The sequence below is a fragment of the Podarcis erhardii genome (assembly GCF_964252035.2).
Source record: "Podarcis erhardii genome assembly, chromosome: 7".
Lineage (NCBI taxonomy): Eukaryota > Metazoa > Chordata > Lepidosauria > Squamata > Lacertidae > Podarcis > Podarcis erhardii.
The window spans coordinates 46441810-46584352 of record NC_138511.1 but is presented as its reverse complement, the minus strand read 5'-3'; the positions used below and the strand labels follow the sequence as shown (position 1 = coordinate 46584352).

At 44.8% G+C, this 142543-nt stretch overlaps 5 protein-coding genes across 11 annotated transcripts; 1 reads left to right on the top strand and 4 right to left on the bottom strand.

Annotated features, from left to right (window-relative positions):
- Nucleotides 1–45156: 45156 nt before the first annotated feature.
- Nucleotides 45157–52965, bottom strand: RRAD (RRAD, Ras related glycolysis inhibitor and calcium channel regulator). Its single transcript, XM_081871964.1, has 5 exons — nucleotides 52858–52965; nucleotides 51572–51973; nucleotides 48683–48756; nucleotides 47152–47356; nucleotides 45157–46068 (listed from the first exon to the last, which is right to left on the bottom strand). The coding sequence occupies exons 2-5, from the start codon at nucleotides 51963–51965 to the stop codon at nucleotides 45791–45793; spliced, it is 951 nt and encodes a 316-aa protein (XP_081728090.1). The 5' UTR covers nucleotides 51966–51973; nucleotides 52858–52965; the 3' UTR covers nucleotides 45157–45790.
- A 19142-nt stretch (nucleotides 52966–72107) lies between these two features.
- Nucleotides 72108–87313, bottom strand: TPPP3 (tubulin polymerization promoting protein family member 3). Of its 3 annotated transcripts, none has more exons than XM_081871974.1 (5): nucleotides 87201–87313; nucleotides 84564–84644; nucleotides 78391–78584; nucleotides 74591–74744; nucleotides 72108–72882 (listed from the first exon to the last, which is right to left on the bottom strand). In XM_081871974.1, the coding sequence occupies exons 3-5, from the start codon at nucleotides 78576–78578 to the stop codon at nucleotides 72694–72696; spliced, it is 531 nt and encodes a 176-aa protein (XP_081728100.1). In that variant the 5' UTR covers nucleotides 78579–78584; nucleotides 84564–84644; nucleotides 87201–87313; the 3' UTR covers nucleotides 72108–72693. The 3 variants fall into 3 exon arrangements, with proteins under 3 accessions (XP_081728100.1, XP_081728101.1, XP_081728099.1); XM_081871975.1 differs by lacking the exon at nucleotides 84564–84644 and adding an exon at nucleotides 86018–86098 and having other exon boundaries at nucleotides 87201–87238; XM_081871973.1 differs by lacking the exon at nucleotides 87201–87313 and adding an exon at nucleotides 86018–86077.
- A 14030-nt stretch (nucleotides 87314–101343) lies between these two features.
- On the bottom strand, nucleotides 101344–116879 carry ZDHHC1 (zDHHC palmitoyltransferase 1). Of its 3 annotated transcripts, none has more exons than XM_081871950.1 (12): nucleotides 116602–116879; nucleotides 111719–111817; nucleotides 110382–110600; nucleotides 109741–109916; nucleotides 108835–108936; nucleotides 107738–107862; nucleotides 107256–107414; nucleotides 106314–106426; nucleotides 104889–104974; nucleotides 104173–104242; nucleotides 102790–102904; nucleotides 101344–101956 (listed from the first exon to the last, which is right to left on the bottom strand). In XM_081871950.1, the coding sequence occupies exons 3-12, from the start codon at nucleotides 110598–110600 to the stop codon at nucleotides 101421–101423; spliced, it is 1701 nt and encodes a 566-aa protein (XP_081728076.1). In that variant the 5' UTR covers nucleotides 111719–111817; nucleotides 116602–116879; the 3' UTR covers nucleotides 101344–101420. The 3 variants fall into 3 exon arrangements, with proteins under 3 accessions (XP_081728076.1, XP_081728074.1, XP_081728075.1); XM_081871948.1 differs by having other exon boundaries at nucleotides 104173–104266; nucleotides 116602–116878; XM_081871949.1 differs by lacking the exon at nucleotides 116602–116879 and adding an exon at nucleotides 113988–114102 and having other exon boundaries at nucleotides 104173–104266.
- Nucleotides 116880–118936: 2057 nt separating this feature from the next.
- TMEM208 (transmembrane protein 208) lies at nucleotides 118937–126547 on the bottom strand. Its single transcript, XM_081871977.1, has 6 exons — nucleotides 126409–126547; nucleotides 125384–125479; nucleotides 122913–122972; nucleotides 121393–121529; nucleotides 120344–120428; nucleotides 118937–119564 (listed from the first exon to the last, which is right to left on the bottom strand). Exons 1-6 carry the CDS (start codon nucleotides 126412–126414, stop codon nucleotides 119427–119429), a joined length of 522 nt encoding a protein of 173 aa, XP_081728103.1. The 5' UTR covers nucleotides 126415–126547; the 3' UTR covers nucleotides 118937–119426.
- Nucleotides 126548–126630: 83 nt separating this feature from the next.
- Nucleotides 126631–142095, top strand: LOC309347385 (uncharacterized protein). 3 transcript variants are annotated; one of them, XM_081871947.1, is made up of 7 exons: nucleotides 126631–126750; nucleotides 134903–135004; nucleotides 135792–136775; nucleotides 137132–137344; nucleotides 139246–139392; nucleotides 140752–140969; nucleotides 141134–142095. In XM_081871947.1, exons 1-7 carry the CDS (start codon nucleotides 126724–126726, stop codon nucleotides 141306–141308), a joined length of 1866 nt encoding a protein of 621 aa, XP_081728073.1. In that variant the 5' UTR covers nucleotides 126631–126723; the 3' UTR covers nucleotides 141309–142095. The 3 variants fall into 3 exon arrangements, with proteins under 3 accessions (XP_081728073.1, XP_081728072.1, XP_081728071.1); XM_081871946.1 differs by having other exon boundaries at nucleotides 139183–139392; XM_081871945.1 differs by having other exon boundaries at nucleotides 139180–139392.
- The last annotated feature ends 448 nt before the right edge of the window (nucleotides 142096–142543 follow it).

Here is a 142543-nt window from a genome sequence, read left to right as displayed (position 1 = left end):
ACAGCATTGGATGTCTGGAGTCTGGAGTTTGGGAACGAGACATCCTGCACACATTGGTCACGTCCACGCCATGCATTTAAAACACACAACACCCCACAAAGAATCCTGCGAACTGTCGTTTGTTTTGGGTGATGCAAATTGCAGCTCTGCGAGGGGTGAACTACAGCTCCCCGGATTCTTTGGAGAATGACGTTTGCTTTAAATATGGGTGAAACATGTGAAGATTAAGTCCCATCAGAGCTAATGGTACTGAACCAAACAAACTCTGTCCAGGTGGCCACTTACCTTTCACCCAAAGGGAGGAAATCTTTTGACCCACCCCTTCCAAAAAGACCAACATTTGCGTATGCTGATTTATATATACATAAGTAAAGGTAAAGGGACCCCTGACCATTAGGTCCAGTCGTGACCGACTCTGGGGCTGCGGCGCTCATCTCGCTTTATTGGCCAAGGGAGACGGCATTTGTCCGCAGACAGCTTCCGGGTCACCATTTACCTTCCCGCTGGAGAGGTACCTATTTATCTACTTGCACTTTGACATGCTTTCGAACTGCTAGGTTGGCAGGAGCTGGGACCGAGCAACGGGAGCTCACCCCGTCGCGGGGATCCGAACCGCCGACCTTCTGATTGGCAAATCCTAGGCTCTGTGGTTTAACCCACAGTGCCACCCGCATCCCCTTATATATACATACACACATACACATTAAGAAGTAATTGCTATAATTTAAAGAAATAGATACATCTCTACATAGTTGGGGGGCTGTGACAAGGTGACGTGTGTGTCTGCTCAGTCCGCTGTTATGGTGCAGATCCTCCAACATCTCAGGAGGGCAAATTGGGATACCCCCACCCCCACACCATGTTGCCTCCTCTGCCACTGCTGCCTCACCTTGTGTCACACTAACCTGAGGCATCCTTAGAAAGCCCACGCTGCGGCAGCCGCAGGAGGGCATCCTGGGTGGGGGTGCAAGTGCAAGCAACACCCCTGTTAAGTTGTGCGCGAACATATCAGACGACACAGCAATTCTTCCAAAGCAGCTCTTTATTTGTAAGCTGGAACAGAACTGAACTGAGGAGCTCAGTCAGCCTGCTTATATAGAGCTCCAGAACAATGTAACTGTTGCCATTTTCTAAAACTATCCAATCACTGAACGTCACTTTCGATCCTTCATTTGCATACAAACTATCCACAGTATCCCCCTGCTGGCCCAGGGTGAGAACTTCAGTACATAACAACCCCTCCTCTCTCCAGGGTGATGGGTGTTGCTGTAGAGAAGAAGGGTGCTGTGTTGGTGCAGAAGAGAAGAAGCTCTCCTGCCTCCTTCCCACTGCCGCAGCATAAGCTGTTTCCGCAGCCCCTGTCCGCAGGCTGCATGAAATCAGGGCACCCCAGGGCAAAGACAGAGCCTGGGGTGCCTTCAAAGGAACCATGAGCATCCTACCTAAAATGGGATGCTTGGAAGGTATGCTGGTGTTAACTGTTGCTGAAATTCCAAGAGGAAGCCTAAGCATCTACATGTGAGCAAGGGTCAGAGGTTTCATGAGGAAGTGGTATATAAATCCTGTCAAATAAAAGCTCCCTCTGGCTCTATGTATTTATAAATCCTGCACTAAATGTCCTGCTCATGCTCCCTGCCTGGAATTGCAAGTGCTGCCATCCAGCACCTGGCAGGCTACAGTTGATAGCAAGTTAGAGTCACTCAGGGGCTGTGTGGTCCCAGGCTAAACTTGTGGTGCTTTTGTTCCTTATGTAACAGAGGATGGGCCTGTTCTACCTTTTGCTCCATTTTCAATATGGAGCAATCTCTTATGCAGCCCGAAGAGTGCCACCCATACACAAAAGGGAAGAGGAGGATGGAATGGAGTACAGTGGTACCTTGGTTCTTGAACTTAATCCATTCCAGGAGTCTGTTTGACTCCTGAAACCGTTCGAAAACCAAGGCGCGGCTTCCGATTGGCTGCAGGAGCTTCCTGCACTCAAGCGGAAGCTGCGTCAGATGTTCGGCTTCCAAAAAAGTTTGCAAATCGGAACACTTACTTCTGGGTTTGCGGCGTTTAGGAGCTGATTTGATTGGGAGCCAAGCCATTCGAGCACCCAGGTACCACTGTATCCTGGAAGACAGCTAGGCTGACTGACTTGAAGCATGAACAGGCACACCATGCTGCAAAATTTTGTTGCAGGTGCCACTTGTAATAGCCTTAATATTGAACTGGAAGGAATGTTTCTAGTTACTTTCATTTCTTTTTTTAGATGGGATGGTTAATATGATAAATTTTTTAGTTGTATCTCTGCACAGGCTTTTAGAAACATTCTCCCGCCATTTTCACTGCTGGCTAGTAATAAATACTTAAGAGGGCTCCACTTGTCAATTCACCTTTTATTCATCCTGCTCACAAAGAGAAGCAGAAGAAAAATAATGTTTCAGACAAAGAGGTAAAAAAATAATGTGTCATTTCAAGATTAACAAGTTTAGTTTCCAACCTGTTTAACAATTTTCTGCTATTTAAATTTGGGGCAGGGGTTTCTAAGGTGCTGAAATGTCACATCAAATTTCATGTAATTATATTTCATGTAAAGAAAATTCCAGATATGGTTGGAAATGCCAAGGCTGTTTTAATACCTGCTGTAGAGTTTAAGCTCAGAACTTTGGTGATGATTTTGTATTATGCCAAGGGATAGACCAATCTGTTGAGTTTGGTCTCTCTCTGTTTCTCATTTTTTTCCAGACTTAAATCCAGTTTTGTATCAGTTTTTTTTTTTAGTTCTCATAAAAATACACCAGCCTTTTAGTATAAATTTCACCTAAAATGCACATTTTTGCAATAATTTCCCCTCTTATAATGCATTTTATATGTCACTTCAACAATATATACCGTATTTTTCGCCCCATAGGGCTCACTGGCCCATAGGGCGCACCTAGTTTTTTTGGGGGGGAATAAAGAAAAAAATATATTCCCCCCCCAGGCGCAGGGCTGGGGCGGGGGAAGCCCGGGCTTCCCCCGACCCCAGCCCCCAGAACAGGCTGCTATCCGCAAGCCTAGGGAGCCCGGCGGGAAGTCGCACCGGTCTCCCCAGGTTTGCGGATATCTGCCTGAAGCCCGGGGCGCACTACTTAGCGCGCCCCGGGCTTCGCGATGCAGGCAGCTCTCCGCAAGCCTTGGGAGACCGGCGCGACTTCCCGCCAGTCTCCCACGGCTTGCGGAAAGCTGCCCGAAGCCCAGGGCGTGCTTCTCAGCGACTTCGCACCGGGCTCCCATGGCTTGCGGAGAGCTGCCCGAAGCCCGGGGTGTGCTTCTCAGCGACTTCGCGCCGGGCTCCCATGGCTTGCGGAAAGCTGCCCAAAGCCCAGGGCGTGCTTCTCAGCGACTTCGCGCCGGGCTCCCATGGCTTGCGGAGAGCTGCCCGAAGCCCGGGGTGTGCTTCTCAGCACACCCCAGGCTTCGGGATGCAGACAGCTCTCTGCAAGCCTTGGGAGACCGGCACGAAGGCTTGCGGATAGCTTCCTGAAGCCTGGAGAGCGAGAGGGATAGGTGCGCACCGACCCATCTTGCTCTCCAGGCTTCAGCGAAAGCCTGCATTCGCCCCATAGGATGCACACACATTTCCCCTTCATTTTTGGAGGGGAAAAATGCGTCCTATAGGGCAAAAAATATGGTAAATGTTTATGGATACTTTGCTCTAATTTACACATTTCTGCACATATTATTTGATGGAGAAATGGGTTGCGCATTTTGGAGAAGTGCAGTTTGGAGAAGTATGACTATTCTTTTTGTTTCCATACAATAGAATCAACCAAAATGTCACAAAAATGTGACATATTGTTAAGTTATCCAGAACTCTTCATCCATGGGAAATATGTTCTGTAATAAATAAATGAATACAAACAATGCCTATTGTTCCACTATAGTCAATCACTCGCTGCCTGGAGCATGATTAAGCCACAGTTATGCACCAGTATCTTCTCCCTGGGAATGAATGACATTTAAAAATTTGTCTGAATTGTTCCTGAAACACTTTCTTGTGAAAGATTATGCTCATTTACATATTCACCTATGTAATTCTCTAAAAAGGAAAAAGAACCAAACCACACAAATAATTCAAAGCACTGTCATTCAACATTCTTTCCTTATTTCCCTTAGGAATGAAATTAACTAGACCAGAAGCTGCATGTAATATGGTCTAATCAATTTCACCACTGCATCAGATTGTATGGGAGACACAGCTGCAACTGGGATGGGAAGACTCCCGCTATCTCCCACTATATTAATCAAGTCATCAAGCAAATGGAACAACGTCCTTAAACTGGCATGTGCCAATTTGCATAATTTCTAGACTTCATTATTCCTTCTCCTATTTACAAGTTTGTGGGTAAGCAGGCCTATTTCCAGGCTTCCCATTTAAAGAGTAATTGGATAAATTATGGATGGAAGCAAAGCTTACATTTCTGCTTGGCTATGAGCTCAAAGGAATAGTTATTTTGATCAGGCTTTGCTCGCTGCCATTTCCATTTTAACAATTTGGTCATAAATCATAAATGAGCCAGAAATATTCATTTCCCTCTTTCAGCACTACTATCATCTCATATTTTCTGACGGAACTCCATAATTTATTTTGGTGCACAAAAGATCTTGTTTTCTGCATTCTGCAGTGAGTAGTTGCTGGCTGTGTGTGTTTCTATAGATAGAACCAAAAAGAAATTCCAGTTCATGATAGAAGAATATTGTCAAAAAGCTTGTCATTCACAAATTCCATTGCAACACTAGTTTTTAAGGGGCTTCAGTTTAGGAGTTCATCTTGAGTGAAGGAGCCTTTGGCAGATCTCAGAACTGATCAGAATGCATGAAGTGAACCTATGCATGTGAACTCCGAGGCAAGCCCCATTGAACTTGGAGAGGCTTCAACATGCTTAGGCTGGCAGCCTTGCCATGGTTTTCTGTGACAACACTCTGAAAGTGTGGCCGGATTAAAACTGTTTTATTTCCTAGACACTTGTTTTAGCAAACATCTCAAGCTGCAGAAGTCAGTGTCGCAGCCATCTCCCCCCCCCCCCAAGGTAGTGTGTGAGCCAACTACCGGGTAAGCCAAAGTGATCTGCTCCAGAGAATTATGATCCACTGTTCTGGCCCAAGTTATGCCAGTTCTAAAGAGAGGCTTCAGATGACAGCAGCATTATTCCCTTGAGCTGCCTACATATGTACTTGTAGACAGGAGCGGCTGTCAGGTTTACCAGTTCAAACTCTGCTCCCTTGTCTTCACTTCTGTCATGGCCATAGCTGTCAACTTACAGATTTGAAAATAAGGGACCAGCAGCCAAAATAAGGGACCTGCAGCCTCACCTGTTCCAGGCACTCCAGTCTTCCTGTCCTCCTGCAGTCTGGTCAAACTCATGCTGGTAGCTTCGAGAACACTGTCCAACCAACTTTGTAACCAGAGGTTCAACTGAATAGAATCTGAATCACATGCACCACAAGGCCTATGCAGCCTCAACTTAAGATGGCTCCCCAGCCTGGCTTTGCAATGCAAAGTTTGCAGCAGCACGTGCAAGAAAATGGCATCCAGCATTCAAAAAACTCCTCAGCTTGCATTAACTAGCCACACACAAGGCATGCAAGCTCCACCCCCCCCAGTCGTTCTTAGACTTCTTATTGGGTGAGCAACACAGCCAAGCAACACAGTTGGAGCCTCCCTCCTCCCTGGCTGGCAGGGAGGGAGGGAGAGGAGCTGCTTCCTTTGAAATTTAAGGGACATCATTTAAGGGACATCCATCAATAAGGGACAGCAGCGGGACATGGTGCTGGAATAAGGGACTGTCCCGTCAAATAAGGGACACTTGACAGCTATGGTCATGGCACATATACAGCTTCCCGGTCTTTTGCTGTCCCATACTTGATTTAAGCACTTTTCATGTTTATCTCATCAAGCTTTTCTTTTTAACACTTTGAAACCAGCTGCAAGAAAAGGGGGAGGTTGTCTCTTCAAGACGGACATGAAGACTTGCCAATTAGTGCGGTGCACAATCTCGCTTGAGGAGGGAATGCAGTTTTGTGATGGACACAGGGTCTCTGCTCTGTGCAAAGCTGGCTTCTGCTGCAAAACCCAAGAGCAGGCTTCTCTTAATCTTGGTTTGGGGAAGAGGGTGGCTTCCACAATAGGCTCAGCAGTGGAACAATGTATATAACTCTAGAACACTCTTTATCTGGCCTTACAGCAGGGATGGGGAACCTTTGGCCCTCCAGATGTTCTTGAACTGCAACTCCCATCAGCCTCAGTAAACATGGTGAATGGTACAGGCTGATGGGAACTGAAGTTCAGAAACACCTGGAGGGCTACAGATCCCCCACCCCTCCCTTAGAGCTTCCTTGTGGCTGCTCACTTCAGCAGTGACGGTCAAAGAAAGAAACATGAAGTCAGGACTTCCAGGCAGAGGGCACATTCCTATAATCTTTATAGCACATGGGACACTGTTTCTTTTTCTTTCTTTCTTTCTGGCAGCAGAGGTGTCGGCCCTGATCTGTTTCCCAATTCCCTATGTGCCAATGCACTTCCCCGCTTGAAGAAGATATAAAGTGAGTTTATTGCAAAAGTACTTGGAAAATAGGAGAGCATTGCAAAATTGTTAACAGTAACACTATTACATGAAGCCAGCCGTTCTTGCTCACAGGATGACCTGGTATGTTTGACACAGTGCTGACACTAGCAGCAATGTCCTGTTGTCTGTGAAGATGGGAACAGAGATCTTGCAATATATATATATATATATAGGGTTAAACATACTGTTATGGTGATGATGAATTTTACCAAAAAGCACTTGACACTACTCCATAAATGAGGATACAATTTGCTACAAAAACAGTTAGTGCTTGCCCTGGTTCTTTTGACTTCAAACGTTTTTTTGCTTTGGGCCATACTTTTGAAATTCAGATTATTCAGAAAGTATTAAGAATATAGACAAACCAAGAATGACTTGGTGTCTGTTAAATGTAGTGAGCAAAAGGAGCATGTTTGTAAGTGGAATGTCCTGGTAATCTGATTCATAACAGCTCTGCTAAGAGATCTATTTATGCTGGTAATTGGAAAGAGAACTGGGGATTCCCCTTCATGCAGTAAGTAAGGGGGAAGCCATGTGCTTTTGCTTGCTAGAGTTTTTCCAGAAAACTCTGCAACAGCTGAGTTGCATAGGTACATATTATACCTATGACTAAAACTCATCAGTTTGAATTAGGGTGGGTGAATCTGTCAATTTCAGAGAACAAGGAGCCAGAGATCTTGTTGTTTCCAGCAACTAGAAGGCTCAGGAGGGTTATCTTACATACTTTGAGCTCCTAGTCCATACCCTAACCAAAACTGCTGCTAGTGATGGATTTGTCTTCATGTTACTGTTGTGAGAGAGACATAAAAAGAAACAACCATAACAAACATTGTGGTGTTTTATTTTCACATTGAATGCTCCCAAGAGTGGGGCCTTTGGACCTTGCCACTCCTACTGAGAGGGTGCCCTGTGTGCCTGGAAAGGTTGTAGGCTGCTGGGCCAGAGTAAATGCATTCTTGACCACAGTTAACTTTGACAGACAGTCCCGAGCGATATATGTGAAAGTGGTCACAGGCCAACGTTCATGAAAGTCTCCTGGGCTCTTTGCACCAAAAATAGCTCACTGTTTTTATATCTGAAATCAAAGGGTTGCTATTAAAAGCCTTCCCCGCTAAGCCAGAAGAGTGTCTATCCCGTTTTGTTAGTCAGGACAGTTTATTTTGGTTGGGAGTGTTGACACCACCACTTCGCAGGGAGGCAGATAGAAAGGCAATCAGCAGCCTGCAAACACCAAAGATAAACAGTACAAAGGACACAGTGACTTCCACGTGAGTCCCTGAAGCTGTCCTGATTCTTCATAGTATTAATGTCTTTCAAATGACACAACATTCATCCCTCTTACTTTGCACACTTCGGTGCCAGTTTGTTTACCTGGATGAGAGGGGAGAGGAGAGATGTGCAAAAAATGGCTTGGAAGCAGCCTAGCATCTGTTAGCCAATCAGTAAGAGTCTCCTGCTTAATTTCCTGTGGGACTGGCAAGATGGCTGCCTGGCTGCACTTTCTAGGCAACCACTAAGAGCTTTGAGCAAATCTACACATCCATGGGGGGTGGGCAACCCTGCTTGTTTCTTTGATGTGTATGTCTCAGCCTCCTATAAAGCAGAGGAGCCAGATCAAGGATGGGGAAACTTGGGTCCCAGAAAGCATGGCCAATGGCCTATGGGATGATCTGGAGTATCATAGGTTCCCTACTCCTGGGCTAGATCAGAAGGGACATATGGGTGAGAGAGTCTAAACCCTCCTCACTGAGTTTTCCCATGCCGCATTGCTTCAGGCATTTTTATCTCCCACCTTCCAATATCAGATGCACCCTGCAGTGCATGGATGAAGGGGAGCGGGTAGCTGGACATGATGGCAGCAGAGGTGAGGGCCCAGGGGTGCAGCTCTGCTCTTCGGCGCCCTACAATTCAAATCATGTGGTATATAACAAGTGAAGAAGGGAAGGAAGGAAGGAAGGAAGGAAGGAAGGAAGGAAGGAAGGAAGGAAGGAAACTTTCTAAATCAGGGATCAATGCTGGGGAGAAGGAACCTAGTGGGGTGGTATGGCAGCAAAGACCATAATTAGGGAGGAAAACGTTAATTCAGGGCTTGGGATCCTGTGCCCCCCCATATGTTGTTGGTCTACAACTCTCACCATCCATTATCTGACATCAGCAGGATGGCCACAGGCTCTCCAGCCATGATTTAATCCATGCTAAGGGACGCAGGTGGTGCTGTGGTCTAAACCACAGAGCCTAGGGCTTGCTAATCAGAAGCTCGGTGGTTCGAATCCCCATGACGGGGTGAGCTCCTGTTGCTCGGTCCATGTTCCTGCCAACCTAGCAGTTCAAAAGCACGCCAAAGTGCAAGTAGATAAATAGGTACTGCTCCAGCGGGAGGTAAACGGTGTTTCCGTGCGCTGCTCTGGTTCACCAGAAGCAGCTTAGTCATGCTGGCCACATGACCCGGCCAGTAAAGCAAGATGAGTGCCGCAACCCCAGAGTCATCTGGAACTGGACCTAATGGTCAGGGGTCCGTTTACCTTTATATAGGACTAAAAGCTGAAGGACTAAATGGGCTGGAGGGAACTATTTTTGGATGAGCTAGCTCACACTAGCTTCTTGGCTACTGTTGCTTACAAGGAGGCAGAGGCAGTGAGAGGCAAGGCAAGGCAAGGCAAGGCAGGGTGAGTTGGTGTGGTGCAGTGCAAACACTCCAGCAGGAGTGCTGAACTGGCTCTGCTGGTGCAAATGAACTGTGTCAACCTTCCCAGCATCTCACCCCACCCATTAAGCATCAGCATCCCACCTACTGGTCAGCTCATATAGTGGCTTTTCTCCTGCTTTTCTCCTCAGTATCCCTTGGAGTCATTCCTGGTCCGAAGTAAGGTAAGGCATGGAAGGTTCAGCTCCCCTCATCTGCACTCCCCCTTGATGTAGAAAATCAGGCATTCAACCCCATCTTTATATTCGAACAAGGCAGATACATGAAAAAGAAGCATGGCTGCCTGATTGCATCTGTTTTGCCCCTGCAAGTTACCCAAGTTCTCAGCCTCTGTTACTTTTGCCCTAGAATCTCTCTCTCTTTCTCCACTCCTTTTCCTCCTTCAAAATTTGTGATGCTAAAATAACTCTACTGATGTTGATTACGTATGTTGTACACATGAAAAACACCTTATTCACCTGTGGGCGTTTTACTTGGGATACTACTTTCCCTCTTTTTCTTTTGCTGGCTTTTAAAGGCAGGCTGATATGCATGAAATAAGTAGGTGAAGCTTTTCCTGGAACAGAGATCCATATATCAAGAGCAGAGCTCATTTAAAAGGTGGCAAATCTACAAGTTAACATATAGTTCTTGACCAGCTTTTCATTAATCTGCTCTTTTTAAAAACTGCATTTATCAGAATTCACTGAGTAGAAGCGGCGGTGGCGGTGGCGGTGGCGGGGGGGGGGAGGGACACCCATAATAAAGCAAAGAAAGCCTAACAACGGTAACCAACACTACACTGCAGAGGTCTTTTCAAAGTGGAGCTCCTGCCAAGTTTCCAGGGAATGTGTTTGATAAGGGCTAGCCAACCCTGTGACCTTACTAAATATTAGCCTAGTGTGGGAATAGATGACACATGGTGCTGATTCTGAGTAAGAATAGTAACAATGCTTACTTTACAGTAGATAGCTAAAAATGGGCTTGCTTCTCGCCTTGGGTAATTAGGCCAATGCATACTTAAAAAATGAATCTGTGAACCAGGAAACAGGATTAAAAAATAAGGTGAAATTTATTTATTTTTTGCTGAGTCTAAAATGAGATTCATTGGATGGCACCATTAAACCATCTGGTCTAAACCTCTTCCACCAAGTGGGCCTAAACCTTCTCACTAGTTCTCCACAGCTCTTCCAAAACATACAAGACTGATCAGGCAATTTGGAAAATAGCTGCCTCCGAACATTCAAATTCTAAGTAAATCATAGAGGGTATTATACCCCACTGAGATTGGGAACATTGTACCCAGAATGTGCATCAAACTGTTGTGGAGGGGATTTCGCAAAACAAGACATTTATATCCCTCTGTGGTGGGAGTGCCTACAGGTAGTGAACTTTGGGGAACCAAACACCAAAACTGGGCAAAAAACCCCCCAAATGCTTCCCCCCCCAACATGGATTAATTTTATTTTTCATACCAATAAGACTGACAATACCAGCTCAATATGCAACAGGGTTTTTTTTGGGGGGGGGACACCTAATGATTTAAGTGGGGAAAAAATTGATCAATATTGTTTATGATACCTGAATCCCTCTGACTGATTAATAGAAGAACATTATTTGTCGTCTTCTTCCCATAATACAAAATAATGCTATGTTAGCTCAGCTGTCATGCCATTACAGTTGGCAGTCCTGGTTTTGTATTTGTTTATTGGTATTTCTGTTTGATACACATTATTCGTTGTAGTTATCAATAAAACAAAATGAACTCAGATATGTATTAATTTACATGTATATGTCATCATAGAAGTCCCATCACAGAATTCAAGGTCGTAGGCAGTAGGGATGGAATAGAAATTGGATTTAAAGGTGAACCTACCTGATTTGCACTTTCTGAAACAATAAATGAACTGAAACACAGCCTTCCTCTGAAATTTGCACTTCTGTGAATTTTGCAGTGCAGCTCTTCAGCCAAGGAATGTGAACTAAGCTGCGACTGCTAGGTTAAAATAAATTGCATGTGTTACTGAAAAAAACATACAGAAATGTATCACAAGAGGGGAAATCGCTTTGCAAAAATGTGTGTATTGGGCAAAATTGTGTTTTAAATGTATGTTAGGAGAAATGTGCTCAAAACTGTTGATAAATTTTCAAAAGGCCTTAAACAATTGCTAACTGAAAACTGGAGAACTAATCATAAGATTGGAAAAATGAGAAATGAGAGAAACCAACACTGACAGCTGTATTCACCCACCTCAAGTCTAGAAAGGGTTTTGGAAGGCTTATGCATCTTGAGTAAGGGGGTATTCAACCCACCTATTTCTTGGCTGGTGACAGGAAAAAAGCCCCCCATGGATCCTGGCCCTCCCTGGAATGTTGCATTCTCCATTATCGGAATTCTGTGTCCCCCATGAAGGGGCTTCCACTGGTTTAAGGGATTCCTGGCAAAAGTTTCCAGTGAGCTGAAGCTGTGTTGATAAACTCAATCCTTCATTGATTATCCATTTCTGGGCTCGCCCTGCAAATCTGTTTGATTCTCTCTCTGCCTGGTTCTCTTGGCAACAGGAGTTAACCATTGTGAGTGAACTGCGACGTAAGATTACAGAAGTACAATCTGTTCTAGTGGTTATATAATAGCTGGTCAAATGGCAGGGGCTGCATCTGAGACTATTCAAATTCATCTTCTCAACAGCCCCACAATTTTATCATCAGATGAATCTAGACATTTACAGCATTATTCATACATGATTGCAAACAGCATCCGTTTGTACTGAAATAATAATCCTCCATTCAGTTTTACACCCCTTCACAAAAACAACACTGATGATTCGGCGGGGGATGACCAACTGTGATTTTACAATTAAAAGTTCCATTAATTATTCATCAAATTTGCATCCTGCTCTTTTCTACAAATTGCTCAGGGCAACACATGCAGAATCATGGTGCAATCCTAATCATGCTTATTTTGAAGTACCTACTTTTGAATTCGGGACGCAGGTGGCGCTGTGGGTTAAAGCCTCAGCGCCTAGGACTTGCCGATCGAAAGGTCGGCGGTTCGAATCCCTGCGGCGGGGTGCGCTCCCGCTGCTCGGTCCCAGCGCCTGCCAACCTAGCAGTTCGAAAGCACCTCCGGGTGCAAGTAGATAAATAGGGACCGCTTACCAGCGGGAAGGTAAACGGCGTTTCCGTGTGCGGCTCTGGCTCGCCAGAGCAGCGATGTCACGCTGGCCACGTGACCCGGAAGTGTCTCCGGACAGCGCTGGCCCCTGGCCTCTTGAGTGAGATGGGCGCACAACCCCAGAGTCTGTCAAGACTGGCCCGTACGGGCAGGGGTACCTTTACCTTTACCTTTACTTTTGAATTCAGTGTCGCTTACTCTAAGAGAAGCGGGGTTAAGAATGCAACCTTAGCCGTTTTAATTCTCACAACAATCTTGTAAAGCAGGTGTGGGAAAACCTCTGGCCCTCTGTATGTTGCTGAATTCCAACTCCCACCAGCCCCAGCAAGGATGGCCAATGGATAGGGATGATATGAGTTGTTGTAGGTCAGTAACATCTGGAGGGCCACACTTGCTACAAAGTGATTTACTCCACAGCCAATCAGAGAGCTTCACAGTAAAGCACTGAGGAGGGCTTAACCCTCCCCCTCCAAACATACCATTTTCCTTATTCCTTTTCCTTAAAATTCAATGCTGAATTCAGGGGGCATGGGATGTGTGGAGAAATATATGGATGCCAATTTTCCCAAGCTGGGGAAAGAGATGGATTGGTGAGGTGATTTCAAATTAGGAGTACGTTGGGGGTGGGGGAGAAGGGTTAACCACCTTTCTCTGGTCTCTAGAGTCATGGTCCTGTTTCAAACGCTTCCCCACACCCTGTGGCGGAGGACCCCTCTCTGGCAACCGGGGCAGGACGCCAAGGGGTGGGGCAAACCACCCGGAGACACACACGCAACATCTGTATGGACTGTGCATGTGCAGCATCCCGTACGGAGTGTGCATGCACGGCAACCATATGGGCTGCCACTCGCACGTGGCATCCGTACAGGCTACCACTTGCACAGCAACCGTACGGACTGCGCATGTGCGGCATCCCATATGGAGTGCACACATGCAGCAGCCCGTACGGTCGCCATGTGAGAGGCAGCCCATATGGACACCCATATGGATGGCACAGGAGAGCAGCAGCCCGTACGCTTGCTGTGTGAAAGGCAGCCCGTATGGACGCCCGTACGGACAGTGCACGAGAGCGGCAGCCTGTACAGACGCCGTGCGAGTGGTGCCCAAACTGACTGCACACACCCTCGGCCACTCTACAGCTGGGGGGAGGCAGGGGCCATCTTGTTACCCCCCCCCCCGAGTGGCACCCGGGGCGGCCCGCCCCCCACTTCGTACGCCCCTGCCCACACCCCTTGTAGCTGCTGTTAATTGTTCACAGACCTCGTGTTCCACCAGTTAAAATTGTTCCATTTGTAACAGCAAAACATGCATCCTTTCTTATTTTTAAAAATCGTGTGGCAGCTGTCAGAACTTTGGGATATCTGGTTTATAAAAGAAAATAATTATTAGATCTCATTATGGTAATGTGTTTTGTATGCACTTATTTTGGTGTTATCTTGCTTTTTATTTTATTGTGTGCATGTGTCTGGTCTGATGTGTCAATGAGCAATAAATTTGCATTTGGAAATTAAATAACTTTGGAGCTTACTGGGTTGGAGGGGGGACCTCTATAGTGAGGCTCCTTCCTTTTGCTACAGGGGGTGGTGTCTGCCTCTTCAGAAGACATGATGAAGAGGGCCAGTCACGACTCTCTTCCTCCTCTCAACATTTAGCCCAAAGTTTCACCACTCGGGGGAATGTGTCATTCATTAAAGTCCTAGAACATTGCCACTGCTGCCTAGGCTTCTATTAAGAACGAGCATTTCCTTATCTAATTTGTATGGATGTTGGTGTACTATGCGTGGGGTTTTTCCATTTCCTTTTTCTTTCCAAGCAGATATCTCAAAGGCCTTTTCCCCCCAGGCTTGGACTATGCATTCATTGCTGTCATAATTCAGATACACTCCCCCACCCCCACTTCATTTTCAATCCTTTAAACAGAGGATCATAGAAGCAAGGCTAGCCAGCCCAACGCTGAGATAAAATGAGTCAATTGTTTCTTGGGGAGCTGCAAATGGCATGCTCTGGCATCCTGCTCACCTCCTTCCTGGGTGGGCTAGCCAACCAATCACCTCCCCAGCCATCCAGTGAGGCCAGGGCTCATCTTTTTGCTCCTAAGTCTTCCTGCCTGCCTAATCCTTGCTCTGGAAAAATGCCAAGAGGCTCCTTTCTCAGAGTGAGGCATTCTGGGTGAATTGGCCTGGAGGGTGCCTGTGCCTCTGCTATGGTTGGCTGCGGTGGCCAGAAAGGATGCTTAAACTTAGAAGTAGAAGTAAATTAAAGTTGCAAGTAACTTTTTAAAAAAAGGAATGGGCGGGAGGCATCAGGAGCAAAGCAGATGATGCCACTGCTACCACTACAAAGGGGACAAGGTGGCAGGCAGTGGTGGAAGCAGGAAAAAAAGTGGAATGGGAGGAGAGACTGAATCAGGAGTAGCATTCTAATAAACCAAGATAAGCCAGCAAGCCTGGCTTATTGTGAAAGCTGAGTTTAATTGCTATTATCTATTTTACTATATTTGGCATGCTTAGTTGAGTCTAACCCTGACCTGAAGGCAAAAAAAAAAAAAAAAAAAAATCAATTCCTTTCTGCTGAAGTTGTACACTGGTTTGTTTTGTCCCTTCTGGAGTGCACCACAGCGGTTACTTCTGTTGCCAAACCAGGCAAACTGTGAAGCTTACTAGCTGTTCTGGATCCCCAAACGGGTTACTTTCCTGGTAAGTAAGACACCTGGCTGCATGGCAACGCGGCTTTTACTTACAACTGGGCTATAGTGTTTCACATGCTTTGAGTCATTGTCTGAAAGATGCTTAGCAAGTGCTGTGCCAAAATATTTGCTTTTCTCACTCCCCTCCACTTCCATTCGCACTCATTTGCCAAGTGCCCATGACTGAACTCCTCATTAATTGCATTGTGCTTCCAAATTACCAGCTGCAAACACTGACGGAAGCTTTCGAATGGCTTTCTAACAGCTCAGGATAAACAGATTCTCTCAATGGGACACAATGAGGTAAATCCAGCCTAAGCCTGGCCCCCTGCATTCAGTGATGCCAAAAATTAAACTCGTGGACATATGCTTTGATCTCACAGCAGTCCTTTGTGTCAGGATGGATGGATTTAAATCAAGGCAATTTAAATAAGCCAGAAGCGAAAATAAGTCGCTGCAAGTCATTGATCTGAATTTTTAAAAAATCCACTTGTACTTTAGATACCTATTCTATTGAATAGAAGTGCATACTGAAAGTGCACACTAATTGCGTGCTATAGCTGTTAGAGACAAATGGATTGATAATGCAAGTACATAGAATAAGCCAATTTGATGAAATCAGATAACACCTACGCATAAAGTGTCACCCACATGGACCAGGGCAGAGACTGCATTGGGAGCCTCAGGCTCCGAGCATCTCTCTCCAGCCCTCGGGACTCACCTCAGATCACACTCCTCCCCAGCCCTGCTTCGTGTTCTCCTTCAGCATTTTTGCCTAGTTGGAATATGGCCTTGAACTCTGTCCATGCTTCTTGCTTGCCTGGATGGAGAATATGGAAGTGGGAGCGAGTGGGTGTAGAAACAAGCTTCCTGTACTAAGGTGAAATGAACATTTATTGCTCCGCTCACTTTTAACTTTGGCTGGCATGTGACCTGCAGCCTGCAGCCTGCTTACACACACAACTCTGGGCTTTGTCCTTCTCATGAACAGCAAGGTACAGAAGGGGACCCATCCATTTGCCCTCTGGCACAGAGCCACTTCCTTTCTTACCTTAACAACCCATTCTTAGGGCCATTACCAAGAAACTGGCCAGGCTATTCTGGCAGTTGAACCTTTGCTGGATCCAGGAATTAGAAGAGACTCAGCCATACAGCCTAACCACCCCTCAACTCACAACAATATAGACGCAGGCTTGCATGCACTTAGCTGAAACTTTGCATGCCTTTTTGTTATGGTAGTTCTCAGTGCCAAAGAGACAAGCCACTGATCAGTTATAAAATGGTTTGTCTCTTTGGCCATGGGAACTGTTCCTTACAATGCACTTTGACTGCTGCTCCAGAAAGGGATGTTGAGTTTGTTGAGTAAGCACCTTCAGACTTTGCATAGTAGAACTGAGCAGGGATTGCTCATTTTGACAAGCACTGCAGGTAGGAGAAATTCAGGCAGCACAACAGTGTGCCAGCCAACCTGCTCTGAGCTGTTCATCTAAAGATCTCCCACTGATAAATAAGAGAGGTGGAGGTGTCACCTAGATAAGCCAAAACAGTTCAGCAGAGGATGCTTAGTAGGCATATTATGACATATCATACCCTCCAGTGTTTCAGAAATGCCTTCCTCATAGCAGAAAACCCTTTCTATTTGCTTTTCTGCTTTCATACTCTTGTGCCATTGCCTCATTCACAGCCAGCTTGCTCAGCACTGGGGAATGAAGCAAGGATCATGCTTTGGCAGGGGTGGTAGTGCAGGACCTCATGAGGCCTTGGGGCCAATGGCTAACTTCCAGTCCACTTTGAAAGCCTTGGGACCTGTCACACATCCTTCGCTGATCAAAGCCAATGGCAGAGGTGGCTTTGAGTGGCCAGGTATCCTACTGGACAAAAGGCAATCTATTTCAGGGGTTGGGAACCTGTGTTCACCAAGCTGTGCTGAACTACAACTTTCATCAGCCCCACCAAGATGGCCTAAAGCCAGTAGTTTAGCACATCGGGATGAACACAGGTTCCCAGCCCCTGAAATGTAATGTATATTTGTTAATACACAGCCTTAAGCATGTTCATTTAAGTAATATGGAAACTCCGAACTTGCCCAAAAGCTTGCTGAATTCCTTCTTAAAACATATACCTATCAAGTCTTGGAACAAGAAGTCAACTTGTGTGGGCCAAGGCAGAGATGAAACTTTGTTCACAAATCTGAAAGACCTTGCTAAAACTTGTAAACTTTTACATGTTGAGAAGGGAGTCCAGAAAAAATATTTGCCTTATTTAAGGTGTTACAATAAATCTGAGGATGGAAAAAGTTTAAAAATACACACTGTGCTTATATATCTTCTCCATTAATGGTTGTTCTTTTCACCTCTCACAGTTAGGTTCATTTGTTTAACTGCTAATTGCTATTTTAGCAAAATAGATGGAAAGCATTTCTTACTCAGGCCCTAATCTCTACAGCTGGGGCAGGGAACCTGCAGCCCTCCAGATGTTGTTGGACTCCAACTCCCATCAGCGCCAGCTAGCATGGCCAATGGTCAGGGGTGGTGGAAACTGAAGTCGAACAACATCTGGGGGACCGCAGGTTCCTCATCCCTGCTATATGGTAAAAATATAAAATTAAAAGTGAGTTTTGTGCTACACGTAGAACTTATTAGTGGGTGCTTAGAGTTGCCACCTTTTCTTGGGCTTTCTCTCATGTGTTTAGCAGAAGCAGACTGAACACACAAAGGATGTCCATCTGCTCTGCCAGCTGCATTACTTTATTTTCATGCCATAAAAAGCTTCACTGAATAATGTCCACAATCTCCTGCACAAGAGCCAAATCAGAATATTCAAGGTGCCAATTCTATACTCACCCAGAAAGACAAGATTTAAAACTAAATTAAACCATTTCTTTACATATATTACATTTCTATACCACTCTTCATCACAGGGCAGTTTACAATACAACTAGTTCTCCCTCTCTGAATAACTGAGGGGACTTCCAAACGGGGACTTAATATTGTAAATATGTCAGTGAGGTATCCCAAATGGGTCATTGGGAGCAGGATTTGGTTGGTTTTTTTAAAAGCCTATTGGACGCCCCCCCCCCAGGGCAAATTGTTATTAAATAGGGGGACGTGGTTAGCATTTTTGTGACAATGTTGTGTAGATGTCATAAAACACTTGATTGCATGAGAAGCTCCTTTGTTTGGAAGTTGGCCTGAGCAGCAACTCCAGTGGGTTGTAATGTGAAGAGGATCTTTTGGTACCTGTACACAGAAAGTGACTATAAGGGAAGCTGCATTTCCTTACCTAGCTCCAACAACAACAATGTCCCCACCAAAAATCACCTCCTCCCCACACTTGGGGGGTAAAGGGTTAACACTCACCACATTAATCACACTTCCAATCCATGTAAAAGTCCCCTGCAGCAGTTTTTTGTGGGGAGTGAGAGTTGCCCATTCTTGTTTCATTAAACAAGAAACTCTGCTAAATGTAAGGACAGTCAACATCAAGATGGCCATCTGAATAATCTGTCAGGTGCTGAAATTTTGAAATCAGCTTCCATTCAATTGTACAGTATTTGCCTTCTTACTTTTTGTTACTATGGAATTCTGCTGGAAAACAACTCCCCAATCCTTTAATTTCCTTAGTTGGATTGGCTGCAACCCAAAGATGTGACTTGTGGCCTTTCTTGACTTCTAAGGGGGGGGGGAAAGGCTGGTATGAAAGCACAACAGTTGTAAATGGCTTTGAATGTGACTCTTAAGTGCAGCCTGTCACTATTAAATGGGACTGCAATTGGGCTGTAAAAGGACAGCTTTGCTCCTAATCAGATATAAGCAGTTTATGCAGAATGGTAAACCTGCGTCTGGTCAGGTCAGTATTCTGGCTCTAGTTTCAAGTGAGGCATCACTTATTTATTTATTTTGGACTACTCTTTTGTGCAAGCATGCTAGATCATGAAAGGTGTAGGTGCACATGTAAACAAATACCCATGGACATCAGGTTTCTTGGCTTGGAGCAACAAACACACAAACACAGCTGCTGTTTTGTGCAAATCTGGTAGATTGAGAAACTTGTATTTGGGGGGGTGCTTACAGGTAAACAGATACCAGTGTGCATATTCGAACAATGACAATCCCATCTCAGTATTTTATATACTGCACATATACTGTGATGTTGGAAAGGAAGCAGAAAACAAATGCCATTATGTTTCTAATGCTAGTTAATAATAACCACAATAACTACTTCGGCAAGCAAACATTTTCATGGCAGCCTTTTGGCCATCCACAAGTAACTGGCAGAAATAGACCTTTCCCCCAAAATAGTAACCATTTAGTTCTGTTTTTCTGAGCCATGCCATACTAGCCTGAGTCTGTCTTGAAATGTTGCCTTTGAGATTAAAGTTATTTCCTAAAACTGCAAGTGAGAGGGTCCCATTCAAGTTACTATTGAGGGAACGGTGCTTTGCATATGCTCAGAGCCTCTGTTTCCTTAGTATAGCATTATATTCCTTTCCAGTCCCTCTTTTCCACAAATCAGAGATATTTAGATTTCTTCAAGACTTGACAGAGGTACTGAAAAGGATTGATTTAGAAGTGAAAATAAAGTTTGATATTATATGGTGATCTACCATATTTTATTGATGCAGAGCAGGCTGGAAGCAGGATACTGGGTTACATGGGCCTCCAGCAAAGCTCTTCTGTTGTTATTGTTGTTGTCAACTATATTTGTATACCGCCCTATACCTGCAGTTACAACATAAAACCACAATATAAAACCACAAAACACATAATAAAACAAAAAACAACCCAATTTTAAACCCCTCCCTCATATGTTCTTATATTTCTATACATTTGTTCTGCAAATTCTGTTGCAATGGCTACCTTAAAATCAGAGACCCTTGTCCTGGCTTAAACCTTTATTATATCGGAAATGACATCATCTGCAATAGATCGGCTATTTCCAAGGAACGGAGCAGCGCAGCATCAGGCACATTAGCAGGTTAGATCACAACAATTTATTCCCATAAACACTCCAGTGATTCATCCTCCCGTGACGTCACCGTCGGATGTGCTCCAGCTAATTCAGACTAGAACGTTCTCCCTTTTCAGCCCCTGTCTGATTCACACCTGTGTCTGACACAGGGTTTACTATTGTCGCTGTCAAAAGAAGTGCAGCAGGAAAAAAAATGTGGGCAATTTGCAATAAATTGCTTGTATCATATCAAGTCTCAGTCATTCGGCTGGCAGCGTGTGTCTGGATGGAACGCTCGGCTTTTGCATTTTCTGAAGCTGGCGTTGCTTCCTATAAATGGGAAATCTCGAAGAGGCTAAAGATGATGGTGATGACACACCTTGAGAACGGATTGTCTTGGGCGCAGGTGGGCAGTAGCTTGACTGGGAGATATAATGAGTCATTGTGTGATTTAATCAAGGAGGTTAGTATGTACCCAGTGCTGGGTTGATTGGAACAAGGAGGAAGGAGGGAACCGATGCCTCACAGCAGAAATGGTGTACTACGAAGGTGGGGAATCTTCTTTATCCCAAGGGCCACATCCCCTTCTGAACAACCTTCTGGGGGCCACATGACAGTGGTGGGCGGGGCCAGAGGCAAAAGTGGGCAGAGCAACTAATGTAAACTTTGTACAATAGCCTAGTTTCCACATGTGTTCACACACCCCTCTCTCTTTCTCTCATCCACCCAGGCAAGCAAGGTACATAAGCAGAGTCAAGGACACATTTTAGTAAGGCAAAAATGCTAGAGAAGGGTGTGAAGGAAGGCCAGTGATGGGCGTAGCCTAAGGAGGAGGGACTTGGTTGTGGAGGAGGTATGAACTCAGGAGAGTCACAAGGACCAGCCAGAGAGACCTGGAATAGGGCTGGGTGATGTATCGATATACCACCCCAAACTGGTTCGAAGTCCATATCATACTATTGGTTTCATAGTTTTTGACCTGGCAATATATCGCGAATCATGATATATGTGTGTGTGCTATGCCAAAAATCACAATGTGGGAAAAACCGTGAAGCCAGCCAATGCCCCTACATAGCTCCATGCTTATTTCAGACATTGTTATACAGCAGTATATTGCGATGTTTAACTGGTGATATATTGCAATGTTGAAAACCAGATATCGTCCAGCCCTAGCCTGGAGGCCTGCTGTAAATTCTCCATCCTCGATGTGCTATAATCTAACCCAGAGATCTGGGGCCAAACTTCACAGGACATAGAAGAGCTGTGATTTCATGAGAATTTGTTTCTTAAAGCAGTTGCAGATGTGCTCTGATTTTGATAAGAGCAGAGGCGCTGGTGGAGGAGTTGCTGAATGCTTTCCCTCCATTTCCTGATCCAAATTGCCCCTGTCCCAAGCTATTTATTAGGAATAAAATGCAGGACCACTGCTGCTTCTCTGATTCCCACCCCCCACAACACACACACACACACACACACACACACACACACACACACACACACACACACTGTTTTAAGGGCAGGGGGAGGAATCAGGAGACCCAACTGTGGATTGCCCACTTCATGCTTGGTTTGATCCTGTTATGGAATGAATACAGTGGTGCCTCGCAAGACGAAATTAATCCGTTCCGTGAGGCTCTTCGTATAGCGGTTTTTTCGTCTTGCGAAGCAAGCCCATTGACAGCTTAGCGGATTAGCGCTATTAGCGGTTTGGCGGCTTTTAGCGGATCAGCTGATAAGTGGCTTAGCGGCTTAGGGAAAGGGGGGGGAAGGGGGGAAAACCCGCAGGAACTCGCAAGACATTTCATCTTGCGAAGCAAGCCCATAGGGAAATTTGTTTTGCGAAGCGCCTCCAAAATGGAAAACCCTTTCGTCTAGCGGGTTTTCCGTCTTGCGAGGCGTTCGTCTTGTGGGGCACCACTGTACTTACTCATCTTACTCTCCTTGTCCCTCATTTCCTATAAAAGCATTCATCCTATTAAGAATGTAAGAGGAGGAATGTGTGTGATGGTACATTAGTCTTCAGCAGAAAATGGTTAGCCCTGAACCGTGCAACATTAGGAAAAAGAGGACAAAAGGAGGAAGATGATTGAATAGGCTTGCCCAACTTGTAACAAAGGACAGCAAAGAAATTTGGTTCAGTTCTAATTTTGATGACAACCTACCTAATTCATACTTTATGAAACAATAGATGAACCAAAGTACAGTTGTCCTTTTAAATTCTCACTTCTCTGAATTTTGTAATGCGGTTTTCCAACCAAATACTGTGTACATACAGTATATTAACAAAAACAACATGCAAAGGTGCATTATATTAACAACATTTGCTTCCAAAAATCTGTGTTGGGCAAAATTGAATTCAGGTAAGTATATATTAGTATACTAAAATGCTAAGAAATTTTCACAATGACTTAAAAAATAATAATTGCAACCTGAACCAGAAATGTGCACTTCAGACTGAGAAACTGAAACAGGAATTGATAAATTCACCCACCCCTTTTTTTTGCCTGTTAGAATTTCTCCAAAGTCTCCTATCTCTCTAGCTTTTTAGAGTTTGTGGAGAATGTCAGTACGTGTACTTAATCTTTCCAAAAGCTTTTGACAAAGTCCCTCACTCAGTGGTGACTGGTGCCCACTGGAACTGGTAGGGCAGAAGGGAAAGAAGCCAAGAGTAGGTGGAGCCAGAACCAACAACAGGCAGGGCCTACCATAGCCTTCCCCAACCTGGTGCCCTCCGGATGTCATTGGACTACAGCTCCCATCAATCCCAATAAGCATGTCCAATGGTCAGGGTTGTAGCCCAGAAAAATCTAGAGGGTACCAGGTTGGAGAAGGCTGGCTTTCCACCTTAGTGACAGCCAAGCCAAAAACTCAAGGTCTATCAATGACATTGCTTAACACAAAATAAAAAAATTCCTTCCAGTAGCACCTTAAAGACCAACTAAGTTAGTTCTTGGTATGAGCTTTCGTGTGCATGCACACTTCTTCAGATACACAGTGTATCTGAAGAAGTGTGCATGCACACGAAAGCTCATACCAAGAACTAACTTAGTTGGTCTTTAAGGTGCTACTGGAAGGAATTTTTTTATTTTGTTTTGACTATGGCAGACCAACACGGCTACCTATCTGTAATTGCTTAACACAGTAGGCCCACAACAAACATTAGCAGTTCTTTGCGAAACAATGTGCCATTAGATTATGGCATGCATTGGCATAAGATGTGTCAATGAGTGCTGACTTCAATGGCTTTACAGAAAGAATTCATCAAATTCATGGAAAATAGATCTACCCAAGGCTGCCAGCCAGGGAGGGCTGAAGGGAACATTCATGACCAGAAGCTGCATATCTCCAGTCAGCAGGTCCTTGCGGCAGATGACAGAGGATGGCTCATGAGCTTCTTAAGGGAATCTGGTTGGCAACAAAGCCAGTCTGATCCAGGAAGGTAAGCCTTACATTAGCACCAGGTCCTTGATGGCATAGAGCTGAGCCTGTTCAGTGCATTCCCAGGACAAGTGGCTATTTTTGCTGCTTTGATTCACATTGCTGTATGTGCCAATATATTTTCAAGGAAGGACTGTTCTGTTTATCTGGCTGCAGCTACCAGCCTTGTGCCAGGAACTAAAACAAAACAAAACAAAATACACTCTTCTCTCTTTTTTTTAAGCAGCAGAACTGTAATGCAGTTCACAATCTTGCGTTTCTATTTATTTCCCTTCTTCTTTCTTTATTTAACTGTATTTTTATCTGGTTTCACCCAGTGAAATGTGGGCATGTTTAAGGGGGTGAATGTTCCGTAGGAGAGGCTTAGCTCCCTCTGCACTATAAATTTAAAGCACCATGATACAACACTAAACAAAGAATCATGGGAACTCTAGTTTGTTAAGGGTGCCAAGGGTTTGTTGGAGACCCCCCAATTCCCCTCACAATTCCCTGAGTTCCTCAGGAAGTGGGACTGAATCTTCAACCACTCTCAGAATTGTACCCTGGCCCTTAGTTGCTCAGGGCTTTATATGTTTGTTTATTTATTTTAAAATAATTTTATTAAAGATTTCTTAGTTTACAAAAGTACATGCATTGTCTCTTTTTTCAGGTCGTGTTTTCTACAGATCAGTTTCATTTGTTGTGAGACATTAGTGGTGCCTGCACCATAAGGCTGGGAAGAAAGGGGAGGGAAAGGGGGAGTCAGCATGGCAAAGCTTCTATTCTTCTACTTAGTGTTTGTGTGGGGTTTTGTGTCAGCGTTTCAGGGCTTTATAAAGGTACACATGGACCTTGGACCTTGTCCTACAGTGAGCCTTGCACGACTTGGATCTGCTCCCATTAACTAACTAATGCCTTCCCATTGGCTCTCTTACTTGTGTATGCACCATCATAATGAAGAACACTAAAATTACTTCTGCTGGCATGCCAAGTAGACCATTTATTGCTGGAACCTCAGGGTTATTGTTCCCATCTCTGTAAAACAGAAGAGGATTGTTTCCATAAATAACTTCAGGGAATCCTATCCCTCCCATGGTGGCAGCCAGGAAGCAGATAAACAAGAAGAGTTCTTACCGAAGTTGTTTATTCGCTATCCACAGAGAGAGAGACGAAGGAATGTGGTCTCCTTTTGATAATGGCATTGCTCCAAGTAAAGTCCCGCCTCCTCAGTCTCTTCTATTCTACATCACCCCTGCACTGGCTGACCTGTGCTTTCTGCCTCTGAGCTTTCTTTTCTACTACTCTCAACGCCTGGTTCTAGGGGGTCAGGAATGCTTTCTAGAGACACAGAGTCATCAGCTGTCTCTCTGCTGCTGCTGCTGCTGCTGCTGCTGCTGCTGCTCTCCCAATATTTCCCAGCTTCTCCTCTCTGCAGCCTCTGAACTATGACCTTCTGCAAACCACCGTTCTAAATCTATACTGTCCTCCTCTTCTCAGGAAGGTGCAGGAAGAGGGTGGGGGTGGTTCCCTCCATTCCTCCTCAGTCCAGTCCCTGACAATAACCATGGATGTCCAACTAGCTATTCCCTCAACGCTTAGCAGCATTTGATAGTGTGCATAAAAGTGTAAAGGCCTCCCATTCTTCTCTATCCAGATCATCCTTCTAGTGTCCTCATGGTAACCTTCCACATTCCAAACAAATCCTATGTAGATTGGGCCCTATGTTTTCACAGTACCAATTGCCCACTTCCTTAGATTTGCACATGGGGATTCAGAGTTTGGAGTTACTCACTGAAGAGCTGTTCAAGCTTTCAGCAAATGTCTTTTAAAATGGAAAGTGGGTGATGATTCACAGCCCCAAGTGCTAACACCTAGCTGCCATGATTAGTGCCTCATGAGGGATGGAAGCATAGGAATTTTGCAATTTGAAATTATGAGTAACTTGAGGGTCTCAGGCTGAATCAGTAGGCATTACTTAATGCCCATTCCTTCAGCAACTCATTAGAATGATATAGTCTTGTTGGCTTCTCTCACGGGGAGGGTGCTGCTTTATACTGATTCAAGCCACTGGCCCATCAAGCTCAGTGCTGTCTACACTGATTGGCAGTGTCTCTCCAGGTTTCAGAGAGAGGAGCTGACTGGAGATGCCAGGAACTGAACATGGGAAATGGTGTGTTGTTTTTGCAATTGTTGTGCCCTGATTGAAATAAGTAGCAGGTTCCTCACTGACTTACTTGGATGTCAGAGGCCAATAATGAGAGCTTGGGGAAAACCCACCCTTGATCCCGATTATAGTTGTCTGCATATGAGAGCAATTGAACTCCAGGATAACTTTTGCAATGTACTGTCAGCTTGCCAAGTGCAAAACTGCGAGATGTCAGCACCCTTGTAGCAGAGCTCCCTGTGAAAGCAGAGAGATTCTGGTCCTGGATGATAATCTTCACATTCTGTCCACAAGCACTGCACCTTCTGTACTAAGAGGGACCACAGTGTGTGAGTCCAGAGGTGACAATACACAGTGGGTTGTAGGGAATTAGGGTCATGTATATATGGAATTATTCAGGAAGCTTAAATGCTGTTCCAGAATGAGGTTGAGGGCCACTTGCAAACTTTTCAGGAGATGGTGCTGGATGCAGGTCCTTGGCCAAGATTGCCTCCATGGGCCAATCTCCCTTGCTGCCATTCAGACGGGGCACACTGGGTGAGGCAGATCTGCTACACTACTGTAGTTTCCTAGCAAGTGGGTCATTTCTGCTGGGAGAGTTGGAGGGGGGAGGCGGAAGGAAGTTTGATGTGGTGCAAACACACCAGTGGGGCCAGTCCAGTGCTCCTGCACTGCACCAGCAGTGTTTGCACTGCACCAGCCTCCTTCTGCTGGCTTGCCCCTCTCCCTCCCATTAAGCAACAGTGACCCACCTGTCGGGAAGCTAGCTCTGCCCCATCTGGGGAGCCACTTCTGCTGCCATTATCACCACCTCCTATTTCTGGTTGCTATTACTCCTTGATTGCCTGGCAGAGAACCATTGAGCAAGCAGGCAGTGGCACAGTTACTTCTCTTTCTCACCACCACTGTGGGCTGAGCCTGAGGCATATGAACAGGCAAGTTGCAGTGGTGAAGAAGAGGAGCAGGTCCAGGGAGATTCTTGTCAATTAGCTTTGCTGATTTGGTGGCCCTTGGCAGATGCCCAGTCATGCTGAGTCTTGATGCCAGCCCAGGCAAAAACACATGGCTGGATACTGCTGAGAACAGGGCCACCCCACCCATGAGGCAAGCTGAGCAAATGCCTTAGGTGGCAGGATCCACAGGGGAAGCAGTTCCACAAAGAGATCTTTATTCCGCTCTTGTTCCTGATGTAGATCTTGACTCACCCCCTTCTTCCCTGGTGGGGAATGGGTGGGGGACATTTTGTGGGCCGCTCCTGATTAGGAATAAAAATGCTAGATTAGCTGGACCATTGACCCTATCCAGCAGGGCTACTCTTATGTCCTTTAGAGGACCTATCTGCACAGTACATTTTAAGCAGGCTCACACCACTTTAAACAGTCATGGCTTCTCCCAAAGAATCCTGGGAACTGTAATTTGTTAAGGATGCTAAGAGAATCACCCCATTCCCATCACAGGACTGCAGTTCCCAAAGTGGTTTAACAATCAATCTCTCTTCCCTGGAAACTCTGGGAATTGTAGCTCTGTGAGGGGACTAGGGGTGTCCTAACAACTCTCAGCAACCTCAATGAATGACAGCTCCTTGGATTCGTTGTGGGGCAGGGGGAGCCAGGTTCGATACTACTTTAAATGTGTAGTTCAGATGGGGTCATAACTATACTTAGACAGACCTCTTTTCCATCCACTCTAGTTCTCTCTATTCCGATTAGAAGCAACTCTTTAAGGTCTCACAATTGCTCTGAGCTTTGCAAGCTGAAATCCTTTTAATGGAGATGCATTGGCGAAGAATGGTATAGTGTGTAAATGAGGGAAGGAAGAACCTCACACAAATAGCTCCCAGTGCAGAGCTAATGTGTGATGTAATGTGAGACACATGCAAAGATTCTGCAAGGGAGACTTCCCATTCTTTTAAACCAGAGCTTTCCAAACGTTTCATATTGGTGACACACCTTTTAGACGTGCATCATTTCACAGCACAGTAATTCAGTTTTACTAGCAAACTGGAGGTTAACCTGACCTCTTTCCAGACCCAGGAGGAGTGTGGGGAGCATTCCCACAACACGCCTCCACTGCAGCTGACACACTAACATATCGCGACACACAGTTTGGAAAGCTCTGTTTTAAACAAAGGGTGTTGCTTACACACACACATCTTTTCTTGCAGGTGACCTCTAGCACCCAGTTTTATCACTGCCTTTTAAAAGTGCGGGTGTTTATTGAATTGCATGGTACTTTATAATTCTTACCTGCCAACTCTGTACCTTGGACAAATCCGCACCATACGTTTAAAGCACATTCAATGCACATTTAAAGTGCATGACTTCCCCTGAAGAAACCTGGGAATTTTAGTTTTCCCCTCACAGTGCTACACTTTCTAGCACCCTTGACAAACTACCATTCCTAGGATGCTTTGGGGAAAGCTACTGGCTTTAAATATGCATGGAATTTGCATAAATATATGGTGTGGAGCTGTGTGCGCTCTTTTTTGTATTGTTTTAAAATTTATCTGCTCTTATTTTCTGTGTTGCTTTTCTCTGTTTTTAAGCTGTTTTGTTGTACATCACCTTGAAATGTGTGTGGAAGACATCATCATCATCATCTTCTTTCCCTCTTTAGTGGTACGTGTGTTGCATGGGGAAGTGATAGCCTTTGCTTACGCTGTTAAGTACACTTTACAACTTCTTCGCTTGCAAGGGGTGTACAGGACATTTCAGATTAGAGAGTTTGGCATTTTGATGAAGGCCACATTGTGTGGACACTGCAAAAAATGTACATATATGAGTAGCACTAGGGCCACAATAAGCTGCTGTGTGGAAGTGCCCTTTGAAAACAAGAGGACCTAAATATGCTTAACATTGACATGTCCATGTCCAGCAATTGTTTTGCTCCATTGCTAAGAATAATTAGAATTCATCCAACATGCCAAGGCTGGTTTCCTTTGCGGGGGCTGCATGGAATATTCTTGATGCCCACACAGGCAAATAAATAAAAAAAATCAAACCAGGAGCAGCATTTTGCCTGGCATCCATTTAGCAGGCGAAAAGCCAAATCGTTTTTGCAGATTGATTTAAATCCCAAATGGAATAACAGCAAGCTAAATATACCAGCAGCGTGAAAAAAGAGAGACCATAAGCAATGAGATAGCATGAGAGATGATGAATCAGGCCAAGAATAAACTGCTTTGTTTATTATTTATTTATTTATTTACTTAATGACAAAGCAAGCTACAAACAGCTCTTGTTTTTTCAGCTTCAACCTTGGTGAAATTGGTGAAACCTGACACTTGACTAGGCAGAAATAAGTCATTTCATCTCTGGGTTTCCAAAGGAGTGCATAACAAGGCCAGCCCTTCCATTGGGTACCGTGAAGCAATCAGCTCAGGTGACAGATCCTGGGGAGTAAACAGTAGGAATGGGCAAATTTGTCCATTTCAGTTCCTCTCTTTCTTTTTTTTAGTCTTAAGTTCAGTTTTACACATTTCTGTGATAGATTACAGGTTTTGTTTTGAAGTCATTGCGAAAATTCATCAGGATTTTTTTTTGCATATTTCTCTTCCTATATTCATTTTTGTCTGCAGTTTTGCCAACCGTACACATTTTTGCAAAGCAATTTCCCCAAATATGCATTATGTATGCTATTTTCACTAATATATGCATTTGTAGGCACACTTTACCCTAGTACATGCATTTGTGTACACATTACCTGACTGGATAACCGTACTGCAAAATTTGAAGACGTGCAAATTTCAAAGACTGGTTGCATTTTCATTCATGCATTATTTTGGAAAGTGGAAATTTAGCTAGTCTGCTGCCACACCTGTGAAGATAGACCCTGCCCAATCACTAGCGTTGAAGTAAGATTGAGTGTCTGTCTGCCATCATTTGACTTCAAATGAGGGACCACCATCTTATCCTTCACCTCAGGCAGCAAAATGCTGTGGGCCAACCCTGGGAGAAAGTCGGGCGCCAGCTGTCCCTAACAGCACCTCATTGATACAAATTCCCTCAGTCTGAGGCTCCCTCTGCACCATACATATAGAAAGCTGTCATACAACTTTAACAGTCACTCTGGAATTGTAGCTCTGTGAGGGGAAGAGGCATCTGCCAACAACTCTTGCCACCCTTAACAAACCACAGTTCCCATGATTCTTTGGGGGAAGCCATAACTGTTTAAAGTGGTATCAGACATAGTGCTTTGAATGTATAGTGCTGATGGGGCCTAATTTAAACATTGATACATATTTTTATGACCACTAATGTATGTCTTGGCTGCCTTTGTTTAAATGGAGTGCCTTTTACTGGGTGACTGTATTCCCAAACTATGTTGATGTACTCATGTTCCCTTCTTGGGATGGTGCCTTTCTTCTGTCGGTGGAACGAGCAGAGAACGCAATCGCAAAGAGATGTTTAAAATAAGAAATTTATTTTGAGTAATCACCCATTACCCCCTCCCATTCTCGTTCCTAAGTATTCTCATTCCTAAGGGAATCCCTTCGGAGTTCTAGTAAACAGAAACAACCTTCAGACGCTGCCTGTGTAAACTGTCCTGTGATAGATGGGAACTGGAGAGCTTTACAGGCAGCATTTGCTAAAGCGACAGGAATGTTGAAGCAATGGCGGTCGAGAGATTACTGTGCTGAAGCGCCTTTACAGACACAAAGCCCATCACACTCTAAAAACAGCAGTGACGGGATTTGCATAGAACAGCTGTGTGGCACTGGGAATTGCCTTCCTCGAGTAAAGAGATTGAGCATACAATCTGAACTCTTCCCAATCGACGGATCGTCTGCAATGTGCTCTGCAATGTTTGTGTGCTTCCAGAGGCCAGTTCCTGGCCTGTGGGGGTCTTGGTAAACCCTAATTTCCAGCTTACCAGGGCCTGCAGCCAGTGGCTTAATGACGTGATATGAAACCCAACCACATTATGGCTCCGGCCCGCCTGGGTAAAATGCCCTCTGGCCCCCCTCACCCATTGGTGGGCCCTACTGGAGGTGACAGGCAGCAGTGCTACAAACAGTGCTGGGCTGCTTCCATTCTAATTTTCCACAATGCCCCAGACTAGCATTATGGAGAAGCGGCAAATTAAAATGGTGCCTAGTTCCATCAGCCTAGTGTTGCTCAGAGATCCGGGAAGTGGGGGGATCTGAAAGGGGCCTCAAGGCAGGCAACAAAAGCAGTGGGCCAAGCCAGTGTGCTGCGGCCCTGGCAGTTGTCCAAGAATGCTGGCCGCAGACACCAGCCCTGGTGCTTCCCACTTAAGTGATAGGAAATTCCAGAGTTGTTTTTTATAGGGTCACTTTCCATGGGATGAGAAAGAACACCAGAAATCTGTAGCGTTTTGCAACATCTGCAGGTTGACAAATGTGCATCAAGAGCATGAGGCAACAGCATAGAGGCAGACCATGCTTAAAAACATTTTTTAAATGTTTGTTAGTATTTTTTCTTTATTATTAAATTTCTATCCTCCTCTTCTTCCTAAAGGAGTCCTGGGCAGCAAACAATAAGAGATAAAATAATAAAAACATAAGAGCTCCACTTAAAAGACTTATGGAAAGAGGAAGGCTTTTGGTAGGCACCAAAATGACAACAGAGATAAAGAGACACCACCACGCCCCCCCCCCCAGCTCACTGAAGAACACGGATGGAAGCACCTGTCAATTTCTGTTCTCTCGGTTTCCCATTTTTCTAATAATAAATTCAGTTCACCAGACTTCTGCAACAATTTGCACAATTCAACAGCATTTTAGTACACATTTCTCTTAATAAACACATTTCTGTATACAGTTTTGACTAATGTGCACATTTCCCATAATACATTTGTACATTATTTTTATGCACACTTTCCCCTGATAGATGCATTTTTGCCAACGTTGGCTGGAGAACTGCACTGCAAGATTCAGGTAGGTGCAAATTTTGAAGGATAATAATAATAATAATTTTTTAATTTATACCCCGTCCTCCCCAGCCAAGGCCGGGCTCAGAGCGGCTTACAAGCAATAATAAAAACAAGTTGAATGATTACAACTTAAAAACAAAATTAAAATGCAACATTAAATGCAACAACGGCAGCAAGAATACTTGTTGCAAAGTATTGGAAGACACAAGATCTACCCACCCTGGAAGAGTGGCAGATGAAGGTGATGGACTATATGGAATTAGCGGAAATGACTGGCAGAATCCGAGACCTGGGAGAAGAGTTGGTGGAAGAAGATTGGAAGAAATTTAAAGATTACTTGCAGAAACACTGTAAAATTAATGAATGTTAAAATGATGTTGGATTGAAAATAAGTGGCATTAGCAACAAAGTTAAAAAGAGTATGCAAAAATGAATTGAAAATGGGTGAAAATATAGAGTTATAATATGTTAAGATTCAGAGTTAAGATAAATGAAAGAGGGTAAGGATTTGCTGATTTGAATATTTTAATGGGAATACAAAAAGGGGAGGTGTGAGGAAGTCAAAGAAATAAGCTAATAAGTTTAAAGTTATAAAAAATGGATTTGTTTTTAACTTTCTTTTTTCTATTTTTTTATCTTTCTTGTTTTTTTGTACCTTGTATTTTTGTTTGAGAGTTTTTCCCTTTTTTGTTTTACTATGTACTTTTGTAATTATGATTTTGTAAAATCTTAATAAATATTATTTTAAAAAAATAAAATAAAATACAACTTTAAAATATTGAAACATTAAAATATTAAAATGTAGCCTCATCGCAGGAGGAGAAGGAAAAGAAAAAAGAAAGAGAGGGAGGGAATCAAATTGGCTCCAAGCCAAAGGCCAGGCGGAACAACTCTGTCTTACAGGCCCTGTGGAAAGAAATCAGATCCTGCAGGGCCCTGGTCTCAGGAGACAGAGCGTTCCACCAGGCCGGAGCCAGAGTTGAAAAGGCCCTGGCTCTGGTTGAAGCCAATCTAACTTCCTTATGAGGCACCTAACCATAAGCCTGCATTTTTATCAAAGCTTCTATATATTTCAATCAAGGCTTGTATTTAAAAATGAGCTTAAAAAAAGGATTTTCAAATGTTTCATGCCAGGCAGAGAAAACCTTGGCCATTCTCCTAAGACAAGAGGGCCCCATTGATTTATAGTAGAAAAACAATTCTCAAAGTCATAAAAAGGGAGAATTACATATGCTGCCCCAAGGCTGAGAAAACACCATTGGGAATGGGGAAGATAATACCAATGTGCCTCCCAGTAAAATGAGCCAGATCTTCTTTCTAAGGTTGAAAGGCCAGGAGCAAATGGAAAAAAAAACATTTAGCTGGTAGAAAGAAAGAGAGCATTTTTGGGGAAGTCCTTTTCTAAAGCTGTTTCTTAAACTGAGAGAGTTAAAAAGGTTAAAATGTGTTAAATGTTGGAAAGGCAACTGGCTTGGCAGAAGAAGCAGCTTCTTCCTATTTTATTTTGAGGCTGGAGAGGAGGGGGAAAGGGGGAGGTGCAAACTGAAGAGGCTTCTTTTAAAAGCTGTGTTTTATTGAGTTCCTTCCTTTTTACTTTGAAAAGCTTTATTCTTTTAAGAGGCTACCTATGATAAATGTATGAAATATATTAGCTTAAATATATTGGCTTAAATGTAATTATGCAAAGGATTTAAGGAATGCTAGATTCTTATTTCATATGGTTGTAAGAGTTGTATTTATCCTGAAATTAAGTCAGCCACCAGCCCCCCCCCCTGCCAGACAGAAGACGCCATCCAAGCAGTCTTGATATATAGTTGTCAGGCATTTTGTTTAGAAACATTAAATGAAGGAAATCTTTCAATGTTGATGTGAAACTCAAGATCCTTGACATCTGTTGAACATAAAATGTAAGATTAAACATTTGTTTTATAAGGCAATAGGGCAAGGAGGGCAAGAGGTGAGCTGGTAATTAAGATTCCATGTAAGATATATTATTACTTATTTGTCATTTATATATAGCTCTTTGTCTCCCTTATAAGGGCAAGGAAATGGGTGTATCTTTTGTGGGTGTATCTTTTGTGATTGGTTCTACCAAACAGCCAATAGGAATTTCAACCAGGCTGATTGGACAGAGGCAGCCACAGGAGGAGCAAAGGGGGCTGGATTAAGGGAATATAAGTGCTGGCCAGAATGGCAGGAGGCAGGCCAGAGCTTGGTAACCACGTACCACTGAGCCTCTTATTTATTTGTCTGACAAATAAATTACTATTTTAATTTCTCTATTGCTGCGTTGAATATTTCATTCCAGCTAAGCGTTAACCACAAGCAGGGTGCTACACTTAGGGCCCGGGACCACTAGGGTGTTGATATTTATGGACCTTGAGGCTCTCTGTGGGGCATGCCGGGAGAGACGGTCCCGTAGGTACGAAGGTCCTAGGCCGTAGGCTGTGCTGTTTCGGAAAACGTGAATTGAATAGATTCACCTTTAAATGTTGACTAAATTGAATTTCTCCTCCATCACTAATGAAGATAGCATTCTTAGTGGCTGTGGAATGCTGACTAACTGGTGGAGCGGTCAGCAGAAGGATGGAAAACCTGAACAGTTCATTGCTGGTCCCATTTGTTCATGAATATTAAGTGGGACCTTCATATTAAGAAGCAGAATTCCTCTGAATACCAGATGCTGGAGGAGTGAGACGAACTGGGAGCAGCCCTGCTTGTGGCCTTCCTGGAGACATCTGTGAAGGTTAGGATGCTGGCCTACAATATGGCTGTTTGGTGTGCTCCAGCTTTGCTCTTAAGGCCACTCCATTATTTGCAGTCCAGCTTTCTTGTTCTTTGCTTTTGAGCTCGTATGTGACTAATGTCCTTTTCAGCACCCCTTTAATGAAAGCTGGATGACGGTGGTGGAATTTTTCAGAGTACTTTTTCCAGTATTCTGACCACAACAATAATCCTTTCATAAGAAGGAGGTGTAAGTTCACAATCCCTTTTCTTAAGTGGTTGTCTCTCCCGTTGAGTTCAGTGGGCACATTTTCCCTCCAGAAATTATGCAACAATAACTTAATTAAGTTATTAAGCGTTGAGTCATTTGGAAATTTAAAGTCAAACAATACTCTTTTTAATTTCCATGGTATTATTCCCATTGTGGTCCTCCAATCTTAGGCCCTCAATCAAACTGTTTTATTGATGGATAATATAAATGTATTTATTTGATCTAGATGCCTCTGAGTCTGCTTCCATGCTTTTAGTCTGAATCCTGAGGAAAGTAAGAAAAGATTACAGAGACTTTGGTGGCATCAGGTGCATAGAATAACAATAACACAGGACTGGCCCTACTGACCTCACAGAGCTACAATTTCAAGCACCCTTAACAAAATACAGTTTCTAGGGTTCTCCGTGACTGTTAAAGTGGTATAAAAGCACTTTAAATGTATGGTATGGATGTGACCTAAGATTCCAATCCAGCCACTTCTGTATGTGGAATGGGGATGGGCGCCATTTTGTCTTTCGTCACAGCTAAATGTATTGGCCCGGCATATTAAAAATGCATAAGCATCATTATTATGAATTTTAACTAAGAGAACCTTAGGCCATCCTCTGCCACAGCTAGTTTTGACGAGCTGGCTCATGGCAAAGTCTGTAGTTCCTTATCTGCAGAATTCTAGAAGGTGCTAGTACACATTCACTATTGTAGTCAGCAGCTACTTAATCACAATAAACTATGTCATAGTGAGGGAACAGAAACAAATGCCTAGCAGCGGGAAATGGAGGACAGAACTGTTCTTATTTAGGTGCCCTTGGATCATTTGGAGAGTTCACGGAAACCGTACAGCCCTCCATATAGCAACTATAGCAATTTCAGAAATCTGAGGGGAAACATACTTGAATGTTCCTCACATTCAGAATTCTTTAGTCAGGATGTGGGAGAAGTTTGATTTCATTCACATTTAAAGGTGAACTTGCTGAATCCACTATTTCTGAAACAATATATAAACTGAAACACAGCCATCCTTCAAAATCCAGACTTCCCCAAATTTTGAAGTGTAGTTCTCAAGTCAATAAATGTGTACTAAAATACATATACTTGGGTAAAGTGTGAATAAAGATGCATATCTTAGTGAAAATAATACACAAAAATGCATTATATTAGGGGAAATGCCTTTGCACAAATGTGTGAATTAGGAAAACATGCATGCAAAAATGATGTGTATCAGGCAAAAAATTGGTGAATTCTCACAAGGGCTTCTTTTAAAAAAGCACAAACAATGTGGAAATGTGGAGAACTCAGTTGGGTTGGCTTATGCTGATGGAAGTTGTAGTCCAACATCAGGAAGCACCACCTTGGCTACCACTGCTATAAAACCTTCTTTCTAACACACAAGGTTTCCGTGGGTAAGGATGGGTGGATCTGCCATCCATTTTGATTACTCTCAGTTTCTGATTTTTTCAGTCTTGACAGATTGACCCACCAATGGAAATGTGTGTTAGGGAGAAGGTCGATAACAATGGTAGCCAACACAGTGTTCTTCTTGTGTTGTTGGACTACAACTCCCATCAGCCTAAGCCAGCATTATCAATGATTAAAGATAATGGGAGTTGTATCTGACACCAGCAGCATCTGAAAGGCATTGTGCTTGCTACTTCAGCCTATATTTTGGTATTTTCCTATGAAGGACCTGAGATATCAGATTTACAAATCAGCTCACGGTGGCAGTTAAACAAATGCCCTGAAACTACTCTAGCCCCAGTTTGTTATAAAAAGCCAAAAAACTTTCGATGTTTAAAAATATACTGTGAAGTTTATCTGTCAAACTAATGATAGAACAGAGCAGCTTGAGAGAGAGAGAGAGAGAGAGAGAGAGAGAGAGAGAGAAAGAAACCTTCTTTTAGCCTGCTTATCTTCTGCCTGACATTTCGCCACCAAACATCAGTAAGCCAGAACCGACCGAACCGCCATCTACAGCAATGGAACAATCTGTCACATGGTTTCTATATTTTCCTCTCTTGTTTACTGCCCAGATCTCATCTAACAGCCAGTTAAAAAGCAAGGTGCTAATCCCAGAGAACAAGGCACTCAACTTCTCACATCCACACGTACTGTTCTGCATGGGAAGGGAAGGGGGGAAGCAATGCCCAGAAAGCACCATTGTGCACTATTGTCTTTGCTAGTAGGGTTCCAATTCCTTTCTGTCTGCTGTTGATTCCTCCCTTGCCTGCCCCCCATTCCACCCAGGCAAAAGATAATCTCTTAAATTCCTGCTTCTTATGCAAACACGGTATCATTTGTATTAAAGCAATGTCTTTAAAGAGCTGGGGAGAGGAGAGGGAGGGAGAGAAAGCGTTGCATAAAAAGTGCATGCCTTTCAAGCTCTTTTAAAAGCTCTTGGACAGTGCAGCTGGATGGCTGGGATTGCCAGCGCAACAACACCCCATTCCCAGGGATTCAAAGCATCACCATTATCTCAGTCTCATGGTAAAGGTTGGAGGCAACCAGCCTGATAGGGCATGGAGTTCCTCTCTCTGGCGATCTGATATCAGATGGTTGATCCGCTGCCTGGTAGGAATGCATACACTACGTGCCTCTACCTATGCTCTACTACTGTTATATTTGTAAATAAAACAGAGGTCACCGACCTTTTTGGGCCAGTGGAAACATTTGGAGTTTTCAGGTAGGTTCGCATTAAAATCCTAACAAAGCCAAATTTCTCCCCATCCCTAGTGGTAGAGTACCTGATTAGATGCAGAAGGCCCCAGATCCCTTTCCTGGCTTTTTCAGGTTGTGATGGGAAAGACTCCTGCCAGAAACCCTGGAGATATGCTGCCTGCCATTGCTTGCCCTTCATTCACATGTCACCATATGCCAATGTTAATTGTTAATAGCCTGCCAACAGAACACCTCTGCTCAGAGATCTGCACTGGGAACCCATTAGTATATAAAGCCCATAGCATATTGAGACCAGCTAATGTGTGGGATTGCATTACCCCACTGCTACAGGTGCCACATAATAATATTTTAGGGTGGCAGCACCTATGGATCTCCCTGCCTATTGACATCAGGCAGACCCCTTCACTGTCCTCTTTTCCGCTCTTGCTTAAAACATTTTTATTTAAGCAAACCCATCCAGACATGCAGAAATTGCATGTGTCTTATTTCTTTTTACCTGGTGTTGATTTTAAGCATCTTTTGATATATTTATATTTAATACCAGTTTTCACCTCTTTTATTAGTCAATCATTTTAATGTTTTATTTTATATTTTGGTAAACTGCTTAGCAGTTTTCTTGCAATCAAGTGGCATTTCAATGTCGTTAAATAAAATTAAAATAGAGGGAATTTTGATGTGGCCATGAGAGACTTAAGCTGTCAATCCCAAATGTGCTCCATGTTGCAGCTGTGGCTTAAAAGTGGGTCTGAAAATGCTGAAGATAGTGGTTTCAACTGGTAGGTGTTCTCAAAGGGGGAAATGGGGCAATTTTTTAAAAAAGAAAACCCATCTTGAAGAGTACAGCTACATGCAGCAGTTAATTAAAGCACCAGTATTGTACCAGCAATGGAAACAGCCAATACTTCACTATCAGTATTCTTTTATCTTTACAGCTGTCTGTATTGACGTTATAAAAGCCTAGTTAGTTACTGGGGTGGGGGTGCCAGAGAGAGAATGGAAGCCATATAATGGCAATGTTCTAAGCCCATGCTGGAAATTGACTCATGAGTCACAGAAAATACTTATTAAGTAACAGATGGCAACTGCAACTGCCAATGGGGGGAAATATTTGTCATTTTAACGGAAAACAATGAAGTCTATGTGGTTATTAGGAACTGAATTCATTTTAAAAAAAAAAAATTTACCAGGAGTGTGCCTTATGCAATATACTCTCTTGGCAGGGAACAGAATATTTTAAACATTTATTTGTTTAATGTTTCTTCTAAGTGCTGCATACCAGCAATATTTCTCTGTAGCTATTCAGAATACAATTGCAGGACCTGCCCTACCATTAGGCAAAGTGAGGCGACCGCCTCAGGCGGCAGATTCTGGAGAATCGGGTTGATAGCTTCTCCGTGCCCTCAGTTATTCCTTCTGAGGAATACCCTCTGGTGTTATACCCTCTGGATGACAGAGCTGGCAGAACCTGAGACCTTTTGCAGGGAGAGCACATGCTCGGCACATGAGCTACAGCCATCCTCCCCAAAGTCCCCATGGTGCCACAAGGTGAATATAATGCTCCTCCATGCAGTGATGTATAAGAAGCTACCTTGTACTGAGTCAGACCAATGGTCAGGCTAGCTCAGTATTGTCCACACTGAGTGGCAGCACTGAGTGGTAGCAGCTCTCTAGGGTTTCAAGCTGAGGTCTAGAGATCTCATGGTGTGGTGTAGTGGTTAAGAGCGGTAGTCTCGTAATCTGGGGAACCGGGTTCGCATCTCTGCTCCTCCACATGCAGCTGCTGGGTGACCTTGGGCCAGTCACACTTCTCTGAAGTCTCTCAGCCCCACTCACCTCACAGAGTGTTTGTTGTGGGGGAGGAAGGGAAAGGAGAATGTTAGCCGCTTTGATACTCCTTCGGGTAGTGATAAAGCGGGATATCAAATCCAAACTCCTCCTCCTCCTCCTCCTCCTCTTCTTCTTCTTCTTCTTCTTCTTCTTCTTCTTCTTCTTCTTCTTCTTCTTCTTCGACTGAACTTGGGACCTTCTGCATGCAAAGCAGAAGCTCCGCCACTGAGCTACGACCCTTCCCCAAGATTAAGTAAAGTTCTTTTTTAATGAGCAGCATCTTGTTGAAACCTGAATCAAAACCACAAGAAGCATTGAAGGTGATTCACAGAACAGCATCAGCCATACACACAACAAAAGCACTCATTTAGGTTTTTAACTTAATAGGAGGCAAAGAAGAAGTGGCAGAAGTAGTTGCAATGTCTGTTGTTGAAACAAAGGTTTTAATCATTATAACCTGTGAGCAAAAACATACACACACACACACACACACACACACACACACACACACACACCCTCTAAGTGGGTCAATGGAATACAATAGTGATTTAATGACTGTTCTTTCACTGGGGAGGAAGGAGTGAGAGTTCTGACTGTGTGTGCCTGTGCTATCATCGGAGAGTCCTGCATGTGTCAACGTGTGTAGGCTGGTGTTTTGTAAGAGTGTTCAAGTGTTCCTGGGTGGGTGTATGTGGGAGAAAGATTCCCACACACACACACAATATACACTTCATAAGCTTGTAATCAATAACTTCCTACTAAGTTACCTGCTTGCTTTTTCACTTTTACTTGGAAAGGGATTTTATGCAGTCCGTTGTCAATATATTGTTGTATTTCTATCTGCCAGGGCTGTGGTTTTGGCCCTGAGGCTTTGGGGTCATTTTCAGGGGCCCCAGGAGACATCAAGATGGCTTCCCCTAAGGGCACAGATGTGCTAGACCAGCAGTGTCACATGCCTACCTGTCACACATGGAACTTGCACGTGCAGCACCAACAGTGATATAAATAAGCTGTGCTTGGGAACAGAGGAGTGCTCTGGCCTCATTGTTGCAGACTGGATGGACAGAGCAGCACATGGAGCCTGGAAACGTGCTTTGAACATGCTTTTGAAGACATTTTGTTGTTGTTGAAGAAGGCTTTCCCTGAATAAATGACAACGACAATGACAGGATAATAATTGCATAACTCACAGAAGCCAACTCCAGGGAGCTGTGGGTGCTTAAAAAGGTAAAGGGACCCCAGTCATTAGGTCCAGTCATGGCCGACTCTGGGGTTGCGGTGCTCATCTCGCTTTATTGGCTGAGGGAGCCGGCGTACAGCTTCTGAGTCATGTGGCCAGCATGACTAAGCCGCTTCTGGCAAACCAGAGCAGCGCATGGAAACGCCGTTTACCTTCCTGCTGGAGCAGTACCTATTTATCCACTTGCACTTTGACATGCTTTCGAACTGCTAGGTTGGCAGGAGCAGGGACCAAGCAATGGGAGCTCACCCCGTCACGGGGATTCGAACTGCTGACCTTCTGATCGGCAAGTCCCACAATAATATAATTGTGGGGACTGTGCACCCACAAAGTCCATGAAAAAAGCCAACAGCTGGCAGCAGCGCTGCCTCCAAGAGAGAAGCAATTCAGCTCCACCCTCCACAGCCAGCAAGGGAGGCACCGGGGGGGGGGGCTTGGATGTGGAGGCATAGTCTCTCTGCCTCAAGTCCAAGCCCCTCCCACAGACAAGGGTACCTCACTGGCTGCAGAGAGGAGGAAGAGGAGCTGCTACTGACCGTTGTAACATGGACATGCAACGTCACACATACACGCCTGCATGTGGTGCGTGTGATGTCCCACGCACTACATACAGGTGTGTGCATGTGATGTTGCATGTCTGTGTTGCGGCGGCAGGCACCCACAATCCTGAGGATGAGATGGCACCCCTGGTGTAACTATAGAACTGGTTTTCCTTCCTTTAATTCACTGTGTATGTACTCCTTTCAGTTTTATCTTACCTTATTGCATCCCACTTCTGTAACTTCTTTTGCCATGAAGGAGGTTATGAATCTGCATACGAGAAGAGGTCTTCAATTTTCTGCCCCAGAAAAAGAAAAAGAAAACAATGGAGGAAGAAGCTTGATTGTCTTTATCCCATTTCCCAAATGAGATTTTCCTATATAAATTACCCTGATTTCTTATTTTTAATTATAAGTGTGATGCCACTGTACAATACTTTGTGTAATCAGCCTGTTTTTTTAAATACAGTGGTGCCTCGCAAGACGAAATTAATCCGTTCCGTGAGGCTCTTCGTATAGCGGTTTTTTCATCTTGCGAAGCAAGCCCATTGACAGCTTAGCGGATTAGCGCTATTAGCGGTTTGGCGGCTTTTAGCGGATCAGCTGATAAGCGGCTTATCAGCGGATCAGCTGATAAGTGGCTTAGCGGCTTAGGGAAAGGGGGGGAAAGGGGGAAAAACCCGCAGGAACTCGCAAGACATTTCATCTTGCGAAGCAAGCCCATAGGGAAATTTGTTTTGCGAAGCGCCTCCAAAATGGAAAACCCTTTCGTCTAGCGGGTTTTCTGTCTTGCGAGGCGTTCGTCTTGTGGGGCACCACTGTATTTTACTTTATTAGTACTGAAGTGTTGTGAAGCTATAGCTTGCCTTTGAAACTAGCTCCCCCTTTTTTGCTATATGCAGTAACATTAATCCACCCTGTCATATATTTGTAATGTCTTTGTTTTGCTCCCTGAATTTGATAAAATGTCTTAGCTGAGTCATTATGACAAATTTCCATAATTTGTCAGCCCATTCTTGAATAGATGGTATTGTAGACAGTGTCTACTTTCTTGCAAAAAAAAAAAGTTCTGGCAGCAGCTACTTAGTATGACAAACTGACTAGATATAAATAAGCTTTCCTGAATCTGACATGCTATAAAGTGCCATGTACAGTGATAGCCATATATAAACCACCACCACCACCACAACAACAACAACACAGGGTGGCATTCAACTAAGTAGAAATTAATGGACATAACTTAGTCATGTCCATTAATTTCAATGAGTCTGCTCTGAGAAATAAAGAGCAGGGCAACAAAAATGGTGAGGAGCCTGAAGGAGATGGTCCCAGCAGGAAATGTTGATGGTGGACAGATTACTTTGCCTGGAGAGGAGATGATGGAAAGATGACATGATAACAATTTTCCAGTGTTTGAAGGGCTGTCTCACAAATGATGAAAGAAATTTGTTTCTGCCACTCCAGAAGGTGGAAGTGAAGAAAGGGGATTTCAACTACCCCTTTTGATTTAGGAAGAACTTCCTGCTTTGAGGGTCAGATAGATTGTCTTGGAAGGTGGTGAGTTGTCCTTCATTACAGATTCCTAAGTGGAGGGAGAATGGCCACCTATCAGGGCCGGTGTGGCAGCAGGTCTCCTGCACTGGCAGTGGATTAGACTAGATGGCTTTTGGGGTTCCTTTCAATCCTATGATTCTATAATCAGTTGTAAAGTACTTTGACCACCTGAAAGATGCAACCTAAACACTTGTATTGTTTGATTTCAATAGGAATATTTAGCTGATGACAGCCTCTGTTCCTGACAAATATTTTCAGCTCAAGAGAGTTTTTCAAGAGGCCTATCCATAAAAACCGAGTGTGATTTACAATGAGATGTATTCATGAGCGCAACCATTAACTGTGTCCTTGAGGAGATCCTGCGGTCACACTTGCTCTGCTGCGTTATTGCAACTGACGCATCGTAATATATTGCACCATGAGAACAGCTGAGCTTTAAATAGAGCTTATACTTATTTTAAAAAAGCATTTTCAACTTATCACTTTGGAGGTGGTGGGAGCAGCTGGAGCTGGCTGTGTCTCCAAGAAGAACATAATCATGGCCTCCCCATTTTGCTCACAAAATCTTAACGGGAATGTAAAAGAGAGAGGGTTATAGCAGCTGAAACTTTATTTTCTAATCCTACCAATAGCTGAAATGAAAGAACAGGTTCAAATTGTGCGTAATAAATAAGAGTGAATGTCCAAAAATATGTCAGGAGTATCATTTCTGTACAATCCATTGAGAGTCTCTGCTACGTGGATGAGGTGGGCTAACTTGTTCCTTTTGCCTGAATTCATTTGAACATAAACAATGGCCATTAGGCTACCTGTGTAGGGCTAAATTCAGAAGGCCTCTCCGCCATTGCTGTATTTTACAGAGCCATTCTATACATGCCAAGTCAGATGTAAGCCCCATAACTGGACTAGAATTGTAAATGGAGGCTGCATGCACACTAGCCTGTTTGGATAACAAAAGTGTAGTTTTTCTCCACCTGGATTTATTCGTGTTCACCCTCAACATGCTGCTTTCAATCTAGATCGATTCAAGTTCTTGCTGCCTGCAGGGGTGGGTGTGGTTACTTGGAAAACTTTTAGAAACCTTCACTTGGTTAGGTTAGGTTAGGTTAGGTTAAAGACAAGTACAGTGGTACCTCGGGTTAAGTACTTAATTCGTTCCAGAGGTCCATTCTTAACCTGAAACTGTTCTTAACCTGAAGCACCACTTTAGCTAATGGAGCCTCCTGCTGCTGCTGCACCGCTGTAGCAAGATTTCTGTTCTCATCCTGAAGCAAAGTTCTTAACCTGAAGCACTATTTCTGGGTTAGCGGAGTCTGTAACCTGAAGCGTATGTAACCTGATGCGTATGTAACCCGAGGTACCACTGTAAAAAAAATAACTCTGCATGATACGGAGAAAATGATAGAGAAAAGCATTTCTCCTTTTCTCATAATGCTAGAGTTCATGGGCACCCATTGAAGCCGAGTGTTGGAAGATTCAGAGCAGGGAAAAGAAAGGACTTCTTCATGCAGCACATAGTGAAAATATGGAACTCGTTCCCACTGGAGGATTAGACAAATTCATGCAGGAGAGGGCTATCGACTGGCTGCTGGCCATGATGGCTGTGCTCTGCCTCCAGTCAGAGGCTTCTGAATACCACTTGCTGGAGCCAAGGAGGAGAGAGTGCTCTTGGGCTTGAATCCTGCTTACAGCTTTCCCACAGGCATCTGGTTGGCCTCTGCTGGCAGGGTGCTGGACTAGATGGACCATTGGTCTGATCCAGCAGGATCTTATGTTCATATGTAATCCACGCTCCTCCCCCCCGTACATGCCCCAGGTGACTGAAGAAGGAAGTGGCGGTTGTGATCATGATATATGATCTTGGATGCCCCCTACAACACCAGGATCACTTAGGTCCATTTTGAAATAGACACATTGCGTGATAACACAGACTCAATCTGCAATGAGTGTTCATTTTCAGAATGAAACTACTTTCTCAAGATGCGCTTTTCATGGGCAAAAAATATATATGCAATAGATCTTCTAGATTGTTCGTGAACTACGTGGGGAAAAACCAGTACTACTCTGTTTGTACTCAGCCCTAGTTTAAAGAGAAAAGCATCCTTAGGAAGCTGCAGTTTTGAACTGAAGAGTGGGAGAGAGAAATGAGAGTGCAACCCATGCCTTGCCAACTTGCTATTAACTTTCAGGCTCTTCCCTTGCTACCTCAGAGTTCCAAAGCTTGAGTACTGAATATCAGGCCCAGCATCACCACAGAGCATCTGAGGCCCAAGCACCACAGCAGGCTCCATTACAGTGCTGGTGCCTGCCCACTGAAACTTGGAGTCAGCCTTGTTTGCAATCATATCTATCCATAGCCTTATTATGGGAGGAAGGCAGCTTGGGAAACCAATGGAGTATGAAGACAATCAACAGGGAAAGAGTGCAATGTACACACACACACACACAGAGAGAGAGAGAGAGAGAGAGAGAGAGAGATCCTCTGTTCAAAATAGCAATTTATCAAATTGTGCTTCATTTAAAATCAACAATAATCCCTCTGAGGCTTACATGTATTTGCATACAACTGCTGGAGCTCCCCTAATTTAGGGGGCAAGCTACTGCATAAAGATTTGGACTCTCTTGGTCTGCCGTTTTCTGTTTGGTTATTAATTAAAAATAAAAGTCTGCAAACTTTGAATGCTATGATATGCATTTTGGACACTTTTAAAATACCACTAGCTCTCCCAATGCCTTTACTATAAGGGGAAAAAAAACATGATAACAGATTATAACCAGAAATACTTTATTATAAAATCTGCATGTAAACAATTTAACAAATTAAACAGTTAATGAAAGTGCAAATTAAAACTTCAAAAAACTATATTCTGCATTTTTTTCCCTTTCACTCATCCAAATGCGCTTTGAATGGCCTTTTACCAGCCCACATTTAGTTTTTAAAAGATCATTGCTTTTTAATATATTTACCAAAGAGGAGAGTGTACGAGCCTGCGTACATGTATTCAAGTTTTGCTCTGCAAAGGAGACAAGTTGATGGTGATACATTTTGCATTTTGTGTGTGTGTACCATTGTCCATTCTTATCTTTGCACCCCTGATGTCCACAGGACAGCTGGCAAATATACACAGTGAGAATGCAGGCATACAAAGCCGCTGAATGAAAATTAGTTCAGTAGCTTGCACACACTGAAGCTTATAAACCGTTTTACCCATGAAGACACAGTATTCTTACTTCCAAGTCTTGCTTCGGTACTGTAAGGCATCAAGGAGCATATTTTTCCTCCCAACTGTGCAGCTTTGTGTTTTCAAAGTCCTTTCCCCCACACACACTTTCAACAGTCAAAGGCATGTTCACAACCCACACTAAACACACACAGCATCTGGTCCTGCTGAAAGCCATTTTTTAAAGGACTGACAAGTCGTGGCAGGATTTGGATTTGGCCTTGAATGCCATCTTCTTGTTATTCTTGGCTACAATTCTCCCAAGGAATCGCTTGGCCTTCTTGCTGATGCTCTCCCGCCTTTTGGTGTTAGCCATCCGCCTGGCATTGTCTTCTTTGCTGTCTTTGCGTAGCCGGATTTGCCGGATGATCCCCTCAAACAGGTCCTTGACGTTGTGATGCAAAGCAGCTGAAGTCTCGATGAATTTGCAGTCAAACACAACAGCGCAGGCACGTCCCTCTGGAGGGCAGAAGGAGGACACCGAATTATTTAAAACTATGATGTGCCAGCAAAGCACATGCTCTCCTCCCAAATATTGGTGGAAAGAGATTATACAAGGGTTGAAAATCATAGGGTGGGAGATTATCATTATTCAATTTATTACCCACCAGTAGCAGGTTATGGCAAATTAAAATTCAATATTAAAAACAGTTAAAACAAATTACAGTCACTCACAGGAATAAGATACTAGAAACTCTTATCTCAAGTGTCAAATGTTGGTGCAAGTGTGGGCGCATACATACATAGGAAACTGCCTTATACTCAATCAGACAATTTAGCCATCTAGCTCAATACTGGTAAGCATGTCTTGTAGTGTTTCAGGAATCTGCTTGGTTAGATACATGGGTATGGTCTGTAGCTTAGTGATAGAGCATTTGCTTTGCATGCAGAAGGTCCCAGGTTCAATCCCCGACATCTCCATATAGGGCTGGGGATGTCTCCCATCTGAAATATTGAGAGCCTCTGCCATTCAGTGTAGATTGTCCTGAGATAGATGGACCAATGGACTGAGTCAGTATAAGGCATTTTCCTATGTTCAAACTTGTAGCCCACCTCTATAGATAGGGTCAGGCTGCCAGGATTACAGTGCCTAGGTTTAGACAGCTTACTTCAGTGACAAATGGCTGGTTCACACAGAAACACAAGCGTCATTTGACTTCTTTACACTGGATTGGCACCAGAGTATGTGAACCAGCTCCATTTCCTATATCTATATTGCTATATTTGCTATATATTGCTATGTTTTCAGGTATCCTGCTTGGGATTAGATCTACAGTGGTCCATTGGCACATGGAAGTCATCATTTGTATCTTGCAATCAAACAGTAAACATGCATATGTGAAACCAGCCCCCACAAACGCAGTGTTGGCGCTTTCACATTTCCTGCATTCTGCCCCCCACCTCTCTGCAGCAGTGCAGGTTGAATTCTTGGTGAGCTCAGCGATTTAGGAAACTCTTCCCAATAATCACTGTTAGAACCCCACCAACTCCCAACAGCAAAGTGCCCAACACTTGAGTTTATATTAGGAGAAGGTAACTTACCATCTACGGAAACTTCTCGTGATCGGACCAGGTCACTTTTGTTTCCTACGAGAATTATCGGAATGTCCTCCGTTTGTCTCGCTCTTCGTAGCTGAATTCTCAGCTCAGAGGCCTTCTCAAAGCTAACTTTGTCCGTCACTGAGTAGACGATAATGTAAGCGTCCCCCATTTTCATACAGTGGCTCTGGAGCCATTGACTATCATCCTACAGTTAAAAATAGGAATAGAGAGGTTTGTACTGAACAAAGTAAACATTAGGTTAGACATTTTTTACTTGGTAACTATTTTAGCAACTTGAGTTGGGGGAGGAATCATCCCACTGTGGGTCGATTTTTTCAAAGTAAGCCACTAGACCTCATGGCGGGGAAATGGATATTGTACAATCAAAACACTTTAAAAAAATTAAACTTCTTCCAGAAAATCCCCACAAAAGGGCACTCCTCTACCTGCCTGGTATATATGAGCCTGGGCCAAACCAAGGTGGCTATATGCCAGGGGTAGGCAACCTAAGGCCTGGGGGCCGGATGTGGCCCAATTGCCTTCTCAATCCAGCCTGCGGACGGTCCGGGAGTCAGCATGTTTTTACATGAGTATAATGTGTCCTTGTATTTAAAATGCATTGCTGGGTTATTTGTGGGCCTGCCTAGTGTTTTTACATGAGTAGAATGTGTGCTTTTATTTAAAAATGAATCTCTGGGTTATTTGTGGGGCATAGGAATTCGTTCATATTTTTTTTTCAAAATATAGTCCAGCCCCCACAAGGTCTGAGGGATGGTGGACCGGCCCACGGCTGAAAAAGGTTGCTGACCCCTGCATATGTTAAAGCTCTAAGTAAGAATGGTTACTTGGATTTAAAGAACATGCCAGCAGAATATGGGTAGAGAGTTTTTGGCCCTCCATATGTTGCTGAACTACAACTCCCATCAGCCCCAGCAAGCATAGCCAATGGGGATGATGTTATAGTTCAGCAATATGCAGCAGCTCAGAGATTCCCCAGACCTGCACTGGAGGCAAGATATGGAAGGGACCAAGAAGGGGTAAGAAGGCACAGCAGTGCAAGCATTTATAGTACTGTAGTATGACAGGGTGCACACTGTGCTTTTAAAGTACATTCAAAACATATTCCCTCCCCAAATAACACTGGACACTAGTTTGCTTTGAGTTGCTGGGAATTGTAACTCTGAGGGATAAACTACAGTGCCCATTATTTGTTTAGAAAAAGTGTATTTTGAATATGCTTTAAAGATATACAGTAGTGTACACACAGACTTAAGTTTGCTACATCCAGATCTTTGTGCTTTACTGCTTTATGAACTGGTTATCTGTTTAAAGATATTACTAATTTGCACAGAATGCTGCTTAACTTGTTGCAAGCAATCACTAGAACACATGAAAATAATTTGGGCCACAAAATGGGATACAAATCTATGCAGTGCTTTTTTTCCTTCAAAAATGTTTAGGGATATGCATCCCCCCCTCCCCAGAAAAAAGCACAGAATCTATGTAACATTTAAAGTAAATAATGCCTTACCTGCTCCCAAATGTCGAACACCACCAGAGAAGCTTCCTCACCATCAACTATGATAGATCTGTCATATGTGTTTCCTATAAAGGAAATTAAAAAGACATTAGGATAACATAATCTCCCCTCAAGATTCATAGAATTGTAGAGTTGGAAGGGACCACAAAATGTTTATTGTAAGATATTTGTTGCGTTATGAGCATCAGTGAGTCAGATCCAAAATCCAGTTAAGACAACTCCATGAGATTAACTCTTAACATGCTTTTCAGTAAACATGCTTAATATTACATCTAGTGCAACATTAAGCATGTTTACTGCAAAGTAAGACTACCAGGAGAGTAGCCATAGGGTGGTAGGATTTGGGAATCTAGCTCCATTTGAAAATCCTGGGACTCTAGTCAAAGCAGATGTGTTTTAAGACTGAGGTGCCAAATCAGTTGAAATATAAAACAGCAGCTTAACTGTGCAGTTAAGCTTAAGCACCTGAACAAACTAGATGGTGATACAACTCCTTATCTGGTGCATAAACAAAGCAGCCTCTGCCATCCTTGTACTGCTTCCAATTATCATCCCTTCTAAATTTATTGTTGTACAAACAGTTCCAGCACAGCACTTGATAGGAAAAGGACATGGAATCAATCCAATGCAAGCTATGCTTTAACATTTATTTTGCTTTATTCAGATTTGAATGGGTGGTGGTGGAGGTGGTGGAGGTGGCTATTCAACTATTCAAGCAACAACAACCAAAGTATGGAAGATAAAACACACACAAGGCATATTTTTCAAATAACAAAATGCAACAGGCAGAATTTGAGCTTCCTTCAATCCACTTTTTTCAGTCAAACAACAGACACATCTGCCATATCCACAGGTGTGATTTTTTTAAAAAAAAATCTGACTATATCCTTGTGGTATTAATTAAAAAAAAACCTCTGGAATTTAGTCAATGCAGAACAAAAATAGCACTCAAGGGACAGGAAGATCCAGATCATTTCTCTTCAGTATAGTGGGATTTTATTTCATATAGTTTAATTTCAGGTTTACAAGCATCTCTGCCCATGCCATTCAGAGAAATAGGGTAGTCATTATTTTAGACTGGGTTTGTTAGTTAATATGCTTAGGTTTTGTATGTTTTGTCTTTAATTGGATACAGTATTTTGGTTTGGTTGGTTACTTGTCTCTGTGGTTCCATAATAATTTGCAAACTAATAAAAATAAATTTCCAAAAGGCAACAGTTTTAATACAAAACTTTCTAAGTAATTCCAAGTTACTTTCCAAGTAATTATACATTAATCCAACCCCCTGAATATTCTCCAACAAGTTCCCCCTCCCCACCAAAGAATCATTTTAACTTATTCTACAGCAGGCATGGGGGATCAGTGATCCTCCAAAAGTTGCTGGCCTTCAATTGCCCCCAGCCACAGCCAGCATGGCCAGTGGTCAGGGTTGAAGGGAAATGAAATATCATAAAATCTTAGGGGGGGGGGTCAAAGCTTCCTAGAAGCTGTTCCCCTTCAGTGTCCTCAGCACCATTGTTAGGGAAGCCCACAAGTATTGTACGGATGTCTGATTTTGTCAATGCTAGAGTTCTGTGTTGTCAAATGAAACAGAGTTGGCCTGAACGCAACTCTGTTTTACACACAAAGAGAATAGGGTGGGGGCAGGAATTTGACATTTGACTTCTTTACACTACACATGCTTCCCCCATTTTTCCGTTCTCTTTTTATTACTTCTCCCCAGCTAAACTAGGGAGAAACCCCACTGGCGCATATCAGAATAAAGCAAGGGAATAAGATCAGGTGTTTCACATTCCACACATGTATGGACATTTCAGCATACTTGTAAACTTTGTGTCATTTTGAAAAAAACTTTTTTTAATTTTGCAGTTTAATACTCTTTTTCTTCTGAATTACATATGGGGGAACCATAATCTTTGCAGTGCTTTGGGTCTCTAAATATCTTAATCCACCCCCACACATAGTACAGTATTACCATGAGGAATTTGCTACTACAAAAGGGGAAGTGGCCACCAGCCGAGATGGCTTTAAACAGAGGCAATAAAAGAATCATGATGAAGGAAGAAAGCCTATCAGCTTGTGGGCTTTTCAGAGGCACAATCTGGTTAGCCACTGTGGGGAAAAGGATGCTTAGCTCTGTGGACTACTGGACTGATCCAGGAGGGCTCTGCACGCAGAAGGTCCCAGGTTCAGTCTCTGGCCTCTCCTGGTAGGGCTGGCAGAGACTCCCTATCTGAAACTCTCGGGAACCACTGCCAGTCAGTGCAGACAATACTGAGCTAAATGGACCTATAGCTCTGGTGATTCCGTATGCTGCCATTCCCCATGCTCCTAATTCTTTGAAGAAGTTCCATCCCAGCATTGATGCTCAGCATCTCCTGGGAGGGCTGGGGAAGACTCCCTGCATGAAAACCCTGGAGAGCTGCTGTCAGTCAGTGTGGACAATAATAAGCCAGTAGGTGGACCTATGGTCAGGCTCAATATAAAGCAGCTTCCTGTGTTCCTTGATTTGTGGACAGGTGGTGGTGGACTGATCCATACATTGCTCAGGCATACAGCCCTCTGCAGATCCATTTCCCCAGCAGATCTCCTGCTACCTTTTGAATTGATTTATTTATTATTCCATTTCTGTCCTGCCTTTCCCCCGACTAGCTGGACCTGGCACACAGGATTCTCCACTCACTTTTGATTTTGTCATCACAACAACCCTGTGAGGTAGGTGAGGCTGGCCCAAGGTGACCCCGGGAGCTCCATGGCTGAGTGGGGATTTGAACCCTGCTCTCTTGGGTCCTAGTCCAGGACTCCTAGTCCAGCCATTGCACCACGCTGCCCCCCGTCTGCGCCCCACCCCCGGAGTCTGCCCCTTTCCGCCGCACTCACCAGCCTCCTCGGCATCCGGGCAGTCCTCCACCCCTCCGAAGATCCTGGCCAGGCTGGTCTTGCCCACGCCGTGCTCGCCCAGCAGGATGACTTTGTAGAGGTTGCTGTCGGAGTCGCTGCCGGAGGAGATGACGGAGTCGGAGGAGTCGGAGGCCCAGCCCTGGCGGTGCGCCTCGTCGTCCTCGGCGGCGGGGCTGTAGGAGGTGCAGCGCATCAGCTTCGAGAGCTCGCCTCGAGGGGACGGCGGCAGCGACGCCTGCAGCTCGCGCTCGTCCACGGGCATGCTGCGCCGGTGCAGGTGCTGCTGCTGCTGCTGCAGGTGGTGCGCCGCGAAGGGCGTGCTGCCCCGCCGCTTGTCCAGGTACCTCAGCTTGTCGCCGCGGTTCAGGGTCATGGGGGCGCCTGGGGAGAAAGACGTTTACACGGCACTTTCACTAATCCGGAATAAGCGCGCCCCCGCACCCCTTCTTGGCTATGGTGCGCCTCCCTTCCACACTGGGCGAGAGGCACGCTTTTAACAGGAAAGCGGCAGGGGCGGACATCACAGCGACACTCTCTCTAGCTCCGAACTCAATCCGGAGTTAGCTAGACACTCCAAATCCACACACTCACAGTCGCTAACAATGCGTTGAGAGAGAGTGAAAGAAGCGACTTCTCGCTCTCCCCCCAAGGATATCAAGGGCTACTAGGCACGACGGCTATGTTCCGCCTGGCCGTCGGTGGCCCCCGAGGCGACGCCTCTGAATGCTGGAAGGGGGCGAGGGAAGTGCTGCGCTCCTGCTCTCCTCGCGGGCTTCTCAGAGGTGTCTGGCTGCCCACTTGGAGATCAGGATGCTGGACTAGACGGGCCACGTTATCCTGATCCAGCAAGCGCTCCTTATCCACAGGAGAATGAACGCCCCTTCCTGCTCCTGATCAAGCAGTTCCTCGCGGGGTTCCATCCCTAATCCGGAGCAGAGTTATGGATCCATGCATGACAGAGACGCAGAGCAAAGACACGAGGAGAAATCAGTTCTTCCACGACTCTCGCCACTGCCTGGTGTGCTCGACTCTCGAACGCACAACTGGGTGGGTGTCTCTGCCATGTCCGGCCCGGGACAGAAGCAGCAAAGCGGATTCCGCCCCCACCAAGTCCTCGCTCTACCCCTTCCGAAAGATCCTGCCGAGCCTGATCGCGGGATGCCCCCCCCCCACCTGCAGCGGGACTCTGCCGTCGAACAACCGCCCCCCCCCATGCCAAAAGCTACCCCGCCTTAACAGCCACGCATCAAAGGCAGTCGACTTACCTTGGAAGTGATGTAGCTAAGGGAACTGGGTCCGGAAAAGCGCCTTTCTCTCGTGCTCCCTGTCCCCACTTGCCGCTGCGTCCTTTCCAGCACTGAGCGATGCTCCGCTTCTGTTCCCTTTCGGGGCTTCTTGGCGCCCATTTATGCAGCTCCCGAGAGCTCAGCCCCGCCCCGCTGGTGACGTCGCCACGAGCTAGAACCCAACCAGGTTCTGAATTAGAATTCCCGCGGGGCGTCTGCTCCCCGCCCCCCCCCCCTCGGCCCGGAGGGGGCGCGCAGAGGTGCCAGACGGGAGCTGGGTGAGTCACCGCCGTTTTTACCCCCCAGCGGAATTGGGGATCGTCCCTGCTATTTTTAAAAAATGGATGGAAAGAAGCATATGCCCAACCATAAGCCGGCAGCAAGCAACAACGAACTATTATTATTACTATTATTATTATTGAATATACAAGCTTTCTGAGTGACAGAGGTTGTTTGGCAGACAGAGAAAGGTACCTACGAGGTCTCTTGCAACTCTGTAATTCTTTTGTTGCTATGTTTAACTGCACAGAGCCCATTGGCAAGCAGATATAAATGACAAGGAATGCAACAAAGTGTGTCGAATTCCATGACAAACAACTTCTAAATAACATGTTAGGAATTCTGCCACTTAACCATTTATACCAGATAATATTTCCGATATTCCCTAAATTTCATTATAATTGCAATAACTGAGAATGAGGTAGCTTTAAAAGGCTGATGAAATCATAAGTCTTAATCACCATTTCATATTTATAAGGTGACTAGAAGTCTTTAGTCAGCATAGACAGATCACAAGATGCAAACCAGGTTAAGAATATATAACTGCTTCACCCTGGTGCCCAGCAACTGTTTAGGACTCCAACTCCCATCAGTCCTAGCAAGCATTGGGGTTGATGGTAGTTGTAGTCCAAAGCAGCTGGAGGGCACTCGATTTTGGGGAAGCTGCAGGAGAGGAAGGAAGGCTGGCCCTTGATTTGTACCTGTCCTGCTGCTGCAGATTGACCCCAGAATGAGAGAATACAAGTTGCCTTGCACACACACAGAGTCGTGTTTCTCAGCTGCCAGTGCAATCTCCTGCGAGTTTACTCAGAAGTAAGTCCCACTGTGTCCAAGCAAGGGGAGTCTGTGCATAGGATGGCAGCCTGAGCTTTTACAGCTCAATTTTTCTCCCCCACTCATAATACTCAAACTCAGCTGAATTTTGGAAGATTCAGGACAGACAATAAGGTACTTCTTCACATAGTTAAACTATGGAATTTGCTCCCACAATATGTAGTGACGGAAACCAAATTGGATGACTTTAAAAGAGGAACAGAGGAGCAAAGGATGCTATTTTATACTGAGCCAGACCATTGGTCCATCTATCTCAATATTGTCTACCCTGTCAACAGTGGCTCTCCAGAATTTCAGACAGGATTCTCTCCTAGCTGCCCCTCCCCTGCAAAGTTGAGGATTGTGCCTGGAACCGGCATGCTCTGCCACTGAGCAGTGGCCTTTCCCAGTTGGGATAATACACATTCATTGAGATTAAGGCTATCAGTGGCTGCTAGTCGTGATGGTGATGTTCTCCCTCCACTGTGGAAGGCAATGTTGAAGGGCTTCTGAATATCATTTGCTGGGAATCATGTAGAGAAAGTGCCATTTTACATAAGTCCTGCTTGTGGCCTTTTCAAATGCATCTGGTTTCCCAGTGTGAGAGCAGGACGCTGGACTGGATGGGCCTTTGGCCTTGACCCAGCAGAGCTCTTCACGTACGGCGCATGACTTGAGCTTCATAGTTATTTTTTAATCATCATAGGGTACTTTTGAATTGATTAGGAGAGTCAGTCTTATTCCCATCTCAATGCAGGGTAAGAGCTAGAGACTTGGTCAGGGACATAGAAAGAATCTGATGGAGCAGTTTACCTTTAAGGAAACTCTAGGAAAAAGCGTTCTGATTTCCTTGACAGTTAGCTTGCAACGTCACCGTCTTTTTACAACTTGACAGCTAGCTGCTGTTGCTGAAGTCATTGACTCATCCCTGGTGCTGTTGATTCCAGAATACATCAGGCTGGAGCTGTTGTTGGGGACATTGCTCAGGGACACAGCACCTGCTTGGCTTGCAGAAGGAACCAGGTTCAATCCCTGGCATTTCCAGGTACGGCTGGGAGAGACTTCCTGTCTGAAACCCTGGAAAGCCACTGCCAGCTGGCATGGACAGTACTGAGGAAGATGGACCAATAGGCTAGACTCCATATAAGGCAGCTTCCTGATATGTCCCTATATCAGGACTTTGCAATCAGCTGGTTGTTGGCACTGTGCTTGCATAGCAGCCCCCCCCTTTGGCCCGACTGCATCCGAACTTGCCCCTGATGTCAGGTGTAGGACAGGTGAGTGCAGCCTGGCCAAAATGGCCTTGTGGGGGAAATAGGGAGGCCTGACCCCTGCATTAGGGGGACTTTGCAATCAGCTGGTTGTTGGCACTGTGCTTGCATAGCAGCCCCCCCCCCTTTGGCCCGACTGCATCCGAACTTGCCCCTGATGTCAGGTGTAGGACAGGTGAGTGCAGCCTGGCCAAAATGGCCTTGTGGGGGAAATAGGGAGGCCTGACCCCTGCATTAGGGCAAAGCAGCCCTGTGTCAATCCAAATGATGGCACTCCACTGCTCTTTGACACAGAGTGGAACTAGGATAGCAGCAATGGGACAGGTGGGTGATTTTAGTCTCTGGACTTAATGTTTCATGGGGAGATAGGGACTCTTTCATGCACTTCCTTCATACACGTCATGCACAGCCCTGCTGTCTTTGGGGGCCCTGATGGCACCTCTAGTTTCCACAGCCTTAAAAGAATGACTAGATCTGGATCCAAAGCTATATGCTCACATGTTTACAGTATGGTATCTTCTAGCTATAACTGGAGTGGAGGACTAGACCTTGGTAACCTTCTACAAGCCCCTTTGACAGGTGGGCAGACATATGACAACAGGTGAACGTAACTTCAGTCTCTGGCTGCAAGTGCACTCTCAATTCCTGGCCCAGCCCATGCATGAGGCAGGGCGAAGCTGCCACCTTGGTCAGCGGAAGCCCTGAAGCAGCTTCATGCCCACCTCTGATGCCTCCACTGGTGGCAGAGATGGTGCAGTGGGATCCGCCTCAAGCAGGGAAATGTGATGCGCTGACCCTGCCTGATTCTTTCTTCACAGCAGCTGCAGCTAAAACAGGCATGGGAAAGGTGGGCATGGCTCACAAAAATAGCCTGGTGGGCCAACCTTCTAGGCCTAGGAGGCCTAACTAAGCCTGTGGGCCAGAGGTTCCTCACCACAGATCTATAATAAGATCCCAGCTGCTTGAGAGACTGTCTGATTGCCCAGTGTCTTTACTGGCATGGAAGGGAGAGACGGTCTGAAAGCTGCATCTACATTAACATATGCAAAATTTTATGCAAATGCACACCCCTTTGTTCTCCTTGCTGGCAATGCATTTCCTCTTATTTGGCAGTGCACAAGTAGCCATCTTGCCACAGCTACTGTTTGGGGAAACAGCTGAGCACTGGGCTATGGGGGCAAAGACACACTCTGCTAGGCCTGGGGCAGATGAACGCTTCTCATTTTTCAAGGACTCACCCACCTCTAGGCTACCTTTTCACCATTTGGTGGGCATGTTGCTATTTACTAGTATTTATTGCTTTGCTCCTTAGCTGCCTTATCGCAAACACTCCTACGAGCAGATTATAAATTGGCCCAGTGTGCCACGGTGGGATCATTTCAGTCCCGTTCGCCTGACTGATTATGGCGAGGAGTGTTAATGTGACAAGGAAAGGTCACAGGCTGCTCTCAGCAAGAGCCCCTCGGCCTATCTCTCAACAAAGAGATGGTCTTGTCAGTTAGAATTAGTCGGAGCCACTGGTAAAGTAGGTGAAGACGGCATTCGCTCCACTGAATCAACCAGGGATGTCACCCTGCCAAGCTGTTCACTTTTAACAGGCAGGGTAAATTTCGCATGAACCAGCATACCTCCACATGTGCTTCTAACAGGGCCGTCCTATCCATAGGCGCTAGGGGTGTGGGGCACCTGGATGCCGGGCTCTCAGGGGCACCAGGCCGAGAGTCCAGGGCCCGAGAGTTGAGTCCAGGGAAGAGCCCGCCCGCCGGTCAGAGTGCCGCGTCGGGCTCTTCTGCTGTGGGCAGCTCTGTGCCGCGAGTTCGGGGGCGATGGAGCCAGCGAGACTCTGAGACGGCTGGGCGGCCAGCTCCACTGTCCTGCGCACCTGGGACTGGGCAACCTGGGGGGGCACCAGGCGGAACTTTGCACCCTGGCGCCGCATATGCTTAAGATAGCCCTTGGTTCCAATCACGCTGGACTGGTGGAGGGCGTGGGGCTTAGGTTTCTTAGGCAATGCCTCTTACCAAAGAACCGCCCTGTCTCATGACATCACCAGTTACAAATTCAAGTATAGCTTCATGGGCAGCAAGTTCAGGAATGTATGGAAGAAGTGGGACTTGCAAGAAAATATAATATGGCAACAGTTCTTGTTTCTTGTTTGCGGTGCCAGTCAGCCTGTCATGCCCTCCTTTGAGCTACTCTGTTACATTCTTCCACCTTCCTGTTTTTCTGTTTTTATTCTTAACAATTAGCATTCTGGGCCCACTGAGCATGCTCATTCCGAATTGGGCTGCCTTGCAGATCTTCTCCTCCCACTCCATTAGGGTCATTTATCCCCACCCTTTTTTGGGGTACTTCTGCAAGCTTCAGGCCTAGCTGATTCTTACATGCAGGCAATGCAGTTTGTCTATATAAACATCAGAACTTATGAGTCAGCACCAGAAATCTATCATAACATGCAGTGCTGAGGGTTCAAATCCCCCCCTCCTGCCGCAGTTGATTAAGCAACTACAACTTGTAGGTGGAGGTTTTTTAAAAAGTAATTTTTAAAATGGCATTAAATTAGGAGGTTGCCATTTGTGGGGGAGGGGGAACTGTACCAAGGCAAGAGCCGAGATAATAAAGGCTGGAATTATTGGTAAAATGGGGAACATGAAAACAGAAAAGCATAGATTAGTCTTTCTTTTTAGCAATTACTGCTTTTGATTATTAAATTGTATTTTTTGAATGTCTCCTAAATGGCACATTTGTTACATTTTTACGAATGTGCAAATTTATTACATTTAGTCAATGACTTATACCTTCAGTTAAAAAGAAGTGAATGAGTCAACCAACAAGAAGTCAATAATTGGTTCCCAGTTTTTCAAATTCCTAATGTTCTACATTAAAAAAAAAGACACATGAAGTTCAATCATATGCATCATTATTCAGACGTAAATCACATTCAGGTTGCATAAAAATATGCATGCAAACAAATCAGGATTTGTTGAAGATCTTTCTCCCATGAATTAAAATTAGCTTCTCCCTGCATTTGCAATACATTTTGCAGACTGATAAGTAAATCAAACATTCATTCATTCAGTAGACTATGTCACTCATTGCACATGAAGTATGCAGGTTATCCAGTTTTTTGTTTTTTTTAAAGTGATTCATGTATGTGAAACTTAATATCCCATCTTAAAATATGTTGAAATGCTGCTTTGGAGAAGAAGGGGAGTGCAGGCTAGTAGCAGCATCACTTCAAGCAAATCAGTGCTGTGCACAACCACCATCTGCTATAAATATGCCGTTTCAGGCAGCGGAGAAACTGTATAGCTAAACTTAAGCTGGGGAGTGCACTTCCACTTCTGTATCTGTACAAAGCCTACATGTTATGATCTCTGTCCCAAGTCAATGTGCTTAAGGCTGCAGTCAGGGTGCTCTGCTTTAACAATGGATGCACAAAGGAGTGGGAGAAACTAAAATTTGAAGGAGTCTTCGGTTTGAACAGCTGTTCTCTTCAAGTCTGGTTTTACAGATGAAGGACCATAAGAAGGAAGAGCAGAGATCTTGCAGTTGCCCATCTGCAATTAGCACCCGGCCAGCAAATGGAGCAGACACACTCATCGCCTGGTCACAATCTTCTCCACCATACTGAGTTTTATTATATTTTCATTCAAATCACACCAATAATGTCTAAGCCTGCATCTGTATATAGAAATGAGCATATGCACAGGCATGTCCTCTTTTATCATTAGCCAACCAGATGCCCATGAGACGCCCACAACAAGGAGTAGAACGGCACACTCTCCTCCTGCAATTGGTATTCGGAAGCCTCTGACCATGGAGGCAGAGTCTAGACTCCAGAGCTCTGGTGGTGGTAGCAACTGCTGCCTGCCTCACCTTGCTGCTGCCTGTCCTGGTTGAGTAGCAGCAGCCATGGCTCCTGCAAAGGGAGATTGGGACTGCCTTAAAGGGAAAGTCACAGCAAAAACTGTCCTGCCCAAAGTGATATTACAGATATTAATACTGCACAGTTTCAAGTGACTGAAAGCATAAAAACTGACTCCTTTTGGAAGAAACCATTGTCCAGACCCATAAAAATATTATGCAAAGTTAAATGCAGAGCTTTCTTCAATAACATAACAAAGTACATCAAATGATACATGCAAACATCCAGACAATGTCTTGTGCTGTCAAGCACAGGCTCAGCATCTTAGAAATAAGAGATAACTCCCAAAATCAAAACGGTGTCTCCCCCATTCAAACCTTCCTTAGCCTGCCTAAGGCCTTGCAGCTTCTAGGAGAACTTCATTCACTCTCAGAAAGCTTTGAAAGCAAGAGAATTTAGACAACTCCCTTCAAAAGGGAGATTTGCAACCAAATACCTTTGTCACCTTATCTAGCTGCTAGAGAACAATAACCAGTTAATTATCACCTAGTTAAAGCTCATAGAGAGCTCTTCTTGCTGTTCTTTAGCTTCAATGGAATCTCCCTGAGTTAAACCTTTTCATCAACACACTTTTAGCCATTCCCACTTCAGTGTCAATTAAATCACTTATATATACTTAACAAGCAATCCCAGCAGCTCTTCACTGTGATATGCCAGTGGCCACCCTCTATTGTGTACTCAGAACATACAATGCCTTGCAACAGACTCACCACCTGGAATACATCTGCATGGACCTTCTGCCTTAAGGGTGGCAATTATGCAGTTGTTATTAAGCTCCCCCAAAGGCACTTATTTACCATTTCTGTTCCTCTAGCATGAATTGGCCTAGTATTTTCTTTATTAATTGCTTGTTCGTGCATCGGCCCCATTGTGAGATTTAACATAAGCTACTGGTTACACATTTCCTTGGAAACCAAGAGTTATATAACTGTTCATTTCTATAGATGGATCCTGCATATTGAACCACTATGCTGTAGCACCACATCACTTTCAGTGCAGTTGGACTTGCACTACAAGCAGTGGTGGCTGGTCACTGCCCCTGGTGGGACAGCCAAGAGGCAGGACTGGAGGCAGGACCACAGGGGCCACCAGAGGTGAGGCCAATTTGTTCTGGTTTTATCCTCTTCCCTTGCGAAGGTACTGGTGGCTATGTTCTGCCTATGGAGGCAGTAATGCTTCTGAATACCAGTGACTAGAAATCACAGAATTGCTCTAATGCTTGTTTCCTGCTTGAGGGTTTTTCATTGGGGTATCTAGTTGGTCCCTGTGAGAACAGGATGCAGGACTAAATGGGCCTATTGGTTTGATCCAATAAGCTATTCTTGTCTTGTTAGGTACCATGAGCATTGTCATAGAACAATTGCTTATGATCTAACTAAACTCCCTCCTGTGAGGCAGGCTAGGCTGACTCTGTTTTGACAAGACACCAGTTTTTTAAATATTCCATTTGCTAGCAGAAAATAACATTGCAAAAATGTCGAGATATATCTGGCAGGGAAAGAAACCTAGGATTCAGTTTAAATTATTAACAGATATAAAGGAAAGAGGGGGTTTCGCCTTGCCGGATATAAAGTTATACTATGAGGCGGTTTGCCTATGTTGGGTCAAAGATTGGGTAAAGTTAGAGAACAGGGAACTACTTGACCTGGAGGGCCACGACAACAACTTCGGCTGGCACGCCTATTTATGGCGGGATAAATGGAAAATATATAAGGGTTTTAGGAACCATATCTTTAGAGGGCCATTAATTGAAACATGGGGAAAATATAAAAATCTGCTGGAACCGAAAACACCACATTGGCTTTCGCCTCTGGAAGTCATGTGTGTGAAGACTACCAATATGAGAAGTAACTGGGCAACATATAATCAGTTAATAATCAAAGAGGAGGGGAATTGGAAGATACGACCATACGACCAGGTCAAAGAATATGTTTATGATTGGCTACACCATCTCCAGGTGAACCAAATGTTTAGAAAGGATTTTAAGGAAAGAGGTTATGGAGAGAAGGAATCCAAGTTTCAAACAGAGATTATAAATAAAGAAGAGAAAATTATATCGAAAATGTATAGGATATTGTTGGATTGGAATCTAGGAGATGAGGAAGTGAAGTGTGTGATGATCCGCTGGGCAAAGGATGTAGGACATAATATACTATTTGAAGATTGGGAGAAACTTTGGAAGGAAGGACTTAGTTTCACGGCATGTATAACGATAAAAGAAAACGTAATGAAGATGTTTTATAGGTGGTATTTAACACCTATGAAACTATCGAAAATGTACAAGGTGGATAACAAGTGTTGGAAATGTAAGGTTAGTGTGGGCTCCTTCTACCATATGTGGTGGGAGTGTGGAAGAGTGAAACAGTTCTGGGAAAAGATTTACACGGAATTAAAGAAGATCCTAAAATATACGTTTTCAAAGAAAGCAGAAATCTTTTTATTACGTATATTAGGTCATGAGATAAAAAAAGAAGACTGTAGATTAGTATATTATGCAGTTGCAGCGGCAAGAGTGATGCTGGCCCAGATGTGGAAAAAGCAGGAAACTCCAACGGTGGAGGAGTGGAGATCAAAGCTGTTAGATTATATGGAATTGGATAGACTCACAGGTAAAGTAAGATATACAAAAAACCAAAAGTTCACCAAGGATTGGGGAAAATATGTAGATTATCTGGAATTCATTAACCAAGGGAAAATAACGCTAAAGGGATACAGAGACGTACTGTGAAAAATAAGAGTTATTGTCGAAAGATAATAGGAGACTAAATAATCTATGAGGATAATATAAACTAAGAAATGTATATGAAGAAATATAATGACAATATAGACTAAGAAATGTGTAACTTAAAGTATCACTTCGAATGATTCTGGGAGTAGCTAAAGGAAGTCTAGAAAGCAAAGATCAGGTTATGTGGTGGATGTAAATACTAAGTTTATGTATATATATATCTTTTTCTTTTTTATTTATTTTACTTTTACTTTGTCTCTTTATATTGTACTGTACTTTTATTTTTTTTTATTTTTTTCTGTTTGTATGTGTGTATATATATATATTTTCCTTTTCTTTTTTATGAAGCAAAGCAATAAAAAACAATATGTGAAAAAAAAAGAAAATAACATTGCAAAAATCATTCAAAAAATAAGCTTGCAGAAGCTGCCTCCCTACTCCCAAATAAGGGTTGAGCACACTCCATACCTATTAGGGATGTGGAAGAAATTCTGTTCAGTTCACATTTAAAAGCAAATCCATCATGTTTACATTTCACGGAATGATATGAAAACTGAAACATAGCCACCCTTTGAAGTTTTCACTTATTTGAATTTTGCAATTTGGTTCCCCAACCATAATAAAGTGTGCATAAAAATACATATTTAGTGAAAATAACTTACAAGCATGCATTAAACTTGGGGAAACTGCTTGCAAAAATATGTACATTACTCAAAAATCCACACAAAAATGTGTTTATTAGGAGACTTTCATACTAAAAGGCTGATGATGAAGAAGAAGAAGGCGGCAGACTGGAACTTTAAACAGGAGCCCTCTTATTAGGAGGTGATGATCTTCCAACATTTTGTTGCTGCTCCTTCTCCTTCTATCTATTTACTACTCAAACACTTGCCTTGGGGGGCAGTGGTGGTGGTGGTGGGAACTGGATGCAAGCAATTGGTAAATTGCTTGGCTGCCAAAGTGTTTAAGAGGCGAGTGTGTCATAGTCTAATTTCAGATATCTGTTATTTTTAGCCTTTAGTCTGATTTATATCTATTTGTTTATTCTGGCACACTGATCCTGATGAGATGCCGTGGTGTCAGAATTTGGGAAGCCTCTTGGTGCTGTGGAATTTGAGCAGCTGATTCATGAGCAATATTGGATGTGGTCACCCATCTGCTCCTATTAGATTTCACGTTTGGACTAAATTCAGAGCATGAGCTCAGGGTTGGGGTGGTTTTTCTCCCCTCCCCCTCCTCCATTACTTTCTCCTATACCATTTCAGGGTCAGGGCAAAGAGTGCAGTGTTCCTCATCAGTACCCTACGTATGGGTGGCATGCTAAGAATATTGTTGCAGTTATGTAAGTGTTGTATTCTGGATTACGTGGACTGGGTGTGAAGACTGTGTTAGGGGATGTGCATTGGAATTGTACCTTCGAGGCCTGCTTGAAAATCATGGGATTCTGCTTCATACTGAGTCAGACCCTGTTGGCCATCTAGCTCAGCACTTCCAGTCCAAGGGGAACCCCATTGCACATCCCCTTGTGCGCAACCTTAGAGGGATGACATGCCAATTTTGTGGGGGGCCAGTGATAAAGGTGGACAGAGCAATGGATGCGACTCTTAACTTTGTACAGTCGGATAGATTCCAGCTGTACAAAGGTAGAGCTTTCTACACACTTACATCCACCACATGCACACATTGTCCATCCAGGCAAGGAGGAGGTGGCGTCACAGTTCAAGGACACTTTGCAGCCATGCAAAAGCACTCCAGGAGGGTGTGGAGCAGGGCTAAGGAGCCATGTGGTCTGCGGAGGGTCTTCAGGGCCAGCAAGAAATTCCTGAAGGGCAACATTTGGCCTCCAGGCGTGAGGCTCCCACTGATGACCTACATGACCAGGAAGCAGCACTTCAGGGTCTCTGAGAGGGGTTTTACTCAGACCTAGATGGAAATGCAGGTGATGGGACCTGGGACCTTATCATAGGTGCCAACTCCCTGGGGCCCTGGGTGTCCAAGCACCCACAAAATCCCCTGTGAAGGGGCCAGGCGCCCACAAATTTTGGCGCCAGGGCATGGCACCCACGGCCCCAGGCACCCACGGTTGCGGGGCCAGACTGGCACTCCTGGACCTTATTTCTCTTAGCTTAAGCTCACATAATTGGTTCTGTGCCGTCAAGGGAGCATTGGGCTCCGTTTTCTCAAACTGTAGCTGCTCCTGATCCACTTTCTGAAAAGGAAGGGATCTGTGACAGCAGTTTGGTGGTGTCTGCTGTTCAAAGAAAGAAAAAGGCAAGATTACCAATGAGCAAGCCCAAATCTTTAATTCTGCCTTTTGGAGTCCTTTGGGTCCCAACCATTATTTTATTATATTTATTGGAATAATTATTCTCTCTGAACTTTTCAACAAGCTAATCCAGGGAGAGGCTCTTAGCAACAGTTCTTTTTCAGATTGTCCAGTGGTTTAAATTGAAATTCTCTGTAGGCATGTTCTGTGAACACATAGATTGGGGCAGAAGCTACAGCCACAATGATTTATTTATTGTTTTATTAGTTGCCTAACGCAGGGCAGCTTCTAAAAAAAAAAAAAATTAATTCCAAATTTAAAATATTAAATCCTACTCTCCCTCTCTCTTTGTGTGTGTGTGTGTGTGTGTGTGTGAGAGAGAGAGAGAGAGAGAGAGAGAGAGAATGATTCCATTTATGCCTTCCCATAAAATGTCTCAAAGCAATTTCACTGCAAAAGCATCAACAATAAAAACAACTTAAAACAAGTCTAGTTAGAGATGCTCCAGATACAGATTTGTAACAGATATGTTTATTTATTTGTGCATCGGCCCAGCTAAACAATTTCTAGACTTCATAATGAACATGAGGAAGCTGCCTTAGACATAGTCAAACCAGTTGCTGATGTAACTCAGTATTGTCTACACTGACTGGCAGTAGCACTCCGGAGTTTCAAGTGGGAGCTATTCCCAGCCCTACCTGGAGATACCATGGACTGAATCTTGAAGCTTCTGTATACAAGGAAGATGCTTTACCACTCAGCTGTGGTCCCCCACAAATCCCAGCAAGGATCTCAAATCCCATTCAGCAAAGTTCATAGTCAATGCAGAACCAAAACTTGAGTTCTCAAGCTTTAAACAAAATGTTAAGTTTGGGGTGTCACGGCTTATGTCAACCTCCAGAAACAAGGCATCGTTGTGAGTCAGCCCAGGGGGACTGATATTCTTTTTCCAAACAGCCTTTTGTGCTGTCAATCAAAAATGCTTCCCAGATTCCAGAGGCATATGCCTTTATGATCCAATGGAATCTTTCCCGTGGAGGTTTTTATTATCCTCGGTCAGGTGGGTGCCGCAGGAAATTCTTGTTCAGCATTCTCATGCGCTGCCTCCATTTGTCGTCCAGCTTGATGAGAGGGGCTTTCCAGCTGCTGCCCGCATTTTTAAAAATACAGCAACATGTAAGCGCCTAGATATTTATACAGAGTTTTAGGGGGGAAATGAGGTGGTTGCAAGTGGGACATGAGAGCCCTTTATGGTTGCAAAAAGAATTACACTTAAAGATTGGAAGGATAAGCAGCCACCATCCATTATGCAATTTGAATGTATGGTATATCATATTGTTATCAATCAAGCTTACATATCTATCTGGACATCTGGATTACCTATTTTAATGTTTATATTTATATTAGCAGGGAGTGCCTGGCACTGCCCAGGAATTTAAAACATAAAACGAGCGCCCAAAATATTGTGATTTTAAAATAGATATTGTAGTCTGTGGGTTTTAGGTCTCTGCGCACATATGTACACATGCACAAACACCAACTCAGGGCTCTGACCTGACCTGGGGAACAATTTGTGGGGGAGGCAGCTAATTAGGGTTAATTTGGTCCACCATCTCGATTAAAAATGGCACCCAACATGCAAACATAGATGAAGACCACCTTCCCCACAGTGGAGAACTTTGTGCCGAGTTTGGCAGCGATATCCCCAGAAGCATCCAAATTGGTGCAGGTTAGAACCACCATGCCAGATTTGGCAAAGAACCACCAAATGGGGCAACAGTGCTTTCAGGGGTGTTCCAGTTGGTGTGGTTTGGACTGAATATCATCAAGCAGGGATGAGAACGTCAGGCCCTGAGGCAAAATGTGGCCCTCTGGGCCTCTTTCTCTGGACTTTGAAGTCTCCTCAGGTCATAGCCCTTCTTGGCCCTGCTTTCTCCTAGCTGGAATGTGTCCTTGAACCCTGATCCTGCTTCTTGTTTAACTGGATGGAGGATAGAGTGCCTATAGAAACTAGCCAACTGTAGAAAGTTAAAATTCACATGTATTGTTCCTCCTACTTTTGCTGCTAGCTCCGCCCACCACTGTCATGTGGACCCCAGGAGGTTGCCCAGGAGGCAATGTGGCCCTTGGGCTGGAGCAGGTTCCCAGCTACTGTCACAAAGCAATGCTCTAGTTTGTAGTTTTAGGATCTATGTGCAGGGAGTGTGCAGCAGCTACTTTAGTCATCAATGTCTAAATAATTGCATACAAAATAAGCACAGATTTTTTAAATTTTATACTAATGTGACTGCTCACATTTTACGTATTTGCTCCTGCTGTGAAATTTATGAGTAAAAGTTATTCAGAGGCAAGAGCGGCTATTGAATTCTGTGCCTCCCTCCCCCCTTGTATTCAAGACAATTAACAGCTGAGCAACGTGTCACCTGATTTTCTAGCCTTCTAAGGGTGATGGATGTCAGTATCTAGGCAACAACAAATAATGCCAGCTTTTGCCAGACAAGGCTGTTTGAACTGATCATGCTCAGAAACAGAGGACATGCCTTTGCCCATATAAGAGCATGCTCACGGAAAAACGAAGATATCAGAATGACAACATTTGTCTTCACATTGCCTTTGGAAAAGATGGTTCATTTTAATGGTTGAGTTCTGGACCATACCATTTCAGGCTGAAGGTGCCTGACTGAGCTTTTAGAGTTCTTTTTAAGAGTGCCAAATAGCATGCAGCCTCCGTAGCACTTGGGAGTGATCTACTTAATTCATACTTTCCAAACATTACACAAATGGAAAACAGTCCTTCAAAATTCAGACTTCTCCAAATATTGCAGTGCAGTTCTCTAGCCAAGTAATATGTACAAAAATGTATATACTAGGGTAAAGTGTTCGTAGACATGCATATATTTTTATATATAAGCGTGCGCGCGCGCACACACACACTGCATTATATTAGGGTAAATTGCTTTTCAAAAATGTGTGAATTAGGCAAAAATGTACCGGTATATGTCTGGGGAAGTTTGTATTTAAAAGCTGGTGAATTTTCACATCTTTTTTAAAAAAAAGAATCACAAGCTGATGTGAAAATGTGGAGAACTGAAGATTGGAAAAATGAGAAACTGAGAGGAACACAACTGATGGCTTTGTCCACCCCCAGTCACAGATATGGACTTGCATTGTTCTGTTTTTCTCCCTCTATAAGCAGAAAAGCTTATTTTCCCCTGGCCCCTTTAGATTCTTTCACAGTCTCTGTTGTGCATAATGACAGAAATAAACATTAATTCTGATTCGCATAAACCTCCAGCACCATCTGCTGGTGGGAGAATCTGATAGGAATGGTAGGTTTCTTTCTATATGACTAGCTTATCCCTGCACAAAGTCTGCAAGGAGCACAGACAACATCAACTATTTACTGAACATTAATTCTGGTTTGTTTAGAGGGAGATCAGATGCTGTTTCATCAAGCCAATGTTAACTCAGACCTTCCAGTGCATTTCCCCATCACTTTTCTGATCACAAAAAAGGCACATTTGGGGTGGACCTCTTGTGAAAGAGCTCCAGATCAGCTGAATGCCTAAGATTCCACCACCAGGCTTCCCTTCATTTAGAGTTTGACCACCAGCCTCTTTTCCCCACTGACCTGCATCCCGCTGGGTCCAGCTGGCCAGTGTGAAGGTTACTCACCTTGGTCAGGTAGTTTGCCTTTCTCTTGAATAAACTTGGAAAGGCTCAGACCGGTTTTGCTACCTGTGAACAAGAACCTGGCCCCTCTTGTGCCAAACTGCATGAGACGCCAGGATCTCATGGTTCACCGAAACAGCAATTACAGGAGAGGGAGCCGTTCTAGGCCAGAGCAAAGGCAGAGATTGCCTTTCCAAGGCTGTTATTTGCACCATACAAGTATTACAGGAATAACAGTGGTTGAATCTATTTCTCTCATTTTCTGATGAGCATATGGGGTGGGTGTTAGAAGAGGAGTAGGCCCCCTGGTGAGGAACACATCATGCTCTTTCTGGAGTACAGTGGTACCTCGGGTTACATACGATTCAGGTTACATACACTTCAGGTTACAGACTCTGCTAACCCAGAAATAGTGCTTCAGGTTAAGAACTTTGCTTCAGGATGAGAACAGAAATCGTGCTCCGGTGGCACGGCAGCAGCAGGAGGCCCCATTAGCTAAAATGGTGCTTCAGGTTAAGAACAGTTTCAAGTTAAGTATGGACCTCCGGAACGAATTAAGTACTTAACCCGAGGTACCACTGTAGTTTATCCCAACGTTCATGGGGCATTAAACCTTTAACTCAGCAGATGGTGCTGTTGTCTGTTCTGCTCCTTTGGCTGTATCCTCAATCTGCATCACACTTTTTCGCTAACAGATGAAAGTGCTATTCTCACTTTTTCAGCCTCTCTGCTTATGCAATTTAAAAAGCATGTTTTCCAGGCTGCTTGTATAAAAGAGGCAGGATAGCTCCCACAGAATTGGAACTGCCAATAGCTGCCGCTCCCATATAATGCCGGCTGCAGGATATTGAAGAAGGGTGCTCTGATGTAGTATCCCTAATATCCTCAGGGCCCCCGTCAGCCAGGAAGATGCAGGACATTAAAACACAGGATTGTATTTGGCAGCATCTTCTTTGATACACTGTCCCAAACCTGCCATCCTCAGACAATGACCTTTTCCTCACAGGACCCTTAGAAATGCAGAGCGGGCCTCCTTTTGTTGTCTTGAAGGTCAGCAACCTTGTATGCACTTCCAAAGGGCATCTCTCCCAACCAGCCATGAACGGTGCAGCACCAGCCCTACTGTTAGGTGTAGAGTGCAGCTGAGACATCAAGCAAAGATGGGAATAGAGGCAGATGTTGGATGATGGAGGGGTGTGGGGGGGAGTGTGTAGGATGGCCATGTGTCCTACTTCAAGAGAACGGTCTTCTGTTTTCGAGTGTCGTCAGGGGGCAGTCCTCTATTTGAAGCTGTTCTCTGTTTGAGGGCTGTCCAGCCCAAGTCTGGTTTAAAGGTAAGAAAGGGGCAGCAGGAACAGCTAGTCGGCAGTTAACAGCACCTGGCCAGCAGACTGAACCCACCAGTCAACTGGTACCTCCCCCATCCAAACTTTGTGCAAAATGGTATCTTTTTTTTTGGTGATGCAAATCCTCTTTTTTAGCAATGCATAACTGGCCCCCTTACCTGGCTGCAACATGGCTCAGAAGCTACCCTATTGCCCTCATATGTGTTGGTAAACACTACTCTGTTACCAGAAGTAGGATTCAAATCTGATTAGTTCTGTACATGGAATGGCAGAATGCCATCTAGGCCACCCCAGGCAGTCATGTGTCTTGAGCCTGTCCCGTATTGTGTACTATCGAGTGCCTGAAACAAACCCAGCCGTTTTGTTTCTGCAATCCCAGGCAGGCAGCCTATGTATTCCCCGGTGGGAAGTCATAGGTAGCCAGGAGGTCTACATTCAGATGGTAGTTCCCAAGTTTGCAACAAACTCTTATTCAAATTCTGTGTCCAAATTTGCTTCTGGAGGGGAGGTAGCAGCTAGTAAACAACTTAATTCCCTCTGGAAAGGGGGATCTGGGCTGCTTGAGGTGGGGCCATAGCTCTGCGGAAGAAGACCAGCTTGGCGCACGAAAGCTCCCGCGTTCAATCCCCACCACCCCCAGGTATGTCTTGGAAAGATTCCCTTCCTGGAACCCTAGAGAGCTGCTGCCTGTCTGTGCAGACAACACTGAGCTCAATGTACCATGAATGGTCTGACAGCTTCTTATTTCCTGTTGAACTGAGCAGGGATGGTGGGTCAGCCATCGCCTGACATTCCTCTCAGGAGCCTGCGCTGGGAAAACTGATAAAGAGAGACAAATGTGAGGGAGAAAATAGCAGCAAGGCCATAAAAATCAGCGGCTGAGATATTGGCCCACACAGGCTCCAAGAGGCCTGGCAGGAAGCCATTTCCGTCGCAGGCAGAGAATTCCATGCTGGCTGTAAAACAACATCGCTACTCAGCTGGTGCGACTCTCCCAGCCCACAGAAATATCTGGACTCTGGGAGAGTGGGTGCCTGCAACACTCTTCCTGAAGAGACAGGACACTTAGGGGGGCTGTTTGCTTTCTCCCCCGCCTCAAGGTGAGAGCACTGGGACCACTGGTCCATCTGGCTCCATATTGTCTATAGTGGTTGGCAGAAGTTCTCCAGGATTTCAGACCAAGGGACATTCACAGGCCTCTCTTGAGATGCTGCAGATTGAACTCAAGGCCTTCTGCATCGTGCAGAGCAGATGCTCCAACACTGAGCCCAGAGTCAGACTGGGTTAAAGGATACACATAGTAGAGCCATGTTCTGGAGCCCAGCATAGGAAGAACATAGGAAGGTGGCTTTTACCAGTTCAGATAATTGGTCCATCTGGCTCAATATTGTCTGCACTGACTGGCAGCAGCTCTCCAGGGTTTTAGGCACAGGTTCTTCCTAGCCCCCATGAGGAGATGGAACCTGGGACTTTCTGCATAGCCAAAGAATGCGTTCCACCATTGAGTAAAGATGCAGGATCTCTGGCCTTCGTGCCACTTTCCTGCCCCACCCTTACACGACCCCCAGCTCTCTAACAGGTGGGGCTGGGGGCTTTGGCACCCGAGGGAAAAGGAGCCACTGAACACATACCTGGTCTAGCCTACAGCAGCTGGGAAGCCCCTCCCCAGATGCAAACTCAAAAGAAGGGACAGGGATAGGGTTCAATTCACACTGTAATGTGCACCGACCTAATTCACACTTCCTTAAGTGAAGCACAAACCGAAATACAGCTCTCCTGTGACATTTTCAGGTCTCCAACCAAAGAACGGGAAGGAAAATTCATATATTTGAGGAATTTACACACAAAAATGCATGTACTGTATGAGCCAACTTACAAAAATGCATTCGCTTAAGAAAAAATTGCTTGCAAAGGATGCGTGTATATTAGGCTGAATTGTGTACAAATTAAGAAAAATGTGCACTAAAATGCTTAAGAATTATAAAGATGGCTTTTTTAAAAAATCACAAAGGGATGCAGGAATGTGGCAAAACTTGGAAAAAGGAGAAAATAGGAGAAATCAGAATTGGCAGATTCTCCCATTCCTAACCGAGAGTCAGGCATGAGACGGTCTCCTTCAGCCACTTGCCATCCTTGCTTCAACTGCAGGAGAAGACAACAAAAATTGTTCTATTGAGGTCTGGATCACATGCAATGGTATTCTAACACAATTGGGATCCCAAGGGCATTATTTTATGTTGAGAAGCTCTGACTCAGTAGTCTTTTTACACAGACCAAGAAGATCTCATACCACCACATCAGTTTGTGATATTTTTTTTAAGTCCACATGAAAATGCATTAACATTTTAGTGGACATTTTTCCTGATACATGTTTGCAAGCACTTATGAAAGCTTGTAGCCAATGTTAATTCTACTCAGAGTAGACACATTGAAATTAATGACCATCAACTAACTTCATTGGAGGGAAATACATGCATTTTCCCATTAGTGCAAATTTCTCCTAATATAATGCATGTTTGTATGCCGTTTATCCTAATATGCGAATTTCTGCTGGGCAGTTTCCTCTAATACAATGCGTTTTTAACATTCTTTTCATGAATATATGCATTTATGAACATACTTCACAGCAGTGTATGTATTTCTTGGCTGGAGAACTGCAAAATTCAGACAGGTGTGAAGTTTGAAGGACGGTCACTATTCAGTGTGGTATTAAACAGATTTGCCTTTACATGTGAAATGAATCAAATTTCTTCCCTGTCCTTCCTGCCCTCTCCTCCTGGGTTTAGCTGTGCCCACCAATGGCATGGTGCCCCCAGCAGATATCCCCCTGAGGGAATGTGATCCTCCACAGGGTGAGGAGTTTCCCCACACCTGCGTGCAGTGTTTAAAAGGGATCAGCTACCTTGTCAGTTGAGGAGCAAGATGGTTGTGAGTAGTACTTTTATTTTATATACTGCTTTTCTGATACAATCAAAAGCGGTGAAATGATGCCGTCGGAAGCACTGGGGTCCCCTGCAAACAGGAAGTAGACATCATCATGGGTTGGAAGAGCAAGGACTATGAGGAAATGCTATCAGAAGCCTGGGAACTGTGTGGCAGGGACTGCCATCTTGTTGCCCTGACAGAAGCTTTGTGGCCCTAGAAGCTGTGTGACAAATGAAGCTTTCCTTTTATTTTCTCTGCGGTGCAGGAGACTCCCATTATTAGCACTAGTGAGGAAAGCAGTGGGGAGGGGGCTGGTTAGAGTGAGGTAAGGGAGACATTTGAGGTGTAGAGGCCTTTGGTAGGCTGCGCAGGTGGGTGCCACAGATAAAAGTCTGAGTTTGTGTAACTTTGGGAAGCAAGGTGCGTGGCCGGGTCACATTGCAGCTGCGTAAACCATTCAAGGACAGGCACCCCTTCCAGCTATTGCTCTGGGGCTGGAGTGAGGCCAGGCAGAGCCGAACCCCCATGAGGGCAAGGGGGCGTGTCATTAGGGTGGCCCTTCCTTCAAACGGGTGCGGCAGCCGCTCCTATTTCTTCACTTTGGCATCGTAGGTGCCGGCATGCTTGTAGGCCGACACATAGCCGCTGTTGTCCACAATGTTCTCCCGTCCGCTCTTGCCTTTGCCCTTCCCACTCTCGTCGAAACGTTCCTTGTGGGAGCCTGTGTACTTGGACGTGTCGGTGAGCCTCTCCACCGCGCCCACAGCCTTGGCTTTCTGCCAATCACAAAAACAAGGGAGGGGGTCAGAACCATTCTTTGTTCAGCAACGACTACCATCGCCCCTACTTCAGAACATGGCCTCCACATCACCTCCACCTCCTTTACTATCTACTATGCAATAATATGAGAAGCTGCTTTGTACCAATGTCAACCACTGGCACATAGAGTAAAAGTAAAGGGACCCCTGACCATTAGGTCCAGTCATGACTGGCTCTGGGGTTGCAGCATTGACCTTGCTTTACTGGCCAAGGGAGCCAGCGTACAGCTTCCGGGTCATGTGGCCAGCATGACTAAGCCGCTTCTGGTGAATCAGAGCAGTGCACGGAAACGCTGTTTACCTTCCCGCTGAAGCGGTACCTATTTATCTACTTGCACTTTGACGTGCTTTCGAACTGCTAGGTTGGCAGGAGCAGGGACCAAACAATGGGAGCTCACCCCGTCGCAGGGATTCGAACCGCCGACCTTCTAATCGGCAAGTCCTAGGCTCTGTGGTTTAACCCACAGCACCACCCGCATCCCTGACACACAGAGTACCACTGGCTTTACCAACAGCTCTCCAGCATTGCAGGTAGCGGTCTTCCCCAGTCTTGCAATTTGGAGGCTCCTTCAACTGGCACATAAGAGCCCTCCTGGATCAGACCAAAGGCCTATCCAACTCAGCGCCCTCTACTCACAATGGCCAATGTTATTTCTGTAGGAAGCCCACAAGCAGGACATGAGCCCAATAGTGCTCTGCTGGAGACTGGCCTTCAGAGGCACACTGGCTCTGATACCTGAGGGAACATAGCCATCATGATCAATAAGTCTTGTTCTCAATGATTTTGTCAATCCTCCATGAGGGGTGCAGGTATTAAACCTGGGGCCTCCCATAGGAAAAGAGCAGGAGCTGTATTGGTCGGGGGTGCTTAAGGAATTCAGTTTCCATGAGTTCCAAAGCAGACTGACCTGATCCATACCTGCTGTACTATCATAAAGACTGGAACATAGTTATCCACCCTATTTTACACTTCACTGAATTTTGTGATAAAGTTCCTGGCTCAGAAAACAAAACAAAATGCATTAAAATGCATATTAAAATGTGTACAGTACTTTTCTTCTAGAAAAAAGGTGCTGGTACTGCATTCCCTTGAGTACCCCTCAGAAAAGAGCACTGGACTGTACATAAATACATACAGTGAGATAAAAGATGTATATAAATGTACAATTTATGATAAATTGTGTATCGAAATATTATTTATACACAAAATTCCATACTGCTTTCTTTTCTGCTAGTTAATGGGACAGAAGAGGTTCATAAACGATCACTTGTGGAATTGGAAAAGGACTGATCTGTCCATAAGTACTGAGAGTGAGTTAAGCCGTACCATACGAGAAAGCTGCAATTCACTACCAGAATGCACACTTTGCATACAGACATTTCCTGGTCCAATTCACAGAATCTCCAGGTAAGGCTTGGGAAACCCTGGAGAGCTGCTCCTAGTCAGTGGAGTTCAGGTGGGGAAGCTGCTGTCTCCAGATGTTACTGGTTTACAACACACATCATCCCAGGCCATGCTGGCTGGCGCTGATGGGAGTTGGAGTTCAGCAACATCTGGAAGGCCACTGGCTCCCCATCCCTGTCCTAGACCCAACCTGGCCTGCTTCTGGATTCCCACCCGGAGTCGGCTCTGCTTCTTCCTGCAGCACCGGCAGCAGTTACTCACAGTGACGCCCACGTTAGTCGGTTCTTTGCCTGCCACCAGCTGGCAGATGGATTCATACGCTTCCTCTTTGCTTTTGTCCTTAAACCTCTTTGGGGCCAGCTCCTCCAAGGCCTTCTTGAACTCCTCATAGTTTATGACTCTGGCCGTCTTCCCTCTGGAACAGAATAGGCACATGGGACTCAGGAGCCAAATCGCAACTACCTTTGCCCCTCTGACTCATACACGGGGGGGGGGGGAGGACACCTTCTTCAGTCTGAAGGCCACATTTCCTTCTAGGCAACTTCTAAGGGGCCATAGGTCAGTGATAAGTGGGGCCAGACGCAAAAGAGGGCAGGGAATGAATACAAATTCTACCTTCGTACAGTAGGCTTGTTTCAATACACATTCACACCCCTTAACCACCTCCTTCCAGGCAACCCCGAACCATTATCAGAGTTCAAGAATACATTCCTGCCAAGCAAAAGCATGCAGGGAGGGTGTCCTGGCTCCCAGTTGTAGAAGGACAAGAACTTGCAAGTTCCTCCCATTGTTTAGCTGGGTTTTGGTTCCGGGCAATTTCTACCACTCAATCTATTCCTGCTCTCTGGAGCAACAGAGCACAAGTCCGCTTCATCTTTTACATGACCTCCCTTCAGATATTTGAAGACTGCTATCATGTCTCCTCTTAATCTCCTCTTATCTGGGCTAAACATACCCAGCTCTATCCTGGGTGTCAACTTCTGGACAAGCTCTAGCTTGTCAACGTCCTTCTTAAGTTGTGCCATACAGAAGTGGACATGGTACTCCAGATGTGCTGTGACCATTGCAGACTAGAGTCCACTTCATCCGATGTAGTCAGGCCAGGCCAGACTGTAGTCCACAAGAGTTTATGCCATAATGAAACTGTTAGTCTTTAAGGTGCCACAAGAATCTTTGTTGCTTTTAAAGAAAGAGACTAAGACTGTGTACACATTACCAGCTTAAAACACAGCTAGGTCGTTCTCAATTCAGACTGAAGTTGGTTTGGAGTGTGTACGCAACTTAACATGGCTACATCTCTGAAAATCTTGATATATACCAGCTAACTAGCTAGAATAACTGAAACATTTGTTTAAAAGTTCTAGAGACTGGTAGCTGGTGGCAACACCTATCGGTGCTGAACGCTGACAGCTTCTGCAGCAAACTGGCAGAAATTGTCTTTTTGAGGCCTCAACCCCCAGAGAGGAAAGGTATGTTTGGAAGGACCACAACAAAGGTGCTTGTAAACTAAGGCCCACTATCCTACAAGTATCTGTCTTCAGTCTGATTTTCTACATGCAGGGAAATATTGGGTGTGTGAGAGAGCACTTAGATATGCAATTCCTCATTTGTGACTTTAGGTGACGCCATCCAGAAAATAGCTTTACTTATTGATTCTGTTGCCTGCATAAACCAGAGGCAGGGGAACTTTTTCAAGCTGGAAGTCTACATTCCCTCCTAGGCAGCCTTTTGGGGGCCACATGCCAGTGATGGGCAGAGCCAGAAGCAAAAGAGGGTGGAGCAATGGAGATTGATTTTACTTTTTGTACAACAGGCTTGTTTCTACACAGACTCACACACAGAGTTCCCTGCCTCCATCCCCCATCCAGACAAGCACAAGTCGTCATCTGAGTTGCGGGACACATTCTAGCCAAGCAAAAGCAGTCCAGGAGGGTGCAAAGCAAGGCTGGAGAGGAGTGTGGCCTGAGGAGAGTCCTGTGAGACAGAGAGACTTGGAGGCCACATTCAACTTCCCCATCCCTGGTATAAGCTGTCCCTGAGTTTTGACCAGACTGAAGCTGAGAACAGGTGACACACATGCCAAGAGCTTTCCCCAAACCACTAACTGCAACCAGTCCACACACCTCTGAGATATGGGGCTTCTGGTGGTTAAATCACATGTTAAGCTGGATGCACAACAGGCATCTACATGTCATTTTCCTTCAGAAGCTGGGCCTGCCCTGGGGTCACAAGTCTCCAGCCTAGGATCAAACTACATATTACATTTGTGTGCCGCTATGACTGTTGCTTTTTTGTTAAATTAATTTATAGCTGCAGAGGGCCTTACTTGCTGTTGAGATCACTGCAAGCCCAGAAGTTAGGTCTATCACTTTTCTCCCCAACAGTGATCCCACCAATAAAAAAAAATTTTAATCCCCTTCCCGTCATTGCTACAAAGCTTTTTAAAAAATCCAACTGGTGGCAATGGAAAATTTTTAGTAAGCCATAAGTCTCTCTGCAGGAGGGATATTGGGAAGGTGGAGGGGTCACAGCTGAAGAGGGACAAGATATAGCTGGTGGGCTGGCCCAGCTCATCTCTCTCTTTCTCTCTCTCCCCCCCCCCCCCACATTAAACTGTAGCTTTCGCTGCTGCAGCCAAAGTGCTTTCCATTGCAAGAGAGTTACACTAACAGCAGTCAATAGCTGTTTGTTTTTTATTTTTGCCAGGACCAAAGGCTTAATTTCTCAAACAGCAGCTGACATGGAGCAGTTCAACAGTACAAACAAAAGTGTTCCTGCCAATATTGCTGAATCAAACCGGGACAGCACCATTGAGCAATGCATGCTCAGTCTCCCCAGAAGCACAGATGTGAAACACAACAATGCCAAACTGAAGCTGGCATTGAGCCAAAGAAGCTGTGTGTGTGTATCTTTTTAAGCTGGTGCTTGGCATTGACACAGAAAGCTAAGCCTCTTTTTTGTGGGTTGGGCTGTTTTCTGCTAGGTTTGTAGTCTGGCTGCAGACAGGGTTTTTGAACATGTGCAGAGTTTCTGTCCCTTGTCGCCATTAATGCAAGTCATCTGGAAAATTATGTATTGGAGTAAAAGAAAAAAAGTCACTGCCCTTAATCAATTGAGATCTGGTTTATCTATTTTACTTATATTTAGTAAACAGATGAACATGTGCTGTGTTATTTTTACAAGTGTGTTATAAAAATATCTCAAACATTTTTTCCAGAAGTCAAAAAATAGATTAGGAAGGTACTTGGTTAAAGTTGTAAATCTTGGTTAAAGTTGTAAATCTAAGCATGTTACCCCTAGGGAATAAGCATCATTGAGCACAATGGGATTTCCTTCCTAGTCAACATGCATAACATTGTGCTCTAAGTATTTGACTTGAGGGGAGCAGGGTTCAACAGAGCATAAGAAGTTGCCTTATATCAAGTTAGACTATTGGTACACCTAGCTCAGTGTTGTCTATGAATTTTGCGGGGTGGGGGTGGTAATGTCATGGGACTTCTTCAACTTGGCAAAGCTTATATAAACACACACACACACACCAAACAAACAAACAAACAAACAAACAAACAAACAAACAAACAAACAAACTGGTATATCTATGCACATTCTGTATAGTATGCATAGGATGTATATTTCTTTCTGGAGGTGGCTGAAATGACCACGATGGTTGTAACAGCAAATAAAATTGAAATTGACATAGCTTAGGGTCTCAGCATGTCTTAATGAGGCCATGCTTGGTAGGCAATGGAAGGGAATGGAATAGAAGTCTGGGGAAGGGCTGTAGCTCTGTGGAAGAGCATCTGCTTTGCATGCAGAAGGTCACAGGTTCAATCCCCAACATCTGAGGCAGGTATGGGAGGGAAACCTGCCTGTTAGGGTACCAAGGATCTGATTTAGTATAATGTTTCTATGAATTAGTTCATTGGGCTCTTGCTTCCAGGGTCAGGGCTTCAAAGACTTGCCCACGGGTTTCAGTCCCATCCGAGTCTCCTTTTTTTTTGTAAATTAAGAACCAACATGAAGCAGAACCAGAAGGAAGTGAGATGGAAGCAGGCACTTACTTCACCTTGCTGAAGACAATGTCCACATCTGTGCTGGTGACCCCTTTGCCATCTGTTACTTTGCAATCCTTACACAGTTTGGCCCAGTTCTTGCCATTCATTTCTTGCCCTGTAGCTTTGGTATCACCGTAGATGGCAAACTTTCGGAAGCTCTCCTCCAATGAAGCCATGTCTGTGCTCTCAGCCATGATGTTCTGTAAAACACACAGGGGGCTGCTCAGATCCAAGCAACAGGCATTGCGTGTGCCATCATGTACACATTTCCTAAAGCTCATCTAGACATTTCCCCCTACCTAGGGATGGTGGAATCTGTCAGTTTCATTTCCCCCTCATTTATCATTTTTTTCCAAATTGGAATTCAGTTCTCCACATTTTCACAGCAACAATTTGCAATTTTTGTTAAAAGTGGGAGGGGGAGGGGAGTCCTTAGGAAAATTCATCAGCATCTTAGGTCAACTTTCTCCTGATACACATTTTTGCAAAGCAAATTCCCCATATATATTGCATTTTTATATCTTGCTTTCAGTAATGTATGTATTTATATGAACACTTTACTCTAGTATATGTATTATAGTATACATTACTTGACTAGAGAGGTGTATGGGGTGCTAGGGGTGGGGCAGTGCCTCTGGTGGGGGATATATTGCACTCCTTTTGGAGAAGTTTGTTCACTTTTGGTCTCCTGTCTGCACTCAGCTTTAACCTGTGGCTCCTAAAAGCTGTCAGCATGCAACAGCGGCCACACCCCAGGAAACGACTTTGACTGGCTGGCTAAACTAGGCGAGGGTAGCCAATGTATCTCAATCCCTTGGTGAGTTAGGGACTTTCCCTGCACGTGAAGACAGACTGAGTGGACGAAACCAATACAGTGGTACCTCGGGTTACATACGCTTCAGGTTACATACTCTTCAGGTTACAGACTCCGCTAACCCAGAAATATTACCTCGGGTTAAGAATTTTGCTTCAGGATGAGAACAGAAATCGTGCTCTGGCGGCGCAGCAGCAGCAGGAGGCCCCATTAGCTAAAGTGGTGCTTCAGGTTAAGAACAGTTTTAGGTTAAGAACGGACCTCCAGAACGAATTAAGTTCATAACCTGAGGTACCACTGTACTGGGTCAAACAGTTAAGAAGCCAGTTTCTGCACATGCTGTAGAAGAAAGAGAGGGGCAGATGGGGCTTGTCAATCTAGGAAGATAACCTTTCTAGGAGAAGGAAAATCCTGGTCCTAAACCTCCACTTCCTTGTGGGATATCTTTGGGAGAAGAAAAGGCTACACAAATTTGGGAGAAGAAAATTTGCTACACAAATCCACAGTGGAGTCTCTAATACGGTTGGATGGCACCATGTACGCCTCCTTCTGGAAACTACTGCAACCAAGCTGGTGCCAAACATTGCTCTGCTTTCCTTTGGACCACATCAGTGAGGCTGAGGGGGCGGGGTCTTGTCATCTGGGAAGCCCAGTACCTCCATATACACTGCTCAGGCTTGTGCCCCAAGGAGGTCATTTCAGTGCTGCTAACTCAGCGGCTTGCCTTCATCCCTGGAGGCATGATCCATTGTCTCTCGAGACAGACAGATGCCAACCACTTGGCTAGAGAACTGCATTGCAAAATCTGGGGAACTGCAAATTTCCAAAGGATTGGCTGCGTTTCAGTTCACAATTTGTTTTAGAAAGTGTGACTTAGAAAAATCCACATTTAAATGCAAAGTAAATTGGATTTCTCCCTGAGCTCCATTGTTGGTCTTAGTGCACTGTTTGAACAGATTTCTTGGTTCCGGAGATAAATCAGGGCATCCTAGATAGAGCACTTTTCTCAAACCTTCTGTAGAAGCTACTGGCTGTTTCAGATTTATCATAAACTTTCCCCCTACTTCTGAAGTTCAGTATGCGAGCACCATTGTTGTCATAATCCGAAAAACCAGCACATGGACAAGAGGAAAGTGCAGTGTGTTAAGGAAAATTGCTTTGCAAAAGTTGTGTGTTATAGGCAAAAAGGTGTCTATTAGGAAAGATCTTCACAAAAAACGCTGATGAATTTTCATGAGATTTTTTCCAAGTTTTAAAATTTATTCTTACAATCATCTATGCAAATGTGGAGAACTAAACTTAAGATTAGAAAAATGAGGAAACAAGGGAAACCAAAATGGACAGATTTGCCCATGCCTAGCAAGAGCAGACCTATCTTCTCAGCAAACGCCCTGGCTTGCCCTGTGTCAATGCCAGCACTAACTGGAATTTCCCCGCACAATTATTAACTCAATCCACTGCTACTTTGGGGAAACGCTGTCCATTTCTCACGGACATTTACCCTCAGCTATCCCCTTGCTCGGGCTCCCTGCCAAGATCCACCCATGCCCAGGGCAGGCTATTAGGGCACTAGCCAGCCTGGGGGGCCTGCCAGGTCCAGGATCTTAGTTACGGCCTGACATTAAACAAAAACAGGCATGTGGGCTTGGCTGCTGGGGCGGCCACAGTTTGTGTTGCCTGGCGATGGTTGCTAAGGGCAGGTTGTGCTACTTGGACGTGGTTGCTCTGGGGAGGATAGTGTGGATTAGCATATGTACTTAACTCCACACTAACGGACATAGGTATGCGTGTGAACTTTTTTCCCTTTCTCTCTCTCTCCTTAAAATTTCTCCTCTGCTGGATGAAGGTATCTCCTGGAAAGGAGCAGTGGAGCTGCAGGCCCTACCCAACAGACGTCACAGCCACACTTGGATGTACATCAATCTGCATGCACAGAAATACAGTGGTACCTCGGGTTAAGTACTTAATTTGTTCCGGAGGGCTGTACTTAACCTGAAACTGTTCTTAACCTGAAGCACCACTTTAGCTAATAGGGCCTCCTGCTGCCGCCGCGCCGCCGGAGCCCGTTTTCTGTTCTTAACCTGAAGCAAAGTTCTTAACCTGAAGCACTATTTCTGGGTTAGCGGAGTGTGTAACCTGAAGTGTATGTAACCTGAAGCGTATGTAACCCAAGGTACCACTGTACACAGCAGCAGGTGTACTGGGTGTACAACTGCAAAAAAAAAATATAATGGGCACAAATTATGCAGGTTTGGCCATTTGGAAAACTGCAATAACATGTGGGCATATTAAACTATGGGTTTTTAAACTGTGGGAGGGGGGTTATTTCTGTTTGTTTGTAACTATGTTATGTATTTTGTGTTTTTATATTGCAAACTGCCCTGTGATCCTCGGATGAAGGGCAGTATAGAAATTTAATAAATAATAAATTAAAGAATGATGATAATGTACAGCTGTGTACTTATCCAATTGCAGAATCCTTGACTTTGCAAATGTGGAGAACTAAACTCAGTGTACCTTGGTCAGTGTGCTTTACCCCTGAGACACACATGCGGTAACCCGTGTGAATAGCCACTCATAATTTAACTTTTTAAAATTATTTGCCGCAGCCCTCATCCAAGAAGCTTGAAGCTCAAACCTGTATGCGTTTTCCCCAAATGTGCATCATTTTATACTTTACTTGCATTGAACCTTACGCTCCCCAAAAGGCTGGTTTGAAGGCTCCCTCTCCTGAAGAAGCTTTGTGCATGTCTTACATTTTAATGTTGTACATTTATTTTATGTTGTAAACTGCTACATTGTATGATTGAAAGTTTTCCTTTTATTCTCTGTTGTCCTTTGTAAAGACCTTTGGCTATACAGTGGTACCTCAGGTTACATACACTTCAGGTTACATACGCTTCAGGTTACAGACTCCGCTAACCCAGAAATATTACCTCGGGTTAAGAATTTTGCTTCAGGATGAGAACAGAAATTGTGCTCTGGTGGCGCGGCAGCAGCAGGAGGCCCCATTAGCTAAAGTGGTCCTTCAGGTTAAGAACAGTTTCAGGTTAAGAACGGACCTCCGGAACGAATTAAGTACTTAACCCGAGGTACCACTGTATACAATAAAACTGACTGACTGACTTGCGGCATGTTCTATAATAGATGCCCCTTTGACTGAGATTTAGGTTGACAGCAAACTGTGGGCCCCACAATTTGTCTCCCAGACATGCAGAGGTAGAGATGTTTGCACAGGTGAGCAAAGCAAACTGCAGGTTTTCTCACTTTTCACACAAAAATTGAGACGCATGCACCTAAGATTGGCTGAGACTCCCTTATTCACATAGGAGCCCTGATTGGTTGTGAGTCACAGTCGCAGCCAATCAGGGATCTTCTGCTAGACAGGGAGTCACAGCCTATCAGGACTCCCTGGTACACGTCCCTGTGTGTTTAGGGATAAATGCTGTATCTGCAGTTTGCTCTCAGAGGGCATCTGTCTACCCCCCCAGTCACATAGCACACAAAGAGCTGCACTTTAGGGACACCCACTTGCCCTTCACACTCTACATGTTTACTGTGGGCAACGTCAGTTGTAGCCACAGCAAACATGATTGACACATAAATCGTGAAGCACCCAGGTAGAGGGCAGCAGCTCTTAATCCTTGTATTTATTTAATGTATTTATTTAAAACCAACCCTGCCTTTCTACAGTTGCTCAAGGTATGTATGGATTCTTTCACCATTTGGCCAACACCTAACTAAGTCAGTCATTATGCTTGGCTTGCTAGTTGCGTCTTCTTCAGAGATCTTAGCTACACAAATACACACATACACAACTTACGTGGGCAACACAGAACCTATCTAAACAACAATCTGGTTCAGTTCAGACAAGAAATCACATCCATAGCTTGTGCTGACTGTAGCTTAGAACCTAAACCACCGTTTCTATTTCCAAAGCTACAACAATTAAACTATGGTTTAGAGCTGCTCATCTGCTTTCATTTCACACATTCAATCCTGTCCAGAAGGCATCAACAGTCGGCATGATAGGGTCAGTTCAAATTTAAGAAAGGAGCCCACAGGGGCTGCAAAAGACAAAGGTATATCAGAGCTCAACCAGTGAACATCTAGCTCATCAGCTGGGATGCTCAAGAATTTTATCCAGTCTGCATTTTTAAGGAAATTGGCCTGGCCTGCACTTCTTAGACAGAGGGTTCCTCCAAACTGGTGTTTTTTCCAGGGTGTATTTGCAACATGTCACTGATGCAGAAATAGTGATGGCTTTTTACTGGAATATCCAAACATCGTTCCTCTTTTTTAGTTGCTCTGTGAATATTCCCCAATGTTACCACATAGTGCATTGAAGGGCCTCTCTGTTGGGCCCTTGGAACTCTTGCCAGGCGCACCCCCTCCTCCACCACACCCCTGTCTCCAGGCCACACTCCTCACTAGCCCTACTTCACACCCTCCTTAAGTTTCTGCCTGCCTGGAATGTGTGCTTGACTGCCTCTTGCATGCCTGGATGGAAGTTAGAGGTGGCTGAGTAAGTGTGTGTAAAAATTAGCCTAATGTACAAAGGTAAAGGGACGTGGATGGCACTGTGGGTTAAACCACAGAGCCTAGGGCTTGCCGATCAGAAAGTCGGCGGTTCGAATCCCCGTGACAGGGTGAGCTCCTGATGCTTGGTCCCAGCTCCTGCCAACCTAGCAGTTCAAAAGCACATCAGTGCAAGTAGATAAATAGGTACCGCTCTGGCGGGAAGGTAAACGGCGTTTCCATGTGCTGCTCTGGTTTGCCAGAAGTGGCTTAATCATGCTGGCCACATGATCCGGAAGCCATACGCCGGCACCCTCGGCCAATAAAGCGAGATGAGCGCCCCAATCCCAGAGTCGTCCGCAACTGGACCTCACGGTCAGGGGTCCCTTTACCTTTACAAGGGTAAAATGCACATTTATTGCTCCACCCACATTTGCTTCTGGCCCCTCCCACCACTGGAATGGAACCTTCAGAAGGTTGCCCAGGTGAACATGTGGTCCTTGGTCTGAAAAAGATTCCCTATGCACCCTTTAACCCTTGCTGTGGTCCCAGCTGGAATCAGACCCCCGGCAACTGCTATTTGCAATAGGAAGAAAGCTCCCACTGACTGAAATAGGAGTTTTCCTCTCATTCCAATCAACAGGGGATGCAGACAGAGGGTTAAAACTCACTTCCCTCCACACTGTGGTTCCAATTTGGCTCCCTCTGATCCAACCCCACACTGGCTACTTAGTGTAAAATGGCCATCCCCAACCTGGTGCCCTTCAGATGTTTTGGACTACAATCCTTGTCCATTGTAGGGGATTGGGGAGAAATTTGCTTTAGACTGTATTTAAAGCATACTTACCAAATCGCTTCAAAGCACTACGTGAACACAGCTATCCTTCAAAATTCACACTTCTACAAATTTCGCAATGCAATTCTCCACCTATGTAATGTGTACAAAAATGCATATACTGTAGTAAACATGCATATAAATGCAAAGATCAATGAAAATAACAATCATAAAGGTATGTTAGGCAAAATTACAAACAAAAATGAGCATATTAGAATAAATTTGCACTAAAATGTTGATAAGCTGTTGTGGAAATGTGGAAAACTTGACTGGAAAAATGAGAAACCAAGAAAAACAGAAATCGACAAATTCACCTATCTCTCGGGGGTCTTCCCAAAGGGCTTTCACACAGAAGATGGAGCAGCCTTGTGCACTGTTGCTTCAGAATGCAGAGCACAAACTAATGGGTGGAAATTGCAGGAAAGCATATTCCAGATAAACCTCCGAGAAAGAGCTGTCCAGCAATGGGACACGCTGCCTTGGGAGGTGATAGGCTCTCCTTTGCTGGGATCCATCCATCTCAGTGCTGTCTACACTGACTGGCAGTGGCTCTCTTTGGCTTCAGACCAGAGTCACTCCCTGTCCTACCTGGAGATGCCAGCGAATGACCCAAAGACCTTCTGCATGCAAGGTTCTATCACTGAACTACAGCCAGCTTGCCTGGTGCAGTTTTCTATTCTGCCAGTTCAGCTGAACTGCTAGAAGCAGAAGCCTGAGAAATGATATCACCAAGCCAGAACAATGCCAGCGGCACTCAAAGGAAAGCATCTCACTGGCCGCTTTTCTGCAGGCACGTAAATCCAGACATACACAAGACCAGAGGGCTAAATGCACGGTTGTGCATGATGCCAAAAGCACCTCTGTAAAACATCTCTCAGGCTTTTTGTGTGCATATGTGCGCACTCAACATCCAAAACAAAAATCAGAAGAGTCGCTTTTAGAAGCTGTATACCAAGTCAGACAATTTGTCCATCCCACCCACTATTGTTTACTACTTTGTGGCAGTGGCTCTGCAGGGTCTCAAGAGCTGTTTTTAAGTATGTTTAATTCATAATTTGAACGTTTTATATTTTTTTTGGTAAACCACTTAGAGGTTTTTGTACAATCAAGCATTATAGAAATGTTTTTAAATAAATAAATAAAATCCATGCAACCTGAAACTTTAACTGGAGATGCCAGGGGTTGATCCTGGGAAGCTGCTGCATGCATCCATTTGGGATTGTCACTAACGTTTAAACTGCACAGACGTTACAGTCCAAGATGGGCAAGAGGAAACCCCTAACTTGCCATTTTGTGCCTATTGGTCTGTGCTGGGATTCTCCTGGAGGTTACTGAACTAGATGAGGATCCAGATTTAATCATGCTTAAAGAAGACCCATTGATTTCGAAGTGTCTGCTCTAAGCACAACCAAGTCTGGATTCAACTCTGCATTTCTAAGCAAGAATGAACACTCAAGATTCCTTACCACAGGTTAGTTATGTTTCAACAGTTAAGAGGTCCCGGGTTGCAAATTTTAAAATACATCAGCAGATGATGGGCAGAGATTCTAGAAAAGAACAGAGCAAAAGGTAGACAAAGCAATGTCAACTCACCCATGTTCTATGCAAAAAGAGGTGGGGGGGGGGGAGAATCAATTTAAGGCATCAGGTAAAGAAGAAAAAAAACATCAAAAAGAAAAAAGGCTGCAGTTCAAACACACTTTTCCAGTAATAAGTCCCACTGAACTCAGTGCAGCTTATTTGTGACATGCAAAATTATGTTATGCAAATAAATAAATTCCACTGGGGGAAAATAAACAGAGAGCGCTATCTTCTGCTTTCTATTTCACAATGCTATTAACAACATGCATACCCTGGAACAACTAAAGAGCACCTAAAAGAAGCTTTATACAGAGTCATGGGTGGGTCTGCCGACTCAAGGCATGTGGTGCAGATCTAGTGAGTCAAATATTCATCAAAGCACAGCTGATGCCAAGCTAATTCCTCCATTTCCAGGTTTGCAGACACAACACAGGGATTTCTAACAGAGATTGCTCCCGTTGACAAGCTGCCCATTCTCACAATCTGGTTAGTTAAACAAGCAGGGGAAGGAGGGTGTACCCGGTATTTATATTATACATGCACAGGGAACTAGGAAAGGAACTAGAGAAGGAATTATTCCGAATTAGTTAGTCTGGAGCCAAGTGACATCATCGCCTCGGGTGCAATGCTGAAAAACAGAGGGAGACCCCGCCACAAACACCCGCCTGGACGCAGCACCCCCTGATGACCCTGCGACAGCAAACGTCAAGCAACAGCCTCGCGGCCGTTGTTTACGTGGAAGTAAATAAATCCCATTGAAGTCACTGGGACTCCCTCCCGAGTATGCATGTAGAGAATCGGGATTGCAACCTTAGCATAGTGATGGGAATAAACGAAGAGATCGTCGGAGGTACATTGACTGAGAGGAAGGGAAGGAGCGGAATGCAAAGGTTTGGTCAGCATGCCTAGTGGGTGGATGCAGGAGGAACGGAGAGACAGGGGTTCCCCAAGCCTCCGGCTGCAAGAAGCCTGCATTGTCCACGGGGATGGGGATACCCCGGTTCCTCCTTACCCCACTCCGGATCCCCTTCGCCTGGCTACGCCTTACCCCCCGCGCGCGCTCCTTACCCGGCTTGCCTTCCACTACGCTGCGCCTTGCAAAAAAAGGGGGAGAAAACCACCCCTCTGGCTCTTGGAGACGCGCCGCTGCCGGCGGGGCGAGGCTCGGCTGTTGATTCCCGTCTCCATAGAGACCCCAGTGACACAGCGCGGGGAGGGAATAGGAAGCGGCGGGGCGGGGGGGCGTGCAAAAGCGAGGAAGAGCCAAGACACCTCCCTCCGGGGAAGAGGGAGGCGCAGGCGCGCTGGGCAGCCCCTCCGTCCGCTCCAACGCGGGCCTGGCGCCAAATGGGCCATTAGTGCGACGGTGGATGATGCTGAGACCTTGGGATTGCTGCTGCTGCTGCTGGCTCCGGAACATTAGCGGGGAATAAATGGATGGCATCGCGGGGGGAGGGGGAGCAGCAGGAGAGAGAGATGCCTGTGTCATGCTGAAGTTCTCAGCAACCTTTTTCTGCGCACCCTTCTCTTTCCCCAAAGCAAGAGGCTTAGCCCAAAGACCGGCCCCCCGTCTGTGCCAAGACTCTGAGCCCTTGAATTGTAGGGTTGGAAGGGACCCCAAGGGTCATCTAGTCCAACCCCCTGCAATGCAGGAATCTCAACTAAAGCATCCAGGACAGACAGGCACCCCACCTCTGCTTGAAGGAGAGTTCACCACTTCTTGTGGGAGTCTGTTCCACTGTCAAACAGCTCTTACTGCCAGAAACATCTTCCTCATTTCTTGTAACTTGAATCCATTGGTTTGGGTCTTAGATTCCGGAGCAGGAGAAATCAAGTCTGCTCCATCTTCCATGTGACAGCCCTTTAAGTTATTTGAAGATGGCTATCCTATCTCCTCTCGGTCTCCTCTTTACCAGGCGAAACATACCCAACTCCCTCAACCATTCATCATGTGGCCTGGTTTTCAGATTCTTGGTCATCTAATTCAGTGACTGACAGTGACCCTCCAGGGTTTCAGGTGGGAGAGACATTCTCAGGCCTACCTGGTGATGCCTGGGTTTGAACCTGGAGCCATCTACATGCTCTGCCACTAAGCTCTAAGGAGCTCTAAGCTCCTCTAAGGAAAGCAAGTGATTGCATGCATATCCTGCCCCCTCCCCCAGCCATTTCGGTGCTTAGAAGTTACAGGGCAAGGTTTATAATGCAGTGGTAGAGTATCTCCTTTGCAGGCAGAAGGTCTAAGGTTTCATCCCAGGTAAGGCTGGGATAGTTCCCGGCTTGAAATCATGAAGAGCCACTACCAGTCTGAGTGGACAATACTGAGCTAGATAGACCAAAGGCCTGGCTGAGTAGAGGACAGCTTTCTATGACATACAATTAAAGCCCATGGCTTCCAGTGACAGAGCCCCCCCTTCACTGTGACTAGTTGTAAGGGGGCAGGCAGGTGGGGGCAGGCTGAAGACAGGCAATATGCCATGTTTGCCCTGGTAGTGGGTCAGCCTCCATTCGACTTTGATGAGACTTCGACTCATCTGCCATTGTAGGCAGGAGACCTCTTTCAACCCAAGGGTTGCCCAGTAAGCAACCTCCTAGGGGCCATATACCAGTGGTGGGTAGGTGGGGTCAGGTAGAGCAACGGGTGTGGCTTCTTTGTTCAACAGGTCACATTATAAATTATAATAATAATAATTTATTACTTATACCCTGCCCATCTGGCCGGGTCTCCCCAGCCACTCTGGGTGGCTTCCAACAAAATATTAAAAACACGATAAAACATCAAAGATTAAAAACTTCCCTAAACAGGGCTTCCTTCAGATGTCTTCTAAAAGTCAGATAGTTGTTTATTTCCTTGACATCTGATGGGAAGGCCTTCCACAGGGCAGGCACCACTACTGAGAAGGCCCTCTACCTCGTTCCCTGTAACCTCACTTCTCGCAGTGAGGGAACCACCAGAAGGCCCTTGGCACTGGACCTCAGTGTCCGGGCTGAACAATGGGGGTGGAGATGCTCTTTCAGGACAGACTCTGTGGCAGCAGAAGAGAACAGAGGGAACTCCAAAGGAACTAGTGGGGGGTTGTTGCTGCTGCCCCCCGGCCTCTGCCCCCTGGGATGTTTGCTTCACTCTGCTTAATGGTAGGACCAGCTCTCAAAACAAAGACTTTAACAAAAGTTGAAGTACTTTTGAGTCTAAGTACTTCAACAGCACAAGGATTTTTACATGTCCAAATGAGTTTAGTGAGATTTATTTCCAGGTAAGTGTGCACAGGATTGCAGCAAAAGAGAAGACGTTTCCATCAACAGGAGATGTTTGTCTTTGGCTCCCACAAAAATATGTTCTTGTCCCATTACAAATCCCACACAGGACTGTTAAACTGACTGTGCCATCTAGCAAGCAGAAATTAAAAGCACTATGTTACAAGGAGAGAGCACTTTCTTTGAACAGTCAGGATCCATTGATTAGCTGGGCTATTTTTTTATCTGTACATCAAGCTTTTAAATGTGTGATTTATGCCATCTTAAATCAAAACATTAGGTGAGTAAGCTATAGATAGTATCCAGGACTGTTTCTATTCCTCAAGTACAGAAAACTTGCTACTGCAGACAATTCAGAATATGAATAACCTTAGGTTCCTAAACATAACAAAAAGCAGTCTTCCAGTCCTAAAGGTTCTGAAGAGTACCTGCACATTTTTCAAGGCTGGTGAACACATCAGAAATGTAGGGGGATTTTGAATAGGATTTCTAGTGTCGCAGTTACCTGCCTGGGACTCGGCAGTCAACCCACTGGCTATATGCCTGTTCCCCCACACACTGGGATCCAATTCCCATTTGCCTATGCAGAGCAGAAGTTCCAGTTGCCCTCCCACATATAAGCACTAAAAGAGGATGCCTAGGGTTCACCCCTTAAGAGGTTTGCCTTTGCATCCCAGAGAAAGAGAAGCTTGTTCAGAGTAGTAGAGGATCTAAGGCTGTCACACTGGATTTTGCAAAGAAAAATAATGGGGTACAACTAGAACTGAGAGAAGCAAAAGAAGGGAGATTTTGGCCTCTAAGTAGTGCTAAAAATCAAACTGTGGGCTTGTAAAATACCAAGAAATACATACTCCAATGCATTTGGTTCAAAACTACCTTCAAGGGCACTGATTGCAAGTGAGGTTCTCTTCTCAAGCCAATACGATCTTTATTTTCAATCAGTGATTCTGAAGAAGGTTGTTTTCAAGCAAAACACATTTTCTTTTTTTATTATTTAACAAATACTGCCTTTTATAATGGTCACTTCCATACAACCTGTTTATTGAATTTTCATCTTTATTTGTTTGTGGAAAATTAGATGAAGTTGCGTCAAGCAAGTGTTATCCACACTTTTCATTGCATTTTCCTTTATTTCCTTATTGCAAAAAGCACAATATTTACGGGAAGTGGGCTTGTTTCGCAAGAGCTCCAAATCAGCTCTAATTAAGCAGCCTGGGGGGTTGTATGATGGGGTCACCAACCAGCACCCTCAGGTGCTAAAGCACCCATGAAGTGTGTTGTGTGTGTGATCTCCATAATCAGGACCAGCAGGACATAGCTGATTTCCCATAGAATCATAGAATCATAGAATCATAGAGTTGGAAGAGACCACAAGGGCCATCGAGTCCAACCCCCTGCCAAGCAGGAAACACCATCAGAGCACTCCTGACATATGGTTGTCAAGCCTCTGCTTAAACACCTCCAAAGAAGGAGACTCCACCACACTCCTTGGCAGCAAATTCCACTGTCGAACAGCTCTTACTGTCAGGAAGTTCTTCCTAATGTTTAGGTGGAATCTTTTTTCTTGTAGTTTGGAACCATTGTTCCGTGTCCGCTTCTCTGGAGCAGCAGAAAACAACCTTTCTCCCTCCTCTATGTGACATCCTTTTATATATTTGAACATGGCTATCATATCACCCCTTAACCTCCTCTTCTCCAGGCTAAACATGGTAAGCACAAGGTTGTCCAGAGGTAGCTGTTGCTCTTTTAAAGCCATCCAGTTTGTTGGCCATCACTGCCTCTTTGTTGGCCATCACTGCAAGTTCCATAGTTTTAAATGTAAAGATGTGCTTTCTTTTTGTCTCTCCTGAATCTTCCAGCATTGGAAGACCCTGAATTCTAGTACAGTAGTACCTTGGTTCTCGAATGAAATCCATCCCGGAAGCCCGTTTAGCTTCCAAAATGTTTGAAAACGAAGGCACAGCTTCCCATTGGTTGCAAGAGCTTCTTGCACTCAGTGGAAGCTGTATCACACATTCAGGTTCCAAAAAACATTTGAAAACAGAAGCATTTACTTCCAGTTTTTTGGCGTTCAAGAACCGAAACGTACGACAACAGAGGCATTTGGGAACTGAGGTTCCACTGTATTATGAGAGAGAGATCTGGTTGACCCGTGTGGGAGCAGGATGCTGGCCTGATGGGGCTTTGGTCTGATCCAGCTGGGCTCTTTTGCGATGCAGTTTGAAAACTAAGGGAGGGGCCTAGTTGAAAATAGCACAGACGGTTCTCACACTGCAAAGCTCAGATGAGCTGAGAAAATGAACAGAAGTCAAAGGCTGTACACTGCCATTGCCATGGCTGGTTGACCACTGGGAGTGGTGGCCTGGCCTGGTTTCCAAACCCATGTGAGAGTTTTAACAGCTTCTATCCTATCCACAGAAACACCCTAACTTAAGTCAAGGCTGCAGCTAAGTTCGCAAGCGCTGTGCTTAGGTGTTATGCCTCTGGCTACCCATTGTGTAACTGTTTTGTTTAGGGCAGGACACCGTTGTTAGGCAAAACCTGCACGACAATCAGCAACTGAGGCTGAGGCAGAGGGAGATGAGGACACAGACCTCTCCATCAGGTCAGCTAGGACCAATGGAGGCTGTTCCATTTGGGCAAATGGGGCTCTGCGCTCAGTCTGCCTCCACCTGCCTGCCTGCCTTTACACTTGCATCTAGTCCAGGGGTTGGCCCAGCCTATCAGCTTCCTCTTCCTCAGTGTTGCCCTTGTAGAACTCAGCAGGGAGGTGGATGGGGACAAAACTAGAAAGAGCTGGCTCTGCCTAACCTGGGCACTGACTTCACCTGCTGTTAGGCTCCCTGTCTCCTGACCCACTAGTCCAATTGGTGACCAACCACCAATCGATAGGACTTCTTGCCATTTGGCTGCTCACTTAGAACTGTCTCCTCCAGAGCTGTTTGACCAAGTCATTCTGCAAGCAGAACATTTTTGGGTACCTGAATGTTCTGGTTTTCCTCTTCCCTCCTCACCCTCTTTTTCTCTTCTGCTGTTGTGAACCTGAGGGCAGGGCGTGTGTCATAATTTGCTCTTTCTGCCTGGAAAAAATGATTGTGCCTAGCAAACTTTTATGTTTCTCCTTCACAAACAACCTAATAAAGGAGTGCAGCACATTTTATAACCCTGTTCCCTTCTAAATGAGCACCCAAGAACCAGAGGACTGAAACATTGACCAGAGGCGTTGGGAGTCTTTGTGATAGTGGCTGATGTCAGCAAGGAACAAAATGCACATTGGCTCATTCTTCTATTCCCACAGTCAGGCAGAGGCTGAGCTGATGTGGCCGGAACTCCCAGTTCTGTGACCTCCTCAATTCCAGCTAATGGGATTCAGCTCGAGCTTAAAGTCTGATGGTGTCGCATGAAGGCAGCTGAACAATTCCCACCTGTGGCTCTCTACTACTCTGGGACTTACAACACAACTTCTTATTTCTCCTTGCCTTCTCTCCCTTGTTTATTCAGCCAGGCAAGGGAAGAAGCTGCCTGCCCTCCTAGCCAGGCCTGCAAGCAGTTGTGGGAGCAGGGCAGGTCGTTTGTGTGACACACACCATCAGGAATCCAGAGGCTCCTGCAGCGGGAGACCAAAAGGGACCAGAGATATCTGTTTGGCCCCCATAGAAGGGATCTCCATGGTGTCAGGGAACATCTAGATCAAAGCGTTGCTGCTGCTGCTGCTGCTGCTGCTTCCGCTATGGCCTCGCCTCTTGGACTGTGGGGGAGGGAAGCAGGCAGTAAGCTGGGGATGGGGTGGGAGAGGTCAATGGACGGTACAAGCCGTCACTGCCTTTCACATGCGGTATTGTTTCGCTCTGAATGGAGAGGATGCCAAGAACAGAACAAACAGGCTGCACAACAGAGGAGAGGAGAAATGTTTTCGGCTGTAGTGAAAGCAAAGGCGTCTCCACGGCAGCAGGCCCTGTGCAGCTAGCAACCGGGCAGGGCTGAGCCAACCCGCCCCAGCCCATCAGCTGCATCCCAGGGTCCCAGAGGTGTCACCTATGACTCTCAGCAGGAAGGGAAAGCAGGCATTCCCCATGCAAAAGGGCTCCCTTGGGAAATGACTCTCCAAGCTCATTCCCAGCTTAGAAAAGGGTTGGCTCTGACCCTTAGGTGAACTCCCTAAGGCAGATCCATCTCGGCAGGACTGAAGGTTTTCTAATTGCCTAGTTCTGAGCAGGGCTGTAGGGTCTCCTGTGAACCCCCACCATCAGATTAAGAAGTGATGCAAACGAACTCCATGTTGCTTGTTTAGCTTCACGTCATTTATACCAGTTACTGTATGTCATTCAGAGCAAAAGAGGAAGAGTTTTCCTAAAGATTGAAGCTGATAGAGACAGAGAGGAAGTTTTCACCAAGTGAGGAAAAGCGGAGCTGCGCTAATGCCCCTTTCATTTGGACTGCCCACATCAACTAGCTTTCTGAGCTTTTCACTAGTTGCTGCCAAAAATACGTCTAAAGATGTGGACTAGTCACTAGCTTTTGAATAAAGAAAAGTTGAGAGGATCAGGTTGCCAACTTTAGCACTAGAAATCCACAAAGACACAGACTCTCCAAGGCATTTGCCATATGATTGGCAGACAGCAACAACTTTGTTTAACCATTTTTGAGGTTCAAGTCACTGTTCACCCCTCTCAGACCCTGATTTTTCAAGCGTGGAAGGAGTGACAGGTAAATAAAGGATGCTGAGATTCTCAAATCAGCAAGACCTATGGTATTTGTTTTACAGAGGGAAATTTAAAGGTCTGTAAGTTGGCAGCATCCTATTTGAAAGAGTGCTCTGTTTCAGGAGTGGGGGACCTGTGGCCCTCCAGATATTGTCAGATTCTATGTCCCATCAGCCTCAGGCAGCCAGGAAAATGGTCAGGGATGATGTGAGCTGTAGGCCAGCCATACTGGGAGTGCACCATGTTCCCACCCCTGTTCTATTTGAAGGGCTGTCCAGCCCAGCTCCAGTTTAAAGATGAACAACCCTATGAAGGGAGACCAGGGGTCCTTGAAGGTGCCCATCAAAAGTTAGCACCTAGACAGCTATCTGTGCTGCCACACAGGTCTTCTCCCACTGTGGTGAGATGTGTTGCATTTGTCTTTAAAATGGTGACCTTTTAAAAAAAATGCATCTATACAGATAAATTAGCATGTGCCCATTTTATGCAAATCCATGCTCTCTTTTGTGACACTATATTCCCTCTTTTTTTGGCAGTGCATAAATGTCTACCTTCCTTGCTGCACCTACCAGAATGAACCTCCCACACCTCTCCTGCCTTAAAAGAACTGGTTGTGCAAGTCTAGGGAAGATTTGCTAGCTGCCCAGAGACCTTAGTAAACGCAGCCTTATGCAAACCACCCATCCAGGACTCAGATTCTGTACCCTAACTCAGTGGTGCCATCAAGTCCATACTTTCAAGCAGAAGTCCAGAGTCCCACTCCTCACCAGAAGGAGCAAGAGGGTTGGGCAGACACAGTAAGGCTTGCACACCACATTTTGGAATAATACACATTACAGAGCCCCCTTGTAAGAGCATAGAATCTTAAACCTGAAGTTACCTAGCAGCGCCTCTATCCTAACTGCACACCCACATACCATCAGAGGCAGCCCCCATATCCCTCAAGCTTGCCTCCTCCCAAACTGGTGGGTAGCTAAGCCAAGCCCACTTTCAGGGAGCTGGGCAGATCTTCCACTCCTGTCCTTGGCTGGCAGTATAGCACTCTAAAGCAAAGCTTGCTGGTTTACACTGCCCTACAAACCAATTGCCTTAATTAGATTTCCCAGCAATGCCTTGGGCTTTGAGCCAGCCTGCATTGATCAATCTGTTGGCAGGGGAGGCCGGAAACAGCCAGATCTTAGGAGCTGCACTCAAAAGGTGGAACATACTGATGATCAGATCAACAACCATGGCAGCATAGCTGGCTGGGGCTGATGGGAGCTGTAGCCCAGACATCTGGAGGGCACCTGGTTGACGAAGGCTGATCCATGGGGTGCACATCTGTCCTTCCACACCCTGTTCTCTGGTGCTTGGTGTAGTGTGGCCAAGTCACTCCCTTCCTCCTGGCTTGCTCAGCACAAAATCTAAGAGAGGTCTGCAGTCCTTGGGTGTGGTCTGTCAGCTAGCATCATGTTATATCTGGGCTAATGGAGATTCTATTATTATGCAGCTCTGATCCTATTTATCACACTGGAACACCACGACTTTTGTTTCAGCAGCGGCAAAGGGAGGCTAATGCCAGAAGCCATCTGGAGAGCATGCCCTGCAACATTTGTGGGATGGAAATAGGGCCATGCTTGTAAACACCCTGCTTCTCATGCCGAGGATCGCTTTGCAGGCTCACCCCACCCACTGCTGTTGCACCTTGTCAAAGGACTCCTCGCTGTATGTCCTTGCTCTTTGCAGTGGTCCCTCCTGCGCAGATTTAAAAGAGGGGAGATTTTTCTGTGCATGGGTTTTCAAGGGTACAGTACAAAACACTATCAGAGCAGCTGAAATGCATCCTGTTTGCATGCATGCACAACTGCATAACATTGCAAGCAGGGCCAGCTCTATCATTAGGCAAAGTGAGGCAATGGCCTGAGGTTACAGATGCTGGGGGCAGCAGACACCTTGGTGTTCCTCTTAAGCTGTGTATGTTACATGGCCTGTCCCACCGCCAGCCCCCCACTCTGCAACTAGCCTGCTGCCACAGATGTAGCAGAGGATGCTATCTCATCTTTGGTGGTGAAGTTGTACGTATCTTCCATTGCAGATCCTGGATTGAGCAGGTGTTAGACTAAATGACACTGAAGTTGTATTCTCACTCAATGATTCAGAATCTAAGTGTCTTGTAGGATTGCAGCCTTAACATCTATAGCCCTGTGGGAGAGCCAGCAACTTAAATAACGGAAAATTTAGCAATTCACATTGAGAAAATAGGAACAAGGAACCACCAAGGAAACAAAAATAAGGACAGGGGCCAGAAAACGGACTTTTACCTGAGTAATTAGGGACCTTTGGAATTTACAAGTGTGTAAACAACATTTAATCTCTTTTTCTGGAAGCACTTCCCCCTTTTTAATATAGGTATGCATTTCTCCATAGCATTTTTAGCCCCCTCTTGAAACAACAATCTCCCAGAGCAACTTGCATAAGATATATGAAAAATGAATAGTATTATGAATAATGTATAATTAAATTAGTAAAAACAGGCCATTTAGAGACAGTCGGTGACAGCTTGCTCCCTGTTCCTCTCTAGCTCACAGGGCAGCTGGTTCTAGAACTGGTTGAAATTATTCAGTAGTAAAGGAAGGGCATTCTGCACATGCTCAGATGCTTTCTCTGGCATTCAAGTAAGTTCTGCTCGTAGTGCCAATAGGGAACCTTATTTTGCAGGGGAGGGAAGACATGAATTTGTGCAGGAAGCCCAGAGGGAGATGATTATTACACAGCATGCCTTCTATAACACCAGTTGCTACAAAACACTAGCACTGTCTACTGGGCTCTTATGCAATATATATACCTGGTATCCACAGCAACTCCACACGTAACATTGCAACATATATGGGGGAAGAGCTGCACCCCACCACCAGGAGGCAACACAGCATCGCTTGGCTAAACCTAGTCATTACCTGAAGCCAGGTTCACCGTCATGATGGAATAGTGAAAAGGGAGTGGTACAGAAGCAGCATCTTCTTGCAACCATAGCTGAGCATGCAGTTCCCTTCAACACACAGTGGTATCATTCCTTTTATTTCCAATGTTCAGGCTACGAGTGCTGTTGCTTAAATTGCCAAAACAGCACTGCCCATGCAGAACAGAGAGCTGGTAGCAGACTTGGGAAAGAATCCCAAGATTTGCACAAATAAGCTGGTGAAAAACCCAGAACACAAAATGATGGCTGACTGTTGGGGAGGAAATGGGGAGGAAGTGGTGGTGGTTATGGTTGGAATTCTGAACGGGAAACACTCTGTCCTACAAGAATTTCTTGGCAATCCCACTTGTGAATTCTGTTCTATCCCAGCTCAGAAGAGAATCAGTACAGTACAGTGGTTAGTTTCAACCCAGGAGTAGCAGCTCACTGAGTGACTTTGGAGCAGTCACCGTCTCTCAGTCTAAATGACCTCAAATAGTTATTATGAGGATAAAAATGAAAGTGGAAAGGAGCCATGATGGCTGCCTTGAACTCCTCAGCAGGAAAAGGATAGGGGTGCACTGATTAGGGTAGCAAACTTACATATCACAAAGAAAGTGGAAATGCATCACACACACAAAAAGAGGATGAAAGGAGAAACAGAATTGCATGTGCTATTTTAGGCATGTAAATTGAAAAATAATTAGTATAATTTAATACTGTACCTCTCACCACCATAGAGATTGTGACTAGGCGACCTACATGCGTGCACAGTGTGCTGTCCAGACACTAAATATGGATGGGCAAATTCAAGGCCCCTGATCTCCCTTCTTAGGATTCATCTTTAAACTAAACAGCAGCCCTTCAAACAGAGGAGTGTAAAGTGGAACACAAAGCAACCCCATTAATGACTTAATATTCTCATTGTTCCATGGGAATTCAGGGCAGAATAAAGAGACTTCTACTTCCTTTTCAGACTTTAAAAAAAATGGCCATGGAGTTCCCAAGGCTGTTCCACATTTAAATGTTCATTACTCAACAACTTGCTGCAGTTTCCATTAAGCTCAGTTGCCCCGTGGAGACCTACAATTGTGCCTGTGTAGTGGGGTGGTTGGTCTTGAAAGGCCACAGGAGCAAGAAACTGCCAATATCTTCCTAAGGATGGCAGGAGGCCAGCAGGTAGTTTCTGCAAGCACCCACAACAGCCAAAGAGGGAGCATAAGCCCCGGTTAAGTGTCACGGAAGAGAGTCACTGGAGCCAAGGTGGAGGGGGGCACCCTAGGGAGATCTGAAAGGAAATGAGCCGATACAAGTTAGACGGCAGGCATCCTGCAACCTTGTGGGGCAGCTGCTGGATTCCTCTTGGCAGCTGAGCACAGCAGGGGGAAGGAAATGAGACACTGAGCTGGCTGGCTGAGAGCAACTGCTCTCCAGGGGCAAGCCAAGGGCACACAACAGGAGGGCAACCAGCAAACTCTAGCTAGGCCCCTGGCTTTCAGTGGGCGCTTGCCCTGCTGTTTCATCCACACAGCACATTTTACAGGCTTCAAACAAGCTCTCTTTTCCCTTGATGCAAAGGATAGGACACCTCACTCCCATTGCACTCATCTGCTTTGCTCAGCACGGCTAAGCCTGCCTCAGTGTGCAGCCTTTGTAAAGATGCCTTCCGTGTTTTGAACTACAACTACAGTGGCTGTGCAGTCCAAAACATCTGGAGGCACCAGCTTCACAAAGGCTGTCCTGTAGCGATGGTGGCAGAAATATAGGTGCTGCCACCACCTCCAGCATCAGAACAACAAGAGGAAGGACACAGCCTCAAAGGGATTTCCCCAAAGGGAGGGAGAAAGGAGGAATCTGGAGAAGAAGAAGTCATAACACACTGAAAGGTGGACGGGAAACCATCTCTGCTCTAGTCTTGGCTGTAGATGTTCCCATGAAGCCACCTGCACGCAGCACATCTCAGGGAGAGATTGGCCAAGCAATCCACACCCTACACAATCTGGCAGCAGCAACATGCATAGTTTTTCATTCCAAACCCAGAAAGGACCACTTGCTTTTGTCTTAAATGTCTTCCAGATGCCTCTTAGGCGATTAGAGAAAGGGAAGAGTGCTGTGGCTGTCAGGTTTAATACATCAAGCAACCCAGCGCACAGCAGCAGCAGATGCAAGTACAGTTCAGGGCTCTGGTGAACTTCTGTTCAGAGTCTGCCCTCTAGAGGCCATTAGAGGTTTCGTTTTGTAAGAGCCAATAATGCACAACTAGATCTGACAGTGGGAAATCTGGGATTGTGAGGGAAAGAGAATCTGGCTGGGACTAAGGCATTGTGGGAGGAGGTTAAAAGTTCCCTTCCCTTCCATTTTCCAGATAAAAATCATCACCCAAATCACTTTAAAGCTGCTGTTTGGTCCCTAGAGACCACCTGATTAGAGAGCATGTAGTACTGGTAAAGATTACTCTAGATTCGTAATCCCTCAGTTTTGACGGCTGCAAGTATTGGCTGCTGTAGGACTTACAAGCCTACTCTGTAGATTACTTTAATTTGCAGATTTTGAAGACTAGTTATTCTTCAACACATCTAGAACCAGAACTTAGGTTGAATGTTGTATTATGAGTCATTTCTAATATGCTGAACATATAAAGATGCCTTATACCAAACACAGACCATTAATCCATCCAGCTCAGCACTAACTCTGACTGGCAGTTCTCCAGAAACTCAGGCAAAGCAGAATCACTCCCATCCCTGACACTGATATCCTTTTATTCAAGATGCCAGGAATTGACCCCCAAGAGCTTGTGAATTGAAACAAATGTGCTATCCTACTTGAGCTGTCCTTTCAGAAGACAAATCTGATTTTATTTCTACTGATAATGATTCTCAAATGTTCTCAGAAGAGATAAAATCAGATTTGTCCTCTGAGTATTTATCCAGTTGAAAAGTGCAGTTATTTGAAGAGGTACTGAAGGGCTGACTGCACCCCTGCCCAAAAAAAGGTTACAACATTTTCAGACATTTTCAACATTTTCAGGTATCTGAAGAAGTGTGCATGCACACGAAAGCTCATACCTAGAACTAACTCAGTTGGTCTTTAAGGTGCTACTGGAAGGAATTTTTTTATTTTGTTTTGACCATGGCAGACCAACACGGCTACCTATCTGTAACTGGAACATTTTCAGAGCGGAGGGATGCTGCATTCAGGATCCAACCGAATGTGCACTGAAACATTTTGGGCCTCTAAAGAGGTAAAACTGCTGCTCATCCTTGCCAAAGGCACAAAAGTCGGGGTGGTGGTGGAGAAAAATGTTTAGCCAAGAGCATAGAAATGTTTTCTTTTATTGTAAACAGAGCTGTTCAAGGAGCCCGAGAATATTGCTGCATGAACATCAGAAGCTGCTTTGCAAGAGGCCAACCTATTCGTCAATCTAGACCAGTGTTGTCTTCCCTGGCTGGCAGTGGTTCTCCAGGGTCACAGGCACAGTCTCACATACTGTTTACCTGTGCCTTTGTAAACTAAAGATGCCAGGGATGGAACATGAGACTTCTAGGGCAGAAGTGGGGAAACTGAGGCCCGCCACCTGGAAGGGATGACAGGTTCCCCGCCCTGCTCGAACTGCAGAGCATGTGCTCCATCCACATGGTCCCTCTCCATAGCAAGCAGTGAAACACTGAGGAGGTTCACAAGCACCCAGGAGCCTCGTCCTAGGACCTTATCTCCTTGCACACCTTGCAAAGAGCCTTATTTTCCCCAGACAGCATTTTCAAGGGAAGCCACCCACTCAAAGTCCCTGGTTCTGGCCCCTGGCCATCAATGCAAGTCCTCCACTGTGAGGCCAGTGAATCTGCATTACAAGGCAAGAATAAGCCATCACGGAAAAGAGAAAACCCTTTCAGACAGAGAGATAGAAAAACAGGGAGCTGTTTCCAGAGAAGAGTGTAATCCATGCTACTGTAGGACGAGTGACTTTCCCACCCTGCCCCTTGCACTGTTGTGGTAGCTGCTTTTGGCACCCCATAGGAATGCACTGCGTTAAGCAAAGGGCACACAGGCTTGCTTCTGTGGGATCTGTAAGAGAGCTTGAAATAAGATTCCAACCACCTATAAGGCTTAGCCTTAAACCTTCAAACCTCCTGGTACCCATCAGTGAGGAAAGACTGTTGCCCAGGAGCAGATTTCTACAATTCCGTTGGCCTTCAAAGGCAAAATGACTTCCCTGCAAAAGCTACAAAGATGATGGAATAAGCCCTCTCCCCCATCCACAAAAGGCAGGTTAACAAGGAGCCATGAACAGCCAGCTCCAGAGAGCAAGACAGATGACTCAAGATTAAATCCTTGAACAGGAATATATTTGGAGAGTGAGCAGCCCACACATCCCTTCTTCTGCCTTGGCTCTTAGGATGTCTAAGCTGCAGTTGAACTGGTGGTTGAGTCCCATACGTGGCAGTCCTGATCATCCACATGCCGTTTACTGGAGCATTTTCTGTGGGGGGGTTCAAATGATGTTTCACCGGACCAGGGTTTGGGGACAGGTGGCTCCCCACTGCTTTTGCTCACAAAGATGGTTGGGATCTTAGGAGACAGTTCCAGCTCTTCCACCCGCTGCCCTGCAGGTGGCTGACAGTTCTTGTCTTTTGGGTTGTGCGTGGTGTTCTGGTGCTTCTCTCCTCCCCCTCTGGAGTGGACAGTGGGGAAGGGGAGATGCCGAGCGTTGCTCTGGGAAGCTGCATTTGGGGCACTGCTCCCCAGACGCGTCTGAGCCACGGGGATCTCATCCATGGACTCGGCTGACTCGGAATGGTAGTCAGCTGGAGGACCTGCGGCCTGGACGGGACCGTTGCTGCCTGTGGGTGTGACTATTTTGGGAGGGGCAGCCGGCATGGGAAGGCGAAGGCTGGAGGACGAGGATGTTGAGGAGGTGGCACCTGTGATGGAAAGTTCTGCAAACATAAGAGGAGGAAGAGGGTGTTAGGAAATGATATTTCCCTCCTTCAGCAGCAACGGCAGGGAACCTCCAGACCACAGACCAAATTAAGACTGGAAGGGCTCGTAATATGCCCTGTGAAGACATCTTCCACAAACCACACATGACCTTATATGTGGTATCAGATGTGGGAAGGTAGAGATGTGGCTGCAAATCAATAATTGGAAACCTTAAAGTGTGCCCCTGATTGTTCCTTGGCAAGTAAGGCTTGCCATCAGCATCAATCACCTGATTGGTGGTGACAACAAGCCTTGCAGGGATTGGCTGTGCTTCTGAATTCCCAACTGGCATGTTTCAATTAGGAACTCTACAGTGCAGCCAATCCCCACACAAAGAGGGGTTTGCTTTAAGTACTGACCAGCATTTACACTAGTAAGTTCTGTTGCATCACCTGATGACTGATAGGAACTGACAGGTAGGCCACCTTGCCCACCTAGCATACTCAGGAGAACTCAGGATCAGGCCCAGCAGCTGGATCCTATCCACCACCCCTGTTCCACAAGAAAGGCCAAGTGGCAAACAGAACAGAGCTCCAGTACATGTATGTTTAGAGCATGTAGAAAGAAGTGATCTAGAGAAAGGAGAGGTGGCAGCTCTACAGTTAAATCTGGAATCTACTGATTGGTCAGCTAGTGGTCACATGTGATAATAAGAGTTATATGGTTTCTGCTGCTGAGAAGAAATGCTCCAATGTTTAGAGGCTGTGCAATGATGAAGGAAGAGAAAATGACCCCAAAAACTCTATTCAAATACTTTCTACTTCTGACTCTCTCCACCTTTTCCTTTTACCTGGTTGTAAAGCTGGAAGAGAGGACCATGGGCCATCAGCCATCTTGGATCTTTCTTCTGACACAGAAGAGGGGACCTTATGCAACTTCTTTCTCCTTTTCTTCTTCTTCTTTTTCTGAAGTTACACAACAAGACAAATCTGCTTAAAATCATTGCAATTTTAATGGTTAGAGGAGGGGTGGCTAACCTTTTAGTGGCCTGAGGCCCAGATTCACCCTTGGCCAGCCCACTGGGGTTGAATGCCAGTGGTGTGGCCAAAATACACTCTCATGTTACACTCATGGGAATAATCACACAGCCTCCTGCTTCAGCTGATCTGTGCCGATCAACTGAAGAGGGAGTGTTATCACTCCCTTCCTGCTCATAAAATGATTAATCTGATGACCAGGGAGGAAGTGAGTTGTGTTTCCAATAGGAGTGGGCTGAGCAGAGAGAAACAAAAAACAACAATGGCTTTGCAACTGCCACAACAGATGGGGACTTGGAGGCAGGGAAAAATGCTTTGGGTGGTTAGCCAATCCCGGATTAGAGTGACAAAGAAGGACCTGGATGACCAGAGTTAAAATTCCCACTGAGCCTTGAAGCTCGCAGGGTGACCTAGGAGGAGTCATTCTGAGGATGGGGCGGGGAGGCAGTGAGCAAGGGCAAAGAACAATGTGGTCCGACTGAGCCCCTTTAAGGAAGGAGGGAGGAGAGATAAAAAGTAAAACAATGAGCAAGGTGGTAGGTATCAAACTAGCACCACTTCCTTCCATTTTAAAATAGTTTTATAACTGATGATTGAGAGTCAGTGTGATGTAGACATTAGAATGTTGGTCTGGGGCTTGGGAGATTCAGGTTCAAATCTCTTCTCAGCCATGACGCACACTCGGTAATCTTGGGCCAGTCACTATTTTTCAGCCCCTCTCTCTCTCTCTCTCTGTGTGTGTGTGTGTGTGTGTGTGTGTGAACTGCCTAGAGGAGGGTTATTGTTTTTTACAGTTAAGTGGTATACAATTTTAAAAATAAAATAAGTAATAAATACCCTCAGAATGAGAGATATGATTTTCCATGGAAACATGGAAAAGAAGGAGAAAGTGCACATGTGACCCTTTTCATATTTAGCCTCAGTACAACAATGCTTTCAGTTTAAGAGCATTCAGAACCCCATTCCTCACACTGCCATCAAAGTATGAACTTTGTAATTTTGCTTCAATGGAAGGATACAAGCAGATAAAGGGCTACTAACCACAGAAGGGAAGATGTCAAGGATACAAGTTCAGCTGTAAATGATAACAACTGCAGATGAAAGAGGAAGTGTGGCATGATGACTTATGCCCCAAGATCAGGCGCAGCAGCACAGCCCCAGCACAAAAGACTACAACTCACAGCTCTATCTCTCACCTGTGGCTGGTCTCCATCTTGCACCTCTGATTGCTCAGGGGTGAGGATGAGCTTGGTGTCTGAGCCATCACTGCGAATGCAGAACTTGGTTAGGCTGAAAACAGAACAGGCAGTGCTGATTTCTTACATACCAATCCATCTACAATGCAATAAATAAAAGCTTCACCTCCTTTGTCGGCCCATCAAGCCTTTGCTACTGGAGTTCTAGTCTGAACTCCCAGAATTTCTTCAGAAAGAAGAAATGCCTTCAGTTTTTGCTTTTTTAAAATACAAAAACAAGAAGTAACAAAATAAAAATGTCACACCATGTAAATTATAATAGTTTAACATAATTTTCTTCTTCATGTGAAATCCATTTGCAATGTGGAGAATTTCTGTATATTTCATCTTAATATTATAATTTGTATTTAATCTCTTTTCCATGATTTGAGGAAATGCGTTGATAAAAGTTGCTCCATGTGTCCCTTTAGTAACATATATACACAGGGAAACTTCTCTTATAGCCCATTCACACAAACAGCTAACCTCTCTACTTGTACCTATGAGATTATGTACATTGAGAATGGTGTTATGACACCTCAGATGCCTGGAAAAACTGGAAGTGCTAATTTTTCCTCCCCTCAGAGTGACTTCATTAAACTACCTGCTGTGACTCTAGAACAGCTTCTAGGTAAGCTCAGTTATATGAAAAGAAACTTGACATCAGCTTTACTCACTCTTTCCCAGATGCTAATCCTGTAGAGTCTTCCACCTGGATCTCAGGATTGGTATATCCAAGGCTTCCTACATAAAACTGCATTTCCTGAAATGTGCAAGAGTTATTTTAAAACAGAGGCAAGTGAACAACCCAGGCATCCTGACAAGTTAGTTTCCCTCTCTTTATTGTAAGTCAAAATTACTGTAAAATTTAGCTCAGGTACCTGTAGATTTCAACATCATCGTTACTTTTTAAAAGCCTGGTCCTATAATATATTTTCCCAGAAGGAGGTCCCAGTATGTTCCATGGGGTTTGTTCCCAAGTAAACATGCATAGATTACAGCATCTTAAAAAATCTCAACCAAAATAAAAATGAGAGACACTTGCATATAGTTCACTTTTTCTAGTTGTATTTTAGATGATAAAAAGATGAAAGGCTTGGGCAATTGTTTATGAACTATATAAAATTATGCTGTGTTTAGTTGAGCACCAACACTATCAATCACTTCATTTTAAAAGTCACTAGCTCCCTATTAATGCCATGTTCAAGTCATGGCTTACACCTCCCTTTGACAGCTTGGTTTTAGTCTGCACAAGTTTCTTACATATTTGAAATTCAGCTCAAAGCTAGATTAGAGTATACAAGCTAAACTGTCTCTCACCATGCAGTGCTGAGAGACTATGGAAGATCACTTTGTACCCAAAGTGCACAAAATCCACTTGGAATGGATGATTTCTTTAAATTGTACAACTGAATTTATTGTCAATGTGAATACTGTCTATACATTCCAAGAGAGGATTGATCAGACATATGCTGCATGAGAATCAATTTTTTTTATTATTCTTTTTAAAATTCTTTTTAAAATTCTTCTTTTTAAAGAAGTTGTAAATGCTGTGTTTCTCTTAAAAGAATAATTTGGTCAGTATTAAATGATCCAAATATAAGGGTCATTTATATAAACCAAATCAATGCCCTCTGCTAGAAACACTGAGTTAAAGGAGATTTTTCTATCTATATCAGGGTTGGGAAATCCCAGGACTGTGGGTGCAACTTGGCTTGACATGGGTCCCAATTGGGCCCACAAGGTCATTTCATCCAAACCTGATGCCAGGTGTGGGGCAGAGAGAGGCACAATTGGATCAGCTGCCCAACTGAGTTCCCCAATCCCTGCAGAAAGCAGCTTTGCCAGCTCTCGAGAGAAAGACCTTTTATGGTAAGATTTTAGATACATTCCCAATGTAGGTTTTAAAAAACCACCACCACAGTGCTGCCTTTTACACTTCATCTCTAAAGAGCAGGCAGAGTACTCTGACTCTCAATCTCAGTAATGGGTGCTACCATGCTGAGACTGGAAGATAAGCTGCAGGAGCCAGCAAACTACTCTGTGTGCCTTGTCAGGTCAGATCCAGCCCATAGGTCACAGGCTGGTCACCCCTGCAATACCTGAATAGGCCTCACTTGAGGAGGGCAGGATTCTAGCTGCTTGACAGGATCCTTCATCTCCTGAGGGGGGCGTTGCTGCACAATGTATTCGTAGGTGGTCAATCGATGCCACACTAATGAAACGGAAAAGAGAAGAATTAAATGATAGAAAATCTGCCAGCTCAAACACTGCATGAATAAAGGTGGAAAAGCTCAAAATTATTAACTAACATCCTCCTTATGGGTTCTCAATAAATAATATATTTTTCATTGTTAAATCAAAGAGTTAAGTAAACAGTGCATGCAAAATACTCCAATCCAAACAAAACAGTCCTGGGTGGTCCTTGGAGAACTGTGATGGGAGAGTACTATGAACTCCACTGTTTATCCAGACTTATCCAGACCATAAGTGAATGTATGCCCCAGCCACCTTCACCTTCAGCTGCATTCACACTTTAGAAAGATATTTGAATGGGAAGGTACAATTGCCATTCTGCTTATTACTACCCCACCATTTGAAAGTCGGGATAGACACACACTCAACCACTGGGGAACGGAAGCAGACAACTGTTGGAATAAAAATGCTAAGAAGAGTAAGATGAATCTGAGCAGAGAGAAGAGAGACCAACTACATCAGCTTAGCTGGGACCAACTGCTATTTGGCCTCTCTTCTCCCAAAACTGCCTCCTCAGTGGCTGGTTCAGGTGGTCACTTATAAGGGGAATTATGTAACTTTAAGACTTAGTATCTGAATTTGCTTGTCTTTTCTCTTCTCTCATTTCCTTTTCCTTTTGTATTGTGCCTTAGATTGGAAGCCTGTGTGCAAATACTTACTTCTTTTTGTAGTCTCTACAGAGTATTTATATAGACAATAGAAAACATATCCCAGTTGCTCCTTACACAGCATGTGCACAGCGGGGGTTCCCAATTAACATGAACTGCAGGATAAAAAGTGATACCTACTGAGGTAAATGTGGAAGATCAGCAGGTGACCCAACAGGAACAGAGTCAGCAGCCCCAGGAGAATCAGAACCCCAGTCAAACCCAAAATGGCAGGTCCTTGTGTCTCAATGGGAGCAGCAGGAAGGAACACAAACCACACATCCGTCTGGTTCTTCAGGCCTAGAAAACAGAATTATACAAATAAGGAAATTGAAGCCAAGTCTGGAGCCATGGAACATCTGAAGGGGAGTGATACTGAGAAAGTGTGAAATACCTTTGCTGTTCAGGTCAAAGGGAACAATTTCTAAGAAACTTTGAGCTTGAACATCTCTTTATAGATGTTAACTATTTAAGAAATTGCATCATGCTGCTCTTGATTATAGAATGCTGTAATAGTGTATGATAATTGGGATACTTAATCACTAGAGGTGCTCCCTGAGGGAACCTAGTTGAACAAAGTGTCCACATTGAAACAGTTCCTCATGCAGAGTGTGGGTTGATACCTTCAAAGTGCTGGTCTGTGCGCAGTCTCATGGGGTTAAGGAAGAACTCCACAAAAACGTAGCAAGCAATGAGTAGGATTAGGAGAAGGCCTAGGATGGCAGATATCACGCTGTTCAGAAAAAGCCTGCCAAGGAAATAGAAGGTCAGTTAGCACTACTCTGTCTGTTGAATGATCCCGGTTCTAGCATTATGAGAGGAAGGAGGTTCTTCCCATCCACTTTCTCCATACCATTCATAATTTTATACAACTTGCTTTTCTTTCTAAACCAAAAAGCCCCCAATGTTATAGTCTTTCCTCATAAGAGAGTTGCTCATGCCCTTTTCTGCAACTTTTTCCTGCTCTACAACATCCTTTTTGAAAGTCCACTCCCAGAAGATGGTATTCTGAGAGGTCACACCATAAATTTGTATAACAGCATTATGATATGGCAGTTTTGTTTTCAATTCTGTTCCTAGTGACCCTGAACATGGAATTCATATTTTTATAACTAATGCACATTGGGTTTGTGTTTTTATTGAACTATCCACCATGACCCTTAGATCCCTTTCCTGGTCAATCATTGTCTGCTCAGACCACATCAGTGTATAAGCGAAGTTGGGATTTCTTTATTTTTGCCTCAAAGCCCAGAGGGGTGTGCATGTAGTGTGGCACACACTACAGAACTCTATCCTAATTTAAGTTTGACTTGTGACACACATGCCAAAAAAGGTTGGCATCACCTACTTCAGAGCTACTAAAAGAGGAGAAAACTTAACCTTCAGTAGCCAGATGGAACAGAGCAAGAAAGTGAGCTCTATGTCCAGCTGTTTGAGTTAGGGTTCAAAATAAGCATTTGGACAAAGATCCCTAATATTTGGCTAAATAAGTTCTAACCTGTGCTCCCTTTGAAAAGCTACTGAAGAAGTAGGCATACAATTCTGGCTGTAAACTTAACAGCGCTCTCTGATTTGTATGGAGTATGCTGTAATTTTGAAAAGGAGAGAAACTAGGTATTTGGACAATAGTGGCTGAAGCACAAGGCACAGGGATGAATCAACAGTCTTGCACAGTAGCTTTGCTTGTGTGGATTAATGCTGTGAAAGACATGATCCATACCAATAGTTCCTCTCTCCCACACAGTTGTTGAGCCACATGCAGTGATGATCAAATCCACACACACACTTGTTGCAGGTCCCACAGTGCTTTGATCTGGAGCTCCTAACAATAAGAAAGGAATGTTCATGTTAGAGTGGATAAAACCTGCAAAACAGAACTAATTACAGTTTGTTGCTCATGCCTCTCACAGTCTGGGATGCTACATTAGACACCTAAAATACAAAGAAAATGGGAGGAATAGAACACCTAAGTCTACTAAAGACCAACATTACACACTCTCTTTCTCTCAGGCTACAAACCCAATTGAGCCTACTTATATATTTTGCAACAATGCAACTCCCACTTAAATGCAATGAAGCAGCATGAGACCATTGCTCTTTTCTTAATTGCTGCTGACTTTTATGCTTCCTGCCAGCACACCTGAGCAAGATCATTCTAGCCTCTCTCTTAATGCTACAATAAAAATACTGAAAAAACAAGTATGTTGGGCAAGCCAAAATCCCTACCTAACCACTGTGTCCAATGCACAAACACAATGGTGCTGGTGGTTATTGCACTGTCAATGACTTCCTGCCACCAATGTAGCAGAGCCACTGGCTTCCAGTGAAATGAAGCAACAACAAAAACACAGGACCCTACCAACAGGAAAAATCATTGCCCTGGCAGTATTTGTTTCCATAACTTGAACTGAGGAAAAATTAAGGACTGGACTGCTTCTGGAACCACAAATGGGTATTTAGTTGACAGCTCTCCAATTCTCCAGTTCTCCAATGAAGGTAGAATATAACTCCACAACTATTACACACATGCTTCATCTGATATTTCCAATACTTGACTGCTGTTTGTGAGAGGATTCAATGCAATAAACTTACAGAAAACACAAGGAAGAGCAAGACTATTACTTACACATTGACATCACAGATGTGACAGTGGCGGTTTTCAATGACGTGAGCATGCTGGCTTCGATTGAAAGTAGTGAGTGGCCCCTGGTAATTCTTCTCTCGCACACCGTCATCAGCTGGGTCAATAGAAACTGCTGTAAGATGAACTACTAGATGGCAGAGAAAAAACACTCCGGGACACTGAAGTGGACACAGTTAAGGGTTGTCTCTACAAATATACTGACTTCTCATTTTCAGGGTCCCATTTAAGTGGGCAAAATATCAAGTTTTTAATCTCTTCGGTTAAGAAAAAGGTCTCTTTTGTCACCAAGTGAGCCAAAGGATTCAAATTACCATTCATTCACAAAGGCACAGGAGAAGTAAAATTAACAAGGGATGAGGGCAGCGTAGAGAGCAAAAGGACACAGCAAAAGGGCACGAGCTATTAGTGTACAGAAAATTGCATTTATTTTTTTAGAAAGCGTAAGATATTACTCAAATGCAACAATCCTACAAATTGCAGTAAAGTAAGGGTATAGTCTGAACGATAGGAACACTCAGTGATTTTGCTCACTAAAGGTTTTCTACCATTCTTAAATAACCTCACCAGTAATTGTGACAGCTTTATTTGCAATACTATGCTGAAACATCAACATGTAAGGATACAATATACCCAGCAGGAACCCAGTGCGCAGGCAGGAGTGGCACAAGGACACCAAAGCCAACCACGGCAAAGAAGAGGTAGAGCAGCCAAGCAACAAACTGGAATGGATGTGGAGGCCAGCTCCAGCCATTTCTCCGGGCATGCTGGGACTGGACCTCATGAGCTGCTTCATCACTCTTCTCTGGTGCTGTCTTATTAGGTGGTTTATTGCAGATGTTCATCTACCAGAAGCAGAAAAGAAAAATGAGAAAATGCTTTCTTGAAAGAGGTCCAGAAGACAAATTTTACAGGGATAAAACCTCTCAGTCAAAGCTTTCCATGCAGAAAAGGCCTGTCTAAACACCAGAGAGGTGGCAACATAATGTGCCACAGCTTGTGTAGCTTTATTTATCTGAAAGATCAATTGCATTGCCCAAATATACCCACTTGACTACTTTGATCTGCGGAACTGGCACTGTTACAGGTGCCACATAATATAATTTGTTCTACATTTGTAGGAAATGGATCTTTAAGTATGGCAGCACCCACACTTTGGAACCTCCTGCCTACTCACATCAGGCAGACACCTTCACTGTCCTCTTTTCAGTGCCTGCTAAACACAGTTTTCTTCAGACAAGCCCAACCTGATTTTTAGAATGATTTAATCTGTTTAGTTTATTGCTGATTTTTTTTTTTTAAAGTTTCAAACAGTTGCTTTTAACTGTTTCTACTGATAACGTTATTGTTCTGTAAACCACTTGGAGGTTTTTAAAAAGCAAGCAGTGTATAAAAATTATGAAATAAATAATAAAAAGACCACCCCATAAGACAATACTGCAGCTTGCCTTGTCTCTTTGGAGGTTTGCTTAGACCAGGTTTAAAGGTTACATCTGTTATACTGTTAGGCGTTGAGATAGGTGCAATGTTGCCAAGTGTGCTATTGCTCTAGGTGAGAACTGTGTAATGCTTTGCATCCCAACCCCCGTAGATGAATGAGTATGTGTGTTTTAGTGCACTGTGGAAACATATCTCACCAAACATAAGTAGTTCTGAAGCAAAGTTTTCCCTCCCCTGTCCATATGTCTGCCTTTAACCAGTATGTATGTCTAAAGACTTTCTGCATTTATGCTAAGTACTTAGAAAAGCAAACAGAGGGAAGAGGAGGACTGGATTATCTCCACAAATTCAGCTACTTTGTCTTCTGCACAAATCTAATACAAGCACCCTTACTTGATATTTATTACAAACAAGCAAAGACGTCACATGAAAACTCTAAGCTTCACAAGGTGTGTGTAACCTGGAGTAGCCCAAGGGCATGGAAGACTATAAAAGTTGCAGAAGTCATGGAGGCTTCCCTTACCCCAGCCGCAAGATGGTGGCCTCAGTTTCTCAGTGCAGGCTCCTTTAATCTGATCATGTAGCTCTTAAAATGTTCTCATAAGGCCCACAGTCCTTTTCTCTGTAGATAAAGTAAATTAGAAGGATTAAATCATATCAAAAACAATCTTTTGAAAAAATACGATACATAAAGGCTTCTGTGCCAAAGCCTTCAATACAAAAATGATACTTTACATTTTAAGTAATACTGTTTTTAAAACCAATTTTGTATCTTTTGCTGGGTACTTTTTGACCCATTTCATCTCTATCCAGTGAGGACAGGTGTGATGGAAAAGCCCACCAAATAGGTCATCCTTTATTGCAAAGCAAAGCCCACTTCATTCTCGAATATATGAAACTAGCTGAACTACGAAAGCTAAAAAGAGGCAAGCTATCCACTGTCTGCTTTGGCTGGTGAAACTGGAACACAACAGACACTTCTACAAGAGGTGAAAATTCATGATTCTCCTTTAACAGAGGTTTTTTTGGGTTTTTTAAGCAGAGGCTAAAGCAACTGATTTTATGCATTGGCAGAGGAGTGACTTTTGATGCCACTCCCTAGGGAACACAACACTAGTGTATTGCCAGGTCTCCTAGACACTTTCTTATAAATACACACTACAACACAAGGATTGCACACGTGTGCTCACAATACTCAAACACACAACACCCAAATTTTCGTAGTCAGGGATTGCAAAAAAATTTTGAAAGAGAAACAGTCTCAAGTGGCAACCACAGAAAGCTTGTGTAGTATGTAGTATTGTCTGGATGTCTCTAGTTAAAATCTGATCTCAATCATGTACACACTAGATGGGTTTAGGGAAGCCACTATTTTTTCTGATCCAGACTTCTTCATTTGGAAAACAGAGATAGTAATATTAGACTGTTTTACAGGATTGTTGTGAGGATTAAAAGAAAGTGTTGTAAACATTCATATTATTATGAATCACAGCAGATGATTAAGGAGACAAAAATATATAAATCTATAGCTCTGCTAGACAGCACTTAACAGAAGCACAGGTAGTACTGTGCCCAGAGCTCAGAAACTGCTCACGCTAATGAAATTCCCTGTCGCAAAATGCGCCTAGAACAATGAGAGTTTTGAGGTGGTCTTACTACCACCTTAGTAAGAACTAGCTGGTAAGTGGGTGTTTAAAAGTTATCAGAATTATCAAAGGCTAATTGAGGAAGGAAATATAGTGATCTGGTTGGTTGGAACTGGAAGCAAACATATTGTCTCCAAGCTGGGAAGAAGGGGAGTTATTTTTCCACATGCCTTTCCGTGTTCTGAAAAGTGAAAACTAAGGCACCTTTCAAAATTAGGTGTAGTATATCAAGAGATGTTGAGAGGCTACTAGTATGGAGAAATTAAAGTGTCAGTTCATAAATCACAACTATCCAAATGCCTCAAATAGGATTTAGGAAAAAGCCAGTCAGTGGAAGGAAAGCACAAATAATGGAAAACTTGCATTTTCAGTTCTCAACATGCTACACGGTCCAGCCATGCCCAGGAAGCTCAGTTAAACATCAAGAGAGCTGTGGACTCAAAAAGGTTGAAAACCTCTGGTCAAAAGTGTCTAGCCTGCCTGAAAATAAATCTGGATGTCTGAACACTGAATAATAAACAGGTTGTTCTGAAGCACCCAGTGTATAACTATACCTGTAACACAGGATAACTAAGATTTCATGCATCTGATGAAGTGGACTGTAGTCCAGGAAGGCTTATGGCCATAATAAATTTGTTAAGTCTTCAAAGTCCCACAAGCATTAAAAAAAAATACTTATACTACTGTGGGTCTCACTCCTAGGAAAGTGCATAGATCAAAGGGGCTCACTCCTAGGAAAGTGCATAGATAACTGCCTGCATAACTTCCGAATAAACGTGTACAGGATCGTGCTTGCTATTCACTTCCGTAGAACGTTTATTATAATTCCAGCACTAATTAAACAGAGGTAGATTTTAAAAAAAAATTAAAATAGATTTAAACTCGACAGCCAGAGAGAGAGAGACCAGCTCTTCTCAAGCCAAGACGCCGGTGATGGCACAGAGTCCCTTCCTCCATCCCAAAAAATACTTCCATAGAGATTCGTGGAAAACCACGAGCACCCCATAAGTCCACGATCCCCCCTCCCCCCGCGGGAAAGGCCTCACTCCGGCGGCTGTATAAATCCAACCCCCACCCACCGGGGGAAGGGGGGCCCGAGTCCGTCCTCCTCACCTTCCCCCCGCCCAGCTCAGTGCGGCCACGCACCCGCCTCATGCCCGGGATCGGGAGGGCGCTGAGGGGCCCCCTTCCTCAGGGCAGGCCCTGCTGGACCAAAGGCTCCTCGGCGCGGGTCAGGCCGCGGGGCCCGTCTCCATGGCGACAGCAAGGGCAGCGGCCCGACTCCTCCCCCATCCTTCCAAGCCCCGCCCCGCCTCTCGCTCCCTGCCGCTCGCAGTTTCCTCAGCTCTCCCCCAGGTAGCCCGCCCCCTCCTGGCAGGCACAGGGTACTTCAGCTCTCGCCGCGAAAACACGGGCGTATCCGGCGGCTTCATTTTTTTGGCACCCGAAAGTCCTCATGCTCCTCGAAGGACAACGGGCTCCTTATCACGCTGCTCGCTTCGAAAGAAGACTCGTTCGTTCCTCACAGCCCCACTCAAATCTCGTTTCAAATACAGAGGGGACCAACGCCTCCAGATTGAAGCAAAAGGCACACCAACTCCGGACCAAAAGTGCCAAAAGAGAAGAGTTTCTTCTCCTACTCATAATATAGTACCAGAGCTTCTGGACATGCAATAAAGCCGAGTGTCTGAAGATTCAGGAGACCCAAAGGAAAATGCTTCCTCACACAGCACGTAGTTGTCAGTCATCTGGCTGTGGGGTGGGGTTTTTTAAAGTTGGAATATATACTTTTGTTTATATTTTGTGTTATTATTTATTGCATTTGTATCCCACGTCTTCCTTCAAGGAGCTCAAGGTGGAATACACAGTTTTCCTCCTCCAATTCCTACAACCCTGTGAGGTAGGTGAGGATGAGAGTGAGTGACTGGCCAAGGTCACTCAGTGAGCTTCATGGTCAAGGATGGATTTGGTCTCCCAGGTCCTACTCTGACACTCTAATCCAGGCATCCCCAAACTCTTCCCTCCAGCTGTTTTGGGACTACAACTCCCATCATCCCTAGCTAACAGGACCAGTGGTCAGGGATGATGGGAACTGTAGTCCCGAAACATCTGGAGGGCCGAGTTTGGGGATGCTTGCTCTAACCACAATACTGCACTGATTGTCTACAAGGGAACTTCCATTTGTAATATTTCATTTCCTCATCTTTTAAGAATACTTTATTTGCTTTCTGCGTTGGCTGCGAATTCTCCTTGCACTTTTGTTGCTCCTTTTATGCGTAATGTTTATTTTGATACTAAAAAGGATACGCTATTCAGTTGATAATGGTGTTTTACAGAAAATGGTCTCTCTCTTTTTGTATTTGCTGTTTATTAAAGATGTTTTAACCCATGTTGAAAACCGTTTATTTTGCTTAGCTGGTATAGAAATTGATTAAATAAATGGAATTCACTAGCACAAGTTGTAGTGATGGTCTCCAACTTGGATGGCTTTAGAAGATAAGTCAAATTTATAGAGAATAATGGATACTAGCCACACAATGGTTGTGGTCTACCTCCATAATATTGGAGGCAGTATTTTGTTGGAGATATCAGTTGCTGGGAATCACAAGCAGACTTGCTTATGTCCTGCTTATGGCTTCCCATAGGGAACTAGTTAGCCACTGTGAGAACAAGATGCTGGAGTAGAGGGCCCATTGGCCTGATCCGACAGGACTCTTGTTCTTAAAGTGACACTTTTTCTTCCATGTCACTCGTGTATCTCAGAATATCAAAGACACAGTTGCCTCTGAACTTATGCAGAAAGTCTTGCACCCCCTCCACCCACCCACCCACCTGAAATTAAATGACAGGACTTCTGTGGTCTAGCACAGGGGTGGTCAGCTTTAGAGTAACTCCCTAAGGGGGTTGCATCAGCAGTGGGCAAAGCCAGAGACAAAGAGTGTTCTGGATTAAGTAATCTGGAATAGACTCCTGATTCAGCTTTCACAAGACAAAAGTCCCAGTCCTGTGCTAGTCTACTCAGATGTAAGCCACACTGGGTTTGATGGTATTACTCTCAAATAGATATACAGAATATATTTGTTTGTTTGTTTGTTTGTTTGTTTGTTTGTTTGTTTGTTAGTTACAGCTATTGTTCTGGAAAGAAAGTGAAAGCTATTTTTTTACTTTACTGTGCTATACAAACAGGTATGGTAGAAGCATACCAGCTTGTTTTCAGATAGCTAAGGAAAATCATCCTTTCCCTACAACCAGGGGGAAAGTTGTTACAAAATCAATTTATGTTTATCAAATAAAATAATGATGCAATTGTTCTCAAACTACATAGAAAAAAATGGAGAGGGAACTCACTTAAACAAGAAAAATGAGGAACAGAACAGGAAGGAACTCTGATGAAGCAGAAGAATAGGGTAGTTTCAGGTGATGGATGCTGCATAAAATGAGATTGGGGGCTGCTTCTAGCCCCCTTGGAGTGCTGGTTGCTGACCTATGCTCTAGCACTTCTTTTCTTACAAACTGAATAATTATTTGGTAAGAGTAGATATATGAATGTTATCCACATGTACACAACACGTGTGAATACTGTCTCAAAATACTCGTTTCTGTTCCTTTTGTACAAAATCATAAAACGAGTTCAAAAACCTGGTATCTACAAACATGTTGAATTTAAACTTCTTTTTTAAAGAGCAATTTCCCTAGGCAATAAAAGTGGTTTTTAGAGTTCCATATTATCTCAACAATTTATTCTGAAGGTTGTACTTACATTAAATGACTAAAAAGCTTCCATTGTGGCTCCAGTAAGGTTATACACACAGACGCTTCGTTTTTGCCTGAAAACCAGGACACTCTGTCAAATGCAAAAGCTTGCATACCTTCACCAGAAAAGGCCCCAAATGAAGAAAAAAGCCAACAACTTCCCTCTTGGATTACTGCATTTCTTTCATTTACTGGACTCCATTCTCTCTCTTGAGGCAGCAGCACTGATGGAAACTGACTGGCTGGGAAACATGAAGAAATCTCTAAATAGAGCTACTGGAGTAAATCCAAAACACTGGAAGAAACCTAATGTGCAAAATATTTAAAAACAAGTGGATTGCCACTCCCTTTCTGGCCTATGACGATGTGGAAGCTGTGCAAGACCACACCCTATCCAGTCTTCAAAATAAAAACCCCATTTAAAAGTTGAAATATACAGAGAGAAATAATGGAGTACGTATTTTCCTTGGAGAAGGGGAGGGTACTGAAGGGTAGACATTGAACTGGGCTAGCAAGCTTTAGTCAGACGACAGACAAGGGAAGTTGTATTTTAAGGAACAGACGTCATCCTTCCTTTCTTCTTTATCTTCAGTGTTCCCCTTTCCTTCTCTAACCAGATGCTACTTCCAATTTGGGTCATGAGGTGGATGAAACCCACCCCCCATTCCTAGCTTCTTCTTTTTTAAGAGTGTTTCTAGCATATGCAAGATACAAGACAAAATGTTCAGGCAGTATTCTCATGTTTTGTGAGAAATCAGGCCACTCTCCCCTTTTCGTTTTTCTTCTGCTCCACAACCCCAGAAAAATTCCTGTAGACCTCCATAATGTGAGAATGCACCGTCCCCAAATCTCTACTTCCTGTTCCTTCTGATCGTATTTTCAGGGTAATGGTGCACCTAAATGCTTTTCTCCCTCCTGTTCTCAGCATCTTATCTATCTATCTATCTATCTATCTATCTATCTATCTATCTATCATCTATCTAAATTGCATCCTGCCCTTCGGGATACAAATCTGTCCAAGGCAGCTTACAAGGAATATTAAAAAGTCACCAGGATATTTCTCACAGGACAGTTGATCATAGATCTTATTTAGGCGAGGATGGAAAAAGTTCAGTAAGAGCAGGCCATGAGGTGGTCTTTGCTGCCTCTCCTGAAATCCTTCCTGCAGGACAGCTGATGGAGATCACCTTGGAGAATGTCCAGCAGTTTGGCTGAGCGCAGGAAGCGTCTGATGTCTCCAATGCCCTCAAGCAACTTAGCCTCACACTCCAGTCAGCTGGGGCTGGGGGTGGAGCAGCGAGCTGGGGGTAGTGGGTCCACATGCCCTAGCATGGTTGCTTCCAGTTGTCTTCTTCCAGATGCAGGGCTATGTGCTAATATTTCTGCTGTAGGAAGGTGGGGTGCTACTTCTGTGAGGCTTTCACCCATCCTGCCCATGTCCTCTTGCAAAACAGCTCCCCTCATCACTCTGCCCTGAATTGGGGGCTAGATGTGACCAGTAAGGTATACGAAGCGCCTCTCCCTAAGCAAAGCCCCCTGAAGACATTCCTATGAAGCCAAAGTGGAGAACCAGCAGGAGGTCACCTCCACCTTCTGTTGCTGCTGGTTTATTTTAAGGGGGAGGCTGTCAGGCCCTCTGTCCCCTCCCACTGCAGGAAGCAGCTTCAACCCCAGTCTCATTCTTGTTCCCTGTCTTCGCTCCAACCATCCTTCCTCTTCCTTGCTTGGAGATACTGCTGGTCCTTGCCATTAGTTTAACTTGCCCCCCTGTCCCTGCTTCCAAGGAGGCTCTAATAGCCTTGTGCCAAAGAATAAATACATTTCCAGGAGTGCTGCAAATCCACAACACACAAAGATTTGAAAAAGGGATTTCCAGCTCCTTCATCAAAGGATGTCAGATTCACAAGAAGCCAGTGCAGGGTCTTTTGGGTAGTGGTGCTAGGTTTCTGAAATTCACTGCAAAGGGAGGCCCATCTAACCTCATCAATTCAGCTTTGTTGTAATATAGAGGACAGGGAGGTGTACAGTTGTGTATGAAATACATACATACCACCTTTCGGCCAGAGGTTCCTAACTGCCAGTTTAAAAATAAAAATACACCAGGATTTAAATGAGAACTTCTTTCGAACACCTCAACTAGCATCTTATTCTCTTTGCCTAAAATGGGATGTGATCTTTTGTGAACTCTGGCTTTAATTATTGTTTTGACTGTTGAAGTTTATTGCTTGTTTTGTATTTTGGTTTTATTTACTGTGCCCACTTAGAAATGGGTCAACAAATGTGAAAGGTACAAGTTGTCATGATATAAAATCAACTTCAGCCACAAGCACTCTCATAGACTCTTATAGCCTTTTGGGTTTTTTTAATGAACCATTTCTTAAAACTCTGCAGTGCCTCCGCCCTTAGATTCATATTACAGCATCACTTTATAAAGATATTTACACACCTCCAACATCCAAGAGGTCCCCTCCCCACTTGCCACAAAGCAGATGAAGGCCATGTATCTGCCTGGCGACACTTCCCCTGAAGCAATTGAGCCTTATAGCGCAGATGGAGAACCTGTGACCCTCCAGGTGCTGCGAGACTCCAAATCCCATCAACCCCAGGGAGCATGGCCGATGGTCAGGAATATGGGGAGATGGAGTTTGGCAGCAACTGGGGGAGACACAGATTCCACAGCCCTGCCTTATAGTGAACTGCTGTCACAGAAGGGGAGGGTCAGCAGAGAGAAGAAACCCCTGACGTTTCTGATTGGTTAAAAAGAAATCACATCCCTGATAAGCAGCCACATGGAGACAACAGGTGGCATGATATCTATTTCCATGAGCACAGCTAAAAACGCTTCATCTGACGGCGTTCCTGCCGACGCTGCTTCTTTTCGTTGGGCTCCTGGTTGGCGGCTGAAGAATGTGCAGTGAGCCAAGGCCCCAGGATGTTAACCCAGAGGAGATAGAGTGCTCGACCCGGAGCCTGCAAAAAAAGAGAGAGGCAAAGATCTTTTTTTTTACAGATCCCACAGGTATGCAGCAACCCAAGTTACAAAATATATATATATACCAATAACTATTTTCACACCAGCGTGGTATTCTATTAGTCGCTATAAATAATAGGTGGTCTGAAGCCATGTTCCTTTGTCATTGCATGCAAAATGAAGTCTGACCAAACAAAGTAAAAGTTATTTATCGTCGTGTTTTTTCTTCTCACTATTATTTCATAACCCAATTTTTCCATAAGCGTGAACTTCCAGGCCTGAACTTCTTTAACAAGATTGAGCAGCCCGACACTAATTCTCATTTCTCAAAGCTACCTCTTAATCTCTATAGGACAGCATTAGAAGGGCAGTTGATTCAACATTTCTCCTTGCACCTGGAATCTGGAGAAAAACTATGACTTTTATTCAAACATCGTAAGATATTGGATCAAGCTATAGGCCCATCTAGTCCAGCATGCTGCTCTCACAGGTGAACCAGACACCTGACCAAAAATTCCCAGCAAACTGGTATTCTGAGCTTTATTGCCTCCAACAGCAGACATGGTATTTACAAGACTACCTCTTTGCAGAAATTACCTTTTACAGTCCTCTCCCAATTATTTGTTTCCAAAAAAAGAAGAAGAATAAAACATTGTTTTGAACACAGATAAGAATATAAGGTTGATCCAGGCAGGTAGCGGCTGGGATCTGCAGACATAGTGGAAAAGGAAAGTTAGAGGTTCATTATGTACCAAACAATGGAGCTAGAAAGACTCACCAAGAGCCAGAAGTACCATACATAGAGGGAAAAACAGCTGAGGACTTGGATTATGGCTGTAAGCAAGATCACATCCTTCAGATGCCTGAGGATAAACAAGAAGAAGCTGGTGTTTACTGGTTCAGAGCATAAAAGCCTTGCCTAGCCTATGGTCCCAAAACCTTTCACTAGCAGGAAGAGCTACAGAAAACAATCTCTGCCATAGAGACTGGAGGAGAGGGGCTGAAGGGATGGCATGGGAGTGGTGGTGGTCTGTCTAGGTGTGTTCCAGAAATAGCCTGGTTAAAAACAACAAGAAATATGACTGCTATTTGATGCTGGCGCATAAGGTTCACTAATCTATAGGAATAACAATTCAAAAACCTTATTGCTCACTAGGGAGCAAAATGCTGCTCCTCTTGGCTTCACCTCCCTAAACACAGCAAGATCCCTTAAGTGGCCACTCTGCTTTGCTGTCCTTCTCAGTCGCCTCTAGCGATGCCAATGATGCTGGAAGTACCGGGGCAACAAAGGCATCTGGTATAATATTATCTGAGAACAGCCAAGGAAAATGTGAACTTTGAATCTGAATAAATCTATTATCCCACAGCTCATAAATCCCAGTTCTAAATGCATAACTGAGCTCCTTGGAGGAAATTCAAATCTTCATTTTTACAATCAATGATCATCATATACTTTTTAATCTATATTAAGCATCATCAAGTCCATTCAGATTTCTAAAGTTATTTGTAATTTGTTTGCACCAACTTGGATGACAAATGACAGAAAGGACAAGGAGTGAGACCGCAATGTGTTTTAGGGGACAGTGAGAAGGAAGGACTTAGGAACTTCATTTTTCTTAACCACTGGGTGTACACAAGGAGGAAGGGTCCCGTCCCCCCGCAGTTTCTCAGTGAAGGAGCTGGAGAACAAAGCTCTGAGAAGCAGCCAATGGCTCCCCAAAGACACCAGTACCTTTATATGATTCCTGCTCAGGGGTGAAGGAGATCTGTGTATGCACTCAGGCAGCAGATCCTGCTCACCTGGACTTGTGTAGTGTAGACACTCACTCTGCCATCCCCTGCTCCATATTCAGGTCAATTCCACCATCTGCAAGGCTACCGTCATCCGCAAAAGAAGGCTTTGCCATGGAGCTCATTGAGCGGTAACTGGCCCCGTAGATCATCAAACTGAACACAAATGCAATCTACAAGGAGAAGACAAAAATCAGCAAGGTAAAGTTACCCAGATGGTACTGGGCTCCAACTCTCATCATCCCTGACAGCACTGGCTATGCTTGGTGTGACCGCTGGGAATTGGGAGTCCAAAAACATCTGTAGTGTGACAGGTTAGCCATTCCTGGACTAAAGCATTTGGAGCCTTTTCAAGTCATAGAACCACAGAACTGTAGAGACAAAAGGGACATTGCAGCACTCTTTCAACTACAGCATGTGTCCAGCTTTTGCTCAAGTTAGGAATGAAGGACATAGTGGGGTGAGGTGAAGAGGAGGACATGATAAAAGCTTTGTAAAATTATACACAGCATGGAGAAAGTGAAAAAACTGAATGGCAGAAGATTCTGGACAAACTGCCTTCTCACACATGCACACTTAACTTGCATCAGTGTCAAAAGATGCGGTGATTGCCACTGGCTTAAATGGCTTTTTATGGTCAAGAAGGTGGTTTGTGCACATGCTGTAGTAGGGGGAAGTGAGGGGCAGATGGGGCTCGTCAACCTGGGAAGGTAGTTCATCTAAGTGAAGGAAAACTGATCCTAAATTTCTGCTGCCTTGTAGGGTATCTTTGGGAGAAGAAAAGGCTAAGGAGTAAACACTACACAAATCTAGAATGAAGTCCCTAAGATGGTTGGATGGTGACTTGTATGCCTCCTTCTGGCAACTCTTGCAGCCAAGCTGGCACCAAATGCATTGCTCTGCTTTCCTTTGGACCACATCAGCAAGGCTGAGAGGAGGGTCTTGTTATCTGGGCAGCCGAAGACCTCAATACACACTGACCAGGCTTGTACCTCAGAGAGCTCACATAGGTGCTGCTAACACAATACTGAGCTAGATGGGCTCAATCTTCTAACTCGGTATATGGCTTCATATGGTAATGATACAGTATTTTTACTAAGTCGGTATAAATTCCATTACAGTGGTACCTCGCAAGACGAATGCTCACAAGACGAAAAACGCGCAAGACGAAAGAGTTTTTCGTTTTTTGAGTCATTCCGCAAGACGAATTTCCCTATGGGCTTGCTTCGCAAGACGAAACGTCTTGCGAGTTCTTGCGAGTTCGTTTCCTTTTTCTTAAAGCTGCTAAGCCGCTAAGCCGTTAATAGCCGCTAAGCCGCTAATAGCTACTAAGCCGCTAAGCGCCGTGCTTCGCAAGACGAAAAAACCGCAAGACGAAGAGACTCGCGGAACAGATTAATTTCGTCTTGCGAGGCACCACTGTATTTTCAGGGATAAATGAAGGGGCTGGGAGACAACATGGTTTTGGATTGCACTTCCCTCAGGAGATGACAATTTATACTAACAGAGGATACCACCTTCCCCAACCTAGTTCCCTCCAGACATTTTGGACTCACCCAACTCCAGGCAGTGGCTGTTGCATAGAAGACCACAAAGTTAACAATTCCATAAATTGCCTGAAATTAAGGGAAGCAAAAGTCAGAAATCACATAAAAGGGAAGACGCAAAGAATAATTTTGAATCTTCTTGCATCAAAAACATGAATGTAGTATAAATAAGTTCTGAAGGTGAGTGCCACTGCAGCCCAAACAACACTGTGGACACACAAGAGAGAGGAGGCAACAGACTAAGGGAAACCCCAACTTTTTCAGAAGCACACAAAAAACCATTAGGAAAAAAAGCTTGGGTGGAAGGGAAACCCACAGAACAGCCCAATGAGTGCTGTGTGAGCTATGGAATACTTTCTGACTGTTTGGGACAGGGAGGGAAAAACTGGGGTGGGGGAGTGGGAAAGGAGGGGGAATGAATTGGGAACACTCCACACTACAAAGTTTTATTGCAGGTTCCACTAGTCTGATCTAAATCTGAATGAAGCCACACTGGTGAAACCCAAACCCACCGTTCCATCTTCAGGCACAGCAGTTTATGAAGTGACAACTTCATACTAAGTTCCTTCCCTCCCAGACAAATATGGACACAGGCTGTCTTGATGCTATTGATAGCTAAGGGTTGTTTGGGGTTTTTTTTTAGAAAGAATGACGAGCAAAGGCCTATGGAGCAGAATAGTTAAGATAGGATCTGAAAGGGCTCAGGACAGAGTATATCCATTCCACCTTCCTCTCCCTGGTTATTCCAATAAAAAACAAACCAACCCTGTGAGATGGGCAAAGCATCATCTCCAACCTCCCCTCTGATCAGCCCAGTGATTGACTGTGTGTTAAAAACAAATGGTTTGGATATAATGTGCATTTTAAAAACAATAATGTAAACAGCAGCTGCAGGATTGGGACTGTGGCATAAACAAGCTTTTGGTTTCTGCTTTGCTTTTATTATTTACCCTTGTGCCATAGTCCCACCACAAGCCGCCCTTCCAATGCTGTCCTTTGCCCTGGCAGGAGATCTCCTATTGGCACCAACAACATGTGTATTTTAATGAACTGAATAGAGTGAAAGATTATGAGTCATGGGGTGTGCAGTATGTGTATATGAAGTTAACAATGTCTAGCTTATTATTTTTAGTTGCTATTTTGTTAATGTTGTTAATATTGTTTTATAGATTCTAAATGCCATATTGATTTGTTAATCATATAACATGACTTTTGCTGCAATCATGACATTTATTCTACTTTTTATTTCTGTTTGGTTAATAGTGTTTTACAGGTGGTAATTATTTTATTAATAATTTGCTAATTAATATGATTTATGCTGTATTTGTGATGCTCTATTACAGGGGTCAGCAAACTTTTTCAGCAGGGGGCCGGCCCACTGTCCCTCAGACTTTGTGGGGGGCCGGACTTTTTTTGGGGGGGGGGGAATTGAACGAATTCCTATGCTCCACAAATAACCCAGAGATGCATTTTAAATAAAAGCACACATTCTACTCATGTAAAAACACGCTGATTCCTGGACCATCCACAGGCCAGATTTAGAAGGTGATTGGGCCAGATCCAGCCCCCGGGCCTTAGTTTACCTACCCATGTTGTATTATGTTGTTATTTATTGTTTGTAAGGCGCTTTGAGATTCATCTGAATGAAAAGCAGCACAGAAATGCAGCAAATCAAATCATCAACAGCTTCCCTCCCATGGCAAACAGCAGCTTCAGGGCACAGGGTAAGGTGGGGGGGCAGAGAGGCAGTGACAGGAGGCTGGTTTGTTTGGACTGGAGCCTACGACAGAATAGTTAAACCCCATTGCCCCACAGTTCTGATCATGCACATCCCCTGCCCTCTGACTGCTTTTTGCAGTAATAAAAAGGTGCATGCTGAACACGTTGCTTGGCTCAGTTCAGGGATTTGAATTCTGAATTTCCTAGGTTCTGGCCCTGATTATCACTAAATCACATTGCCTCCAACCATCACCTAGTCTCAAGCACCCCAGGTAGGCAGGATCTGCCACATGCAAGCTTCACTAACGAATGGCTCACACTCAGACTAGAAGGATTGGGGGGGGGCAGGGGAAGGCTGATAATTCTTTCCATGAAGAAACTGAACTGTCAATCAAAAAGAAAAGGAGACTGGCTTTCCAGCAGCTATGCAGGCCCTTGAACTCCATGTTACGTAGGGCAGGGGTGGGCAGTAGTCCAAATCCAGTGCTCACCCATATAATATCTGTTCCCCTATCTCTCCCACCCTGACATTTTAGTCTTAGAAGTGGTATCTGACAGCTTGCAGCATGTGAGGTATCAGTTCTTACTCCTTTGGGCCTTGCACAAAGTAAAAAGGGAGGGAAAGACACCCAGCAGGTAAGCTATTCAGAACTAAGGTTGTTTGTTTGTTTTTTAGAACTGCAAATACTTTCTGCCCAAAATATCCAGGCTGGCCTTGTCCACTGTATAGAATCTATACACACAGAGCATCACACACTTACATTAGCTCCCAAGATGATCCGCAGATAGAACTTGAGGGTATCCTTGTTTTCTTCAAATATCTGCTTTTTACCTTTGGTTCCCACCTTTCCCTTTGGCTGAAAAAATTGAAAAATAGGGATTGAATCAAATGATTGAATCAAAAGATAGAGGGATTGAATAATAATAAAAAAGAATTACCCTTATTTTCTGATCTTTCACAAGAGCCTGGGTGCGTTATTTGCTCTCTTGCACAACAAGGTTGTGAAATAGTTCAAGGCTGTGAGATTTGAATCCAGGTGACTCCTACCCAAACCCAACACTCTAGACTTCTGAATTGCAGAGGAGAGTAGAACCAGCAAAAAAACTAAAACTGAAGTGGCAGTGTTCCGAAATGGAGACGGGGTAAACAGACGAAGAATATGCAATTATTACAATTACAGAACTGTAATATTAAAGTGGGAGAGAGTATTTACCTTAAGTAGTCTAGGTTCCAACAATTCCAAACGGTTTCTCAGCAGCATTATTTACTACATCTTGCTGCCCAGTTACAACCTTAAGCCCATTAAAGTACTGTACATATAAGAGGAGTAATCACATATTCTTCCTCTTTCTACTCATACCTCTATTCCCCCCCACCCCATCTTCGCTTGTTTCCATGTGTCTTTTAAAACTGCATGCAAATTTGGGGGCTGGCCTGTCACGCCAGTTCTTTGTGAAGTGCCACATAGACGGCACCACGTTAAAAAATAAAAATAAAATTAAACCGCACAGAAAAGGGAGAAATATGCAGAGATGAAAGCTGATCCTGAAACGGGGGTGTAAAAATATCGAGGGCTGCATCCGAATACGTCGCACATGACATACACCAGCCGACATAAATGGAGTCAACTCCATTGATTCCAACGGATCTCCTCTAAGTATGATTTAGCCAGAGAGAACCCACAACCTTCTTCCGACCCCGATCCGTGCCAGGCTTGGCCCCCGCACACAATAATCCCCACCCCACACGCTCGAAAGCTCTCCACGCTCGGGTCCCTTCACTCACCGCCATGGTGGCTCTACGGCGAGTCCCAACGACAGGCAGGCAGAAAACCCACCAAGTCAGCACAGCAAGACTTCCGGCACAGGGATTACTACGTCATCGCTCGGGCCAGACGCGGACAACAAACGTCTGTCCTTGGAGGACTACAACTCCCGAAAAGCAACGCGCCGTCGTCATGGAGAGACGAGGAAGCTGAGAAGGGGAAAGGGGCGGGGCGGGGAGAAGGAATGGGGGCGTGGCCTGGCCGTTGACCTGCCGGCTTTACTGTACAGTACTTTTGTTTTCTGCTTTTCCCGCAAGGTCGAGCTCCGGGGAGCTATGGAGGCATGCGAGCTGCCTATGGAGGTAAGGAGCAGGGGAAGAAAAGAGGCTGCTACTAATGATCGCACCAGCTTTGCAAGGGGATTGGAGGGGGGCGCAAGTCTTAACTCAACACGCGTTGGTGCGCGCAGACATGTCTACAAACACGTGTCGGCGCGTAATTGTTTTCCTCCTGCCTGGTACTCTGCTTCACACACGCCCTCTCATTTGTCATATGGAATACTTGCCTCTTTAATAGCTTCCCCTTTGCCCTGCGGTTTTATTTATTAGTAATCTGGGAGGCTGCCTTACGCCGAGTCAGAGAACTGCTCTCCATGTAGCTCAGTATTGTCTGCACAGACTGGCAGTAGTTCCCTAGGAGCAGAGGCGGATCTTTCCCAGCCCTCTCTGATGATGCCTAGACTTTAATCTGGCATCTTCTGCATTGCATCTTCTTGTTGCTCTTCAGGTACCTAGCCCGCACCTTATCTGTTGTAAACCTTGGTTCAGAAGCTTTAAAAGATACCACATGATTGACTGATTTTTAATTAACGTAGAAAAGCTGTTCCAGGGAAGTGGTTTCAGGATGGTCACAAGTACCAGCCACTCAGTGCTGTGAAGGGTGCTGAAAAACGAAATAATTTGTTTCCCCCTGAATTTTCCACTTGAACAGTATTCAAATAATGTGGTTCTGTGTGCGTGAGAAGCAGCCTGAATAAGGAACCAAAATTACCCCAAAGTAAGATTTGAACCATCCTGAGTCATACATCCCTGCCACTTGGAGACTATTACCTCTGGGATACTAGTATTCTGCCTGGGCCACAAATTGCAGTACAGTACTCTCAACTATGATGCTCCTTTTCATGTCTATCACAGGAGATCTATGGCCTAGGGTCGCCCCATGGTTATTTTGGGGTACAAATCCCACTTCATTTGTAGTGGCAAGAAAATAATTTACTTGGCATGGAGACATCATATAATAATAACACAATGTGTGCAAGCAAAGCTTTAGACGGGGCTTGATGCTCCAGTACTGTATTTCCTACAGATAGATTATGGTTGTGGAAGTGCATGATAGGGAATACACCCCACCCCCACCCCCCAGTCCTTTATTCATAGGTGTGTCTGCAAGAAAGAAAGACTGTTTTAGCACACACCCCTTCTCAAATTCAATGTACTGTACATACTTTTAGTAGACTGGGTTTGCCAGCAATAGTAAAAAGCAGAAGCCCTTATCACCTATGCAAATTAGACGTGCTCCAGCAGTTGGTATTCACAGTGAAAAACTAGTACCTAAACTTATTAAATGCCTATTAAATCAGTGTGGTTAGAAAGGGGAGGCGAATGATTGCCAGAGTCAGTTTTGAGGGAACCTTGGTTTTAAGGAAATAAATTGTAGTGAACTGAGCTTAGATCAGGGAAAAGGTTGTCGGATCAGTAGAGAGAGGGATAGACTCTAAGAGTAAGGGACAGCAAACCTAACTTAGGACAAGTTCATGCATTTGAGGAAGTCACTTATTTCTTATCCGCACTCCCTCCTGCATGTGAACTCATTTGGAAAAGCCTGGACAAGAAGATACAGATTGTATGTAGATATAGCTCTCAATATCAAGGAGCCATTTCTGGGATAAATTCCAGAGGGGTAGTAATACTATTCTGCTAGAAGCACAAAAGGTGTATTTCTGGAACAAGATTAAAAGAGGTCTATATCAGCAATCTCAAGGATACCTGGTGTCGAATACTCACCACCTACCGTATTTTTTGCACCATAACACTCACATTTTTCCTTCTAGAAAGTAAGGGGAAATGTCTGTGCATGTTATGGAGTGAATGCCTACGGATGGCGGGGGGATCTGCTGCAGTCGTGAGCAGAGGATTCATGGTTCCCCTTCCTTCCCTCCTCCGTGGCTCGCTTTGAAACAGCATAGCGGGAGAAGAGCCGCTGAGTGGGGAGGAGAGAGGGACAGAGAGCCTGCTTGCTTTAAAGGAGCAAAGCACGGATCCACATGGATCCTCAGGATTTTTGCACTGGGTCACCCCAAATTCACCATCAGATCATATAGCATGTCCATGGCTACAGCTTGCACCAAAAAAATCACGCACCCACTGTTGCCTGGGGCCGCAGTGGTGCAAAAACGTGGTTACAAAGCATGGATCCACATGGATCCTCAGGATTTTTGCACTGGGCTACCCGAAACTCACCGTCAGATCACATGTCTGTGGCCACAGCATGAACCACAAAAATCATACAACCACTGTTTCGTTTAGAATATTTTTTTTCTTGTTTTCCTCCTCTAAAAACTAGGTGCGTGTTATAGAGCGAAAAATACGGTATTTGAGTATTGGGTACCTTGCCCAAGAAGGAGGTCCATATTAGGGACTGGCTTATAGTTACTGCAGCCCTGAGGACCCAAGGATGACTTTTGCAGTAATATCCTCACAGTCACTTATTTCAAGGCGACTGGGGCTGCCCTTTCTTGTAAAAAGCAATTCATCACTAGATGTTATTAGCCATAATGGGCAAGGAACCAGCCAACCAGCAGCTGCTGTATGTCTCCCAACACCATGTCCACAGCCTGAGGTCTTAGTAACCAAAACTCATCCAATAAAACATGACCAGCTTCCCCAGATTCTACTACAGAATTAGCTGTGCTCAAGTAGAAATGAATGTGAGAAATTTATGAGAATTTTTTTCCTTTAAATGTTTGGCAAACATGTCACGGCATGCATTCAAGGGTTCCTTCCATATTGTCAAATGCTCCATGAAACTGTTAGGAGAATTATAAGGTCTAAGATATAAAATAAATGTTCATAAATGTACCAGGCAAACACATACATAAATATATAAACCACATGTCTGAAACAGTACAGGAAAACAGTCCTAAAGCCATTTTGTCCCTTTCAGTGACCTCAAATATTCCTCTGCAGTTTGGATAGAAATGGGAAAAGCCTCCCCATTGTCTCTGTACTCACAAATCCTGCTTTAAGGGCACATTTGTGTATGAATAGGGTGAGTCTGTGACCTGGACTCAGGAATTAAGTATTTACAGTATCATCACAAAATAATGGCCAGGCTATCCAGATAAACCCATTAAGAGGTTTCCTGCCAGACAGGATTCTGCTGTAGACCACCCCTTCTGTGATAGGCTGCCCCTTCTGTGATGTATGTACGATGTATTGAGGGGGGTGGTCTTGAGCTACAGGGCTTGTGTTATGTAGTGAAGTTTCACCCTGGGCCAGCAGGGGGATACTGTAGATAGTTTTCACTCAGGTCTGTAGATAGTTTTCACTCAGGTCCACGTCAGTTTTTTAGGCGGGAAACTCTGGCTTGTTGTTGCTACAATGTTGACAGCGGGCTGCCTATAAAAGCAGGCCGGCTGAGCTGTTTGCTGTTCAGTTCTGCCAGCGTACAAGTAAGGAGCTGCTCTGGAGAAATCGCTGTGTCGTCTGCTATGTTCGCCCACAACTTAACACTGGCGACGAAGGTGGGATCGATGGACATCAGAGCACAGCCAGATGCAGCCACCTCTGAGCAGAGCTGAATCACTGAGCTGAATCACTGAGTGAAATCACTGAACAGAACCAATTCAGAGCTGACTGTTCTGGCTAGTGCACGGTGTTCCATCCATCGCCCTTCACGCCGGCATCGGAATCATGGCTTCACTTGTGCCTCTACCGCCGTTTGCGCTAGCCTCTGAATCATGGGACACCTACCTTGCTCGGTTCGACTGCTACCTCCAAGCCAACGAGCTGACACAAGTATCACAGGAGCGTAAGCGGGGCCTGTTCCTCAGCCTCTGTGGGCCTGAGGTGTTTGAGACAGCCCGAGCATTGGTTGCGCCTGAAGCAGTCCAGGCAACACCATGGGACACGATCCAAGAGAAGCTCCGCAACCACTACCTACCAAAGCCGTCCAAGATTGCTGCCCGCCATGCGTTCTACCACCGGAACCAGGCAGAGGGGGAGTCAATCAACAACTACACCACCGCCCTGCGACAGGCTGCAATGCACTGCGAGTTCCGAGACTTAGATGATGCCCTGATGGATCGAATCGTCTGCGGGGTCCGGGACATCCATCTGCAACGGCGTCTCCTCGCCAAGCCAGACCTCACGCTACAGAAAGCCATTGAGGAGGCTGTGGCCTCAGAAGCTGCTGAACACTCCGCCCAGGAGATCCGCAAGTCCAGCAGCCCGCGTCTTGCTAAGAAGCCAGTTCCGGAGCATCATGAAGAGGCCAGCAGTGATGAGGCATCCTCCAGTGAAAACTATCTACAGTATCCCCCTGCTGGCCCAGGGTGAAACTTCACTACATAACACCCCTCCCCACCGAGATAAGGCGTTAGTTACAATCGTAATGGTTTCCTTATATACAGCCTACGCGTAATGGTTCAATTAGGCACAAAAGCATATCGGTTACATTTCCCATACTTAGACCAACAGTGATACATGTCCAACAACATAGTCCTTTAAATAAGTTGGGCGCTTGGAAACTCTGCCAGACCGCCGGGGACTGGTAGCCAAGTCCGGAGGGCCACACAGTTCTTGCTGAGGCTACAGATAGGTAGCCGTGTTGGTCTGCCATGGTCAAAACAAAATAAAAAAAATCCTTCCAGTAGCACCTTAAAGACCAACTGAGTTAGTTCTAGGTATGAGCTTTCGTGTGCATGCACACTTCTTCAGATACACTGAAACAGGCTGTGGTGCGACCCTAGGTGGCGTTGAAACCAAATCCCCTGGATCCGCTGCTGTGGGTGGAGCCTCCGCAAGTGGAGTGGTCTGAGTCTGTGGTAAGTCTGGCAGACCCTCTGAAGCGGCTTGGTTCGGCTCCACGCTGGCAGTTTGCGAGGGAGGTGTAGGTGGAGCCTCACCATCTGTAAGTGTCTCTTCTGGAGCCACAAGTGCAGTTGGGGGCACCACGGTAGTGTCCAAGTGCCCAACCCTGCGCCTAAGCTGGTCTATGTGCCGGCGCCACAAGCGTCCGTCTTCGAGTGCCACCTGGTACGAGCGAGGTCCAGTGACTCCCACTACTGTGGCTGGCACCCAAGGAATGTCCCCCACATAGTTTTCACTCAGGTCCACGTCAGTTATTTTAGGCGGGAAACTCTGGGTTGTTGTTGCTACAATGTTGACAGCCGGCTGCCTATAAAAGCAGGCCGGCTGAGCTGTTTGCTGTTCAGTTCTGCCAGCGTACAAGTAAAGAGCTGCTCTGGAGAAATCGCTGTGACGTCTGCTATGTTCGCCCACAACTTAACAGCTTGCACACCATTGTTCTGGGTTCCTCCTCCCTCCTGCATTGAGGGTGAGCACCCTGTTGCAACCGTTTAATAAAGATCATGCTTACTAGCTGCTTTGCTTCTCAATATTCTCTGGTTGGCCTCTGTTATTTTCTCCTACCAATAGAGAACCTACATAAGGACTCTATATGGACTCTTGGGTACCCCATAAGGGAAAAGGAGCAGTTTTTCTTATAACAAAACACAATGATGATGTTTGAAGGGCTGGCCTGTATGGTTTCCTTTAAAAACTGACTTCAGTGGGAGTTCATTTTTCCAGTGTGGTAAAAATTTTGAATGGTGGAAGTCACTCTAAAGGGGATAGAAAGAGATGATGAAGAAAATAGCTCAAATAATATGTAAAGACCCCAAATGGTGTCTTTTATCAATTTTTGATGAGTTGAATACGGACTTAATATGGGAACTACTTGCATTTTTTCTGTTTGTAACTTCTCATTTGACCATATCCCAGGGCTGGAAGGAATCCTCACGTTTTTCATTAAATATTTGGTATGGTAAGGTAATATTTACCTTTATTTCTGGAAAATTAGCTCATAGATTAAGGGTATTTCAGGATGCAACTAAGCCTATTGATTTCACCTCCATTTGGTGGACAAGTCAGTTAGGGGAAGGCAAGTCCAGATGAAATATGGTTTTATTTAGTATCCATAACTTTCATTTTGTATTATCTTTGCATCAGGCCAGTTTTTGTTTTAACATTTAATATATTGTGTAGTCTTTTGAGAATGTACATTATTTTATATTATTACGGCTATGAACACAGGGGTTCTTAGTTTTTCTTTTTACTCTTTTTGTTATTTTACTTTATTTTACATTTTTTACTGGACTATTATTTTAACTTCATAATAAAGTTTTGTTTTTTAAATGCTGTCTAGAGGGCAATTACAATTGTTTAAAAAACATAATCTCTGTAGACAAAACCATACCAACAACACAGTTTCAAGGTGGAACAGGTTTTTAAAACACAGATTATAGCTTGGGTGGTTTTTCAGTTTGTTGTTGTTTCCACCTAGGAATCCTTTTGGGTCCAAACAAATCTTGTGGTAGGAGGGAGAAGAGGGGCATGAATGAGAGGCAAAAAGACAGACTGATAAAAACACAAAATATTTTGGCTGCTTTAACATCTCTGTTTATCAGAGAAGCCACCATGTCTCAGAAATTGATTTTTCAATTTCCACCACATTAAAGAGATTTTACTCCCTGGTCTGAAAATTATTAATCTTTTCTAAAACGAAAAGGAGGGCAACCACAGCAACATCCAGAGAAGGGCAAAATATATGTTGGCTTCTCACTGGTACATAAAAGAGAATTTATAGACTCAAAAAGCCCAATGCATCCAGTCAAAATGCCTTCTTCAGGGATGGCAATTACAAGTTTTCCTGTTTCAATTTTGTACGATCAACTCCAAGTCAATCATTGACTGCTTTAATAGCCTTATAATATGCGACCTTGACAAGGGTCAGTAATGCCTGGGTTTTTATAGACGAGTTGAACTGAAAAAGCAGACATTGCCACTTGCAGAATACTTCCTTCACCCAAGCAGGCAAAAAAGTCTGTTTTTTCATGATGAATACCTGCCCTCCCTCCCTTCTTCTTTGGCGATCACTTGTAGCCCTTAACAGAGTGTCTATAAGTGACTGTGGAGGCCAATTCTGGATCCACATGTCCTTCCACAGTGGGGAAATAGGTTTACGGAGGGGAGTTGATCCCGGTGAGGATTTGCCAAACGTGTCTTCCTCTTAGCTCGTTTCTCCCTTTTGCATCTTCAAAGTCCATGTCGGCTTTGCTAAAGGCTATTCTCAAATTGGAGCACTCGCAGGCCAGTGTTTCCCAATTATCAGTGCTTATACTTCATTTTTTAAGATTTAGCTTGAGAGCATCTTTAAACCTCTTTTGTTGTCCACTGGCATTCCACTTTCCATTCTTAAGTTGAGAATAGAGTAGTTGCTTTGGAAGACGATAATCAGGCATCCGAACAACATGACCAGTCCAACAAAGTTGATGTTGAAGAATCCTTGCTTTGACACTGGTGATCTTTGCTTCTTCCACTGACATTAGTTCACCCGTCTTCCCAAGTGATACATAAACATTTCACTTTACCTACTAACTTTACCTCTCTTCCAACCTCTTCCTCAACTCAGTTTACCTCAGACTTCCCATATTCCTTAAGCCAATGAAACGATGTAATGCTTCCTTTTCTGTTGTAAAAACACTGCTCATTTATCTTGCATATTGGAAGAAGGAGTAAGCTTGTTTTCTCCTACTCTGGAGGGTAGGACTCAAACTGAAGTTACAAGAAAGGAGATTCTGACTAAACACCAGGAAGAACTTTCGGACAGTATGAGCTGTTTGACAATGGAACAGCCTTCCCCAGGAGGTTGTGGACTCTCCTTCCTTGGAGGTTGGATGGCCATCTGTCATGGATGTTTTAGCTGAGATTCCTACACTGCAGAGGGTTGGACTAGATGACCCTTGAGATCCCTTCCAACTCTATGATTCTATCAGCCAAACAGCACAGATATTTTCTTCCCACATATTGTAGAAATGTTTTTGTTCTGCCCAGTAATTTGCCAGATCTTGCTCCATTAATTTCACAAACATTTCTACATCCCCATTTCTTCTCTCTAATCAGATATAATTATGTTGCACAGAAAGGATATGAGCTGGATGGCCAGATATTTTTGATTTAGGTACTGGGGAGGCCAAAGGCTGCAAACCCATCTTAACCGTTTCAGTAGTGGTATTAGTATCCTCTCATGTCCACAAAAACACATGGGAATCTTGATTAAAATTGGCATGTCTTATTCCTTGCAATTTAAATTGCCTTTTTAAAATTGGCATGTCCTTTTGCTGAAAAACAAGCTTGCACTCATTGTCAAGGCTTTTCTCTTTCTTCCTTGCAGATTATCACTTATATCCTGAGCTTCCTGCCCATCGCAGATAGGAAAGAAGCCTCTCTAGTGAATCAAACATGGTATTTCGCAGCCCAGGACACCTTACGCCAGGTAACAGCTTCTTGCTTTGGTGTCTTACCCATACTTCCTCTGTTCTTACAGGGCTGCCCTGCTGGAGAGTCATAGCCCCATTTCAGACATAATGCTAAGCCACAGGTCACCTCCAGACTGTCGGTATTTTGCGGGAAGGATTCAAGCACAATACCGGAAATTTAGGTTTGCGTCATTAAAGTGGATTCAAGCATTCTGTCACTGTACTGTAACTAATCCACTTTTTAAAAACAATGGCAGCAGACTTTTGTAGTTAGGAAGTGATGGAGAATTGCACGGAAAAGAGTAGGGCAAACAAATAATACATGCCGGGGAGGGTGCTGTTGTGCTCAGGTTCTGCTTTCAGACTTCCCAGAGGAATCTGATTGGCTTCTGTAAGAACAGGATGCTGGACCAGATGGACCACAGGCCTAATCCAGCAGGGCTCTTCTTTTGTTCTTAGGACATTGGGACCTTCTATATGCAAAGCAGGTGCTCTGCCACGAAGCCATGGTCCTTCCTCAAAGGCAGGCTCATCCATCCACAAGTCCCCTCAAGAGCAATATACGCAACACAGGCTACACTGGAGCTGCTACAACAAAAGAACACAAACAAAAATAGGGCAGTGAATGTTGGGTTTTTTTAACCTCACAATAGTCCTGCAAAGTAGATTAGGCCAAAAAAGAGCAGGTGTGTCTTGCCCTGGCCATCCCAGGGTACTTCTTTTGCTAACTGAAAAAAAACTGAAGCCATGTCTCTTGGTCCATATCTAAAAACTCCTCACCATGTAGTCCCTCTCAAATTCCAGGAAAGCATATTTTATAACATCCCGGCTACCTCTGCCTCGCTCCGGACAATCCAGAATCTGTCCCGAAGGCACGTGTGCAATGTCAGGATGACCAACTTGGACGGCTCCACCACTTCCCGGGACATCATCAAGTCCGTTGCCAGCTTCCTTGGGCCTCACCTGCGCAGCTTGTGCCTGCATGGGAGCAGCCTTACGGAGGCCAACTTCAGTGAGCTCCTTCTTGCTTGCCCCTGCCTCACAGCCTTGGATCTGAGCGGCTGCAACAGCCTTTTCATGTCCGGGACTTTGCTCTCCAAAGAGGAGACCTTCCTGCAAGCCCAAGAAACATTGATCAACCTGCAGGAGCTGAACCTGTCCGGTGTGCGATACTTGTCTGACCTCACCTTCAACCGCTTGGCCAGCTGCTGTCCATCCCTGGCCAAGCTCTCCCTCGCCCGCTGCCACATTACCTTTGAGGTGGACACTTACTACGGCTCTAGTAACTACAACTCCTCGGCTTTGCTGTCTTTCCGCAACCTCCTGCACTTTGTCCGGGAGCGAGCCAGCACCATGAAGGCCTTGAACTTGAGTGGCACCAGTATCTCGAGCCAGGCTATGAAGTCCCTGGTGCAGGTAGAGAACCTTTGCCTGCAGGAGATGGTGCTGCAGGCCTGCCGGGATCTAACCAATGAGGCTGTGAGCATCCTATGTCAGCACCAGCCCCACCTGACCGTGCTGGACCTGAGTGGCTGCTCTGAGCTGTCTGACCGGGCTGTCCTTGTCATCACCTCCCGGCTCCTGTCTCTTCAGCACCTGTGTCTGGGAAAGTTGCCACGTGTCACTGATGCTGGATTCCAGGGCATTTCACACCTGAAGCAGCTCCAAAGCCTGGATGTTTCTGAATGCAGCCTCATGAGGTGCAGTGAGCTGGTGAGAGCATTTGGGACTATGAAGGGACAGCCCAAACTGGTCTCGCTGAACATTGCCTTCTGCTCTTTACTACGGGTAAGTTCTAAGGCGTTTGTTTGTTATTTAGCAGCCTTTTACCAGATGATGCTCAATTCTCTACGATTCTCAGTGGTTTCACAATCAATTCCTCTTCCGGGGAACTCTGGGATGGGAATGAGGGTCTCCTAACAACTCTCAATACCTTTAACAAACTACAGTTCCCAGGATTCTTTGGGGGAAGCCATGACTGTTTAAAGTGGTATGATACTGCTTTAAGAGTATAGTGCAGATGGAGCCTCTGTGAGGGGTAAACTAGTTCCCAGAATTCCTGGCTGGAAGTGGGTATGTGCTTTAAACGTGTGGTGTGCATGCAGCCTTCAACTAAACATTCCCCCCCCCCCCCTCTTCTGCAGGACAACTTGGTCCTTTCACTAGCTGAAAGCCTAAAGAACCTTCGGGTTTTGGATCTCTCTTCCTGTGTGTCCATCACTAACAGAAGCATCCAAGCAATCGCTTCACACCTCTTGTTCTTGAGAGTCCTGCGTTTGGCTTGGTGCAAGGAGCTGACGGATTGGGGCCTGTTGGGGGTTGAGGAGCCCAGAGAGGAGCGTGAACGTGCCAGAGAGGTTTGAGTAGACATTTTTTCTAGTTATGTGACCTGGGAGTGGGGGAAAGGAGAAATATTGTGCAATGGCAGTATCTTTGATACTCTGATTATTGTTGATGTTGTTTCCCTCCCTTTTTCCCCCAAAGAGGCCCATAATAAGAAGCTGTTTCCTCTTAATCCAGTGCTTAATTTGTTCTTTTAGCTGGGAGAAGGGCAGGGAAACTGGTCAGATCTGCTTCTTGCTGCCTCTCTGGAGGCCAGGAGCCCAGCTTGTAACTCTCTTGTCTTTACTGGACTAATAAAGAGATAGCTGAGGTTCGACATACTGGCAGGGGCAACCTTCTGTCCTGGAATAGGGGAGCACATTGTCTGTGGTGAACAGGGCTTCAGAGAAGAGACTGGTAGCTTGTCCAGAAGTTGCTCCTTTCCAAGGTGCATCCTTTGCCACAGTCCAGATGCTGCAGTCTACATACCCTGCCCCGTGCTGAACTGCACAGCTTGCAGCGACTAGAAACAACCGCAGTTTTACCTTCCTGTCATCACAGCAGGAGCCTTCCAAAGGAAAAGGTACCTGCTTTCTCAGAACCAGCGTGGAAAACTTGCCCAGTTCAGATGTGGAAAGTACTGGTGGCTGTTTATCAGTTTTCTAAGTTGTAGTACTCAACTGCTCCTATTATTGACACTATTTTGGTTTAATCCTAAGAACAGCGATTCTGGCATGCTGGCTAGTTAGGCGGCCACTGGGTACTCAGTGTCTGGTTTTGCAGAGGTGACAAGTGACACTCACCCACCCAAGATTAATCAAAAGTCTGTGATCTATTATTCATTTTGAATATTTTTTATGGTCCCGCGGCAACTGAAGCAGAGTGTTCTTTCTGGCAGGGAGGGCAGATAGAGATTCCTGCTGCTGCCACTTCTCTGGCCAATGGGTGGGGCCAGACTGATCTTCCAGATGGCCAGGATCCTGTTTCTGCAGAGCAGGGGATATAACCTTCCAGTGGCCAGGTAGTTCTTCCCTTGTGCTTTGCTGTCTCAGGGGCAATTCAAGGCAAAGAGAAGGAAGCATTTCACAGAAAGCAAAATATACAGTGTTCAGTGAAACTATTTACAGTGATGCCCACAACGATAGATTGCATTGGGGTGGGGTGAGTTTATCTGTCAAGGATTCAGTGGAGGCTGGTTCATCAGGGCAAATGAGGCACTGCCTCCCCCCCCCCAACTCAATCAGGTTTGTCAGCCGTCTCCTCCTTAGTCTCATTGTTGCCGTTGTAGAGCTCTGCAGGCAAAACTAGAATTACTTGGCTCTGCCTCCACCTATAGTTTGTTTATTCTTATTTAAAGCATTTATATACCACTTATTATTCGTTAGCATTTCTAAGTGGTGTTGGCCTTTCTGCCTTCCTCCCAACCAGCCACACTACAAGGGCTATTAACTAGGACAGTAGAAATGCATTCCCCCAGGTTTGAAAGTAGTTTGCCTTTTATTCTTAGACAAACAGGAAATGACCTTCAGATTCATATCAAGCTTGTGAGCCTCCTTGGTGAATTATCGTAAGCAGAACGCTGGGATTAGTTGGCTCTTTGGTTCCTGTTGTCTCGTGGCCCCCTGCTGCTTATTGTGAAGTACAGCACACAAGAAACTACAGGCTGCATGAGCCTTGGGAGGCTGTTTAAACAGAGGGGTCAGGAGCTACTTTCACACCACAGCCTTAGTCTTTACTGTGTACCATCTGTTGCAGCTTAGTTTACTCAAATCCACAGCATTGGTCCTCACCTGTGTCACCCAGATAGGAAACAGAGAGTCTCAAGATGGTCCCAGCTTCCTTTTAATCCCTCATTCTGTTGCCTTGACAGAAGGATGCTGGCCCAAAGTTCAGCAGGAACTTTGGCAACATGGGATTTTTCCAACCACCTCCACAGGATTTGGAGCAGGACACCCAGATTCTTATTGACCTCAGCAAGCAGGATGCTCAGCAGAAGCACAAAGTCTCCTTGAATGCCCTGACTCGTCTTCAGGAACTTGACCTGACAGCCTGCACAAAACTCACAGATGCAAGCATAGCTAAGGTTTGGACACGGCAGCTTGCAAATACAGACAGCTATGGGGGGACCATCGCTTAGTGGGAGAGTAGGTGCTTTGCTAGATGGGACACATGATCCGGCCATAGACAAATTCCTATGAACCAGAGTGTTCTTGCAAAAGAAAGCATCTACAGCCTTGGCTTCAGGGTTGCAGGAGTACAACCATAAGAACGTCAAAAGCCGCCTTGCTCAAGAGTCAGACCATTTGTCACTCTCGGCCAGTGTGGGGTGGGGAACTTGTGGTTCTTCAGATGTTCTTGGGCTACGAACTCCCATTGGCTCCAGCCAGCACACCATTTGGAGGGCCACAGGTTCCCATCCCTGGTCCACACTGACTGGCAACAGCTCTCCAAGATTTCAGGCATAAGTCTTTCCCATCTCGAGAGTCTTTCTTATCTGACATAAGATTGTCAATGATTGCATCTGGGACCTTTGGAATGCAAAACAGATGCCCTAGTACTACTGAGCTGTGTGCCCTGCCCTTTCAGTGGCACCTGTTCAAATTAAACATCTATGGAGCACCAACAGTACAGGCCATGGGAGGGATAGAATGCTTCCAGGTAGACTGACGTTAGACAAGCAAGAGCAGAATGTGTGGGTAGTGAGATGTCAGTGAGTAGAGGGACTGGCCACACAAGCATGGAGAGAATGAGAGGCTTTAGAGAAGAAGGTTTAGAAAAGTGGGTCACAGAGGAAGAGGAAGTGGTTTGATACACAGATGGAGAGAAACTTGTCAAGGCATAAAAAAAGTGGGAGGATTAAACGGGTTGGCAACAGGTCACATTCTGCAGAAAATCCAAAAAGGAATGTAAGGAACGTCACAGGATATGTAATCAGTTTGCTTGGAGGGAGAGCTTTAAAGTTCTAGCTCCTACTTCCTTCTCTTATATGAGACCTGACCAAGCTACCCAAAACTCCCTGCCCATTAAAAACTAGTGTGTCAGGGAGAAAGGTTCCAAGCAGTCGTCATCTTTCTGATGTGGTTGTTTTCTACACATAGAGAGGCTTTGACCTGGGAGAGCATTTGTACACATGTGGTCCCATCCGCAACTGCACTTTGAAGCGGTACACTCCAAGAAGCCTGCAACTCGCTATCTTTTTAAGCATCTTGTTCAGCCCCCAGAATGGCTCTGAAAGAAGTTCTTGTCCTCAGTTGCTACACACTGCAGTCCACATGTTCACTTTCTTGGTGTGGAGCTCCACCCTGAATGGTTTGGGGCATGGCCAATGGCAGAGCAAAAGCTTTTACAGCCATTGGCAAGGATGCTCTTTTGGGCACCCTTCATCACAGTGCCCAGGCAGAGCCACCCAACTTCCTGTCCTTGTTCTGTTATTCCTCCTCAGGTCATTGGCTTTCCCGAGCTGCAGCGCCTGTCCCTCAGCCTTGTGACCAACATCACAGACACCAGCCTCACAGCCATTGCTCAAAACTGCCGGAGCTTGGAGCACCTCACACTAAGTCACTGCACAAACCTTACTGACAAAGGTTTCATGGAAGCAGCTGGCTCCCTGCACCGACTTCAGCATCTCATCCTTTCTGGTTGCAACCAGCTGACTCCCAGGTGAGTAGTGCTGCAGAGTGCAAAGATCACTGGCAGGTGGAGAGGAGAGGTAAAGGCAAGCCAGAGGCAGGCCTTTGAAAGCTCCTTCAAGGCCTGGCTGGCTGACTGGGAGGGACTGAAAGAGAGGCAGAGACCATCAACAACTGGTGAACTCTCCCTTGCAGGACGTTGAAGGCCATTGGGCAGGAGTGTCAGCAACTGAAGAGCTTGGATGTCTCCATGTGCAGCAAGATCAGCATGACAGACGTGGAGCATTTCCAGTCGCAACTCCCGCTGCAGAGTCAGACTAGCATCCAGTCACGGTTTGTGGGTGGAGCAGACCTTTCCATCACTCTCTGATGGAAACTTTGTAGGTTGAGTTCCCAGAGATAAATGGTGGTCAAGCTGGCTCTCCCTCCCCACGCTGCCTCAATGGCAATAGGGGACTTGTCTTGGGAAACAGTTCCTGTCTTGGTAGTCCCACTGGCCTACTGTTAAATGCAGCTGCGCCACTGCCACTGAGTGGGTCCATAAAATGGACCGATTCTTCCTATAGAGGGGGCATCCTCACCCAAGCCTGCCTCAATGGAGGAGCTGGCTGTTGCGCAAGCCTCCCATCGTCCCCATTCCGCAAGCAGAATGGGGAAGTGCACCTTGGGCTTTGGGAGGGATTGCCTGGAGCACAGCAGATCCCACGCTAGCAGGAACAGTAACCAGCAGCCATAAGGCAAGACGGTAATGGCTGCTAATGTAATATTTGGCACAGCCAGTGCCAAGCACTTAATTTGCACCCTTGCTTTCAGCAGCTGCAACATCCCTGTCAGTGAAAGGGATTAAAAAAAAAATCAGCTGGAAAATTGCATCTAGGGAGACTTCTTCTTTCCAGGTTCCCCTGGTACACAGCTGCTAGTTTTAGAGGTACACATGGAGACAGTGGGAGGTCACTCCCACAAAAGCAGTCCATGGCATATTCAGGCACCCAAACTTTTCCTCTTACGCATTCCTGCAAACAATATAAAGGTGAGAAAGCCACTGCCCTGCCAGCCTCCCACTCATCTTTTTGAAAAATGCACTATGCTTATGCACCAGGGTTTTCCATAAACATCACCAAAGCCACTGCACTAATAAAGGACTTTAGTATCTGTTTGACATACTTTGGATTTTAAATGAATGGAGACGGCAGCCTGTAAACCTTTGACTTGCCCTCCTTGACTGAGACGGAGAAGGAAGAAGCTGCCAAGACAGTGCCACCCCCTGGACTGATTGCAGGTAGGAAGGCAGGCAGGCAGGGGCTCACAGAGGTCAAACTTAGTTTGGTGGGTCATTTGCTCTAATGAATCAATCTCCATTGCCAGCACACAGTTTAGGAACTATAATGGCACTGGGTTCCAATCAGGACTCTAAAACCTATTGGGTGCTCCTTTTAATAGGTTGCACCTCCAGCTAAGCGTTGTGTGACAATGTTCTGCGATACAGTCACACAAACCTTGCCCACAAGACATTTCCTGCACCTCCACAGCGAGCAAAGCTGTTCTTTGTTCTACACATGTGCAAGTGTTGAATAACCTATTTTTGAAAGATTTAAATCTAGGCCC

Excerpts from the sequence above, each read along its gene's own strand:
- LOC309347385 (XM_081871945.1), top strand. The coding sequence starts at position 126,724 with ATGGAGGCATGCGAGCTGCCTATGGAG. Across the intron at positions 126,751-134,902 it reads CATGCGAGCTGCCTATGGAG|ATTATCACTTATATCCTGAG; the intron begins GTAAGGAGCAGG and ends TCTTCCTTGCAG. Across the intron at positions 136,776-137,131 it reads CCTTCTGCTCTTTACTACGG|GACAACTTGGTCCTTTCACT; the intron begins GTAAGTTCTAAG and ends CCTCTTCTGCAG.
- ZDHHC1 (XM_081871948.1), bottom strand. The coding sequence starts at position 110,600 with ATGAACATCTGCAATAAACCACCTAATAAGACAGCACCAGAGAAGAGT. Across the intron at positions 108,937-109,740 it reads CACATCTGTGATGTCAATGT|GAGCTCCAGATCAAAGCACT; the intron begins GTAAGTAATAGT and ends TCTTATTGTTAG. Across the intron at positions 107,415-107,737 it reads CACAGACCAGCACTTTGAAG|GCCTGAAGAACCAGACGGAT; the intron begins GTATCAACCCAC and ends TCTGTTTTCTAG.
- TMEM208 (XM_081871977.1), bottom strand. Across the intron at positions 121,530-122,912 it reads CAGCCACTGCCTGGAGTTGG|ATTGCATTTGTGTTCAGTTT; the intron begins GTGAGTCCAAAA and ends TTCTCCTTGTAG. Across the intron at positions 119,565-120,343 it reads TATGGTACTTCTGGCTCTTG|GCTCCGGGTCGAGCACTCTA; the intron begins GTGAGTCTTTCT and ends CTTTTTTTGCAG.
- TPPP3 (XM_081871974.1), bottom strand. The coding sequence starts at position 78,578 with ATGGCTGAGAGCACAGACATGGCTTCATTGGAGGAGAGCTTCCGAAAG. Across the intron at positions 74,745-78,390 it reads ATTGTCTTCAGCAAGGTGAA|AGGGAAGACGGCCAGAGTCA; the intron begins GTAAGTGCCTGC and ends ATTCTGTTCCAG. Across the intron at positions 72,883-74,590 it reads CGACTAACGTGGGCGTCACT|AAAGCCAAGGCTGTGGGCGC; the intron begins GTGAGTAACTGC and ends TGTGATTGGCAG.
- RRAD (XM_081871964.1), bottom strand. The coding sequence starts at position 51,965 with ATGACCCTGAACCGCGGCGACAAGCTGAGGTACCTGGACAAGCGGCGG. Across the intron at positions 47,357-48,682 it reads TGTTCGACATTTGGGAGCAG|GATGATAGTCAATGGCTCCA; the intron begins GTAAGGCATTAT and ends TTTTAACTGTAG. Across the intron at positions 46,069-47,151 it reads ACGAGAAGTTTCCGTAGATG|AGGGACGTGCCTGCGCTGTT; the intron begins GTAAGTTACCTT and ends TCTGCCCTCCAG.